The sequence below is a fragment of the Epinephelus fuscoguttatus genome, linkage group LG7 (assembly GCF_011397635.1).
Source record: "Epinephelus fuscoguttatus linkage group LG7, E.fuscoguttatus.final_Chr_v1".
NCBI classification, from domain to species: domain Eukaryota; kingdom Metazoa; phylum Chordata; class Actinopteri; order Perciformes; family Serranidae; genus Epinephelus; species Epinephelus fuscoguttatus.
In genome coordinates, this window is record NC_064758.1 from 42,313,370 (window position 1) to 42,435,265 (window position 121,896).

At 39.8% G+C, this 121,896-nt stretch overlaps 5 protein-coding genes across 8 annotated transcripts; 2 read left to right on the top strand and 3 right to left on the bottom strand.

The window, feature by feature from the left end:
- Positions 1 to 30,797: 30,797 nt before the first annotated feature.
- LOC125891293 (galactose-specific lectin nattectin-like) lies at positions 30,798 to 33,064 on the bottom strand. The gene is made up of 7 exons (XM_049580435.1): positions 33,009 to 33,064; positions 32,659 to 32,724; positions 32,366 to 32,378; positions 31,615 to 31,715; positions 31,315 to 31,449; positions 31,130 to 31,244; positions 30,798 to 31,021 (listed from the first exon to the last, which is right to left on the bottom strand). Exons 2-7 carry the CDS (start codon positions 32,722 to 32,724, stop codon positions 30,960 to 30,962), a joined length of 492 nt encoding a protein of 163 aa, XP_049436392.1. The 5' UTR covers positions 33,009 to 33,064; the 3' UTR covers positions 30,798 to 30,959.
- A 2,776-nt stretch (positions 33,065 to 35,840) lies between these two features.
- LOC125891624 (galactose-specific lectin nattectin-like) lies at positions 35,841 to 43,475 on the top strand. Its single transcript, XM_049581003.1, has 6 exons — positions 35,841 to 35,849; positions 41,032 to 41,062; positions 42,376 to 42,461; positions 42,799 to 42,933; positions 43,034 to 43,145; positions 43,411 to 43,475. The coding sequence occupies exons 1-6, from the start codon at positions 35,841 to 35,843 to the stop codon at positions 43,473 to 43,475; spliced, it is 438 nt and encodes a 145-aa protein (XP_049436960.1).
- A 6,072-nt stretch (positions 43,476 to 49,547) lies between these two features.
- LOC125891626 (galactose-specific lectin nattectin-like) lies at positions 49,548 to 53,012 on the top strand. Its single transcript, XM_049581005.1, has 6 exons — positions 49,548 to 49,609; positions 50,727 to 50,754; positions 51,264 to 51,349; positions 51,801 to 51,935; positions 52,688 to 52,796; positions 52,942 to 53,012. The coding sequence occupies exons 2-6, from the start codon at positions 50,727 to 50,729 to the stop codon at positions 53,010 to 53,012; spliced, it is 429 nt and encodes a 142-aa protein (XP_049436962.1). The 5' UTR covers positions 49,548 to 49,609.
- A 5,867-nt stretch (positions 53,013 to 58,879) lies between these two features.
- acss2 (acyl-CoA synthetase short chain family member 2) lies at positions 58,880 to 100,057 on the bottom strand. Of its 3 annotated transcripts, none has more exons than XM_049580408.1 (19): positions 99,227 to 100,057; positions 95,405 to 95,600; positions 79,180 to 79,271; positions 78,903 to 79,006; positions 78,701 to 78,773; positions 74,698 to 74,773; positions 73,274 to 73,385; positions 71,465 to 71,509; positions 67,656 to 67,793; positions 66,741 to 66,911; positions 65,793 to 65,926; positions 65,467 to 65,599; positions 65,170 to 65,226; positions 64,631 to 64,711; positions 64,414 to 64,522; positions 64,037 to 64,105; positions 63,696 to 63,872; positions 63,395 to 63,469; positions 58,880 to 61,978 (listed from the first exon to the last, which is right to left on the bottom strand). In XM_049580408.1, exons 1-19 carry the CDS (start codon positions 99,351 to 99,353, stop codon positions 61,851 to 61,853), a joined length of 2,097 nt encoding a protein of 698 aa, XP_049436365.1. In that variant the 5' UTR covers positions 99,354 to 100,057; the 3' UTR covers positions 58,880 to 61,850. The 3 variants fall into 3 exon arrangements, with proteins under 3 accessions (XP_049436365.1, XP_049436364.1, XP_049436366.1); XM_049580407.1 differs by having other exon boundaries at positions 71,465 to 71,512; XM_049580409.1 differs by lacking the exon at positions 71,465 to 71,509.
- A 6,914-nt stretch (positions 100,058 to 106,971) lies between these two features.
- mapre1b (microtubule-associated protein, RP/EB family, member 1b) lies at positions 106,972 to 121,191 on the bottom strand. Of its 2 annotated transcripts, none has more exons than XM_049580429.1 (7): positions 121,021 to 121,191; positions 117,643 to 117,773; positions 115,372 to 115,517; positions 111,741 to 111,942; positions 111,518 to 111,627; positions 111,188 to 111,340; positions 106,972 to 109,133 (listed from the first exon to the last, which is right to left on the bottom strand). In XM_049580429.1, exons 2-7 carry the CDS (start codon positions 117,761 to 117,763, stop codon positions 109,089 to 109,091), a joined length of 777 nt encoding a protein of 258 aa, XP_049436386.1. In that variant the 5' UTR covers positions 117,764 to 117,773; positions 121,021 to 121,191; the 3' UTR covers positions 106,972 to 109,088. The 2 variants fall into 2 exon arrangements, with proteins under 2 accessions (XP_049436386.1, XP_049436387.1); XM_049580430.1 differs by having other exon boundaries at positions 117,643 to 117,776.
- Positions 121,192 to 121,896: the final 705 nt, after the last annotated feature.

The window sequence follows — 121,896 nt, forward strand, 5'->3', positions numbered from 1 at the left end:
AGGGTTTTTTTAAAAACTCTTTGGCAAACTTGGTGTCTGTTTCATATTTCCAAGCATTAAAAACACATTGGAATACTCAAATTCATGATTTATTTTTGAATCGTATTATATTTTAATCATGCTCTCGAATTTGCATATTACTGATATGGCCACTATCCCAGAAAATTAATTTACACACAATGTTTACGATTTCAAACATTTTTTAAAACCCTTATAGTGAAAACTGATTCTCATTCAGTATTTTAGCTTACATCATGAGTATTATTTTATTACTAACTATTGTTATTATTATTATTATTATTATTATTATTATTATCATTACTATTACTGTATCAGCCTCCTCTTTTTCCCCTGGCATTCATCATTACATTTCCTGCATTACAAGGCCTGCTCACTAGCTTGCTAAATTGTTAGCTTTGGTGGCTTCTAGACGCCATGTTGCTGTTGCCTAGCAGCAGTGGTCTTAAGACATAATCGTTTGAACACCAAGCATACAGTGTACACAACTTTCCATGTGGTAACCACGAGCTCACGAGTTCCATTTAAAGGCAGCGATAAACTTTCTAAGTGGGTCCCTTTGTGTTTCCTGTTGGAATGTTTCGCAGTGTATGTGAATGACATCAGCTGACAGGAAGTAATCATGGGCCAAAGTTGTTGCCTAGCAATGTAATTCCAGTGAGGTGATCTATAAAGATAAAAAGTGTCGCGACAGTGCCGCGACAGTCATTCTGCCAGCTGCAATGACGGTGCAGAGATGCCAAGAACGCAGATGTGAAAGACCCTGAAATGCTGACCTTTTTTTTTTTTTTTCAGGAGGGGGCTTAAAAAGAAAATGGAGTGTTTCAGACAGAGGGTGAATACAGGTATTTTCAGGCAGACAAAGTAAGAATAACTAAGTGTTTTTTGACCATTAAAGTATGTTAACATGTTTTAGTAAAAACCCAAACTACGTATGAACCGGAAAATGACCACAGTATGTTACCTTACACATATACACCAGTCTACTGTAAACCTTCAATTCATAGCCTGGGCTGTTGTTTACTTAAATCACTGATATCCACAGGTCTATATTTGGGACAGGCGTCTATATGGGACAGGCATTTAATTCCTTTCACACAAAACTGTTAATCAGCAAAGATCAAATCAAATTCTTTATTTAAACAACTATGATTATTGCTTGTTTAAAAATTAGGCTTCAGATTACATATCAATTACGAATCATTCCACTGGTCTAGCTCCGACAGACAGAGCATCAGAAAGAGAAGGAGTTATGGCACGCGGCATACGAATACAACACCTTTTTATCCTGTTAAAACAATCCTCACAACTTGGATTGATTTTTATGAAAAACGCTTTTGATTATTTTGACCTGAGGACCCTTACCAACTAAAGGGATATGAATAACTTACATGGTAATCTAGGTATGGACACATAATTTGAGATAGCCCACAGCCCGCTTTTATACAACCAAGGAACTTCTATATAAAAAAAAGTATCTGCTTGGCAACCAGACCAGACATCTAATATAGACAGGTGTTTATTTGTCAAGATGTGTGGCCACACTGGGCTAGTAAAAGGGACTTTAATTGGGACTATGCTTTTAATTGAAGTTTTACGGTATATCACTCTATTGAGACAGAGAAAGAGACAAAAGGAGAAGTAAACTTCAGCATGGAGGCACCCCTACACTGCATCACTACAGAAATATGCGGCTGACAAATACCTGTGTGTCACTGCTTCAGAACAAATTGGTAAAATTATGTGGGTTGGTATGTTTGAGGTATCTAAATTATTCTGCGCTTTTGTATTCATTTTGACAAAATATTGGCAGAGGTATGCATTGTGCTGTGTTGCTGTGCGTTTGATATGCATAATTGAAATAAAAATATTCGACCCAACGGTCACTCCAGCATCTTCATTTCTTTGTAATACCAGAGTTTTGATTCATTCAGGGAAATATCTCAACATCTAATTTACTGTTTGGCATAAGAGTTTGTCTATTGAGACAGAGAAAGAGACAAAAGGAGAAGTAAACTTCAGCATGGAGGCACCCCTACACTGCATCACTACAGAAATATGCGGCTGACAAATACCTGTGTGTCACTGCTTCAGAACAAATTGGTAAAATTATGTGGGTTGGTATGTTTGAGGTTTGAGGTTTGCTAATTAGCTAATGTTAGCATGCTAACACACAAACACTATGATGGCGGACACGGTAAGCTTTACCTGCTACCATCAGTATGTCTGCATGTTAGCATGCTGACGTTCAAGGCTCAAAGCAAACTGTGCCTTAGTACAGCGTCACAATGCTAACACAATGTTGTCTATTGATAATGCCTCTCTCTCATCCTTCCTTCCACTCCTCCACCCCGTTGATCAGTATTCATGCAGTGTAGTCAAGTCTCGTCACTGGCAGCAGAGAACTGCTGGAGGTGACATCTGCAAAGGTCCTGAGAGACTGGAATTAACTGTGGGGAGTGACGGGATGGAGGGAAAGAGTGAGGGATGGAATGAGGCATAAAATTATGATGGCAGAAATAGGAAAAGAGAGGGAGACAAGGTGAAGGAAAGGAGAGAAAAGGGGGGAGCGTGAAAGAGAAGTAGAAACAAGTCATTAAAGATGCACACATTAAGACAGGAGGAAGAGGAAAGATTGAGGAGAAACCAGACTCACTGTGAAAGAAATAAAAGATGAAACTGTCAAAGAGGATAAGACGCTAGGTTGTCTTTTGAGCCACCTGAGGGTCCACAAGAATGTTCTGTCCTGCTCTGTGAGACCAAAAAACCATGTTGTCACTTCACTCTGCAGACCCAAGCGATCGAAAATCATTAAGGCCTCAGAGGATATAGCTGCCATAGCCTGAGACCATGGCCTCAACGTAGATCAATATGGAGTGATAGCAAGATAGACAGATAGATAGATGAATAGAGGAACAGAGAGAAGTCAAGTCAATTTCATATAGCCCAACGTCACAAATCACAACTCTGCCTCAAGGAGCTTTACAATTTGCACCCTCTGCTTTAGACCCTCTATTTAGGTGAGGAAAACCTCCCCAAAAAAGGACAGATATGCAAAAGATAATGTGTGTACAGAATAGACCAACATGGTAAAATTACAGTATGGACAATCAGGATCACTAAATTGTGGATAAATTATAAACACATGCAGTGTGGAGAATATATAGATCATGGAGGATGTCTCGTAACTTAAAGTTGCTGCCAAACAAATAGAACCTGAACCAAACAACCTCCACCATGGTGGCCTGCAAAGAGTACAGACTACAGACTACAGAAACACACAAGAAGCAAAACTGAACGAAGCAACTTGTTCATGCAGAGGAAGAGACTGAAGCACCCAGAGGACAAAGATCAAGATCTAACATGTGAAAGAGCAAATGGTCCAGCACAGAGAAGCCTGAGTGAAAAAGAGAGAATAGGAAGGAGAAACTAGAGAGGAGAGAGAGGTGGAGGCCAAAACTCTCAACTGCTCAACTCAGCTCAACTCCTCTACTCATCATTGATGTATAAAGAGAACTCTCAGGGCTCGACAGTGCAAGTGTTTCACTCGCATTTGCAACTAAAAATAGGTGTGTGTGAACTGTAAAAAATATTTAGGGGCACATGTGCACATAAAAAAATCAGCCGAAGCAGCCTATATTTTTGTCAATAAAAATAAAATGTCAATATGAAATGTTGGAGGAACCCTCTTCCCCGTGTGACACGGTGTGACAAAACTCGCCAGTTTTCTAGACTACCACTCACTTCCACGTGAAGTTAGTGGAGTGGGCACTGGGGAGCCCCTATTATCAGCAGCAGAAAGGAAAGGCGAATCCTGGCGGTTGTGGGTTGAACGGGGGTCACAGACAGGCATACAGCGGAGGCTCATAGTGCTCTGCGGCGCAAGATAACGGCTTACCGGCGACAGAGAAGTCCGACTCCAGGTCCAGTAATTTCCTCTTTCGTTGGTGTCATGACTGCCCAGTAGTACCTGGACAACCGAGCCGTGGCGGCACACAGGTATGTGGCGTGTCAGAGGAGAAACGAGCCGTTCACATTTCTCTCTTTGTGGCAGGTAACGACCCACAAACCTCACCGCACTTTAGGGATTGTTCTTTACTTATGGAGGGACTGTTCTTTACTTGTCAGGGGAGGAGGGTGGCTGGTTGATTTTTATTTTATTTATTTATTTATTTTATTTTGATCCCCCCTATGTTAATCACTTATTGATGCAGTTAGGGACCGTTCTCCACGGCCAAGCTGTCGGCTGGGTGGAAATAAGTCAAAGTGTGGCGGAGACAAGGGACCGGGAAAAGCGGCGGACCTCCGGGGAAGCCTGCTCCGTTCTCCCTGCAGTTAGGGACCGTTCTCCATGGCCAGGCTGTCAGCTGGGTGGGAATAAGTCAAAAGTGTGGCGGAGAAGAGGGACCGGGAAAAGCGGCGGACCTCCGGGGAAGCCTGCTCCGCTCTCCCCGCAGTTAGGGACCATTCGCCACGGTACCGCTGCTGGGCAGGGTGGAAATAAGTCCTGCAGAGTTTCAGAGGACCTGGAGAATGTTCTAGGATAGAAATAACATTATATAAGATAATCATATTGCAAAGATAATATATATAAGATAATAACATTAAAGACAAAATTAAATTGCAATACTTTTTCAAAACTTGATGATTTTACCTTTCTGTACATTTCGTATACAAATTCATTAAATAATTTTGCTTGTAAATGTCTATTTGCATCACGTTTATTACGGAAAACACATTATTTGATCAATTTACATTGTGCCCCTATAGTTCTTTGTGTGCTCCTTACTTTTTCAACTTAGGAGCACATGTGCTCCTTGGGAAAAAGTTAGCGTCAAGCCCTGACTCTCTAGCTGTTGCTGTCACATGTGTGATGAAGAATGGATGAGGAGAGACTTATTGTTCAGGTCGGGAAATATCCCGAGCCAGATGACCCACAGTCCCGTCATTACAAAGACAAACAAAAAGATATTGCCTGGTGAGTCATAGCTCTGGAGATCGGCTCTTCAGGTAAGAAATCGAATTTAATTAAGCGCTGTCCACACTTGATTTTAGACTAATGCAGATGTGGAGGAAGAACAGATCTTTCAGTAAAAGGAGTAATAACTTTGCATGGTCGTCTGTTGACGAGTTGCAGTGCAACACATGCGGTGTGTGCTAGGGGTGGCACTTGATGCACATCACACGAGGCGCCACACCGCGGTAGTGTCAGTGTGCTTTCAGCTTTAGCCTATAGTTTTGGAGCTGAGGCTAACAAGCCCTTGCAACGACAACCAGCATATAGATGGGAAAGTTAAAATTTTCCTGAAATAGGACAAAACACTGCTGAATGTTTTTCCATGATGGCATCTGTATTTTCAATAAATCTCAATCTGTCAGTTAAACATAGTTCCCAAGTATTTGTAGGTTTGGGTGACTTCAGCACTAAAGGCAGAAGGTTAAATGTGCTGGATGTTGTTTGTTGTTTGTGGGTGTGCTTCCTCTGAGTATAACTATTTTTATTTTACAGTATTGCATGCATGCTATTTTCAAATGTTTTATTTGGGTGAAAATCAAATAAAGAAAATCTGTACCATTATTCTTCCTGGTGTCCTGTATGTACAGATTAAGCTTTCTGCTCAGCAACATTATTGTTAGAGTGCACTTTACCCATAATCCTTCACAGAGGATCAGCATCGTGCTGAAATATATGACATCCCTGTCAAAGAATGGACCCCATTTCCTGAAGACCCCTTCTAGGAAATCATCGTTTGTTACGGACATTTTCCAAAACAACACTTATGGCTGAGTGGAGGCACTCGACAGAACAGCATTGTGGAACAGCATGATGAAGTATGTCCATAAATATGCTCAGCAGCACACAAATATAAAATGAGAAGCCAGGTCATCATTATGGACTTCAGTTCCAACACAGGAAACAACCCAATTGCCATGATACATTACATTTGTTTTTATACTGTTTGCTTATTATATTGCTCTTTGTTTTTGTATAGTTTACTTACTTTACATACTTGTATACTGCTTTGTAGGCGATCTTGTCTTGTGTCATTTCGTCTTGTCCATGGCACAGTCCTGGTTGGAAATGCAACAACATCTCATTTTTGTGGCACTATCCCGGCACAAAATGCAGCAGTGGCTTGATAAGAAAACATCTGCTTTTTGTGTCACTATCTTAGCAGTGATGTCTCGGTTAAAAAAAAAAGTGCTTTTTGTGGCACTCCCTGCAGAAAATGCAGCCATGGCTCAGTAATAAACTACCACTGTTCGTGGCATTATACCCTGTGGAAACAAAGCAACAGGTTTCTAAAAAACACTTATGTTTAGTGGCTAAATGCTGCTGGAAACACAGCAACTACTCACTAAAAAACAACCTGTTTTGTCTGCATTTTTTGGTCTTGTCTAGGCATCTCGTCAAGGTGTTTATATGTATGAAATGTACGAATGTAACGTATCCATTGTTTTCAGAAACATACAATGTCGACATTTTCTCCTAGCATCTGGGCTGCAGGAAGAGAACAACATCAATCTGCTATTTAAAAGAATAGTTGGGACATTTGCTTATTTGTATTTTTGGAAAGACAAAAAGTACTTCCCGGGCGGCACGGTGGTGTGGTGGTTAGCACTCTCGCCTCACAGCAAGAGGGTTGCCGGTTCGATCCCGGGCGTGGGAGCCCTTCTGTGCGGAGTTTGCATGTTCTCCCCGTGTCAGCGTGGGTTCTCTCCGGGCACTCCGGCTTCCTCCCACAGTCCAAAGACATGCAGATTGGGGACTAGGTTAATTGGTAACTCTAAATTGTCCATAGGTGTGAATGTGAGTGTGAATGGTTGTCTGTCTCTATGTGTCAGCCCTGCGATAGTCTGGCGACCTGTCCAGGGTGAACCCTGCCTCTCGCCCGGTGTAGCTGGGATAGGCTCCAGCCCCCCCGCGACCCTCAAGAGGATGAAGCGGTTAGAAGATGAATGAATGAATGAAAAAGTACTTCCCATTTCTAAAACTATGTTAGAAGAAGCTTTTGCAAAATAAACATTGGTATTTTTCATTACTACTGATATTGGAGATGAACGTCTACTGATATTTAGTTCTCAATATCCTGTTCTATTTTCAGTGTTTTGTTTTATGGATTCTTTTCTGTAGAACTTTGAGATTTCCTTTAATGAATATGTTTTAATGTTTTCTTTTTAATTATTAATTGTGGGGAGATTGAGCAGAGCAACAGGGGAAACCCAACGCTCACAGATTTAGCAAAACGTCTTTAAAAGCAGAGGTTGATGTTGAAGAGATGGAAGAAGAGAGGCAATCTTTCTCAGCCTCTTTTAATTCATCTGCAGCCCTGTTGGAGATTCATCAGCACTAACAACCGCAGAAACAGAGAGGAGGCCTTGACTTGAAGGCACATTAGACATGGGAACAAGGACAAATGAGAGCAAAGTTTAGGTGCTTTTTTTTTTTTTAATTTGTTTCCACAAGCCACGCTTACTTGGGGGACAAGAATGCCATCCAATTTCTTCTTTGCTTTGTACAAAGCGGAGGAGGAAGAGCTGACTGGAGGAGAGATCGATGATGTTTGCTAGTCTTCTATATTACTCTTAATAACTGGAAATCTTTTCTTCCTTTTTTCTCTTAACAGTCAATATGCTTTTGTTTGTTATACCACAATCTGTAGCTAAGCTTTAAATCTCTCTCTCATTGTAAAATATGTCATAACCCAACAATAACACATATTTTTTTTACATACCTGTGTACACTGTAGTCCTATCTACCCTATTATTGTTCTTTGCCTTATTTGACCAGCTATTTTATACATGTTCTTACATGTTAAGTCTTTTTCTGTGTAAGTTCATGAGAGCAATGCAAACATACTAAACCCAATTTCTTATAAGTGTTTACATACATGGCCAATAAAGGTGATTCTGATTCAGATGGATGATATTTGAGTGTAAAATAGATCCTCACAACATAAAGATGTTCTATGTTGTCCGTATTTGGGTAAAAAAGTGAACCTATACATCATGTACTATAAACACATCTCTAGCTTGGAACAACAGCTGGTTGACATACAGATAACAGTAAAGGGATCTTTAAATAGAGAGATGACTGTACAGTAAGGGTGATGACCCTATCATATGTACTATCAATGTTTCTATCGTGATGTAGTATGTGAGCTCAATCTGTCATTGGGAGGTGGAAGAGATGATGGATGGGGTGTCACCAAGGCAAGATGTCTGCCAAGCAGCAGACCACTATTCAACGAACAGCAGAAAGACATTGCTGCGTTTCTAGTCAAGACACCGACACCAAAAACTGTTGTCTTCTACAGACACATCTCTGAATTTCCTGCTGGGATACTGCCATAAAAAAAAAAAACGGTTCTTTTTTTACAGAGAAGCCAAAAAATGATCTTTTCCTTACCCTATTCAAGTGCTTTTGGTGTCTTACCAAACATTAACCACAGTGTTGTGAAAAGTTAAAGTTTGAACGTGTCCGCTAAATAACATGTACAAATGTTTCCAGACCAACAGAGGGAGGTAGAAACTGATTTCCTTGTGCATCTCTGTGTAATCAGGCTACTTCACCCCTCTCATCATCACAAGTAAAAGCAGAATTGGAGAAAATGACAATTCACAACTAAAAGTGATGAGTTACAGAAACATGAGCAGACATAATCTCGCCAGGAAAACAAATATTTTTAAGCTAAACTAATTTAGCATAAAGACTGGAAACGGGGAAACAGCTCACCTGGCTGTCTTAAACCAACAACATTTTCCTGCCAGCACCTCTAAAGCTCCTTCATTGACATCTTGTTTGTTTCAGCAATAAATAAATAAAGTGTAAACAGAGCTGGGTTAGTTTCCGGTATCGCCAGTCTGGTCCAATGTACGAACTTAAACCAATTTAATTAAATGCAAACCGACTGATTTGATATCTGTCATTATAGGGAGTTCTGACAAATTGAAAAGTTGCAACCTGTGCTGATAGCGTCACAGCGCTAAATCCAACTTGTACTACATTAGCATTTAGCAATATAACAACGTGATGAACATTTGTTGGACAACCTGTTTCTATTTAGAGGCTACCTGTCGCTCGCTTTGAAAGCACCGCAATGGACGAGGAACGGCTAATTCACGAAGCTGAATTGAAGAATTATTTACAAGATGTTCCCTTCAATTTCAACAAAAAAGCAACATAGGTGGCAGCTGGCCAGAGGGAGTTCACCAGGGAGCTGAAAGTTTCTGCTCAGGTAAATGACCATCGCTAATAACAAGCTAGGCTACCTTTCCAGTAGCCGCCACTGCAAAGCCTCATTTTCGCACCCATGTCTAGTTATTTTAGCTGTTGCCTTCGTGTCATTATTTTAAGTCCTTTCGGTCTTCCGAAGAAATTAAATAATTCAAACTGAAACATAAAAACTTTTCTTTTTTTCTGATGTATCATAATTTATATGTTTTCCACCTATAGTTTGACCGTTTATAGAAAGACACTAGTTACGTCTGGGTACCATCTGACTGACATTGTCTTTTTGAGCTTGTTGCCATGCATTACAATGAACATAAATACTTTCATCAGGCAGGTGTCACGTGGGAGTTCTTTTGATCAGCTTGATGAAAAGCAACAATCCATGAGGGTTATAATCACAATGAACCACGCTGCTTGCTTGCTAATAGCCTTTCAATTCAGCCTGTGTGCACAGTTTTCATGCAGGTATTCATCTGAGCTACGATCTTATGCGGGCTTCAATTATGGAGGACAAGGACAAAGCTGTGACATGCATGCAAAAAGAGACCTGTGCATGTACACCTATGCAAGACTTTCAACACAGGCACATAATGAGACGTACATGGCCAGGGACACATAATCAGCACGAGCACAAAGGTAAATTTATGTTTGAACACTCACACTCACATATGGAAACTTAGATACGAATAGCATTTTAACTAATAGCTTTCAGTTTTTTGAAGGACTTAAAACATTGAATTTTGGTTTGCAAAAAATAATGCAAATGAATATTGGATTATAAAATCCGGTTTTAGAGTTTTGAGTTTGAGTGACTGATTTGCAGCATCATTAGCAGCACTTCAGCAGTTCACTCTCATATGTTCCCCCTTACTTTCTAAAGATAACAGAGCAGTGGAAACATACACATATTCTGAGCTACACATGGTTGGTTAGATTGGATTGCAGTCGGGCTTCATGACTCAAGGTGCAGGTAACATCACCTTCTTTAAAACCACACAAACCACTTTTATTCTTGTTTCGCTTGCCTGTCAGTTTTGTTTCCACTGTACATTCTTCAACCAGCTGACGTGATCACACACACACAAAAAAATAGTTTCATTTCTGTCAAGACAGGATAAAGATTAATGTGTGATTCTTACCAGCATCCCTCATCCACAAACTAGTATGATGACAGCTTTTCTTTTAACCTGGTGACTCAACAACTGTCTGAAGGTGACAGGCCCATACAGCAATTATGGTATTTTCATTCATAGAGGCACACTGACAGATGTCTGTGACAACTGTGGCCAATCATATTCACTACTTTTGCTGTCTGCAGAGGCAGGACTTTAACAACATGATGCACTGACAGGTCAGGAACTGTATTTTTCACGTCAGCTGGTTAAAAAATAAAAACTGGAAGTGAAACATACATGCAACACTAGAATAAAAACATTTCTGTGACTGTAAAAAATACATTTCTGTAGATATTTGTGCCCCATGTGCAGCATATTTTCTGTATAGTAGCCATTAGTTGTGGTTCCAATAAAGTGTCAAGCAAATTTTTAAGCAAACTGTTGATATGTCACAAAAAAGAAATGTGATTTACATGAGTTTTTTTATCAGGTGGTCCAGAGCAAGGGTGTCAAATATACGGCCCGAGGGCCAGAAACGGCCCTCCAAAAGGTCCAATCTGGCCCACTAGATGACTGTGCACACCTCATATTGAAGCAGTTGACAAGGCTAAGAGCTGCAGCTTTCAGGAGTAAGTTAAATAAGTATCCTACTTCATGTAAAATGCTGCCTCAGAGGTGTTTCCACCCTGACCAGAAAACAGTTCTCTGAAAATACAATAAATACTTACTGTGTTCATATTTCAAGATACTGAACATTGTGAAATATTGTCAACCAGCAGCTTCAGTACAAAAGAGTCTGTATCTTCTATCTTAAAACACTTTTAGTGGAACTCTACAGCTAAGAGACGGCCAAAAGTTTAGATATGTAAATGGTCTGTGAGGCGCGGATAACTTAACTCTTCAATAACTTTCACTTTGTTGTGGTGATGTCAGCGTTACTGCAAAAGAGTGGAAATGTGTGAAAAAATGTAGTGACAGCGAGTTGTAGACTGATTAAATGTGGAAAAACTGAGACATACTGTTGAAAATGCACTTTTTTTCTTTAGATATCCCAGGCTGTTATTAATCTGTTATTAAAGAGATAAATGTTTTTAAAATGTACTTGTACTTTAAAGTAAAAGAAAATGAAAAATGTAAAGGTTGGTATTATTTTGAGGTAATTCTACAGTGGTTTTACTGGACCAGCCCGCTTGACATCAAATACAGCTCTTTAAGGTCCGTGAACTAAAATGAGTTTGACACCCCTAGTTTAGAGTTAATAAACTAGGCTACACAATGTATAGTTTTTTTTGGAAGGTGGCGGGAAACTAGTAATGTGGGCCATCTAACACATTTATGAGAGAAAAGTCGTCAGGAATTTGTTTCAGTTGGGCAAGTTTTAATTGTTCTCTCATGTCAGCTACTTTTGATCATGTTTCATGCTGTCCAGAGACAAAGATAAAATCAATGCAATGACTCTAATGCATGGAAGGCCACAAACTTGAACACAGCCGTTCAGTGATTAAGTAAAATGTTCACTTAACTTAAAGCAAGTGTAAAATATTTTTGTGCAATCAAAATGTTGTCAAATTGTGCCTGTTTCATACAGTTTTTCTGATGCATTACTTCAAAATACGCATAAAAATGGCTGGTGAAAAGCAACTCCTTTAATAAATGACTCAGTATTTTTCTGTAAAAAACTACCAAAAAAGAACATACTGTCATGTTGAACTTTTGCTCAGCATCTGTTGTCTGTTTGTTGTTTTGTAGCTATAAACCTGGCAGTGTTTCAGTGGCTTGCTAACCACCACACCACTGAACAAACAGAAGAGCTGCTCTGATCGCTCCATCTGTATGAGCTGAACTCTGGCAGCTTATCTGTCCTGCTCACCAGCAGCAGCCGGGCATCACTCCATCCTCAGCCTGACTGAAGCTGATTCAGGCTGGATAACAGTCAAACACATCGGGGTTAACAGGGGTGGAATAGCTTTATAACTTCTTTTTATGAGCAATGAACTGTTTCAAAGAGATTTGCCATGTTCTTCTCGGGTCGTATGAAATGATCAAATTAAACAGAGAGGTACATATGTCATAGTTTTACAAGTCAGAAGTAAAAGTAACACAAGGTGAAGTTACTAAAGACTTTTTTTCAGGTATTAGTACATCTCAGGTTTTACATATTTCCTCCTTCTGGCCAGAGTTAATGGCTTCTGTCTGCATCTCTGGGATTCTTCTAAAACATTTCTGAATTTTTTTCTAACCCATAGCCTGCTTTTCATACCTCAACTGATCTAAAAGCATTACTCACAGAGCATTACTGCAGAAAACCTTTCTATCTTTAAGTTTGAGGCTCTGTAAACATTTCTGACAGGATCCATACTTCACAATGAGTATTTTGACTTTGATGCTTTGATTTTGCTCTGGGATCAAAGAACAACATTAGTCTGAATTGTTAAAATAGAAAAAAATTAAAGGTTGCAATACTAAGGCAATGCTGTTGCATCAGGATTGTTATTTTCACTCACACATTAGTTCTCACTGTGGACAGACTTATGGACTCAAGAAAAATTAAACAGAGCATGAGACAAACCTGTCATGACAAATGAAGGAACTAAGAAAACAGACAGGATTTCCATTAAAATAGATGCATGGTTCATGAAAATACTTTGAATGGTTATACATCAAAAGATCGAAAAGTCTTGGAAAACATTCTGAATCTGCAATAAATACTTCCCACTGTTGGTGTTTGGCCTGCCATATTTTATCGGAATCTGTGACAAAGGTAACAAACCGGAACAATGCAGCCCTACAGAGACTTATTGATTACCATGCAGTCATATTGTGTGTAAACATGTGAATTAAGGTTTTGTTTTAATACAGTTTTTAAATATCCACCTTTACTGTCTGTTCACTACAGTTTGTATTTCATTTGTCACATCCTGTGGCACCCCTGGAAGATAAAAACAAGTTCTTATCCAAAGCCTGAATTTTATTTGGGCAAAAACACATAAAACAAATCTTCAGTTTCCTATTTATGGATGACAGACTGCTTTCTCTTGCTAGTGCACATGAGAGTCTATACAGCAGACACATACTGGTTACACTACTAGCAGTCACTTCGATTAGATTAAATCGCAGTTTATTATTAGATGCCTGTGATATTATTATATACTTCCCCCAATAATGAATACACAAACACTTTCTGACCCCAGTGAAACACACAGCACAGTCACCAGGAAAAATGTTCTGCAAGTTTCTGATCAAAAGGAGGAAGGAACGCTGGCTGGTGTGAGAGCTAGGTGAGACAGCTGCTAGGCAACCAAGCAGCTGACCATTGTTCAAGACCAGCCATGTTTTTTAACAACACTTAGTGACATTTCAAGCGTTGTTTGTGGCAACAACAACCATCAACACATTTCCATTGAGGGTTGCGGTGAAAACAAGTGGGTATTTGTTAAGGCAACGTCGGCTCATTTCCGTCGGTGGTTGAGGCAAAAACCTGCGGGTATTTTTTTTAAAGCAATGTCAGCACATTTCCTGTGGTGTTTGTGGTGACATCTGGGTATTTTTAAGGCAACATTGGCACATTTTAAGCGTTGTTTTGGTGAATACCAGCGGGTATGTTTTTTAAGGTGCCCTCGGCACATTTCCAGTGGTGTTTGTAGTGACAACAACAACTGAGACTTTTTAAGAAGTCAGCTCATGATGACATATCGTGACATATCAAGTGCTGTTTGTGGCAACAACCGTGTATTTTTTAAGGCAACATCAGCACATTTCAAGCGTTGTTTGTAGTGACAACGCTAAAACATACTAAAACATGATTATTTTCCTGACCATAACCACGTGTTTTATGTGCCTACATCTAACCTCATGTTAACCACAGCATTGCCACATGGTGAATTAATGTAGCAAAAATGGCCACAGAGTTTGTCTGACAGCGTCAACAAAACTTAAAAATGACAAGCTTCATAAAGGTAGCAGTTACTGCAAGGCTGCTGTATTGGATTGCATTAGACTGTGCAGGTGTTCCTATTCAAATGATAACTCTGTGTAGAGTGAAATGGTCTACCAACATGAAGAAAAGCAGTGCTGTGAGGCTTGTCCTTCATCATGCTCCTGAATGGAGATCAGTGAACAGGTGAGTCACATTCTGATAATTAACTACACCTGATGAGAGACAGAGAAGAAAGGCTCAGCCTTCATGGCCTGACTCCTGATTAAACGCTTTCATAGATACATTAAAGGATAAACAACTCTGCTGCTCAAAATTCAAAACTATCAAGGGAATAAATTCCCAAATTTGTCTGACAGATTATTACTAAATATATCTGTTTGATACATAATTTTGTTCTGCACTGTGGTGTCATATACAAGCTTTTTCAATAGTTTCTGCAGCCATCTAATGCAAATAAAGTATATTTGAACTTGAGCAAACTGTGAAAAGACAGAAAGTGCCAAGAAGCTGGCACATAATAAACTTCCTAACCTAAAATTAAATTCTGCAAGAAAAACTGTTAAAGCAGCATTTTGGTAACAAGGACACTGAAAACATGTTCTCAGTCTGCTAGAGAGCCCCCTTATTAATTTTCACCTGGTGCAATCCATCATTCTGCAAATGTGGATGTCACTTGTGTCAAATGAAGCCCTCATCATTTTACAATGACGGTCACAACACTGACAAACTGACTGATGACTGAGGAGAGAGGAACTGAATACAGCATTATCACAAATTGCAAAAGAAAGCGCTCAGGTTCTCGGCTGACAGATTCTGCATTTAACATCATCGTGTCAAACACTGATAACGTGCACAGAGGAGCTGGGAGCCTGCATGCCAGACACTCTCAGTATCGGCCAACAAAGATACTGGAGGATTCAGCTTTGGTAAAATGCAGAACAGTACAAATAAACAGAATTCATAGTCATGCCAGGCTGCATATCTTCAGTGACAATTTTCTGCCCAAAATAAAGAGAACTAACCACAATTTTGATCATCAATTGTAATTTCGATTTGTGATGTCTCCTCTGCTGGCTTGCCATGTTTACTGCTCTGTGACTGTTAGTGAAAGCAGGACAATAAGCTGAATGGGAGATACACAGGCTTTGTTCGCTTCATGTATATAAGGTTAGAGAACAGCACAGTGTGACCTTCTCTCCACATTATCACTTGCATTCCGGTCATTTGTTGCTGGAACAATATTCACGCATTCATCCTGATACTATTGATATTACAGACCAAAGGTACAAGGTCTTATTTGTGCAATATCTTACTAATGTGTTTTAAATACATTCTCCGATTCCAGCATCTCAAGTATAATGATTCGCTACCTTCTTATACTGTGAAGATACTTCTTGTTTTTCTGACAAGGGTGCTCTGTATGCATTTAAAACACCTTGTAGCCCGTTCACTTTGTAGCTTTATAACAGTGTTTAATCAAATGATTGCACACACCAGAGTCTATTTATTGCTTTAAATTGAGAATGAATGAGTCAACACATGCATTTAAAAAATATTTGTGCTTTAAGATGTTTTTAGTAAATATGTTAAGAAGAAGAAGAAGTTGGAGAGGTTGTTAACATTGACAGTTTAGAGATACAACAGTGTCCCTGCTGCACAATATGATAATGCACATTTTAAACATCCAGTGTATAAACTCCAAAAATCTGAAGTGAGGAGAAAACAGCAGAACGATTGCTGCTAACATGAGAATCGGCCCATCAACCAGCGAAGTAAGACCAGTCAGGCTTTACAGGAATTATCACCACATGGGTATATGTCTTGGGCCAATCAGATTACTTGGCAGAAGCTCCCCTCTCTATGATAGGGATTACAGCAGTTGGCTAATGGAGCCTGGTTTCACTTAGACACACAATGGGATCAAGCTTCTATCTCATTTCACACTGCTTAAAGTACAGACTGGAGCCCTGACAAGGAAAGAGCAGGAAAATGAAAATGAATTGTCTGCGATAACCTGGGCGTGTGTGTGTGTGTGTGTGGACACTGGCTTCTATTCACAGCGCACAGTGGCAGATATCCAGATTTGTTTAAAAAATCTGTTTTAGGATCAGGGTTACATATGTACCAGTCATATAAGTTTCAAAGAATAAATAGGTCAATAAGATATCATAAGTGCAGGAAAATGGAAGCATGGGTGTGCCTTTGGACTTCTGACTTTCAGAGAACCATTCAGTTTTAGATCTTCAGACATTTCAACTTCCGTTGTTTAAGATTCTTAGACAATGAAGTGAATTTCTGACACACATAGATCTTTAAAGTAGAGTAGCGCCATTTCACACCATACGCTTATTCATGAGAGCTGAAAAATCTGAACCTCAGCAACCAATCTGCGCCACAATAGTCAATCAGCATTGAGATCCTCCATGGATTTACCGGCAAAAGTTCATTCAACGATTCAGTGATTCAGTGATTTCACACACGTATGATGCAACTTATTTGCGCACATGAAGCGAGATAACACAAACTTTTCTAGCATTCACACTTGCACGAGTAACGCGACGCAAAAATTCACATCAGGTATGGTGTGAACAAAACATTAGGAGACAGCATTTGCAGCCAAAGAGAAAGCAGAGGTTCAGCGCACTTTGGCTTTTTTGTGTTGCTGCTCTGAGCACTTCCATTTGAAAATCTCTGAACATTTTAGAAAGGCACTGCTGTCGTCACTGCCACTACTTTAGCTACTGTTTATTGCGAGCTGTATGATATGTCAGCTAGACACTAAACAATAAAAACGGAAAAGCCAATTTGCGGGAGCAGATCGGCCGGACACTAAATGATGCTGGTGAGTCTTGTGCTTTTATCACCGTACTTATTGTAAGCTTGCTGTTAACTGTGCAGAAAACCCTCTGTTGAGTCTCAAGATGTTGTTGTCTTAGAAACAAAACCCATGCGTAGTGTGTCATTGAAAAAAAGTGCTGGTATTGCTTTTTTTACAGTGTTGGGATGAAGTGCTCCCATAACCCTACCTTCACTTTGCTGTCAAATAAAAACCCTATGTGGATACACGGCCTTAGAATCTTTCACTGTATGTTTTCTCACCAAAAGTATATAGTGGCCAACATCCCATCAGTCACTGCTACATACTATATATTAAATACATTATTTTTCTCTGACATGGTGGAAGTCTAGTAATAAACTTTTCAGCTCCTCCTTGACATCCTCATCAAGCCCTCTGAAGGCCAATGATGAAAACAGTACAGTACAGTACAGACAGCGTGTGTGTGTGGGAGTTCTTTCTTTTCACTGCTCAACTCCTCCCCAGTGCCTCCCGTTCTCTTGCTTTGCCTTTACACGGAGCCTGGTGGTTACAGATGCTCTGGTGCACACACCAGATCTACAAGGCGATATCCATCCCGCTGCAATGCTCAAGAAAAATGAGGTAAGATATCGCATTTGGGAATCTGGAGACAGCCAGTGAGGCTCAGACAATTTTAACACAACACTGAGCTTCATTTATCCATGTTTCCCCAGGCCACAGACATCAACACCCGACAGTCACAGTCTCAGCAGCACAGACACAGCATCAGTGTCTTATTTAAGGATAGGGGAAAGATTAAGGTCTTGGATAAGTACACACTGGCTTGAAGGATTTGAACCCCAGCCCCTGACGTCAAAGTGATGTACTTTGTATACACACCCATTCACTCAACAAGCACTTCTGTGCTTTTTCACTGAGACATAAAGTCGTGTTATTTCCACTGAACATCCAGACTTCATTATGTTTAAACTAAAGTAGATTAGTAGGTAGAAATTATCTGCTTATGAACTTGATTTATAGGAGACACACTGTGTAAGTGACATGTCTCCCATTAAATAACACCTCTCTCTAAATGAATAATATGTCCTCCCTCTGAGGAAGTGGCTTTGAGCTGAAGATGTATAAATAACAGCCACTGCTCCAACAAATTGTATTCTGTGATCATATCCTGTGATCCATCCACTTATCATCAATTTATCAATTACTTCTATGAATGTTAATGGAGGAATAAAATCATACGTGTAATATACACAGCATCTGTAATTAGGATCATCACAAAGTAATTTAACCAGCAAAGAAACAATCAACAGTTTAAACAGTGTATTCTACAAATTTATTAAATTGGGGCAGCCTGCCTCGATAACAACATCTGCCGCTACATATTAATTTTCTACTTTTGCAGCTGGAACGTTCATTAGGAGCACTGTTGGAATATATAGCAGTCATTTATTAATTGCACCACACTGTCGGAGCACAGAGCGTACTTTGGACATAGACAGAGCAGCAGAGCACCCAACACAATAAAGTTTGCTTTATTTGTTTCTGCAGCAGCTGCCTCTCTCATCCATCAATATGATCAGCACTGATCCGATCAACTGATCAATTATCTTAAGTGCTGTTGAGGGGAAAAAATAACTGACAGAGTTCAGCTTGTGCTGCATTCACGGTCCCACAAAAAAATGTCCAAATGTAGAGAGGGGACACAGACTGATACTGAGAGACACACACACGCCCAAAACGAAAAGTTTGCCATCCTCCTGAAACGAAAAAACATCCAACTTTCAAGTTCTTCAGGTTTTTAAGTACGAAACAAAGCCCACCTTTCAGGCAATGTGTGGATATCGAGAGGAAGTAAAGCAATCAGTGCTTTACTAACCTTCCAAACCATTAAGCTACAGGCTACACAAAGCTGATGACATATAAAAGACAAAAGTGTTACATTGTCAGGATTGTGTTGTTTACAGTAAGTAAATCAATAGCCAACTATTAATATGCAACAACTGACACCAACAGGCACTAAAAGTTGTTTAACTATCATTAGTTAGCGACTAAAAAGTATCTGCTTATCGACATGTTTGCAGAATTAACACACTTGCTGATATGAAACAGACCATGGTGTTGTCATAAGTTGGGTTTCCACCCAAATGTAAATGTAAATCTTAACTAAATTAGCAAATTGGCAAAAGAAAATGTGATTTTATGTGATTTTACATCCACTACTGTTAAGCAAATGTTTGAAGTTGGTTCATCAAGGAAAGCATTAGGTTGTGTTAATTCTCTGTCAGGCGCCAGTCAAACTTCAAACAAAGGAAAACAATGGAGTTAAATAAGAGGCACTCAGGGCAATGGAAAAAGATTTTTCAACAACAAATGTTACAGCTCTGTGCTCTTTTAAGAGTCCTGGTAACAGTGTGCAGACATAAGCTCTTAAAAGGCATTCAGAGATGACGAGGAGAGCTTGCAGTGGCCTATGATGGTACGTTATGAGTGTACGTCATCAATAAGTCACTGAATCTGTTGCCATTGCTCTTAAGTCGCATTCACCTTTTATCAATACACCCACTTTTCCACTTCCCCCGAACATAAAAACTTTACTTCTAAATCTTTTTGAAGCTATTTTGATAGGTCTTTTTGAATTTCTGTTTTTTTTGTTTTGTTTTGTTTTGTTTGTTTTTTTTAATGTGGATGAATGCGCATGAAAAGAGTGTGAAGTGATGACTAAACCTTCCAAATGTCTGAAGAAAGGAACCAAGGTAGTGAGTATCTGGACAAAATGTGAATAGCCTTCAACCTTTTCCTTTTTCTTTCTTGCTGTGTTTGAAAACATAATCACCGCCTTTAAAGATTTGTCAGAGTTTCACTTCCACGGCTCCTAATTAATCCCTACATGTAACTGTTTGTTTAATTTCAAGGCTGCTGTAAAGTTACCACATCTGAATCTCTGTCTATCAGAATGGCACACGCTGATATATGTGCTGCTTTTTAGACAGTGTTAAATGATTAGACCTTTAAATCTGTGAAAGTCAGTCATGGTCAGAAGGCAGCCTGGTGGAAAGAAAGCAACCCCTCCAGACGTACAGATGGATGCCATTTTGGCTCCAGATGATAAAGAGTCCTAGGTCAAAGTCATTTACCTGATGTCATTAGTTTGATCTCGATATCGCTCAGACAGGTACTCTGTAGTGTTTTATGGGTCTCCCATTCAGCCAGACAGAAGAGGGGAGTGGCAAATAGCTTCTCCTCTGGTTTATGAGGGGGGACGTCTGAAGTAGAGGACGCTACAGCACACAATGCTAAATGATGATGGCGTGTTCTCTCTCTCTCTCGCCTCTGATCCTTTCTCTTCTCTCCTAATAAACATTTCGAGACTGGATCGTTTAATTTTGATTGAAAGCCGACATGAATATAATGCCGTAACTGAAATTCAAATCACACTTACAGACGTCAAGCTGCTGTCTGCAGAGAAGCAACAGCATTGGTTTGACTGCGACAGTTAATTCTTGACCTTGAAAATACAGTCTATGGTAAATGGACCTGCACTTGTATAGCTCCTTTCTAGTCTTCCGACCACTCAAAATGCTTTTTACACTATGAGTCACATTCACCTATTCACACAAAAATGTATACACTGGTGGCTGAGGCTACCATACAAAAGGCCACTTGCTACTCAGTTTTTAACACACATACACACCAATGGAACAGCCATCAGGAGCAATTTGGGCTTCAGTTTCTTGCTCAAGAATACTTCAACATACGGACTGGAGGAGCCATGGATCGAACTGCTGATCTTAGATCTACCTCCTGAGCCACAGCCGATCAAAAACAATCTTTACTCCAAGTCCACTGCCAAATGTATCATGTTAGAGCAAACTCCACTACAAGACCTTCTGTCTGAGGAAGCTGGTTGAAAGCTCTGGAAAAAGCAGGTGGGAGAATTCCAAGAAAATATGAACTCTTTTTCCATAACCACTTATCCTGTTTGGGGTTGCGGGGCTGCTGACATTGGGTAAGAGGTGGGGTACACCCTGGATACGTCACCAGGGCTGACACTAGGGCAGCAACTACCAATTATTTTCACTGTCGACTAATCTGTCGATTATTTCTTCAATTAGTCGACTAATCATTGTGTCGAAAAATGTGTAAAATGTTGAAAAATGTCGGTCTGTCTCTCCCAAATCCCAAAATTATGTCATCTAATGTCCTGTTTTGTACTCACGCCAAAGGGTTTTAGTTCACCGTCATGGGAGAGTGTGTAAAGCTGCCAATATTTGAACGTAAGAAGCTGAGTATTTTGGGGTACTTTTATAGTACTTTCATGAAAAATGACTCAAACCGATTAGTCGACTACTAAAATAGTCACCGATTATTTTAATAGTCGATTAGTCATTGATTAGTCGACTAATTGTTGCAGCCCTGGCTGACACATAGAGACAGACAACAATTCGCAACATTCAATCATGCAGCCAATTTCGAGTCATCAGTTAACCCGATGTGCATATCTTTGGACTGTGGGAGGCAGCTGGAGAACCCAGAGAGAACCCACACTGACACAGGGAGAACATGCAAACACAGAAGGGCTCCACCACCCTGGGTTCAAACCAGGAACCCTCTTGCTGTGAGGCAACAATGCTAACCACTGCCCCAACATGCCAATCTTGTTAACAGAATTGGTTTTTCATTAAAAAGGACATTTTAGATGAGCTCTAGCAGTCATGTAAATCTTAGCCTCAAAGGTGGAATTATTGTGATGTACGCCTTCATAAATTTTTAAGGGGATGGGGTGCTGTAGTAGCTCATTTTTCTCAGCTATTAAATAAAGACCTAAATAACATTAAAGGTGTTTTTTTTTCTTTCTGTTTGCTGAGACAGTGAGATTTCAAATTAATAAAAACTAACCAAAGAGACATCTGTTGCTTAGGGGCAACTGTAGAACTTCACTTTAAAAACAGACGGAGACAGGAAGACACCTAAGAAAAATATCAAAGCGCTTTTTTCTGGAAAGAAGCGTCCCAACAACCAACACTATTTCTTTCATCATGAGGGCAATCTTTCCCTTACTTTAACCAAGTAGTTTTAGTTGCTTAACTCTAACCTGACCTGGCAGATCAGAAAAAGCTCCTGTCCATTATTTTTGAATTGGTCATTGCTTTGGAGCAAACTGACAAGCAAACTAATGAGCTGTTTTGGCAGCTGACTTGCTGAAAACAGTTTCTGATATCCATTCACAATCATTTCCAAAGCTGTTTAGATATGAATCTTGCAATTTGGATTGATGATAATCTTCTCCATCCTCTCTCTGTGTGACCGGCGGGAATGTTAACTTAATCTGTCCTCTTTCCTGGCTTCCCTCAGACATGTTGCTAACACGAAACACAGTCTGACAGAAACATATGCATGACGGAAACATATGTCACATGTCAGAGGCAGCAGCCGCTACATTGTAATGACACTGTATTGAAGCAAAGAATTCATCCCCTCCTGCTGATCACCAACAATGGCGCTGGCCTCGCTGTTGTTATATTAAAACCCTTCTATGAAACAGACCCTGAGGAAAAGTTAGAACCTGATGTTTTTCATCATAATAAATTAGAGGGGATGATCATGATAATACGTATATGTTTACAGAACTGTCCTTTGAAATACAAAGTTTGAGTCTGGTTTCTTGTCAATGGTTTCTTGAAAGAGGTAACGAACGGAACCCTACATCTGTCCTTGTATAGTCTTGTGAATGCATATTTTTCATCCACCCATTGTACTGATAGTCCTAGCTTTATCAAAGGACTGACGGTTATTGCTACAGAGAAGAAATATTGTCAGGATCTTGACCTACAGCATTATTTCTCTTCGAAACACAGGTGTAGTGCAGTGCCAGCAACGGATGCTGGGAGAAGCTCAGTGATAAATAATTTCACTGATTCACTAAGTTTGATTTTTAAAACGCCTGACAGATGTTTTAATGGGAAGCAGGCAGGGGAACAACCTGTTTTGTATTTTAATACCTTTTTCCTGTATCCATGAAAACCAGCATAGAACTATCTGGACCCTCCTGCTGCCCATTATTTTAGTTTACATGTTTACATGGGGCACCGGCACTATCCACTATGCTACCGACGCCCCTGTGAAGTTGGTGTTTTTAAAAGACATTCTTTAAAACTACTTTGCTCAAATTCAAATATGTGTATTTTGCCTCTTCTTTTTGCTCTTTTTTTGTCATACTTTAGCTGTTAAATATAAGAAACTGCTGCGCTAAAGAAAAATTTAAATCCTTCAGTTGATCCTTTTTTGAGACAATTAATTTTTTCACACAAAATAAGCCCTTCGACTGTCTCCTTAAATGTTGTCTTTAAAAGACCACACTAGCCTTTTGGGCGTCAGACATTCAGCTGTTGTAAGAAAATAAACATAGCAGCAGTGTGGTCTCTCAAAAACAGAAAAAGGGTCAACCAACTTTTCTCTCCTCACAGTGAAAAGCTGAAGGCTTTGTTCTTGCAAGTGTCCTCTCTCGCCCTTTCAGAGGTTTACTAGTCTCGGGAGTGGGGAAGGACAGTCATTGTGTCTCCACGAAAGCCCTCTACAACAAAGCTCGACTCAAGTGCTTTCAGTTCTGTAGACGTATGAAAGGACACACTTCCCCAGAGCACAGCTCGTCCTATTGCAGTACAATAGCTTGGCTAAGTCACTATAAACAACTACTAAACTGTTTTTATTTAAGAAAGTTTTGGTGCCCCTATAAATGGTGCCTTAAGAAAGTTTCTGTTGTGACATGCCACTTGTTTAATGATGACTTCTTCAAAGGAAAATAAAACAACAAAGATGCTCCGTGACAGTTTCTCTTACACTTAATGCTTTTAGAGCAAATGTCTGGCGGCAATTTCTGCAATGCTTGTGCAAATACACTCAAGACCGTCTGTGTTTAAACAGAGGAAGGAAATGACAGCTCAATCAATACTGTACTGATTCCCAATAGCTCAGAGAAGGTAGAGATTGGCAGGTCAGATACGAATGTGTGCGTCTGTGTGTGTGTGAAGTGAGAACATGTATGTGACACGTGCCACCTGTTCATGTTATCTTTTAGTTAAACATTCCCAAGGTTATTCAGTGTGTGTGTGTGTGTGTGTGTGTGTGTGTGTGTGTGTGAGACCCATCAACGTTCATTTACAACTGTTTCATTACCAAATAATTTGGGGGTAATCACAGGAAAAAAATCAAAGCCCAGTGCTGTGATGTTGATACAGTACAATAAAACATAAGGGCGTAGAGGCTGGACTGAAGGTGGAGGACGGTCTCATACTGCACAGTGTTTTCCCTTCGGTATCTCAGCCCAACACTTTAATCCAGAGCAAAATACGAAGACCTTTGAAGGAAACATATGGCATTTTATATTAACATAATGGCAAGTCACACAAATGTTGACACTGAGCGTGTCAGTAAAATATTCACTGACAACATATTCCATTAATTTTCTGTCAAAACATCTGATCTGGCTTAGCAAAAGATCAAAGTCTTGGTTACAGGATTTCACAACATTTGGCATAACAGTTACAAGGTAAATAGTAAGAAATATGGCATTCATACTACAAAATAATGTATGTGTGCTTGCATGTATTTGACTGGCCATGACATCACCTTGCCGGACAACATCATAATCAAGTTCATCTTTTTTGCCTTAGGCCCTGTGTAAACATAGCGTCTTTTTCTGAGTGCCAGAAGAAGGCCAGCGTCTTTTTTCAATTGCTCCCAATGAGGAGGGAGCGTCTGCGGCCGCATGCGGCCGCCTAGGGAAAAGGCGCTAATAATAGTAGCTTAGTTAAATTAATTATTTTTCCAGCAATAGGCCTATATAAATTGAGAGATTTTACAGCAACACACGTAATCAATTCTAACCCATACAGTGGTGGCAAAGTTACTAAGTACATTAACACAAATCATACTAATAAAACATGACGATGACTTCACCAGCTGTAGCATTAAAAGATTAACACAGTATATGTATCATACAGAAGACGAGAACGGCCATGTATTTTTTTTTTTGTGTGTGTGTGTGCACTGTTATCTCGTGATAACGACTTATTATTTCGTTATATCGCCGGGGTGATTATTTCCTCATTCATTGCCTCAAGGAGGGACAGCCCTGCAGGCAGGGAGAGAGCAGCTCGCGAGGGCTGCTCTCTCCCTGCCGGCTGAGGGACTGTTTGCGCTCTTACGCACGGGTCAGTGGTGAAGTGGCGCACATGACTCGTGCTACGGACGGACGGACGGACGGACGGACAGACAACCACGTATCTAAAACAGGTAATACATCTGGCTACATCTTTCCCACATCAAAGATCCATGATCACCTACACCCGCGTGCGTAAACTGCACACAATGCACACGTGCACACAATTCCGTGTCCTCTCACCGCGGATGCTGTGATTTAATGGCCCGGTACTCATTGTAGCCCACTCTTATAAAACCCAATAGTAATAATAATAATAAAAAGCTACTGTGGACCTATATGCCATGCCTTTTAATTAAATTACCAGAGGAGTTCGCTGAAAAGCAGGTAATGTCAGCCTGAATTACTCTCGTGCGTCCCCGGTGAAAATCGGCATGCCCGGCGGCTAACCTAAAATAGGCCTGGAACCGGTCTCCATCTAACCGCAGCTCTTGGACGAGGCGATGGTATTCACCGTATTGATGCCTCCAACGGTTAGTGTCATGCACCCACATCCTCCTTGCTCTACATGGACGTCTGTCAGATTGAGCAGTGACAGCAGGGACATCACCATTAAGCTCATCCAAACATAATATGAGCGCAAGCATCTTCCGGGTGGTGCTCACCGTGAAAGAAATGTCAAACTATAGATAAAAAACAAAGAGGCGATGCTGCAAAACTGCACGGCTACAGGAATTGTCAAGATATTGTTGTCATAGAAACGAAAACCCTCATGAGCATTTTTTTTTTTGGGGGGGGGGGGGCACAGACGCTTCATCCCAGCGCTCCGCAGCGCCCCTCCAGTGCCTTTCTGCCAGAAAAGGCGCTATGTGGACACAGGCCCCTAGATCTCTGCGTTGACATCCGTGTCGCATAGCCAAACTGGCTTCATTAAGATGAATAAGAGGACTGCACTGCACTGAGATAAAATTGGTCTAAATGCTTCTCTTGTTTCACCTCAGGAAACGATCTAAGATTATTAAAGGTTTAATCTGTCTGATATCAGCCTCAAGGAGCTGTTGCCATGGCCGTAGTCTTATCATTGACTGTGTTTCCTGTTTTTGCCCTTACTCAGAGACAATATTCCTACTGAGCTGTTTACATGGCTAATGAAAATGAACATTCCACTAATATTCCACTTGTTTCTCCTCAGGGGGATTAATAAAGGAAATAAACTTAAAACTTAACTTAAACTACATGGGGTTGTGTATGCCTAGATTTATGTGTCCTAACGTGTCATTTATCAAGTCAAAATATGGAAAAGTGGCCGCTTGTGCCACTGACCTTTATTCAGAGTAGACATGTTGGAATGTCACAGTAGAAAAAGTGCAGTTGTAATTAATAACATTAACGATGGCTGCATTCCACTTAGGGGAGGGCTGGTATTGTGCATGCTGGCTCACTGGAGAAACTTATGGGAAACTCGATGGAACTTAACAGTCGTTACTCTAATAAATTTCCCCCAAGTTGTGATATTTGTGTATATTCAAAAGTCTGTTAATATCAAAGACTTTATAATGTTTAAAAGTAGGTGTGTTTTTTTCCACCTAGAAATGTGGACATTTCTTTTGGGCATGCATCTCTAACCCAGCCTTGCAAACCGTTGGTTAGTTGGTTTGTGTACAACCATGGCAACAAAGAGCTGATCTTAAACAGGCAAGCGACCATGTCTCACCAAATGCAATAAAACCCGAGTTGAGATGCGTATTCTTGATGCGCTGTATACGTGTCCAAAGAATGCTTCTTAACCCGAATAACATCAGCCTATCCCGCCTGTCCTAATCGGAAAATGCTTTGTTCGGGAAAAGGTCTGATTTGGAATAATATCCAAACAGGATATGCTGTTTACATAGCCCCTATAAAATTCAGAATATTGACATATTTCGAATTTTAGAGGCATATCAGTGTGTGCATGTTAATGTAATCACTTAACCATGACCGCCATCTTTCCTTAGCTAGCTTTAAGTCTACTTCAGCTGTGATGCAAGGATACTGTGGGGGAGTAACCTTTTGAAAGATGGCGGTCAGTGTTTAGAGATGTTCCACCAAGATGTGATTTATTATTGCAATTTCCTATCAATACAGTTCCAGAGAGATAAGAGAGATAAAGATCTGTGTTTGTGATGGAGTGTACATGTATGAGGAGGAGAGAGACAGTAAGAGAGAAACGACTACTTCTCCTTTAGGGAATATGGTCTTACACTCAAGCACATATCCCATCTACAGCTACACACTGCCATCTACAGTATTAATTCTCCACTTAACTACACCTGGACACATTTATCATTGAAACACTTGTAGTAATGGGGTTACTGCAGTTAATGGAGATAAACTTTACGCACACCATTTTGTTTTGATCAGTAAGTCTGTGGCTGTGGTATTCTACTTGAACTGCCAAGTCTGTGTTTCCAGTCAAAATATTAGAACAAATGAAGCTGAAACAGGTACCACACACACACACACACACACACACACACACACACACACACACACACACAGAGCAGGAGGATCTACATGGACCAACACTGCCCTCTAGTGGCTACAATGTATTCTCACAAACACTGAAATTACTCCTTGTCAAACTGACCACTTGGAGGCCTTCAGCCATTATCTTGAATTTGCATTTGCTTTAAATGGCAGGAGGTGGACAAAACATTTTATTCCTTTATGCTGACATGTGATACAGCAAAGTGTCTGTCTGATTCCCTGGGACTATATTCACAAAGCTTCCTGGTGCTAAGAGTTGCTCCAATAACAAAATTCTAAGAAAATTCTCAGAATTTCCCCTGGAAGTTAAGACGAGGTCCTTGTAAAGATAAAAATTATGAACGGAGCATCTCAGACTGCTCTGAGAACTTTTCTAAATCACTCCTAAGCTGGGACTCCTTACTAAAAAAAATTAGACTAAGTTAGGAGCTCTCTGAGAGTGTTCTCAGAATGTTTGTGAATACGGCCCCTGGAATACTGTGGTCACTCATAACTTCAACACTGTTTAAAGTGGAGTCAGGAAATACTGTTTACAATACACTGACAGAAAGAAAGTCAGAGAGATTAAAAAAAAAAAAAAAAACAGGGTGAAGGAAAGAGAGACAGTCAGAGAAAGAAAACCATTATCTAGTGATTAAGCAAACATTTTAACACAGTGTAACTGAGTTTTACGTAAGTAAAAAAAGATATTTTCCAGGCAGTGTTTTCTGAAGAAAAAAAGAGATCTTAAAAGGTGGATTTTTTAACCATCCTCCACTCAGTACTGGTACCATCATACTGCAGATACATTGTCCATATTATACAAAGAATAAATGAAAGGCCCTGAAAGGGCCAGTGGCCAGTGCCCATTGAAAATTTGATTAAGTAGATTCTTATGGGTCAATTTTTACAAATTAGAAAAGAGGTTCATTGATTAAATTAATACAGATCTTACAGCTCCTGACATAGTGTCATAAACCCAATGTATTTTTAATACCCGGAACATTTAAGATTAATGTAGAAGCCAAGGAAGGAACGTAGTAACACAAGAAGTAACAGTTTTCACAGTTTCCTGAAAGAATATTATATGTGTATTTAGAATTACTGCAATACATAAGTTACAATAACTGGGTTTATTTTTTTTTTTGGCCACTTGTAGCAAAAACAAGCTGTGAACATTGACCTTTTAAAGGTATACAGTGCAGGTACTGTGTGTTACTGTGCCAGCGAAAAAGCCAACCACAGATTCCTTTCGCTTGTGGTTTGTCAGTGCTGTGTCTCTTGGGTGCCTGCTGAATACGGGCCGTATTCACCAAGCGTCCTAGAGGTGAAGATTTACTCCTTGAGAGTAGGCGTGGGCCATATCATATCGTTCACGATAATACCTGTACCATTTTTTAAATCATACGAAAGATTAATTTCGTGATATTTACAATATTTCAATTGTTGACATATGACGTCATACTGTTACCCACAGCAACAAAAAGCATGGCTGAAAGTGAAATTACTACGGACTCTGCGGTGGTTCTAAAAAGAGGAGAAGCTCCAGCAGTGTGGAATAAACTGTGGCGTCCTGAATGTTTTATGAACAGCCCTAGACTTCTCAGACTAGTTACCGTGAGTTACCCTTCCTGTAGAAGGGAACTCATTCAGCAGCTCCTTTGGCAGCAGCACAGCACCTCTCCCTCTCCTTTCTCGCCTGTGCACGCGGGAGTTGATGTCGTCAAGTTATTGTCATAAACCTATGTTGATATAAACCTACACGCCAATCGCAGTTGGACAAAAAACTACATATATGTGAATGTGCAGTAGTTGTGGTATCATAACAGCCTGTCACAGGTTACAACGTGATGATCAGAGGAGAAATGGCAGAGCATAAAGGTCCAGGTGGAAAAAAAGAACAGCTCAATCATTTAGGATTTTACTAAAAGAAGGAAATCACCTGTTGATTTATATATATATAGATCCCAGGGGACATTTTTTGTATTTGGGAACTGTTTAAATGTGTAAGTTGTGGTAGATTTAATTTATTTGTACTGTTTATATTGTAACAGAATCTGAATCTCACTCTGAGTTACTGTTGTTGTTTACAAACTAAAGAAATGAGAGATGATTTTAATTTTCACTGAATATTTGAAGGCCAACTTTTAGGGTGATCACTTATTTTGTTGCAAATCTATTTTCTTAAATTGTGGAACCTCATGAACATAGGAAAATAGGAATGGGAAAATACAGGCAAAAGGCTTTTATCTCTGTTTTGGTCTTCACTGACTCCTAAGAAAAACATTTTTAGGTGGTACATGCTCCATTTGCTTCACCAGCTAGACGCCAACTGTCTGTTCTGTACTTGGCAGGTAGTGGCCAGTAGGTTTATAAACGCACACTCTTTAATTAAAATGACCATTAATGATAATTTTTATTAGCAAATATTAATTAATGCAGCTTTTGTGATATTTTATACCATGATTCATTTCCTATCTTATTGTAAACTAGCCACTTATTGTTTGCTGCACTGCATCATCACCTGCCGGTAAATTTATCGATGGCTCAGCATCGTGGACACAACAGACTGCTGCTGAGATTGAATCTGTGACCTTTGCTGACAACAAGTTTTAACCACTAATCCATCCTGCTGCTCTTCATCTGATAGCTGATGTAGTCACCCATGTAAAGAATCTCTCTAGTGACCCTAACACTGGCCCACCGATCCTATGACACCGCAGTAGCCGACTTCTGCTATTTTCACCCAGATGGAGATTGCACGCACTTGTGGAAAACACTGCCACTTCCCTGTTGCTAGTGAAAGTGAATAATCTCTGCTCGTGTTTAATTGATGACTTGTCTGAGCAGTTAAATAGTTGTAAAAATACCTCTTGTCAGTAATGTAACATTTCATAATAAAGAGATAAAATGGACTGATTGACCAGATGATCAACCAGTTGATTTATGGATTATTCCTTTCCAAAATCTACACATTGAAACATCAAGCTTTTTTAAAGAGATGAGACAGATTGCTGAACAGGATCTGTTTATTAGATCAACTGAAATTAAATCAGAAGTGTCAATATATCTCCAGCTGTGACGTCATCGAGGCTCAACACTCTGCTAGAAACAACATCATGAGTGGTGATGTGACATCACAGTGGCAGATGCAGATGACATGGAGGTGATCTTCACAGGCGCTTGCCACAAACATAAGGTCTCTTCAGATGACAAGGGACATCGTTGGGAGCACCTAGAGTTAAAAAAATAACAAACAATTAGGGCTGCAGGGAGTGACTGTTTTAATCATGGATTAATCTCACCATTGTTTTCAGATATAAAAGAGGTAATCAATGCGTACCGCGGTAGTTCAGCTCCAAGCAGTGTTCCCTCTTGCCAGCGTTGTCGGGCTGCCCTTTACCCCAAAAACCCTTGCCAGTAAAAGGGGAACCATCGTTCCACATCCACACACCCTCCTGAAATAAAGTTATAAGGGTCAATTCAGTTCAGTCACAAGAATGATATTTTTCTATCATGTATACTTACCTTTGATGAGTCAGTAGCTCCAACCCAAGTTTGATCATCTTTGTTAGTTGCAGTGTTGATGAGCTTTTTGACAAATGCTTGAACATCTGGTTTCTGGACTGTTGCCAGATTCCCACCATCAGCAATGCAGGAAACCTAATGAGAAAGTTTGAAATCATTGAGGGATGAAATAAGTTAAATGAAGCCATAGAAATAAGTTAAGCTACTTCTACTGAATTATTCTCGAAAGAAGTAGCTGTTTCAAAGCATATGGGATGAATACAGTTTGGTAGTTGTAACTCATATTGTTTCTTAAAGTACCTCGGCATCAGCCCAGTCCTTTGAAGCATGGTGGTAAATGTAACAGTGATCTTGAAACTGAGTCCAACCAGAAGGGCAGGTCTTACAAGGCTCACAGCAGTCTAAAACACAGTTGAGGATGGTTAGAAGAATAATAACACAAAGATTGAATCATCTGGCTCGCATGGCACAAGTGGGACAGGAGAAAAGTCGCAGTCATGTTCCTCAGTGAGAGTTACTGATCCTTGTAATCATATCTCTGGTAGAGCGACTACACAATGAAAATTGGGGGATAAACTCAAAGAGGGAATTTTGTACGCAAAAGACTTCAACTTAAAAAAAGATACTTACCTCATTTATCTTACTCAGACTGATGATATCAGCTTCGGGAAAACTTTTGAATAAATCTTTACACTGAAGGATTTTGTTCCCCAATACTGGTGCTTAAAGTGCTGTAAGGATTGATATTCTAATGTCCAGTATGAACAGGAGACATGATTACAGAAAGTAAAACCTGGTTCAGTGTTCATTTGGGCATCTGACTGTTGTTTTAAGACAGAAAATATGAACCTATCCTTTAAGTGAATAAGTGCCTGAAGACATTGGAAGAGTATGGATATTATAAATCACCATTGTCATCAAAGCTGTCTGCTCAGAAAAGCAGCCCTCTTTAAAGGATCACTTTGAAAATTATACATAACTTAAATAGCAGTCACAAAGTGCCAGCTGCTGTATTATGACCATCCACCTCCCAACTCTGAGAAGTACCAACCTCCACACTGCGCCTGTGAACATAAAGAAAATATTATGAGCACTTAACTCCACTTTAACCTCACTTTTTTTCTTACTTTAGACTTGGTTTTATTGTGTATTTCAATGAGTGTTACCACCTCACTCGCTATCTTTGATTGCAGTGGTAGTTATTGTGATGGCAAAATACGTAAATGACAGATTCTGTTGAGAACTTGATGTTGGGCTCAGAGACACAACGCTAGTGTTTAAAGTTTAGCTGGGTAACACCGAAGATATTTCTAAAATAAATGTTTATATGTGCAGATTACTTACACTTGCTCCAGTCCACAGTCCAATGGTCAGACAGAGGACCGCAATGAAATGAAGGCTTGATGCCATCTGTGTAAATGAAGTAATGCACCACAGATAAAAAGGAATGGTCTAAATGTGAACTTAAATTACAAAATTAAAATCTGAGCTTTCCTTTTGGTGATGTAGGAAGAAAAAATGAACATCAAGTCTACACAATCTACAGAAACAAGGCATTGCAAAGAACTATACATGAAAAGGGGATTTTCCCTTAAAGTGAATGCTAAATGTAACAATGAACAGATGAAAACTTTTCTCTAGATATGAATGATAACAGCTGATGCTATGATGTAAGGCAGGTATAAGCCCCTTACCTTGTCGTGATGATCAGGAGAGGTTGCACTTGCAGCAGTAGCAGGTAGCAGGGTGTCTTTGAGAGGGAAACTCAAAGTTTATATACCATCTCTGGGTGTTTTGACTTCAAAGGCTGAAACGCCTCTTTCGTTGATTGCAAGCCAATGTTTAATCATCATTATTAATGAGTTATCTATTGGCTTGCACTTGACAAACCCGAATGCTCTTCAAACAAACTGCCTTTTAGCTATCGGCTACACCATGTGCTACAGGAAATCAAGTAAGAGCTCGTTTTCTGGGTGGCTTTAGCTCAGGAGGTAGGGTCGTCCACTCATCGGAAGTTTGACCCAACTACTCTAGTCCGCATCTCGAAGTGTCCTTGGGCATGATACTCAACCCCTCAATTGCTCCCAATGGATGAGCCTATATTGGTTTGTCAATGCATGTAAATGCTTAACTGATTAGTGGATGGCATGTTGTCCAGGAGCCACCAGTCCATAAATGTGTGCAAATAGGTGAATACATGTAGTGTAAAGTCACTTTGAGTGGTCAGAAGACTAGAGAGGCAAGCACAAGTCCATTTACTGTTTACCAGTTACAATTAAACAACAGCCATACCATGTATTTACATTTGTTCACCGACATTGGCTTGGGTTTTTTTGGCCAAGCACTTGTGGGATAATTGCTTCACACCTGAAAACCTCTGATGCCAACCCTGTATGTTTTGTTCTTCACCTTTTTTACTGTCTTTAGTGAAACATCTTGACAGTTTGGATTGCCATTACATTTAGTCTGTCAACCCTAGTCACCCTTGTCCAGGGTGTACCCCGCCTCACGCCCAGTGTAAGCTGGGATAGGCCCCAGCCCCCCTGTGACCTCCAACAGGATAAGAGGTTACAGAAAATGAGTGAATAGATGAATGAATAATGGTGAAATGTTTATGAAATTAATAGAAATATCAATTAAATCAAAAACATAGTGTTAAAGGTCACACATATTGTGCCGACCCTTTTCACTGGCTACCACTACAAGTATATTTCATTTTCCTGTGGAAAAATATTTTCATTTTAATTCACACACACACACACACACACACACACACACACACACACACACACACACACACACAAACATGCGCAGGTACCCTGTTACCCTCTACCGCTGCAGTTAGATATGCAGGACTGTAAAACGTGTGAAACAGCCCTAGGGTGGATTCTGTGAATACAGCCAAGAGAGTAAACTGGCTGATACTTCTCTGGAATTAATCTCTCAGGGGTGTTTGTTTAAGATGGTTCTCTTTAACTTCAAACATCCTGGTTGAAAATTAACCCTTTAAGACCTACCAAAGAACAAGTCCGCCAGAGCACATTTTTACCCTTTTTACATATTGTAATGCCATTTTTGGAGTAAATGAGTATGTTAATATACTGTACATCAATACAACCCTTATATAGGGTTCGACATAAGCCATGGCCCCATGGCCCGGGGCCAATCAAAAAGTATGTCAGGTAGGGCTGCCACTAACAATTATTTTCACTGTCGACTAATCTGTCGATTATTTCTTCGATTAGTCAACTAATCATTTCATCGAAAAATGTGTTAAAATGTTGAAAAATGTCGGTCTATCTCGCCCAAACCCCAAAATTATCTAATGTCTTGTTTCGTACTCACGCCGAAAGGTTTTAGTTCACTGTCATGGGAGAGTGTGTAAAGCTGCCAATATTTGAACGTAAAAAGCTGCAATAGGAGTATTTTGGTGTACTTTTATAGTACTTTTCTATCACCGATTATTTTAGTAGTCGATTAGTCATCGATTAGTCGACTAATCGTGGCAGCCTTAATGTTGGGCAAATTGACTGACAGGTCACAGGCCCGCTCGGGCCAGTGATGCTGTCAGGCATTTTTTTGGCAGGGGAACAACTCCAGCAGATTTTTATCCCACTTTTCTTGAGCCTTCATTGGATTTATTGGGCTTTTTGGCCAAAGGTGCCCTCACCTTTGCTCGTGCAGTGAAACACCGGAGGAGGGGGAAACGTGCCGGTGCACTTGTGCGTCTCTGCCAACGCACACCGCTGCCATGCAGGTACATTTCTCTCCAACGTGCGTTTGCTGGCCAGTAAACTGGATGAATCTCAGCTACTGATGGTGAAAAATGGATACTTTTCTACATCTGCAGTTTTGTGCTTCATGGAGATGTGGCTATGTGGATCGATACCGGACTCTGCGCTGCAGCTGGCAGGCTTCCAACTCTTGAGCGGATCGTAATACGGAACTCTTCGGCAAAACTAAAGGTGGAGGTATCTGTTTTTACACTAACTGTGCATTCACACCAAAAGCTTCATGAGCGCAAGCGGTCGCTCAGGTCGCTGGCATCGCGGCTTGCAGAAGGCTGCCAAGGGGCGGGGCTTTCAAGCTGCGCTGCAGAAGATCTCTTTCTTTCTTTCTTTCTTTCTTTCACTGTCCCGCCTTGAGAATATTCACGGTCTGCAACTGGCTGCTGCTCGCTGCTGCTTCGGTGGCGTCGCTGCTCATTTGCATAAAGTTGAGCTTCTCTCAACTTCACAGTGACGCTCCGGTCACTGGCATCGCGCTGCTCGCTGCTGCCGACACTCCAGACGCCCTTCGTAGCAAGCGTACATTGAAAATGATTGGCTGCCGGCCGCTTATGACGCTCATGACGCTTTTGGTGTGAATGCACAGTAACACTGGCTGGTGTAATGTCGTGACAGTGATCCAGCAGCACTGTTCTCCTGATCAGGAATCTTTTTTTCATCAACTGCAAACCTTTTTACTCCCCCCGTGAGTTTGCTTCATTCATTCTGGTCGGTGTTTACATCCCACCGCAGGCCAACATGCAGGAGGTAGGCTACAGCGCACGCTCGCCAACCAGATAGGCTACTGTGTGTGGAGCAGACTCCTTAGTTATTGTCCTTGGCGACTTTAACAAAGGTAACCTCACCCATGAATTCCCCAAATACAAACAGTTTATAAAATGTCCGACCAGAGAGAAGAATATCCTGGATCACTGTTGCACAACTGTGAACAACACCTATCACGTCGTCCCCCGCGCTGCACTCATCTGTGTGAAGGAGTGAACATCCAACATCAGAGTTAATTACTAACGAGCAGAATCTTAGGGCCGGGCTCCAATGGCTGCAAACGTAAGCGTCACGTCAGCGTAACGTTGCGGCGTATTTATTTGGGCTCCACTGACTGTACAGAAGCGACACGTAGAGAAGCCAGCGGGGTTGTTAACCGTTTGCCGAGCCGAGAGGCTGCATGTAGGCTGCATGAAATGTTAAAGCATTTCCCACCTAAGTTATTACATATATTTGAGGTATCTACAAGTTTACTGTACTGTTTGTCATCTACTCACTTTCAAATGTCCGCCACGGACATTTACACAATGTCACGGATAAACATGGGCACATGCATGAAAAAAAGTCATCACATATCACCTCTGATAATGGTTTATTCATTTAAAAACACATTGTGCTCGTTTAGCACACTATTTCATGTAGTTTTTATCTGCTGGAGGGTCGCGTAGGGGAGCGTAGTGCGACAAAAATAGAAGAGCCACGTAAAATAGAGAGCTGTCGCGCGACAGACGGTGGTTGTCGCTCCGTTGCCGGTGCAGCCGCGGTAATTGATTAACAGGGGGGCGAGCTGCTCTGGGACTCGCGCTGCAGTTAACACTACTAACAGCGTGAGTTAATGTCTCTGCACATGTTGAGCTTCCAGCTATGTTAATACAGACACAGGCTAATATAACATGATGAGTTAGAGTTGTCCGGACCACTTTTGGACTTGTTTGCCCACATATTTGTACCGAAAGGTCTTACTTTTGTCTTTGGATCTGTTCTGCTACTACGTCTGCTTCTTCTTCTTCTTCTTCTGGCGAATCGGGTGCGTTAAGTGCGTCTTTACGATGCATACCACCACCTATTGCACCGGAATTGTAACGACTACATTCACAGACAGTGAGTCCCATTATAATGTGTTTATGAGCGAGGTCGAACAGGTAGCGTCAAAAGCAGAAAAATCTATATGTGGCAGAGATAATTTATTCGTGGCGCACCACCACAGATAAATGAATGTATGGGAAACACTGGATATACCATACATAGTCGTTATATTGCCCAGCCCTACTACCACCTCAACCCCACCACCTGACCAGTAAGTCTGCAAGCTCTTAGCTTTTTCAATCTAAGGAATAGACAATGAACTCACCAAATGTCAAGACAGTTATATTCTTTTATGTCTTGAGAAATGTGAGAAAAACCATCTGTTCACCTTCTGAATTCAAGATTCTCTCTTTTACTGAACAAAGACTGATGTCAGCTTAACTGTCTTGTTTACTCAGTAAATCATCAAACTCGATAGAAACACAAAATTCACCAAAACCATGTTGGTTAATCTTGTTAGTCATTTAGTTGGTTAGTCTGCTGTTTCAATAATCACCAGCTCTGGTTTGGGCGAAACATACACAGGGATAAAGGAAAATATAATCTTTTGACTGAATTTCTTTTAACACTGCAGCCAAGTCATGTATCCCATCTGCAATTCATAAAACATATATTTGAAGCCTGCTAAACTGCACTTGTCTATATGAGTTTGATTGAGGGTGATGTAAAAACCAAGAATACAGCAATATCAGTATAACTGGATGGATCAGGACAGGAAATGATTATTAGATGAAAATCTATTTCGTATTTGAAATTATACTAGTAAAACACTATGTAGCCTAAACTGGTAGCGGGTTGCAGACTGCTAGGCCATCTTCAAGGTCAAACAAGGGCAAACAATTTATGAAATAGCCTCACCACGTAACAACAGGATTTGGATCATTTCAGCCTGTGTGGATGAATGAAGTAGCTTCATAACAATGTCACATACATGAATATACCCATATTTAAAACAATAACATCAAATGTGAGTGCAACACTACAATTTGTCAAAAAACTAATTTTATTGGGGACCCACTGAATCAATAATGAATGCCCCCATGTAGAGATTCTACATCTCTATCCTCTTGACATCGTGTGTAAAATGGTGTCAAACATTGTCCTCAGAACTTCATTCGAGAGAATATGAATGTATGAGTAGCACTGTTTGTTCTGTCAATAAAGCTGAAACGTGTGAACAAGTTAACTTTGAACAAACACCTCTGAGGGTTTAGTTATGATGAAACTGTTTAACTTTAGAAACATTCTGGCTGACTCATGCCTTGATCAGTCACACCATGTTGCTACAAATCTTTTAACAGAGAAGACATAGCCCCCAGGTTTCCAGCAGTGGTGAATTACAGGGGCTCTATATAAAATTTCAAGCGTATGAGTTGCCCGGACACAGTTCTCAACATAGAGGCAACAGTGCTGACAGAGGGGGAACTGGAGGGTGGATGCTACGCTTCCACAACAACGCCATCCCAGTATCAGCAGTAACGGCCATATGAGTGCAGTGCAAAGCATCAGTGATGAACTAGCCAGTGGGATACACACATTCCCCAACACAAAGGCAAGGTAGGACCAGCTTACATCCCAGACCGAGCTGTTTAACAGTCCCAACACCAAAACAGCAACAGTAGGGCAAGATGGCGCTGATTAAAGCAATATGCAACACGCAACTCTACAAAGAAATACGTACATTACACATTTTACATCATCCAAAACACAGGAATTAGACTCTACCTCATATTACTGTGCTCTAAATTTAGTTGTTAAAGATCTGAAGCACTTAATTTTCACAAAAAGATGGTATGTTTTGTTTTATAGGATGCTTCCACGCACCAGTCAAGTTGCACTTAGATGGTGCTTCCCAAAGTCAAGGAAGGATCCTGAAACGGAAGGAGAAGCTAGGAAGGAGTGTTGCGTAGCCTCTGTAAGACCTGACTTAAAAGGACCTGTCCTTCCAAAAAAGTATCCTTGACTTTGAGAGGCACTGACAGTTCACATCCATGTCTGTGGAAACATGGATGCTTCACACACATCTACCCCCAGAAGCACAGAACTATACAATGAGCACAGTTTCAAGGTGGACACCCAAGATTAAGGTCACCAATTCAGTATCTGACCAATTGTCTCCCTTTCTGATCCTGAGATATGACACTGAGTCATGGCCAGGAAAATGTTTCTGCTGAACATTACGATGTCACAGTTCAGTTGACCTATGACACTTTGGATATAAGATGTCATGACTTCATCATGACACCCTATTAGACCTCTGTGTTAAGTTTTGTCATAATTACATATTGATTCTTGAGTTATGGCCAACAACATGTTTTTTGAGGTCACAGTGACCTTGGCCTTTGAGCACCAAAAAAATCAGTTTATTTTTGAGTCCAAGTGGACATTTAGGCCAAATTTGAGTAAATCTTTCTCAAGGCCATCAGGAGATATTTCGCTCATGAGAGTGAGACAGATGCAGGGTCACAGTTACCTTTGACCACCAAAGTCTAATCAGTTCACTGTTAAGTCCAAGTGGATGTTTGTGTCAAATTTAAAGAAATTCCCTCAGGGTGTTCTTGAGATACACTGTCATGAGAACAGGACGTACTGACAGACAGACGGACAACCCGAAAACAAAATGCCTCTCACCACAGTTATGGCCAGGATGAAGGCAAAAATAATAGAAGGGATTTCAAGGGTCCTAAACATGGGCCACTGTACAGAGAGCAAACAGAAAGTGACTGCTGGTTTAATTAGGCCTACTGTACACTTAAATGTGCACTGAAGCAACCCAGCAATCTGCGTTGATATCAACTAGACTTTTATGACAAGCCCAGCTATAAAGCCTGCTTCTACAAAACCTGTCTGTTTAGTTTTCTGCACATAAACGTATGATAATTCCCTCAAAGAAAAGGTGCAGTAGCAGTGGATAAAAAAAGTTAACAGACGTCACAATTCAGGGAAGAGGCCCGTTGAGCTACTTTTACAGCACTTCACATACAGTGATACACTGACGTGCAGAATATAGGTAATATACGTGTGTCATTTCATCAAGTGTCCAAACAAAAAATAGCCAGCATTCACTATGTATATCAGAGATTTAAGAAAACGAATGAGGGCTGGTGCAGGGCAAACACAGGGAATGTTTAGTTCTCCTAAAAACTAAACACAGAAGTATTTTCTATTTGTTTCCTCCAGTGGAAGGAGGGAAATCACCTTGCCCAGTGTAGTGGGGATCAAATGTTCAACAATCTGTTGTGAGGATCAAATGTTCAACAATCCAGGGCTAAAGAAACCTGACAAGTATAAAAACTGATTTTTCCTTCCTTGTTTGTTTGTTCATCCTCTCATCTTGTGTCAGGCATCACCACAGCACAGGTAGCGTATTCCTGGCTTACCACATGCCTTTCAAAATAAATTTTTAGTGTGATATATTTTACTTTGGATTCTCCTAACTCATTCATGCTAACCTACAGTCACTGGTGTTCTGCATCAGACTACACAGTAAAATTATTTTGTCAAATATCTTTCCACAGATGGCATCAGGTTTCTACTTAGTTTTCTTCCTCTGTTTGGCCAGCAAACTACTGATTGTAAGAACGGCAAGTAAAATTCACTGCAAAATTTCTTTAATTTTCTCTTTTAGGTTTGACTGGCAGCTTGATTAAGTTGTTCTGTAGGCTTCTTTCTCTGAAGAACGTGACATCTTGTTTATGCTTGGCATGCAGTGAACAGCAGTATTCCACGTTTCTTAACCGAAAGATGAAAATCAAATTAACAGCAAAGAACTGTTAAAAGTTATGGGAAACTCAAAACCCTGACAGGTTTCAATTGCGTATGCAGATGCATGTTTAAGTTGTCTTAACCTGGCAGGATAGTGAGCTGCTGTGACATTGTTGCTACCCCTGAAGACGTTATGGAACTTCATATTTTCGTTGTTTCATCAGTGAGAAAGAATGTTATCGGGTGTTTATTTCGTCCTACACATAATGTTATTTATTTCACAATCACTATACTATTTCTTGTATTTGATTGTATTGATAAAGCATTGTGACTACTGAAGTAGCTATTTTGACTGTGCTTTCCATGTTCACAGAGAGCAGACTCTAATGAACCTGACTTGCCAGGTTGGTAAGCTGCATTTTATTTATACTTGGATTCATTTTTCTTCATTTACAATTGAACTTAATGGAATTTGTTTATAAAAAGATTAACTTTGTCTGGTTTGCCCAGAATGCTAAACTCCTTGATTACGCTAATATTATCTTGGATTATGTTAACATTATTATGATAGTAGCAGAGAGAGGATTATTTTTAAAATATATTTATTAATTAAACTGACCAAACAGCAAATGTAATTTTCTCTCATTTAGAGCAACTTTAATATTAACATTAATTTGGCAAACATTATTCGTACATGAAAATGTTTGCTCTGTGTTGCTCTACCAGACTAGCGATGTAGTAGATTGTCTATATAACAATGACATAGACTGATAGTAGATTTGTGAAAAACAACAAATTGATATAAACTATAAAAATGCAAAGTTTCCATCAAGGAGCCAAATAATTTTAGCTGGACCACAATGCTTCTGCCTGGGTCAAGACCTTTGAATCCGCCCCATCCTTTGAGTTTGAGTTGACTCACTTATCTGGCAATCATGACACGAATCAGCAGATGGTCAGATTGTCTTTTGGTCAACAAAAAACAATCCAATGAGCACAACAGGGGGACTGATGCCACTGTCAAGCTGTGAATGTGTTGTCAAGCAATGCACTAGAACCAATGAGGAGTAATTACAACAATGGCGAGCTCTACAGACAAGACAGACGCTGCTACCAAGGCTGTTCCAATTTAACATGTCTTTTCAATATTGCTAAACATAGTCGTTACTTTTTACTTCGCTCTGCTCTACTATTAAAACCCTGGCAAAACAAATATGTTGGCAATATGTTAAAATCAAGCTGATGAATGGTTGGGAAAATCAAGGATGACATGATGTCAGACTGAAGATGGAAAAAGAGTCTTAACTAGCTGACAATTCTGTCTGAAATCAGCAAACAACACCTTGATTCACATCCAGCTGGGGAACTTTTCTGCATCTCTCTCTCATGTCCTGTCATCTCTCCACTAGTACTATCTCATACTTGCTCAAAAATGGCTTGTAATCCACAAGCCATGGTGGTAGGTCAACAAAAAAGTTAATTTCCAACCCTGCATCTGTTTCTACATACTTGAGTGGTACATTGGTACAATCAACACAGACTGCATTTGCAGTTCAGTGGTCAAAATTGTGCAAGTTGCAGACACTTTTTGTCTGATACACCTTTAACAGGTGTGTGTTAATGTCAGTATGTGAGACTGACCTCTCCTCTAACTAAACTTTCATTTATTTGCTCTATCTTTTGAGTTATCGTCTATCTGACATAATTTGTGTTGCAGTTCCTGGCTGTCCTCCTGATTGGACTCGGTTGGACTCTCGTTGCTTCATCTTCCAAAACACTGAGAGGAATGCGGGAGATGCAGAGGTAATATCACAAAGTGCTGCTGATGTGGCTCTGACACAGTTTGCTGTTAACAGAATCAGTTGTTCCACCTGCTGGTCTGTTGGTGCAAGGTTTTATTTATAGGATGGACTGGCATGAATTTTTTGTATAGACATTCACGGTCCCCCCAGGATAAATGCAGTGAAGTTTGGTGGATAGGGGGGCACTGATCCAAAAGAGGTTAAGCACCACTGCTCTTTGGGTTTGTAAATGATGTCCATGTATAAGCCTCTCTAATCCTTTAACTCATTCTTCTCTGTTAACATGCAATTACTTCTTCCTTTTCATTTTTGTTTTCTCACCTCTTCTCCCCCAACAGAGAGTCTGCAGCTCTCTTGGTGGGAACCTGGCCTCGATCCACCGTGCTGAGGAACTCATGTTACTTAAGGAACTAATTTACAAAAGGTCTGGCTCATACTCAAGAGCCTGGATTGGATGCCATGACGGAGTAAAGGTGAGGCATTAAACAACACAAAGGATCTAATACAGCTGTGCTTCGTTTTTGTAGAAGTAGCCTGTAAGTTCTAATCTTCAAAACTAAGCTTTTTTTCCAGGAAGGAATGTGGATGTGGACTGATGGCTCAAAGTTTGACTACCAAGCCTGGGGTCCTGGGGAGCCCAACAACAATGGAAGAACAGAACACTGTGTAGAGATGAACTGGAGAGGTACAAATATCCAAATATTACCTGAGTTTGTTATGGTAATTTTTATTTTTTTTTTTAAATGAATGGATTCCTGAAATCTACTTCTGAACTACTGATGTACAATATTGAGTCAGGCATATACCTGAACTTCTGATAGTCATAATTAGTCAATAGTTGTTTATCATGTCTATTAAGAGAGACATTTACTATTAGTAAAATATGTAAAATCATTTGTGAGTAAGTTTCAGCATGCCACACTTAGACTTTTTTTTATTTATTCTTACAGAGCAATACTGGAATGACATCCCGTGCAACGTTGGCAGACCTTTTGTTTGTGCAAAAGACTTGTGATGCTTCCCACCACTGACTGACATATCTGCTGTGACGATGTCTCTTCCACCACATTGATGGCGCTTCAGTGACATGCAAAAAATCTTGGAGTGAAATGCAATCATTTGTTTACATTATGTTCATTTTTGTAATTTGTCAGAGTAAAAGAATTTAAAAAATGTTAGTAAATTTCTCAAGACTCAAAGTAAAATACTATATGTCATGTAAAATTAAGTACATGTATGTAAAGAATCAAACCGTGTCTGTGTTTTAAAAACAAACCTATGCCTCTGTCTGTGAATTGCATACACATTGAACTAGGGAATACTCAACTTGCTTTGCCCAGGGGCCTTTTTTGCAAAATGGGTGGAGGCCAGGGGTCAGTTAATAAACAAATACTGATTATATTTATCAGTATATATTTTCAACCTTTCAACATTTGCTGTCCTCCCTTATCTTTGTCAAGGGGCAAATCCAGTCGCTCCAGGTCACATGTAAACAAGGGGTGTTTCTGGGAATGGGGCCAACATTTGGGGTTGGTTCAGACCTCTGTGCTTCTGCTTTTTATGCAATCTGTCACCTTATTTAAATTCAAAACACCACAACAAATCCCACAGTGAATCAATTTATTTCATTGTTACTTACAAAATGATTGGTGGGCCACCCAGCACCCTATCACAGGCAGATTTGGCCCCGAGTATCATTGCATTAAACCCCAGAGTGCGATAATCTAAATTCGTTTCAAAGTGCTACTACTTTCCTTCACATATGAGTGGACATCCTCAAAGAGCAGCCTGTTCAAGATCTTGTTTTTACTGACCTCCAGTGGTTGAGGTTGCCACATTGCTACAGTGATGTTAACATGTACTCAGGGTGTTCAATACACTTTCCTTAAAAACATAAATAGCAACAGTGGAAGCAAAAGTGCAGCAAAGTGCACATTAGTGCCGTGACTTGGCCGACAGACATGACACACTACACGATGGTCCACACCAATCATCCCTGGTCTTCTTTCATGATGTGTGATGTCATCGGGTTATTCTTGTTCTATTTTTATTAATTTTACTATTATTACAGTCAGATGGCAGGAGCGACATCTGATGTTCCGCATGCTAACTATGACTCCACAACAAGTTCCTGCAAATGTTTCACAAGCCTATTTGGAAAATGAAGGGATTCTCTTAACCGAAGTCATAAGGGGCTTTTAGTTTGAAACACATACAGGAATTGTTGAGTTTGAAAATTCCGAGGGAATAATAAATAAAGACCTGTTTATAATGTAGTCTGTTTTAAATGAAGCTGGTAGCCTCTGCAGTTCTCTGCAGCTCTGTGTTTCGATTGGTCAAAGTGACAGCTGTGACGGGAGAAATCTTGAACGACAAAAAGAAAATCAAACATGCTAGACTTTCTGTTGGAACGTCATGAGGCATCCCAGAGGTGGCATTGGTTGTCGTCTACTATGACACACTACACAAGATGAAACGATGAATTATCGTGTACACCCTTTGTCGTTCACGATCCATGCCGACACCGTACGTCGCTACAAATGTTCATAGTTGGGAGCAAAACAAGACCCCATCCCCACTGCTATCCTCCTTTTTCTTTTACTTGTAAAACATGTCCCAAAATAGGCAAACATAATCCTTCAAAGTTCACTTGGTAAGTTTGGTGAGAGACAATGAGGGGACATGGTATCATGGATCAGGATCAGAATTTCTTTTGGACTGAACTTCTTTACTGGTGTCCTGGTGGCACATCCCTAGCAAAGGCACCAATTTATGCATAAAAAGTATAAAGAACATTTCACCTTCAAAAAGCATGTTGCTCATGATGAACCAGTAAAGCCCAGCATACACTGTACGATTTTTAAAATCTTGTTGTTAATACCAGCTCACACTGTACGAGTGAATCGTCTGCAATGTGCGGCCAAAGCACACGATGTATGTGCTCACACTGTACGTTCCGATCATCAAGCACGATCTGAGAGCTCACACTGTACGGGTGAAAACGGCTCGTTGGCCCCTGCTGACTGTCCTGCCTGTTGACAGCTGTCAATAAAGATACATTTGAAAGCTCCGATTTGTTCCGGAAGTGCAGGACAAGCAGTTTGCTTTGATGATTTGCGCTATACTGTGTGCCGAAACGTCCAAAAAGAAGAGGTGTCGGCACATATGAACTCGCAGATGGCTCAAGAGACGTGGACAGTATGGTTTGTCCATTTTACAACGAGAGTTGGAGGTAAGCCGGCTACAGCCGGGTGCACCCTCTGTGTGTGTGTGTGTGTGTGTGTGTGTGTGTGTTGTACCTCGTCTAGCGCGCTAGCTTGTATGTTTTTGCGCTTGCTTGAAAATGAGAGCAGAAAAACTTACCTGGCAGCTGAAGAATATTGGCTATCTCCTGCCAGCGTTTCTCTCGTTGATAGCGTTCGTGGTAGGTGGAAGAAGAAACGTCGAACAGGCACTCATACTGTTGCCACAGCTCAACCAACCTGGCCTCCATATTTACAGTCCACCGACGCGTCACCATGGTGATGACCGACCAAAATTTCTGACATGTCAGAAATTCATCCGACCGTCCGACCGTGGTTCTGGAACAGATGACACACCTGTACTCTATCACTTCTACCCTGAAGAAGACTATGTAAGTCGAAACGCGTTGGTCATCCCTGTTGATTAAAGGATTTTTATTACATTTCAATCAGAGTGCCTCAGACTGCCTTTTTGGATTTAGCCAGCTGCTTTATTGATCAGGGATAAATATTGTTTTTTTTATTATTATTACTATATAGTTTCCTTATGAAAAGTCTATTATTTAAAAAAAAAAAAAAAAAAAAAGGATTATGATTGAATATTTTAAAACTCGTTTGCAACAGCAAAGTCACTAAATTCAATATCTTAATGGAAACAAAATCTAAAATGTCAATAAAATAAATAATATTCCTGACATCAAAACAGTGAGTGAAGCTTAGAAAGAATGAAGAACACAGACAACAGTCCTGTCATCTGTCCTCCTCCCTCTGCTGCTAAAGGTGATGTTATCGCTGGTAGAGGGAGGTGTGGCTGGTCTGTCTCAGCCAGCAGCCACGTTCACAAGAATTTGCCAGATTTTAAGATATGTGGCAAACTAAGCCGAACAGCTAGACTAGATACAGGCAACTTTCGTTTAAACTTTTACCAGCAAAAATATATAATCAAAGTGAATTCATATGAGGGGCAATTAGCAGTCAAAATTGAAATAAAAAAAAAATGTGACTGGTGTGTTGTTATTAGTCATGTCTGTAGACTCCTACATGTAATGAAAGCTAGTTTACAGACCGTATTACTGCTTACTTATCAGGATGTATGCTGACTTCATCAACACAGACCTGAATTCTTAATGTTTACCTTGAAACATCGAGGTCAGCAAAATGAGAAAACAAATAAAGCTCTCACCTATTTATCTACCCAAATGCAAAATGCACAAATAGGATATTAGGTGATTGGTCCAGTAATATGCAGGATTAGACAACAGTTAGTTCCGGCCCTGCAATCTGATTGGCCGAGAGACAGTAAAACCGTGACGATATTGGAGTACAACATCACGGTTATTTCACTGTGTATGTATCACTCCACCTCACAGCTGATTGCAATCAACAATCAAATCAAAACTGACGGTTAGTGTCAGTTAGGTCAGCAGTTGCGTTGTAGGCTAATTAATTCATCCACTGTCAAACAGCAAAAAATATGGATTTATTTCCTAAAATAAGTTTTGAATTGAACTATGAATGGTCATCAGAGGAAGATGAGGGAGAGGAGAAGCTGAATCCATCTGAGCACACATCCAGGTTTGTCAGTGTTTCATCAGCGGAGCTCAATGACTTGGAGAAAAGCAACATACTGTCAGATCAGAAGGCAGATTCGGCTGTGCCTGTGAAGCTACAGTCCACCATGCAGTCACCAGAGACTTATTTCACCGGCTGCACAATTAATGGAAACGTGCAGATAAATGTGTATAAAGAGTAAGTGCATGGCGCACCATGTCTGCGTTACATAGCAACTGTGACAGCGGAGTCCTGAGGGAACTATTTTTGTTGGCAGAAGACAAATAAAATGCTTAAATTATCTATTTTGTCCTCATTTTTCAACATTTCTTAGTCAGCCTTGCTTATTTAACTGTTGAACTGTTGTATAAAAGCAATATCACACTCGAGCTCGTGATGTTGTACTGTGATATCGTCACGGCTGTGATTCGGTCGTAGGGACGAGACGGGCCTCGTGCCTACATTTTCTTGGCTGCTAAACAAAAATGTGGTTGACTGCATGTTACACCTTTTTGTGACAGTACTTATTAATTTCCGCATTTTCAAACATGATGCCAATCAGAAAACTTGCAACAATCCAAAGCCACCATTTTTCCTTGTTCAGGCTGTAATGTTAGATAGCAGTAATGCGCTGTGGGCAGTTACCCTTTCAAATTGAAAGAAATAAAAAGGAAAACTAATGTGCACTGGACACTCAATGCGCACAAAACTTTGAAAATTACCACGAAAATAAGGCTTTATTTTTCATCAACAAGAAATTCCCCAAAATTTACAGTATCATGAATATATCCTTTAGTGCAGTGGTTTTTGTGGTAGCACCATAGAGTAAATGTCCATCAGGGCAGGGGAACCAGCAGAAATCTTATGAACATATAACAACAGACTGAGTTAAAGATGGGTTAATTTCTTTATTTTCACACATGTGGATGTTCTGCCAAAACTGTGCTGTGGTTATATGTGAATAAAAAAAATATGTTTAACAAAGTGTTGCAAAAACTATCGATTTATCAATACATATCGATCCTGGATATTTAAAACAGTTTCAATACTCATTTTTTGCAGTATCAATACACTAGCACCAGCTGCACTTTCGCCCTTTCCCTTATTGCTGGCCCTTAGCTTGTACATAATATACCCTGCAGGTTTTATAATGATTGCACAATCAATTTTTGATTTATTGTCTGATTTGTATTATCCCATGCCCATCTTTTGTATCTGTGTGAAATGTTAAGGGTATGTTCCTGGTACCACTTAAGACATTGCTGTCAAGTTTTGTGATGACTGGCCCAAAGGTTTGTGGAGTTGTGTGCTAAGCCCCCACAAAGTTCAATGCTTAGTCCAGTGAAGAGCCACAGAAACTTTGGTACAAATGCAACCTAGAGCTTAGGAGAAGATGTCAAAAATGTGTTTATGAAAAAAAATTCGACCCTGCTTATAGTGCCCCAATCTGGCTGTTTGGCATTTTATTTCTTGAGCAGCATTTGCATACAACTTCCAATCACTGGTGAATGTTTCATGTCCCTATGATGTACCATCTCACAGGAATTTGCAAAAACATTTCTGAACAATAATAATAGTAAAAAACAACACAAAAACAATAGGGTTTCAGTCCTTCAGACTTGAACCCCTAAAACTCCCTGAACATGATGTTTAATGTCCTCCAACCGATGGATAGGGATTAATGGATGAGATGGATGAGAAGAAGATGAGAGACATCGCACATACAGTGCAACGCTTTCGTATATGCTACACCAATTTAGTGCCAGAGTGGCAAAGACAATGGCACTATTGAAAACTATTCACATGAAATCTGAACTACCATTTGAAAGACAAAAAAAAGTTTTATGGCCTGATGAAATTACATTTGGCCACTTTACTAAACTCACACAGACAAAGAAGAATGGGGAAATGGACTTGACAAACATTATAAACAAAGAATCAAGGATACACTGTATTTTTTTTTTTTTTTTTTGGTTTGTTTGTTTCCTTACTGTTGCATGTGGGAATGCCCCATGTTTTCTGACACCCAAATGACATGTTTTACTTACTAGAGACAAAGCTAGAGACATGCTATATAATGCCTGACTGGTCTTCCGCCACAAAATCTGCTGTCTCTTCAACTGCTCTGCCTGTCACTACAGCAAAAGGTAATATTTTAAAAGGTTTCCTATGTCACTTCAAAACATTTTTTGGAATGTTTCAAAGGTTTCTGTGCATATCTTTCACATGCATACTTAATTATCTGGCTACACTGCGTGTCTGAAATAAACTAAGCACTGACTTTCCACAGATGGCATCAGGTTTTCACCTGGTTTTCCTCCTCTCTGTGACCAGTGGACTATTCATTGCAGGAACTGTAAGTAACACTCCACAAAACTTGTCTTTGCTTTCTTTCTTTTTTTCTCTGGGATTGCGACTAGATGCTAAAATGCATCTGAGCAAAGATGATTCAGTCATTCCTGATTAAAAAAATGTAGAGAGCAGGATGAGTTTCACAAGTTGATACTGAAGCTGCAGAGTCACTTCAAGGTATTTCTGATGCCAGATGTCTAGTTTATTACAAAACTAAAAATTCTGGAGGCTCACGTGAAAAATAACTCGACCACTTACAAACCAACTGATCCTAAACAGCAGTTACTGGTATGATGTACACACACACATAGACACTTGATCACAATTCTACTGAAGATAAAGTTCATTTATAAACAGAGTTGACTTTTGTTGTCAGGTCCAAAAAGATCCCCACACAGAAAACTGATTTATCACAAATGACAAACAATGTCACAGAGATTAGAGTTTTAGCTTGTATGTTTTCATTGGCCCAGCAGCCAAAGAATTAAAATCACTCTTTATTCCATCATTTTGGTGATTTATTGTAGCCTAAATGATATGGACAACAATAATGTGTAAAGTTCCTTTTCGATTTGATTGTCGTCCTTTAGTTAATAATAATGTTGATATATAAAACTGTACAAAACATACGACAGTTGCAGTCAGGGTTGGAAATGAACTTTTTCGTCCACCTGCCACTGTGGCTGGTGGACTAAAATAATCTACCAGCCACTCAGCAGATTAGTTTTTCTCTGCTAAGTCTAGCACCCACTTGCATTTTTTACCAGTATTTGGCTGGTGGTTGGCATTAATTTCCAACCCTGGTCACTGAATGCTATATTTTTTTACACCTGCACCTGCACCTGTACCTGTACCTGCACCTGCACCTGTACCTGTATAGCGCCTTTCTAGTCAGCTGACCAGCCCAAGTGCTTTTTACACTACGAGTCACATTCACCCATTCACTCTTGTTTGCCCCACCTAACAAACACATGTTGTCTTAAATTGTTTTTACAGCAGAGTATGGAAAACACTTGTCACTGTGTCTAAAGTATACTATGTACGAGTCAGTGGAACTGCCAAGGCAAGTGCTTAAAAGAGCAAATTCCCAGCTGATCAAACACTGTGTTGTTTCTTTTCAGATGTCGCAGACAGTTGAGGAAGAGACAGGTTTGTAACTGAATTATAGATTTGTTAGTTTCATGTTTAATAAATGTTTCATGGCAGGCATTTTGACATGTCATAGCAGGAAAAGTACAGGTCTTACTTATAACATTAATAATAGCTCTGTTCCATGTAGGTGAACTAATAAGTCAGTGAGCCAGCATGAGTAACAGGACCCTTAAACTTGCATACCTAAATGTAATGTAGCCATGCCTGTGCTTTTCCTGCTATTACAAGGCAAAATGTTTGACGTTACCAGACACTGACTTTTCTCTTTTACACATATACAGTCTGTGTAATATAACTTAACATATACAAATTACTATTACACTAAACAAAGCACAAAAGCAAACAAACACTTTGTCCTATCTTAAAGCACTTGCAAAACTTGTCAATCAAATAGGATGTTCAAGTTGCCTGTAGACACGAATCACACAAATGACCTATTTTGGATTCAAACAAAAGGTGCACCCCTGATTTGTGTATTGTCTTTAACATGGATAATTGTGTTGCAGGTCCTGCCTGTCCTCCTGATTGGACTCAGTTTGGCTCTCGCTGTTACTTGTTCAATTACATAGTAAAGCCCTGGATTGATGCAGAGGTACTTGATAGAACAAAAACTGATTGTGATTCTTATGATCCACTGGTCAGCCTGTCTCTTGACCTGTCTTTGTTACAGAGCAAAATATCTCTGCAAATAATTAATGGAAATACATATATACTTAGTTGCCAGTTTATTGTGAACACCGGCGTAAAAATAATGCAACCTAATACAACAGTCCTGCAATACATTCTACCTTTCATGTAGGTTATAATTTTCTAATTTACAGAATTTAACTTAATGATCATTTTGAAGGCTGCAGTGTCCCATTACACTAATGGTTGTTTCTATTATTTTGTCCACTTCATCAGTAGGCTAAGCAGTAGGCTAAACAGAAATACCTCTCTGCATAATGCAGTGTTCCTCTCTTTTGCTCTGTTTCTCTCTCCTACTTAAACTCTCACCCTCTCAATCTTATTATCTTGTTCTCTCAATTCGTCTCCCCCATTAGGCTGTGTGCATTTCTCTTGGTGGGAATCTGGCCTCGGTCCACAGTGCTGACGAAAATGCCTTCCTCAGAGACTATATTCAAAGAATGACTGGCGCCCGTGTACACACCTGGATTGGTGGCTTCGATGCAGTACAAGTAAGATATACAAATGTAGGATCTGATGCTACTAGAACCAGTGAGAGGTAACCTGTTGCTACATGGGGTTTTAGTACGCTTTGGAAAATATGTACATTAGGGTTCACAAAATTCACAGTTTGGTTTGGTACATTTTTAGTAGCAATGCCAGAGAAATTTCCTTGATTTTTAAAACTGTGAACGTAGCTGTGCGGTGCCTCGTTCTTTGGCTCACAGCAAAACCAAAGTGGCTCCAAACACCAGAACTGTACGTTATCGAAGGATCTTCTATTTGTGGTCTGGTAATGGTGTTACTAACCAGCGTATAACAAGCTAACTTAGCATAAATAGTTATTTTTTTATTAAGCCCTTTGTGAAGCCCATGAGATACCATATGAAATATCTTATGGTCTAAACGTTAATTCATTACCTTTATCTATTTACCTCATTTGTCTTACACGTGTTAATTATTTACATATACAGTGTTGGTGTGTAGTGCTAGGCTGTGACTACATAGCCTACAATTTAAATAATCTGTAAATGTATATGTAACAAACTCATCTGTTAAATAATGTGACGCTTACAGGCATGAACACAGTAACACACACACCGGTGCAGAATAAAGCAATCAGTATTTTGCAAAGCTCATAGAAAGCTATAATTTTTGAGGCAGTAGGTTGCTGCATTGTTGTATTTTATCGCATGATATTGTCATGTGTTATCAACTTATTATATATGCATTACACTGCATTACAACACACTCCCTCTTCCAGGAGGGAAGGTGGCAGTGGAGTGATGGCTCAGCATTTGACTACAAGCGCTGGAGTATCGGGGAGCCAAACAACCTGGGAACGGAACACTGCATCGAGATGAACTGGGGAGGTACAAATATTGTTACTTGACTTCATGATGTTAATTTTTAACGTGGAGATTTAAAGATGCTTGAAAATCTATTTTTATCAATAGATTGTGCTGCATGGTCATGTGCTGTTTTACTTAATGTTTCGTTTTCAAACTCTCCCTGCAGGAAACTACTGGAATGACAGCCGGTGTAACTACGCAAAACATTTTGTTTGTGTCAGAGATGCGTCGCAATGATGTATCCTCCACAATAACTTTACGTCCTCTGTAATGACAGGCTGTAATGATGGTAATGTTAGCTTTACTGACAGTTAATATCAAATCAAATACTTCTGAATCAATAAACAGCAACAGAACTCTGTATGATCATAAATTCTGATTTTTTTTTATGAATTTAGAGGAAAATTGCCTTACTGAGCTGACTGAAGTGGAATTTTAAATCACGCCTTTATTAGGGAGGGAAAAATAATTATCATTTGATTGTCTTTCTCTGACATTTGTTTTTACCAATTTAAATTTTTAAAACTATGTAATCAACCAGCCAATAAACAATATATAAAAATCATTTTTGCTGAAAGCACATTCTTGTCTGCTCTTGATTCATTGACTTTTGTATTCTGAAGTTTGCACACTGGAAGCTTAAAATCAATGCAGGGGCTCATTAAGAGACCGGCCATCCAACATTGTAGTCAAAGAAATACTCATGTTAAAGTAAAACAATGCCGTTTGCTATATATGCTCTCTCAAAAGTTTCCATTTCCATTTTCATCTTATTGGTAAAATAGTCAGTAGCAATCTATAACAAAATGATATGCTCCTTCTACATAAACTACAGTCCATGTTACGTCTATATTCGATCATGTGACAAGGCAATACAAAATATGGTAGCTACTTTGGGAGCAAAATCTGTCAGGACTGACAAGCTCAACATATCTACAAGCCAAGCTAGCACTCAAGCCTTTACAACTAGTAACTAGCATGCACTAGGGCCCATTACAGTACCATGCACTAGGGCCCGTCATAACAATCTTTACCCACTGCTGTGTGTGACCAATGGGAGGAAATGTGCAGCACAGCTATTACTTAATTTGATTCACAATGGAGCAATAAAGGAAACAACTCTACTTCACACAAGAAAAAAGCCGGATTGGCAAAATGGCATGTAATATATGTCTCCTCTGTAAGACAAATATGAAACAGTAACAGAATAGGAAGGACGGTTAACTATAAAAATGTATGGGCATAATTAGCAGTCACTACCACATACATGTGTGGTTTATTTTCTCTGACTAAATGTGTCTCTCTCTCAAGTTCAGTATCACTGTAGCATGGCGGGAAAAGTTCAATCAACACTGCTTTACCAAACAGACTCAACCTTTAGTAGCCTATTTGAGATTCACCTTAGCTTTACGGTACAAAACTGCTAAATACTACTACCTCACACACCATTATGCATAGATATATATACGTAGATGCCGCATTCAACGGTGCTCCTCATTGGAGCGATACGTCAACGCGGCCGCCATCTTGCCCAGGTGGAGCCGCGCTGCCTAATGCATGTACGTCTATTGAGGCAGGAGATTATTTATGATTAAAATCATCATTACTCGCTGAATTCAGCTTTTCATACCAAAATATTTGATCTGATGTAGATAAAGTAACAGTAATAGTTCTACAACACATTTAAACTAAACTTTCCCCATGTAATAAATATTCTTTTTTCTTACTAGATGTACAATGCCCACCATGATGTCATTTAATTATTAATTTTGACTATAAATGTTTATTCACATTTCACACAATGTGCAAAAAATAGTGTATCAGCAGGGTTGTGCCGAGCTGCAGTGTAGTTACACATTCTGATTAACAAATGTTGGTTTTGTAGTGAAAATAAATGACTTAGACAACTTACACAAAATTTTGCTTTAATCTCATATGTATAACACCACAGTGCTCATGGGAGCCTGGACACAGAACTGTTCACATTATTAGGTCATATTTACAAAAAATACAGTGTACAGTAGCTAGTATTATTTTTAGGAGTCTGCCCAGTCCTGTCGAAGTCCTCAGGTCTGAAGTCCTTTCTCCTCACTGCTGCTACCCATGCCCGTCTCCTATCTGTGTTTTTTGGGAAACTACACACAAAATAAGTGTGTCAGAAAAACGCAGTTCCACATAATTTGTAGTTACAATTCAGGCCACAAGTTAACTACTAACGTTATACTGCGTTATGTCACGTTGGTGCCATGAAACAGATAGTTGACAATTTGGAATAACACACACACCAACATAGCTGTTTGACAAAGCATCACAATTTTATAAGTAATATTATATAAATGTTAACCTTTTTTCTTTAAGTTGTGTGACATAGCGTTAGCTTAATTTGGCATTAGGACCATTTCAGGACAGTTACTTTACTTGATTAGCTTAAAAGAAGAATCACTTTTTGAGATATATATCTCATTAAACATGTTCGTAACAGTAAAATATTGTAAAACAACTTCTTACCTGTGGAATGTTATTCCCTTCTGCTTGGTTTTAACACTTCTTTCGTTCGTACACCCAAAAGCAAAGCAAAAATGTGGCATTTTTGCCGAGTCTGACATGGGTCTGAACCGGTCAGAGCACCTAGGCAAAATGGCGGCGGTATTGACGCATCCCACAAGCCAGGGTGCGGCATCTATGTGTATATATCTATGACAATTATGTGTTACTACATAACAAAACAGTCACACCATAAAGAAGGCCACATGACTGCAGAAAGAGCTGTGGTGAGTACCATCCCATGCTCATGTAATTCAGTCAAATTTGAGTGAATTAACAAGTTCAACACAACAGCCTACAACAACTTTTAAATTGACACTGAAATTATCACAGATATCAATCATATCAACCACTGGAATATAAAATGTGACTTGTGATGTGCAGGTGACGAAAACCCCAAATTATGCCCATCACAAGCTGATAAGCCTAACAGAAAACCCAATTAACACAGATCCTGTCACTACACAAGCTTCACACAGCACAAAGTTACTTAAGTACAGGTCCTACCTTTTGATGAGCTTCAATCTTCTTCTGCCTGATTTATGATGAAGTCCTTCAAGTCCAGGAAGGACGCTGTGTAGGTTGCAGCTCTCCATAGTTCGGGATCTGTAGAAATTCAGTGTTAACGGCCACGAACCGCAAACAGGCAAATTGGCCCGTCGCCATTTTGTTGTAGTGAGTTACCTTTCAAACTTCGTCTTCTTCTTGTCACTCTCGTCTGCCCCATTGAGCTGTTTCTCCAACAGTCTTTAATGTTGGCTGTGAAACTTGTAATAATCCCCGAAGTTACTGTGACATCCATGTGTGTGACAGTGACTACCTGTTGCTACTGTCCAACAGCTTGCGGTTATTGTAAGCTAGCTAAGTAACGTCAGACGATTAGCTTACTTGTTAGCCCTGTGCAACGGTGCTAGCTTAAATATAAAATTTTCTAATATAAGACTAAAATTGAAAATATGATTCCGCTGAAGGGAAGGTGACGTTCTCAGTACAATTTTAAGTAAATTCGCGCCGATGTCAAACAGCTCTATAGCAGCTCCAACTCTGGGCAGGCTAATGTTAGCCGAGAGTTAGCTCCACCTTGACTAGCTGAAATATAGTGATTAATACACGCAATAATGCCTCAATTATAATGTAATTCCAACATGGGCCATTCTGAAAAATGAGTAACCTGCTTTTACTTTTACTTTTTGTAGTCTAATTTAAATATATTTTTCATTTTAAAATTCTAGGTTACCTATTTTTACACTGTGGTATTGAAAATTTTATTTAAGCAAAAGATCGGTATTTTTTTCCATCTCTGTATTCCAAGATATATTGGAGTTTACTACATTTCTAAAGTCTAAAATGTACTGTTATTCGATAATTATAGATAAATATCCAAAAAATATTTTCAAAAATATTCGTAAAAATCCGAAAAAAAAATCCCCCAAAATATTAGTAAAATACTTGAACAGAAAATACTAGCAAAATATCCAAGACATATCTATTGAATATCCCAAAAATATTATTGGAATATACAAAAAAATAATAACAATACATTAAAGAAACATTTGTAAAATAGTATTGGTAAAAGTATTGGTAAAAATTCCAGAAAATATATGTAAAATATCCAAGAAATATGAGTTATATATCCCGGATATTAGGAGATGAAACAAAAAAGTAATTTTTTAAATAGAAAATTAACCCTTCATAAAACGTAACTGCATAAACAATTTCTAGCAGAGCGAGTCCTGCAGTTAATTATTTAATACATTTTACTGTTCAAATGACACATGTCAATATTTCAGTTGATTTTATGTCTTTAGATTGAAATTTGAAACTTGGATTGGGTCTTTATAGGTGTACAAACTTTGATTTTGTTGTATATTTTATCATGTAAAAGCATAAGGTAACTCTTTATTCTCACAATTAAACTGTATAACAATTTCTCAATAAAAACCTGTTTATGTTCTCATCTAAACCCATATTTATATCAACACTTACTTTGTACATTTATTCTATTTATTCATTTTTCTCCCTTTATTCACTTTTTAGTGCATACGCATGTAGACAGTATGGACTCGGCATAAAAGGACACAGACAACTGCAATTATCAGATTTTTGTTTTTCATGTAAATTTTTCTACGACTTCTGAGATAATAATCACGTCAATTCAGAAAAACAGACCTTTTTCTCCAGTACACTTCTGTAGGGGAGAAAGTAGTAACTGTAATGGCGAGATCTGTTTGGGTTTGGATTTATTCCAGGCGAGCTTTGCAGCATGAGTTTTGTTTATTATTAATAATAATTTTTATTTATACATACACACTCCCAAGTACACATACATGTTACCCCAGTTACATGCTTACATTTACATTTATACTTGAGTTGTGGTATTAGCTCACTGGCAGCAGGACAGAGATGAAAATTGTTGAAAATATTTTATTTAAATTATCAAGTTTTTTTTTCTTTTCAAAGCTGATTGTTCCAGTGATATCTGCAGCTCAGTCACCAGAACAAAAGGTTGACATGGTACATTTCTGCAAACCATGTATACGTTATATTTGCACGTTTCATACGGATCATATCAACGTTTCCAAAGTGACATAGTATATGAGCTGACTCTGTCATCTTGAAGTGGAGAGGATTGTGGATGGCATGACACTGGCCAAGCTGCACACCACTGTTCAAGACCAACAAACAACAAAACCAGATGTTTTTTAGCAAGTCACTGCTGTCTTTAAAGCAGCCTTTTAGGCACCACGCCTGGGTGTTTTCCAGCTACCTGTCGCTGTGTTTCCACTGGGGATAGTGCCACAAAAACCCTGTTGTCTTTTGCTAAGACATTGTTGCATTTCCTGCCAGGACTGTGCCCCCAGAACTGTGTATTTTGAGCCAAAACATGATCATTTTCTAACCATAACCAAGTGGGTTTGTGCCTAAACTTAACCACATCATTGCTGAAACAAAGTTTTATCTCCTACATCATGCATAAATAAATGTAATGTATCCCTGGTTTTGCAGCAAGGTACGATACCAACATTTTTTCTGGTGACTGGGTTAATATCTGTCATGTTAGGAGATGTTCATTTCTTTCCAGCTTTTCCAGTTAAGTCGTATTGTTTTCTTGGTGATAGTTAGGGCAGCAAGTGGGAGGCATATTATGATTGTGTTGAGTACTTTATGACAGATCGTAGAGTACACATACAGAAGAGGATACTGGAATGCTACAGCCAAGAAATAGGAATAATGTGGTGGCTACTTCTTCGCAGAAATGTACTGGTGGAGCCAGAGTGCATGGAGGTAGTTGGCAGTTGTCTGATCATCATACACATCGTACCTTTGAGAAGGGGAAAGATTTGTATTTGAAGATGAGCTCAGGTATGAGGTCCATGATGGTATAATGATCCAGGTTTTAACAGCTCCAGGTTAATTTAAAGCAGCTTTGAAGACCTCCCAAAATGATTCTAGTGATTCTGATCCCCTACGAGGCGTCAGGTGCAAACAATACATCTGCAGAAAACATATCATATGTTTCATATAAAACATATATTAAAGGACCAGCCAGTGACAGAGGATGAGAGGCAGTAGTCATGTCCATTTACTGTCATTGCATACACGTTGATACAAACAAAGAAATGAAAACAACACAAACTGAGGATGAACACAGAGAGAAACAAAAAAAAAAATACAAACATAATTGTCTTTCCTTCACCCGAGTTATTTTACAAACAAAAATAGAAAGCTTCTAAATCAAATAAGCAGCTGCACTGTTTTTCTGAACATTAGATACAATTATCTGCTTTACACACCCAGATCCACTGTTACTTAGGTTGGCACATCGAGACACGAACAGCAACAAAATCAACAACAGAAAGAAAAGCTGGTGAAATCTGTGTGAGGTCCTGTTTCTGGTTCATCGCACGCAAAGTCAATCCTTCTCACAATTACAGACGTCGTCCACAATAGAGACCTTTAAAGCCCCTAATCAGCTTAGGGTTCAGATCAGTTTGACTTCAGTTTTACGTTGTGAATGAAAACTTGCTTTAACCTTGACTCCAGTCTCTCTGTAGAAGAACAATGGGGTTAAACATGAAGGCTTTTGCTTGGAAATCGTTTTTTATCCACAGACTGACATTTTGTTCTTTAATATCTAAGAAAAACACTAAAGGATGGAGGATGTCTGGTAAAATTCTGCATTTTCCTTAACTAGAGAAAGTAAGAGATCATTGAGAAACGGAAAAACATGTTGGTTTTGGTTTTGTGATGGAATTTGCTGACAGGCATTTAAAAAAAGGGGTACCACCAGCCTTTCTCGTTTAGATGAACTTTTCTTTGATAAAGCGGATCTTAAAGCTGGGATAGACAACTTATTTTAGAAACATTTTTTTGTTATATTTATTGAAATTTTCTTGTATCTGTGGCTACCGCAGGTCTGTAATAAGCTTGTCCGATCATTTAATTCAGACCAAACTAAATGAATGGACAGCCTGCCTGTCTCTCAGAGAGAAGGTGTTCCCGTTTGCTGCTCTACAAATGTAGATGCACATGCACGTTCAATGCAGAGAGTTGCTATTCCAGCATTAGCAACAACTGTCTACACTGCAGAGCAAACCAAACAAGGAAGACGGACTCCAAAAGAGAGTCTGTCAATAAAAGTGTTTCAGAGATGGAGAGAAAATGTAGCAGATAGTTTAGCCTTCTGCTAACCAGAGTTAAGGCCCACAGTCATGTTTATGTAACTATCATTAGCTAGAGCCTCAAAGCACAGTGTGTCCCCTGCCTAGCTTCCCGCTGCTACAGGCCACCTCACCAAGAGGAGAGCGGGTATCCTGTCCCGTATCCTGAGCTACTGCCTGCTCTCTTCCCAGGGAAGCAGTCCACAGTGGTGAGGAGCGAGGCGAAGGGATGGTGGGGTGGCTCACCTTAGCTTGCTAATTCTCTCTTCATTTATGATCTTATAAACAGAGAGAGAAAGCAGGGTGAGGAGGGGCTGAGTGAATGTGCTGTGATTAACTCTACAGTGATATAATATTACATAAATCAACGTATGGGAAACAACGGGTTGATGTATGAAGTGCGATCATATGCCTGTAATCGTCAGAGGGGAGAGCTGCAGGAGGAGAGTGTATGCCTTTTCCAGATTTCTGCCTGCCCCAGCTTTAATTACTCCGATGTATTCTCGCTAGCAGGAACTTGAATAAACACATTCGTGAATAAAGACACTGATGTCTTAGCTGAGCTTTAGCTTTGGACTTCACCCTGTATTATGTTTATAACAGTACCGTATAATGATCCAGACTTGATCCACAGACTGCGGTCTATCACGCATTATGAGCTCTGTCAACTCCGAAAAAAAAGGTTTGTGATTATTTTACCAAATTGAAATCATCCTTCCACATAATTACAACTATTTAGGATTGACTTCAGTACGTTATTTAATCAGAAACATCTCTGTAAGGTCTGATTTAATCATGAAACACAGTTTTGTTTTGGAGTTATTGGTTAATTCAAGACACGCTTTTTTCCCTTCTGAACATTAGATCTGTAGCTGGTTTGGGGCTTTTGTGAGAGGAGCTCCTGAGCTACATGACGATGAACACACTTTCTCAGTTTCCACCAGACTGAAAGAAGAGCCCGATCACTTCTCTGCAACTTTAACACAAAGAAGAAGAAGAAAAATAACATACAAGCGTGCAGACGCACTGACAGACATACCCAAAAATTAGGTGGAATAAAAACAAAACAAAAAAAAAAAGACACAAATCTAGAATTGTTTTTTTTTTTTTAGAAAATGACAATAGAAATTAAAACTAGTAGAAATATTGAGCGTTCTCTGATTTAGCTAATCATCAGTGTACATAACAGTACTATGGCAGCAAGCGAGGGGAGGAGACAACCAGTTGTATTAACTACAGGGCAGTTACAGGTAGCACTTCACATCAGCCTTATTCCAGTGTGGGAAACTGGACTCGCTGTGGTGCAACAGTACGGTACAAGTACTGAGTGTACACTTTTATTGAGCCGTTACACAGCAGGTATTGCTGTGTATTATTGGTTGAAACACCAGGATAAAACCGAAGGAAGAGTTAACCTGTTCTGCGTCTTCCATACAGTTGGACTGCAGCACGGTCTTTTTACAGAAACAACCTCTGGCTTCTCGCTCTCAAACACACCACTGCCTTGTTTTTTTTAACCAGCAGCATCACTATAACCTTCTGGAAAACATTCAAGCCCAAAAACTACATTCCTACACTTTGTTTGTTGCCTTTAAAATTATTAATACGTCTACAGAAGTGGGAAACATCTACCAGTAGCCAGACAGACGTCGTGTCTCCACCTGCTGCTGGTGTTTCTTACACTGAAGGACAGTGGGGTCATTTTGCATCTCATCAGGAGCTAAAGGTTGTTTGTTGGACAAGACCAAGTTCATGGGATTTCTCCTCCTCCTCTTATTCCTCTTCTTCATTTTCCATCTTCCCTGGTTAGGTTTGTAGCCGCTGGCGTGCGGCTGTAGTCGGAGCCTCCCTGCGAGGATCCTGGAGGCCGTCACACGCTGGTGCAGCATCTGTTCTGGAAGAGCTGCTCAACCACCGAGGAGTCGGCCAGCGTGGAGATGTCGCCCAGGTCTCGCTCGTCACAGGCGATTTTGCGGAGCACCCGTCGCATGATCTTCCCTGCAAAGAGAAGAGGGTGGAGGTGATAATGGTACGTTAGTTGATGAGGTCTGGAACTAGTAAAACAGAAGTGCACATTATTTCTTATCGTTAAACTATATTTTGTAAATTTTACTTATGAGTGTTTGTGAATTTTATCCCCGAGTTATTTTTATTGAGTGTTGTTTCTAATGTTTCCTGTGGAAATGGACTTAATGCACAACCTCTTTTGTACCTCCTGGGTTTCCGTAGCTCACAGTGCCGTTTTGCAGTCACATTAAAAAAAGCACTGCTGTGCTACTTTAATATTTACTTGAGCAGGTTACGTTGTAATCTGGCGCATATTGTTCACCGCATTTATCATCACGTTAGCAGCTGTTTTGTTTTATTTGGTTGTGACCACTAACATGAGTTTTGTAGACTTCTGTTCAATTAACTTTTTGCCACCATTTGTGGTACAGCGAGGTGCCTTGATCAGTCACATGATCAGCACGGCGCTGCAGTTTTAACATCGATTTATTTATTTATTTATTGTCTTTTATTTTTTTCTTCTGTACAGCACTTTGGTACTCTGTGGTTGTTTTAAAGTGCTTTACAAAAAAAAGTTGGATTGGATTGGATCTCATTTCTGGTGTAAAATGCTGTTTTCTGTGTGTTTAGGAACAGAGGTGCAAGAACAGGTGTCCAGGAGGTGATTAATGTGTCATATTGTCTTCTGCAGGTCTGTTTTTGTTTGTTTAATGTTATAATTTTTGCTGTGTCTGTTAAGTTTCCCACCCCCAACACAGTTATACTTTGCCCACTAGGTGTCGTTGTATTTCCTTTCTCCGGTGTATCTATAGCTCCTTGATACTAATGTGAATATAATGTGGAGAAACTGAAGTTCGAGACGGTGCGGGTTACATTTCTGGGGGAGCAGAGGTGCAGAAACAGGTGTCCAGAAGGCAAATAATGTGTGATATTGTCTTCTAAAGGAGTCATAAATGCCGGAAAACAACATCTTTGAGTCCTTAGCTGTACATGCCCTGTCCACACATACATTACACTAGCAATGACAGTTGCACTGTGTACCACTTTGAGCCGAATCTAAGATAGAGGCCACCGGAGTAGCACCTGAGTAGAAAATAATCCTTACAGAAACATTGTTCCTGCTGTTTTACAATGCTATGATCATCACAAACCAAGTTCAAATCACCTCCTTCATGTCAGGGTGACACTTCAGAGATCTATAAACCCTTAGCACGGCTGAATTAACTGATCCTCTAAATAATAAAGACACTAGGGTTTAGTTGGAGCTCTAATTACGTTAGTGTTGTACATCAGTCAGGTTTGGCTCATTGAAAAGTGTCTACATTTCCTTCTCCACGAGGTCAGGTGAAATGAAACTCTATCCATCAATTATTTATTGATAATTTTCTGTATATTGAGTAACTTTACCAGATCGGGTCTTGGGGAGTCCTGGAGCATTCTGAATGTAGTCTGGTGTTGCAATGGCACCAATCTTCTCCCGCACTGTGAACGCCAAAGACAAACATAAAATCAGATGTGGTGCAGAAATAAAAAATGCCTTAAAAGAAACCTATCTCAGACACAACTACATCAACTCTGACAGAAATAATTTGGGAAACAATGGCTGAAGAATGAAGCACAGTTAAAAAGGTGTTCAACTCTTCTTCCCAGGCAAGACTACAATTAAAAAAATGCTTGAATGCATCTTCCCTGAGCTGTCTTTACCAACCTTGTCTTTTGAGTTCTGCCTCCAGCGTGCGGTTGTACGTCACTCCATCAGTGAGAGTTACGAAGCAGTAGAGGCTTTCTCCTTTGACGGGGTGAGGTCTGCCCACCACAGCGGCCTCGGCGACAGCTTCATGCTCCACCAGAGCCGACTCCACCTCCGCTGTGCTCAATAAGTGACCTGCAGGGAGCAGACAGGAACAAAGGGAGGTGGTAAACAGATCTTATTATTAGTCATATTAGTCATAGAGCTGCTGTGAAACTGTGCCTACTTAGGGCAACAAAAACAAAACAGACACCCAATTTAGATGATTTAAATCAGATAAACTCAGCAATCAGTCTTACCGGAGACATTCAGCATGTCGTCTATCCTGCCTGTTATCCAGTAGTAGCCATCCTTGTCTCTACGGCAACCTGTACATTAAAAAAGTACTTGTCATAAGCAGTTAAATTTAAACAAGTGTTGCAAATACAAAGCCTCTGACAAAAATTAGCAGCAGCACAAAGCGCACATGTGGTTTGTTGCCAAGACGGTAGCTGTAGTGGGTGCTGATTTAAGTTCTGTCTATCTTAATAAAGGATAAAAAGATAAACTAAGAAAACTAAGGTAATGTAATAAAAGATAAGTGATGATATGAGAAATTTCTCTTACAGCAGAATAAGAAACCGAAACACAAAGAACAAAATAAGAAAGTTTAATCAGAACAGATCCATTCTCTCACCGTCTCCTGTGACGTAATATCCAGGAAACTTCTTGAAGTAGGTGGTTTCAAACCTCTGGTGGTTTCCGTACACCGTCCTCATCACACCGGGCCATGGCTGTTTGAAAACCTGTTTGTTGGCAGAAGAAGCAGAAAGTGATTGACACATTATGAGTCACAGGATGAAACACAGAAATGATAGTTCAGGTCATTTGATGGTGATGATGATGATCCTCACCAAGTAGCCTTCACTCGGTCCCTCCAGCTCCTCTCCAGACTCATTCAAGATGGCCGGCACCACTCCGAAGAACGGAAACGTCTGGCGGACAGGAAGAGAAAACATGACACATTCAGGTGTTGTTTTTAATTCAAGACATTAAACACAGCTTGAGGCAAAAATTGCAACTGCAGAAGGGAGTTAAATTATGGAAGACCTGACTGTATACACCTGCGGCTTCTTGACCCCCCCTGTCACGTCTATTTTACATCTGCTGTCTACTTTTATGCGCTTTGCAAAAATTTAAAATGAGAAACAAAAAGTACTACAATCTCAGACGGCCTTTAAAGACAGCTGCATGTTGCACTTTTGTTTTTAATTTCACTTTTTAGTAAAAGAATTACCTCCAAATTTGTATACATCTCAACATATTTTTATTTTTGGTTTATTCAAATCCCTTTTGCTTCACGAATGAACTGTGCTTTACAAAAACATCTACCTTGCCTGACAAATTTGAACCAAAGTTTTGAGCGTTTGTTATTTCTGCATCATTTACTCACAGCAGATCCAGGTTTCATGGGCGTGGCTGCAGGAAGAGGAGTCAACACGTGTCCACCCTGAAAAGCCAGAGGACAGTGAGAAATGTCTCTTTTTTATATATGCAATAAACTGAGTTTCCACCAGGGGGCAGCAGGATGACTGTTACGCATTCTAATTTGCTAAAACAAGCTGACAAGACTTATGTGTTTTATTTTGAAGTGTTTAAAATGTCTGGTCTTGTATGGCTCTTGCTCATGAGGAAATCACTTAAACAAAATCATCTCTTCCTCAGTGGAAATATGAGAATAACAACTTACAGTTTCTGTCTGCCAGAAGGTGTCAACGATCGGACATCTCTTCTCTCCCACCACGGTGTAGTACCAGTGCCAGGCCTCAGGGTTGATGGGCTCTCCCACCGTCCCCAAAACCTTCAGAGACTCTCGCTTATACCTGCAGACGGAGTGTTTTAGCACATTAACCATTAATAAGATGAAGAATCACTCACGTCTAACTAAGTGTTGAACGTGGTTTTACTAAAAATGCACCTTTGTGTTTATTCCCTGAATAAAAACATTATAAAACACAGAAACAGAAAAGATGAGCATCAATGGAAAGCAGCTTGTGACGGTCAGAGACGACTCACTTCTGTACTGGCTCCTTGCCGTACTTCATCAGCAGCCTGATGGCGGTCGGAGCTGTGTAGAACTTGGTCACGTGATATTTGTCCACAATCTCCCACATGCGGCTCACATCTGGGTAAGTTGGCAGGCCTTCAAACTGAAACACACACCAACAGTTAATATAAACAAAATCAACAGATGCAAGAATTACAGATAAATATACGCTGATTATATGTTAATATCAAGTAGAAAAGCTTTCACCAGAAAATGTCTGAAGACGGAGGCACCTACGATAAAGGACTGGGTGGATGTAATACATGCTATATATGTGAGGGAGAAGTTGACCTTTTCTTCCAGATTGGAACTGGAAATATTTTACAGACTTAAGAAGAACTGGACTGAATACACATCGTCAAGCAGGTCGGACTTCGTATGAGAGTCCCTGCTGGTGGCTTAGTGGTTAGAGCAGGCGCCCCATGTACAAAGGCTTTGTCCTTACTGAACTAAAGCAACAGAAACAGCACAAAAAGGCAGCAAATACACATGCAAAAATAGGGAAGATATGGGGAATGAAACAATATAAAATAATTAAAATAATGAATAAAATAAAAGTTAGTGGAATGCCTTTGTATATAAATAAATAGGTTTTAAGAACTGTCTACAGATAAAAGTGAATTCAGGCCACAAACCCTGTGAAAGCACACTTATAAAAATAAGCCTGATCTCCTGAGCGAGGTTGTTCCACAGAGTCGGGGGCCGTCAGCCCAGACTGCAGGAAACAGCTCATAATACTATAAATAGAAATCAAATAGGACGGATGTATTAAACGACTTTATTGGTCGGCTTTCTTAGGTTGCAGAAAAAAATCAGATACCACCAGCAGTCGGTCACAATAGAGCGACCGTCAGCCAAGTTGGTCTAAGTTTGTAAAAACAGGAAGCTGAGTCTCCCGTCCCTCAGGGGACACTCACCAGGACGCTGGTGGCTCCGTTAGCCAGTGGGCCATAAGTGATGTAGGAGTGTCCTGTGATCCAGCCAATGTCTGCCGTGCACCAGTAGACGTCGTCAGGCTGGTGGTCAAACACCAGTTTGAAGGTTGTGGCAGTGTAGAGCATGTAGCCGCTGACTGTGTGGAGAACTCCCTGCAGACGAGAGGAGAGAGGAGCGCTGGTGAAGATGATTAAAACCTCTTCCACTCAGCTGGGACACCAGCGTCCGCAGCCGACTGTGCCGTCTCTCAGAGGTTTCAGCGGGTTGAGTTTTAAAGGTAGAGTGAAGATACTGGTATCACATGAAACTACAAGACCTAATGAATCCTGGCATGTTGGGAGGGGAGTTAAATAACACTCCAAAGTCAGACAAATGTTCAATGAGGGAAAAGCTGGCGTAGCTACTTTCACAGGGGTCATCTGACCTCTCACCTCAAGATATCTGCATTAAATGTGTTATTTTCACATATTGTATTCGAATATTTCTGCATACTGGGGTCCCTAAACAGTCTTGGAATTGCATAAATTGTGGATCTGCTGAGCTGCTTCTCAAATTAATCTTCAGGTTCCCAGCTTTCGACGACATTCACCACTTCTACATGACACATACTGTTGACCTGCTGTTTCCTCTCCTAAAAATGGGTCTGTGCTAGAAAGGAGGGGGTTAAAGAGGATAAAAAATGTGTGATTTAAGGAGCAAACACAGAGACCATCTTTTCAAGTCTTAGATGAGAATTAAAATGATCTAACTTTGTTGTTGGAGGTTTAAATACTTGTGATGCTCCATCCTGAAATGTCTGTGCTCATCATTACCTGCTGGTTTGGGCCTGACTAACACTAACAGTTCAACATTTTCAAACTACCTGGATTATAATAGAAAAACGTGTTTTGCTCTACCTTTGGTTTGCCAGTTGAGCCGCTGGTGTAGAGGATGAAGAGAGGATCTTCGGAATCGCACCACTCTGGTTCACACTCGTCTGAAGCTCCGCGGAGCAGAGTGTGCCAACACAAGTCCACCTCCAGGTTCCATGGGACCTGTAACAAACACACACATACACATACAGGACACACGCACATGCACACAAACATACACAGACATAAACAGATAGTACAAGTGAACTAGGGCTGGGCAATATATGGATATGATATTAATATTGTGATTAGACTCTAGGCATCATCTCAGATTTTGGATCTTGCAGTATCGTGAGCGTTGTCCTTCCGTGGTTTTAAAGGCTGACTTACAGTTAAGCGATGTCGTTTTCTGAACTCGTAACCTGTTCTAGCTGCTCTATTATTTGTCTATAATGACAAGGTATTACTTGGGGTTCATCCCAATATCCCTCCTCGACTCCTCCACTCCTCCATCGACTCGGAAATCGACTGACACCCGCCATCTTGAAGGACGTCTCAATTCATTAAACATGCTCAGAGGAGAGAGGAGGCTTTCAGAGAAGAGGGAAGCGAGGTTACACGGGTGCAGCCTTCACGGGAGTCTTTTATCAACCAACACACCCCCCTGATTGGATATCAGTTATTAATTGGACGGCGCAGCGCTGCAGCTGATCAAACTGATCTGATACATCACGACATCACTGGAGTTTCATACCAGAGGTCTGAATAATTGACGTCGCTTCACATGACACTTCAAAGGAGAAATATCTAAAGGCATTTATCATTTTTTCCTCTCCTTGCATCTCTCCTCCGTGTCTCAAAGGATGGAGCTAAGACGTGAGGAAGAGATGCAAGTGAAGGAAATGTGGATGCGAGATCAGGTTTTGGGATGAACTCCTGGTCATTCTCTCCACATTACTGATGATTTACCGAAAATCTAATGTGTAAATACTTAGTGAAAGCACTAAAAGGCAACCCGATAATATCATCACAAAATCAATACCGGGGTAATTGGTAAAAATTAAAATGATAATCGATTTTCTCCATATCGCCCAGCCCTAAAGTGAACACAGAAATCCCTCCATGTTATCAATAAAATCCCCGTCAATCAGTCACAAAACATTCAGAACAACAAACGTCTCTACAATCTAAAACACAAAAGTGAGAGAAAGTTAGTTTGACAAACTAGTTCGGAGAGAAAATGCAAAACAAGAGAAAACTGTGGATCGGAGTGAGCAAAGCAACAAAGAGCGGTTAGAAAAGTTACAAACGTGTGTCTGTTGTAACTTATTCGCTGTGTGTCAATCAGAGCTGGGTCACTTACCATCTGATACGAAATGAGACTAAAACAAAGCAAAACTATGAGGTGAAATGTGTGAAGTTTAAGGACTAATGGGGGAAATGTTATCTTAAATAGCCTGAAAATCTTTGGACTAACAGAAAGATAAGAGCAGACAGAGATTAAGATAAGGAAAGATAAGAGGTTGAGAAAGAGAAAAGACAAAGACAGACAGATTTAGTTGTAAAATAAATTATGACTCCACATAATCTGTGTTTTGGGTCATTCTTAATTGCCTAAATGTGCCAAAAACAATCAGATGAGCACCTTTCAAACAGTAAATCAACCCAGATTTGATGTCCACTGGACTTCACACAGAGATACATCTCTTACAATGCAGTTGTCTTGGTTCAAGAGGAATTCAAACAGAGCTGACGTCATGTTAAAGATGACATCACGTTGGCGGGGCCTTGTGTTTTCAATTAGCACCAACAGGTTTCCGTCATGTTCAGAGTTTTCTAAAGTTATTTTAATTGGGTATAAACCAAAGAAAACTGATAATTTACTGTCTCGTCTTTCAATCTGAACCGTTCGTGCCCGAGGAGACAGAAATGTAAACTAGGTACAGAGCACACTGAATAAGAGAAAACACAGGGCTCTACCTCTCATCTCAAGTCTTTATCTATAACTAAGTTACTGAGAAAGAATCAGGGGTCTGTTTGTGTCTGCATCTGGACATCAAGGAGGCAAAATTACCTTTATAAACATTAAAATGTATATTTAGACACAAATCTGATTCTGGTGTCCTGGATCTGATTATAAACAAGACATGCGAATATAGCGGATTAGTTGAAGTCTGATACCCAAAAGATAAGCAGGTATTTAAAAGTAAAACATGACATGAGGTGAGGGCTGAAATCATCATGAGGATATTAAAGGAAATATTTTATAATGACCATCATTAGTAAATTATAATTAAATTTTAGTTAATAGTTATTTTACTGTTAGCAAACAATGGAATAATTGACCCACAGGGTCCAGATTTCTCCTCAGCCATTAGTTTAAGGTCCCACAGTTTAATATATTCAGCGTCATACTTGGGTTCACCCATATTGTGAAGCTAGTTTGCTGTCTCTGCTGTCAAGTAGCTATCCATTAGTCTTTCGCTCTACAGCAGGAAATGGCACTTCAAAATAAAAGCTTTGTGCCGAAAGTTCACTGTACTTAAAAATAAAGTGTGTTTTTTACAAACTTGTCACTTGCGGTCCATTCAGATGAGACCTGCGACCCACTTTTGGACCAGGACCCACCCAAGCATTTAAATTAGGAGAAACTACAGTTAATTCATTCAAACTTGAACCAAAATTCTAATCCTAGTGAGCCACAGCAACAGTCTAGTACTGTCAAAAATAGATTTATCAATACATATCAACTCTGAATATTTGACAGGGTTTCAATACTCCTTTTCAACAGTATCAATACTATCAATTCTAACATTTATTGCCTTTAAAATGTGTAACATCACACATCACAGAGGCTTTTCAACATGTGCACTTCTGCAATATAAGTGTATTACAGTTGTTCTGTTGTTCTCTGCTACTAACCAAGAAATAGAAAAGCTGTCGTCGTCGTCATGTTGCAGCCTTGTTATATTAATCTTTTAATAAAAAAAAAATCAATTTAATGCCCTCAAGTATTTCCAAGGTACTGCATCGAAGTTAGGATTTCCCGTATCGTTACAACACAACAACAGAGACCCCTGATTCTTCCTGACTTGTCAGTAAAGGAGAGAAGTGTTAAAGCAGTTACATTAGAAAGAAAAACAACAGCCTTCAGAGACCACAGGTCATGTTGGGCTGTGTCCAAGCAAGTAGATAAAAAGTTATCAACTTCAACTAAGGAGTGAGTTCACAACAGATACAGAAAGAGAAAAAACACTGTTAATACAAAGAGCATTTACATCTTATTCCAATGAATTTAGACGGTCCAGAAAACATCAGAGAACACGAGAAACACTTTCCAATCGTGTCTGGTCCAATATTGTCTCTGATTTAGCCCTTATTTTTATTAACATTTGTGTCTAAATTTTGGTCTTAATTCTGATTCTGCCTCAGATAAAGTGTAAAAAATATAAATATCTAGAAGCTGACACGTCATTGTGTCCTTTTAATATTGTTTAACTGCTACAACAGATGTCATAGAGATAATAAGACCTTCACAAAATTTAAGTTAAATAGTTTCTCAATTAGAAACAAATGATTTTTCATGTTCACAAATGTACTCTGAACTGTCCAAAAGCACAGGAATAAGAGACTGCTGTTGCTGGGTAAAAACAATAAATCAATGATGATAGTTTCTTGAATTATATCAGATAAAATAATAATAATGGTAAGAATTTTTCCTCCTACTTTGTTTATTCTTTTTACCCTGCAGCAGTGGTACGAAAACTCTACTTGAGGGTGAAACATCCCTTTAGAAAACAAAAACAAAAAGGTGTTATGGGGGTCTTAGTGGAGGGAAGAGGGAATGAAAATACCTGCGGAACAGGACGTGTTTTCTTTACTCTCCCTGTCTGTTTCTCCTGCTGGACAGGGAGGGAAGGAAAGAAGGAAGAAGAGGAGGAGGAGGAAGAGGAGGAGGAGGAGGAGGAAGGAAAAGTTAATGAGGGAAAGTGGTTACTTAAAAACCCAAATTAAAGAACATAAAATTAAGATGAAAACAGGGTTCACAACGTCACCATAAGTTGAGAAACTGAGAGAAGACTTGGGAGCTTTTCGAGATTGATTTTGTAAAAGGAAATAACTGAAGATGTACAAAGATCCCAAACAACACAACATAAAAACCAGATGCAAAACCTTCATAACAGAATTCAGAGGAACCTACCCGTCTTCAACTTTATTAACATAACTGATGTACAAAAACAGAAAATATAATTTAAAGGATAAAGCTGGCTTTACTCTGTATTTTTGTAGTTGACAACAAATCACAAGAAAAGACCAAAAACAATGTGTTCGCAATGTCTGAATACTTCATGGCTTCCTGTCTGTGGCTGTCAGCAGCGGTTCCTGCTTAAGATGTTAATCTTTACAAACACAAATACATAATTTTGTTTTTTGAAAAGTCTTAGTAAATTCCTGAAACAGCTGGTCACTGTAGTTTTTTATCAAACAAGCAGGAGGAAATGGTGCATCTGTTGGGGACTATTTTCAGCGGCGGATTAATCCACATTTGGTGCACTAGTGAGTATTTGTAGCAGCAGGACAGTGTGTGTGGGACTGAGACAAAATGAACTACAGTGTTCGTGGTGATGACGAGGAACGTGTCACCCAGTCGCACAGCTCATTGGTGTGCTTAACAACAATGGAGCTCTGTGGCACAGAGGAAGCAGCAGATATATCAGGTTACAGATACACTTACAGGACTTGATTAGCGGGAATTCTGCAGAGATACACGTTGGCGTCTTTGCAAACCCACACACAGAAAGCTGCTACAGGTAATTGTGGGTCAAGCCTCTGTAAGACACTGTTCCGTCCGTTTAAAATCATAAATCCAAATTCTTTCATCTTTGTTTCGTGGATGGAGTTTGAACTGTAAACAGGGTGAAACTAATCACACTTCCTGATTGCTTACACATGTTCTTTACACTGTGGTTTGCAAAAGGTGACACCAGGGATGTCACGGATGTCACAGGAAGCGGTAACTTTGGTATCAAGTCGATGCAAAAATTCTGGAAACCTGACATTACATGTCAAAGACAGCTCCACCTCCACTCATCAAAAAGGAAAGCGTTTTTTCCCAAGGCGGCCAGTGTATTTTATTTTATTTTTTAAGTTCTTTGCAATGGGAGTGCCACGTATTTACACTGTGCTACAAACGGCAACAGCGTGAGGAGGCGCTGAACGTCAATTAGGTATCTGTTTTCGTCACATGCCTACGTGACGCTGCTTCCTAGCTGTGTGTAAAATCTGTACACGTATAAAACAAACAACCTGTGTGACTGCAGCTCTTTTAGGATCAGTTCATTGTTGGTTTTGGTCTTTTCATGGAACATGTTGACAACAAGAAAAATACAGAACATCACCACCCCTTTCCTTTAAAGTAAAAAAGAAATATGAGTATTATTTGCATGTTAGTAAAACTAAAACTTTGTGTTTTATCTGGCAAACATGGGAGAAGCAAAGCAATGATGTTTTCTTGGGGAGGATGAGAACTTAACTTAAAAGACACACTATGACGGCACTGAATGATTTGATGATATAGTTTAACTGCAGACAGACTATTGTTGCAGTGACGCTTTAACCTGGTCTGGAACGGCACAGTTTGTGTCTTTAGCTCATCGTTTTACCTGCAGATCAGGGCAGGGCCGTTTGGCTGGAGGAGACTGAGAGCCCAGAGGAGTCTCTTCTGCTTCTTTGGACAAATGCTTGAGCATTATACACTTCTGTACTGGGAATCCTCTGCACAGAGACACAGACATGGTGGTTGTTACTATCTCTGTAAGATAAATTATGTTCGACAAATAGTTTTGTTTACATGCTGCCACTGGACCATCCATTTATTCTTATCCAAACTTGATCACCCTGTTCAATTCTGCAGGATGGAAACGAAGAGACTGCGCAGATGGATGATGAGAGGAGAGGTAATCTAATTCCAGTGGGTGCATTGTCCGTTTCTTAATTACATCAAGACAGACAAGAACATGATATATGTGTACTGAGAAGGAAACTCTTTGACTGTTGGTTTAATTTAAAATGGAAATATGTGCATTCCTGCATTTAACAGGCATCAAACTTCAACTTCATTTATATAAACAGCACCTTTCATGCAAACATGCAGCTCAAACTGTTTTGCGTTGCATAATTTAAACAATGTAGAGAAAAAAAATAAATTTTGCAAGACAAAAAATACAAAAATTAAGTGTTAAAAATCAAAAAATAAAAGTCAACAGAATGAAATAAACACGGAGGATAAAAAATAATGTAAATACAAAAGATTAAAACTTAAAAACTAAGGCTACAACACAACGCCAAATCAGAAAGATAGTTCTTTAATTTCCTTTTAATAAGACCAAGAGAGCTTATCCTTCTAACATGCAGAGGTAGTGAGTTTTAATATATATTTAATATACTTGTTATCATTATATTCTTGATGTAACCTTGTTATGCATGTAGAGTAGCTGCGAGCATCTTAAGACACAGCTGTATGTGTGTTTTAATATGGACGAGTTGTTGCCGAGGTTACAACAAGTACAAATAGTCACTAATAAAAGGTATTAAAAAAATAATGTGTTTTTGTAATTCTGCACCCTTTTTATATCTACTTAGGCCCTGATCACACAGAAAGCATTTTGCAGGTTGCAAATTGAATGCCACCAGTTTGTCGGGGGGTTTTTCATAGTAATTAGTCGCTGCTTACTAAAATGTTGAGGCAGAGGGTGCTGTCTGTAGCTCTGGCTGAGGGTGAGAGGCTGTCAGCAGATAAACAGAGATCTGCGTGGGTACATGAGACCCTAAAAAAGAGGCTGGATCATAGGGAGTAAAAATTCAGCCCTCCTACAGTTGTCATGAAGGGAAAAATAAGCTATAGAGACCAAAACCAGTTTTTGTTCCAGGCTGTAAACATGTTTAAGTTGGGCATTTTAACATGGGGGTCTACAGGGATTGGCACGTCCATGGTGGCTTCACTTGTTTTAGCCTCAGAGGAGTTGCTTCATATGTCAGTCCAAGCATCTGCGTGTTTGTGTGTGTATGTGTGTGTTAGACAGCTTACTTGTCTCTGCATTTCTGCAGTGCTTCGTCAGCTAAGACCTTCAGGTTTATCAGCTTATCTCCTCGATAGAAACCATCTGAACAAATGAGATATAAAAACAGAGATGAACAGAGACAGAGGGGGAGACAAAGAGATGGGATTCATTCTGCTGTCGAACCAGTTCAGCAAGGAAACTGTACATGCTGACAGGTTAACAGCAGGCAGGGAAAGAAATAATGTAGACAGAGTTATTAATATGAGCCGCAGGAGGGCTAGAAGTGTACATTTTTTAATGCAAGACAAAACTGTCTCTCGTCGACTCACTGCATATAAATCTGTGCGAAAGCATCAGCTAAAGGGTGGATCCAATTTCTATCTATTTTAAGGTTTTCATATCATACTGTTGCTTCCCAGTAGTGTTCCTTATTCTATGTAAATCCCAACATTCAAATTGTTCATTCATTCAAATTTAGGTCAAAATACTCTGCAGTAGTTACCAGTATTTATCAGCTCCAACTCTGATCAGCACTGACAGGAACATAACACCCTTTACCAGCAAGATGCAATGACGCACCACCACAAAATACCCTCCGTCTCCACCCAAGCAGCACTCACACATTGATCCAAATCAGTATGCACAGAGTTTGATGGGGAGACTGAATAAGTAAGCGACGCATAAAACGAAATGAGCGCTTTAAAGTTTTCAGAGGCCTCTATGCTCCTCTCTGTAGTAACCTGTTTTCCAGCCTGACCAAATGTGACACACCAAAACAAACTTGACAAACGCAGAAAGGCACGCTCGTCTGCTGCAGAGCCGTGTACACAGCTCTGGTCTACTGGAAATGGGAAAAGAGTCTGTAGTCTATTCTTAGCAGGTTTGCCTGTGTTAAAAAACCTGCGTACACATGCTAATGTTAGTGTAGAAGGGGTATTAGTGACTGAACCAAGCATTCTTTGGTAAGTGTGTGCTATCGGTCTTCCACACCAGCTATACTCCTCCAACCTCTATCATTAGTTCAGATCCAAACGTCAGACAATGACACAATCTAGCCAATCAAAGCAGAGGTACAGTAGAGGCGTCTGATGGCAAGGTAAAGCAGTGAAAATATCACACAGACTATGCACCAGTCCCTCATACAACCCCACTTCAAAAAATTTAAACTAACCTTTTAGTTATTATTATTATCAGCATAATAACCTTCATCTCTGTTTCTTGCTGAGAGCTGAGGGGAGGAAAATGCAGATGGACCCGCCCTTTGAATGTTTTGTATTCACTGCTAACAGGTCTGTGTGGATTTGAAGCTCCACAGTTTCACAGCAGGGCCACACCCCCCCCCCCCCCGCAGTTTCATGGGTAGTTTACAAAACTTTAGTGGAGATCCGTTTCACCATTCATGCGCTAATTACTTTCTTTACAAGGTAGTGAAACTCTATGAGTACACTGCCAGTCACTCAGGATTAAAGACTCCATGATCTGCTTACAGGAATTCTATGAATGAGAAGTGTTTGTGTGTGTATGTCTGTGTATGTGCGTGTGCGTGTGCGTGTGCGTGTGCGTGTGCGTGCACACCCACGGGCCACTAACCCAGCAGATTAACAGATTTATATCCCCACACTCTAATCCAGCTAATAAGACTTTGATTGCTGGTCACAGCTCAGCACCTTGCCTCAGTCAGTCACTTGTTTCAGCTTCGCTAGCTGAGAAACCCGAGGGAAACTTCAGTGACTGAAAACAAGCTGAACAGGCCACTGACTGCCACCATTTCCACTGCTGTCTCAAATGTCCAAAAAATCCACAGAATTCTCTGTTAATTAAATGATGAGATAAAGTAATGCAGCTTTATCCTTTGATAAATACTGAGAAATTATTACTCTGCAGCAGAACTGACCAATAACATCTGCTAATCACTTTCATCTTGTAATTCTGCATCTGTCTTACAGCCGTCCTTTTCTTATTGTCAATAAATCTCAACAACAACATGTTGTACATGTCTCTATTGTTCTGTATCTCCTCAAGGGATTTGCTGAAGAGTATCTTCACTAAGGATAGACCGATACATCGGCTGGCCGATATATCGGGCCAATATTTGAGTTTTTTACTTGTATCGGCATCGGCCGATACGCGCGTGGGTTCGTGGATTTATTTTTCCCTGGCATTTTTTTCATTTGAAAGTATGTGGTTAAGTTGAACAAAGCTGTTGAATCCTACTGTGTACAGTAGTTGTTGTTTTATTTATGCTTCAGCTTAAATATTTGTTTATTTTATAAAGACATTACTGGAAGATTTAAGAGCACTGAACTCTTTTTTTTATTTGAATGTATAATAATAATAATAATAATAATAATAATAATAATAATATTCTCCCTGTTCTACCTCAACTTTCCATCTTGTTTTAGTATTTTTTTACTGTTCAATAAATGTTTCTTATTTTAAACTTGAGACCTGTAATATTTGTTATCATTGTGTCATTTTTTTTATGTAAATTGAGGGAGCAAAAGCAGTATCGGCCCCAAATATCGGCTCAAGAAAATCGGCAGTCCATAATCGGTCATCAGCTAAGGGTGATGGAAAAAAATCGGTATCGGCATCGGCCCTAAAAAATCCATATCGGTCTATCCCTAATCTTCACTAGACATTCTTTAACCTGAACACTGTCTGAAAACCTAAACTACTTCCCTGCCCTGTCTCTACATGAGAAAAGCCTTGTTATTGCCTTGACAACAACACAGTATCTCCCACTGTACAACAGTCTGCAGTGTACGTACAAGAAATGACAATGAAACTGCGGATGCTAAAGACTTTGGCAAGCTGCTGCCTATTTCAACACTGCCAGCTTCTGACATATAAAACATTTCAATGTCTGTATTTCATGTTTTCTGACTTGCCAACCTCCACAATTTATTTACTTTTTCCAGCTTTGCTTCCTGTGTGAACACACCTGAAGGCGACTGAGAAGAAGTCAGAGGTAAAGCTGGGTTTATACTTTGCATCAAATTGACACTGTGCCTATGCTTTAGGCACTGCGCAGATGTGCAGCCTTCACCGTAGCCTTGCGTGCACCTCCCCACAGATATAACTACATGTGACGTAGATACAGACCTCCTATTTATTTTCTTATACTGAAAACCGTTTTCCCAGAGGAAACAAAGCTTTAATTTACTTTACCTGCATTTTAAGTCTTGTGTATGATTTATCCTGGCTTCATACCACTAGAGAAAAAGTTCACGAGTCACTAGGCTAAATTATGCAATGGTAAATGTCATAGGCCTATGCTAATAACGTTAGCATGCTGTATTCGTGGGGAATTGTGTCTGGTATAAGGCAACTGTTTTGTTGATGAACTCTGTGAGTTATAATGGAGCGTAACCTTTGTTAAATGTTGCTGTTGTTCGCAGCTTCATACGACGAAAAGTCTGCAAGCCGCCCAGCTGATGTTTGCAATGTAATGTTATAGGATTATGTAAACAACGCCAGCATGTTGTGTTTGTGGGGTAAACGTGTCTAGCAAATTACAGCTGTTTTGTCTGTGAACCTTGTGAGTTATAATGGAGCCGAATTGTACTTTGTTTAATGTTGTCGCTGTTAAGCCATGGTTTGTATGTGTTTTTCGGTGTGTAGTTGCAGAGCAACGCAGACACACCACTGCACACGTATGAACGTTCATAATGGCATAGGCCACTTGCATAGGCAACAGTGTAGGCTCTGTCTAGAGCCTATGCACAACTACAATCTCAGCCCTAAAGGTCAAACAGAGCAGCAGATCTGGAGCTGGCATGGATTCAGTGTCTTCAGGTGAAGGACACGTCAGAAGAAAATATGCTTCCTGTCAGCAAGGCTCGAACCCCAGTGATTCAGGAGCAGTTTGATGATGACATTTTTAAAATAATAATAATAATTTTTGGACCTCAACATGGCCTTTAAAATATTCTTGTGAAAACCTGTGATGTGAATTTGTTAAAACCCAAACTTGAAACCATAAAAATAAAATGACCTTCTCAGTGTATCTTTACACCTGACACCCACCTGCTGTGATGAGCAGCGAACACTGTGAGTCCATGATCCTCTCACACAGAGACTCCGCAGAGAAACCTGCAAACTACAAACAGCAGCACACACAGTATTAAAATCCATCTTTATCTATCTAACTCTTTATCTCACACTAACTATAAGTCACCATGTATATGCTGCAACACATCCTTCTTATTAAGCCATGTATGTAACTCACCACTATGGAGTGGACAGCCCCGATGCGGACGCAGGCTAACATAGCGACCACCAGCTCCACCACCATGGGCATGTAGATGGACACCCGGTCGCCCTTCTTCACTCCTGCAGACACAAAGACAGGAGTATTATCACTAAAGCAACAACAAAGCAGGGAACTAAAAGCAGAAATCACCGCTACTGCTGTTTTACTCAAGACGAGATGAATCTTTGCTGCCATAATTCTCAAACAGCATTAGTTATAGATCATGCAGTGTTAACAGGCAGTGTAAACGTACCCTGAGACTTCAGGACGTTGGCAAACTGACAGACCCTCTGCAGCAGCTCTCTGTAGGTCACCGTCAGCTCGTCCCCAGGCTCATTGCCTTCCCTAAAACAATCAAAACATACAAAACAATGTGTGAACAAACAGCATGTTTTCACAGCAGGTTTCTTAACATTTGTAAAATAAAACAGACAACAACAAAAATGTGATTATTAAATATGTTTGTAAGTAACTCACTCTTTTTAAAATATAGAGCACACATTCAAACTTAAGCATCAAGGCTGGATTACCACCTGTCCCACCACTCCTGAGTGTAGTTTTTATTGACTAAAAAAAACAAAGAAAAACCAAATTTAACTAAAACTAATAAACATTTGTGTTTGTGCTTGGGCTGCTTGATGTGCAAAAAAAAAATGCAATTATTTTGACAGGTACTGTGATTGCAACATTGGTTGCTATTTTTGTAAGAATGGTCATTTTTGCATTTCATTTTGATTAAAGAAAAACAGATGATATAAGTTTTGATAAGGCCTGTAACAAACAAACATGTTCCCTTAGGTCTGGAAATGATTTATAGGTCGATGCATCTCTGAAGCACCACCAATGCTTCATTAATAATAGTTTGCTGTGAAACATTTTACCTTCATCAAAAGATTGCAGCTCCTGCAATTTGGATTTTGCACTTGGCCATACTGCAGTTTAAATAATATTTCCATTCATAGTGAGGACCTAGTTTGTGGCAAGTTAAAATGCCCAGATCCAGGGGTCTCGCTCAGAGTTGATCATCTTTACTGCAGTTCTGTGTTTACATGGTGCATGGTGTGAATTCTGACTTTACCCACGTCTCCACCACAACACAAAGGAGTAGTTACAAATCCAAAAATCCTAAAAATCTAAACTCTTATTCATCCATCTTTTAAACGTGTAGAACTTCAGCTCAGTTGTGAAACATCTAAACTTTCCCCCTTTTTCACAACAGAGTATCATCCTGGACGTTTAAGGAACTCCATGCTTGCAAAAGCATCATTCAAGGTCACGTAGCGCCACACACACACACACACACTCTTACTTTGGAGGGGTTAAGACTTTTGGATTAATCTCATTGTCTGGGAGAAGGCAGAGAGATGAATGAGCTGTGACAGCGCCGCCTCTCCACTTTATTAAATCACAGTCGTGCTCGTGAAGCTCGTCTCGCAGCATCACAGTCTGCAAACCGAAAAATATGACTGACTAACAGTTAGTGATGGGAGGAGAGAGCTGTGCTCCAAGTCTGTACTCCAAAATACTGAATTCATCTACACAGTTAGACCCCTGAGATTAAATATATAAAATCACATATATGTATATTTACGTGATATAATGAACACAAGACTGTTGTCCTCCAAATCCTGGAATACATTTTGTAAATGTTTTTTTGTGTGGTTTTCAACAAGGCTGCATTACAGCAAAGCATTGTAATTTTCTAAATTTAACAGCCTGTTCTGTTCTTGTCTTTATCCACTTAGTAATTACATCCACATTACGGATTATTACTCATCGACAATCTTACTGTGTAAATGTTTTGTCAAAGCAACAATAGTCAACCCCACAAATATCGCTGCACCATCGATATCGAGGTGTTTGGTCAACAGCATTGTGATATAAATTTAAAGTATATTACAAGAAGAATGATTGTTTTCATACCGTTATTTATCAGTTGGAGCTGAAACAATTAATCTGTTACTTGGTTAGGTTGTTTAGAAAACTATTAGGCTTAATGAAATTGCAACGGCCAATTTTCCTTTATTTTCTGACATTTGAGATCCAATGATTAATCAGTTCATCAAGACAATAACTGTTAAATGCAACCCTACTTATAATTATTTTTACAGTTTATTTGTTAATGTATTAATGTCTTAAAAAAATGTCTGGAAAGGTTTGAAAAATAGAAAAATGCTCACAACAATTTGCAAATCGCCGACCAAACTGTTGATTATTTCCTTGATTAATTGATAAGTTGTTTGTTCTATAAATTGTCAAAATAATCAGTGTGTCCCAAAGCCCAAGATGACGTCCTCAAATGTTTTGTTTTGTCCACAACCCAAAGATATATTCAGTTTACCATCATAAAGGAGTAAAGAAACCATAAAGTTTTACATTTATGAAGCTGGAATCAGAGAATTTTTCAAAGAAAATTACTTAAAGGCGCTGTATGTAAGAATGTGGCCAAAACGGTTACTGCACTCAAATTCAAAATACTGCCGCGAGTCGTGTCCGCCCCCCCTTCCCTACAGATTCGAGGTTGCTGGACAGCGGCACGCTGGAGACTGATTTGTTTGCCCACGGGCGGCTGCCGTGGCAGAGCCGCGTCGCCATGTCCTTGATCTTCGGTTTTCCAGCGGACCGTTCAAGCAAGTCTGGCTTCTCTGCTGCTAACGCTGCTGCCGGGATACAGCTGAGGAGGAGCCGGCTGCTAATGCTATGTACCGGGACGTGCTGCTGTAGCTCAGTCGTAACTGTAACTGATGCTGAGACTCTACTGACTGCGTGACTGGTAGACGGCAGTGGGTGGCGCAACAGGCCAAAACACAAATTCAAAACATAAACATGATTTGCGGAGCGTAAAAATGTTTTTTAAATGCAAATATTCTGGCTGTACTATTGTTGTCGGTGAGATCAGTATGTTATATGAACATTATTCCTTAGTCTCTGTGACATATTAGGAGGATTTTACGACTATTTGCTTTAGATTTCTTACATATAGCTCCTTTAAACCGTTTAACAGGTTATCAAATTAGTTGGTGTTAAATGCAATAGTTGACAACTAATCAAAGCAGGTTTGCAACGGTAATTTGCAAGAGCCTGAGGTGGTATCTGCAAAAGTCTTGTTTTGTCTGAATACAAGTTCAAACTCAAAGATATTAAATCTACAAAAATATAAAACTGTAAAAAGCTGCAAGTCTTTACATTTTAAAAGCAAGGCTCAGGAAATGTTTAGTATTTTTCATTGATAAATGACTTAAACACATACTCAACTATCAAAATTATTCACACTGACAGATGGATACTTTCAGCCCTAATATACAGTATGTATTATAAGCTAGGAACATAGTAAGTTGATTTTGCAGTTGAAATACAAGAAATCCATACACTTGACTTTACCGTCCTGCACTAACAGGATACAAGCACTGACTGACGTCAATCAAACTGTAATTTTGGAAAAGCACATCCAACTAAACCTCACAAATGTGCTTTGCAAGATATATTAAATTTGCTGTCAAGTTTTTCTTTGATTATGAAGCTCTTCCCGGCGCTACTGCAACATCATCTCAGATTTATTTTAATTTTTTGAAGTTATGAGTTGCACCTCTATTTCCCTCGTGCAATGCAATGTGTGACAGTGTAAATCTATTAAAAAAAAAAAAAGTGAATGCTTAGAGTAGTAATGTACTATGAAACTGGGACACAGCTCAAGAAAGTAAATGTTAAAGTGCACCTGAGGGAAAGACATTCAGGTAGGAGACAGATGGGCGACAACAAGTCAGAGACGAGGAGTCAATAAAGGACAGGGAGAAGAGGGGAGTGCATTAAGAAACACTGCTTAGAGGGGGAAAGTATGAGAGCGCAAGAGGAAAGAAATGAGAGCTTTAAATGCACCATGAGGAGAAAAACACCTGCAGCAAGAAGTTGTAAAAGAAACATCAAACTATATTAAAATATTTGTCTCCTGCGGAACTCCAGCAACAGCACAGCATTCTTTAAATACAAGCTTGAACTTGTCTTTGATTTCGATCTCAGCTGAGTTTGATTGTGTTTTCAGTTTTAGACTAAGGGGCGCATTGCTGCACATCTGGACCATAAAGTATTCGAAGAAAACATACGGAGTGAGCAAATTATAAAAAGCTGCACAGATTAAAGCACAGTGAAGCCAGGGAAACATGTACAGCAGTAACATAACTTCTGTCTTTTCAAACGTAGTGTCAGATGTGCCACGTCTAGAACAGTATGTCAATATCTTTCTGCACCATCTCTTTCCTTTATTGCCTAACCGGTTGTGGCTGATAACTGTAGCTTTATAGAAACACATACACACACATACAGTGCATATAAGCCCCGCCCTCCACTCGCTTCCAGCACAGAACTCTTCAACAAAAATACAGATTGCAAAATATCTCTTTCAGCAGCAGCAAGTGGAGATTTTCTTGGTACAATAATTCAGGAACACCAGCCAACACGCTGCTGCCTCACTGGAGTTGCTCAACAGTGCTCACTGTATCTGTATCTGTAATGTTTTCCAGTGTGTGTGTGTGTGTTTTGTCGGTGGGAGGGGGAGCATACATAGCTGAAAGGTCTCCCTTCAGACCCGCCTGGCACTGACAGCTGATGGGAGTTCACAGAATAACTGACACTATTACAAAGCTCTGACCTTGATAATCATTTCCAACATGATATCCGAGCTGCAGTTTCTGTGTGTTGACAATTGGGACTATCTATATATCTATATATATCTATATATATATATATATATATATATATATATATATATCTCTCTCTCTCTATATATATATATATATATATATATAGATATAGATATATATATATGTATGTATGTATTTGCCCTGACATGCCCCGCGCTGTGTGGAAGACATACAAGAAATAGCAACAAGGCTGGCAGGCAACAAACCGCAGTATTTTAGCACGGTGTTGTGCTGCCTGTACACATTTCTGGCACACATTTGAGACCTTGCTCATCTCTACAGTAACCACACAGTCACTGGGGGCGGCATTAGCTCAGTCAATAGGGACTTGGCTTGGAAATTGGAGTGTCACTGGTTCCAGTCCCCATGCGGACCAAGCATGGCGTGGACCGGCAGCTGGAGAGGCACTCAAAGTCCTCACTCTGACATATCTCCATTCACTGCACGTATCGGTCCTGTTTGAGGATGTGTGTGTACTTCAGGCCTGTGTGTATGTGACACTTTGGAGATTAATAAAGTATATCTCCTTTTCTTCTGCTGTATATGAGGAGGTTTGTGGGGCAGGGGAGCCTTTTAACTTTTTCAATATTAATATAGACAACTAGCATAATTACATAACCACAGTGATGTTTATATGTACACTTCCTGTGTCGCTGATGCATTAACAAAGGAAAGGAATCTATTGATGCTTTCGGAGGATGCACTTTGATATTTTCCCAAATGATGCCACACTAGTCCATACCCGTTGAGTGCACAGTTGTCCACGTACAGTTTCACATGGTGTGTGTTTGGGATACAGGTCATAGGAAATTGCAGATTAAATAGTCAACTGAACCCGTTAAGAAGAGCAATGTATTCAGACAGAGTGTTTATGAATTTGATAGTACGATTGCTTTATTGAAAGTACAGTAGTACCATTGCCAACAGTGGTAGAATGGTATCATTTGTCAAACGTGGGACAGACAGAATGACTGACTGACAGAATGACACACTGACAGTTTCCGTGATTACGTACAGCATACCATACCATGACTTAGTCATACCAAACATTAGAAACACCACCAACATTGGTCCACAGGGGGAGCCACAGCGATCGGTCACATTTTAGCCATTTTGAAGCATTTTTCTGTTGTTATAGCGCCACCCAGTTGCCAATTAGAGTTAAATTTCTCCAGTCACCTTGAGGCGTCCTGTTCTACATATCTACCAAGTTTAGTAAAAATCCATATGGCGCTTAGGCCTAGATAAGAAATGAGCTCTCTAGCACCCCCATTTTGTTTGATGGGCTCAATAATGGAGGGGTCCCCTCAGATTATGTGTGGTCATATGCCTACAAAGTTGCGTGGTGATGGGTGAAACCCTTGAGATGTTACACACCTTTATGTGATGAGCCACGCCCTCCGCAATATTCATTGCCTTATAGAAGCTCAGTTTTAGTAAGTTTTCCAACTTTTGCCAAGAGGGAACTTTAGATATTGCTCCCTAGATTATGTTCACCCAGTTTCATGCAGATCGCTCAAACTTCCTAGGAAGAGATCCATTTGAAGTGTTTTTCAAAAAATTCAAAATGGTGGAAAATCTATATAAGCGGAAGTTATGGGTTCTTGAGGCAAATGTGTTCCTCATGAGGAGAGGCATCTCTGTGCAAAGTTTCATGTCTCTCCGACATACGGGGCATGAGATATGCCCATTCAAAGTTTGCAATTTCAATCGGTTGCTATAGCGCCCCCCTTTGGCCAATTGATGTAATATTGCTTCATTGGCATCCTCCCATGACCCTCTACCACTGTGCCAAATTTCACATGGATTGACCAAGTCAGTGAGGAGAAAAACGTGGAACAGACACACACACACAGCATCCATGTTTAAATCATAACAGTGGTGCAGCTTGACTTTACTTTTCTAGAAGTATTTCTCATGTCACAGAAACCACTGAGAGTGACACCGGTGTTTTAGATACTATTATTTATATACAGTCGGAGATGTGTCAGTGTTTTTGTTCTGGTGTTCTCCACAGATCTGACACCTGCCCAGCTGTGATCCCGGCTCTCTTATGGCTCGGTGCACTGAAGCAGCAGTCCTCAAATTTACGGATATGTAAGTTATTACTACAGATATTCAAGTAATCTTACGCTGGAATGTCTCCTGTGACAGCAGATGTTGCCTCAAACTGATGATGACCTGACGATGCTCTACCGTCCTGTGGACACACCGTGTTGACAAAACATTTTCACCTGCAGCTGTCATTTTACTACCAACAGCGCATGTCTCGCTTATTTGAAGTTTTTATGGATTATCACATAAAATTACAATCATAAATCATATCTGATTTACTTGATGCTGGGTAGATGATTTTGGTGCTCATCTGAAGATAAGAAATCTGTATAATGTTTTGCACACAGACTGTATATAACGACACAGTCTACAATTCTTAAAAAGCATTTTCAGATTTTAGATTTTTTTTTTTGCTCAATTTTCAGATGTAGTTTTAACACACATGTATATGACCATTACTATAACATCAAACACAAGTTTAATGCTACAGCTGCTCAAAAAACACATGTTTTATTGGGGATCCACTCAAATAACCACCTGTGGGTTCCCAGGAACTCATGACATTAAAACCTATCAACATAACTGTAAATCATATCATATAATTCTCTGGTGTTACAAGATTAGAGCTGATGGTTTCATATTACTCTGACATGTTACTATACTTAGTTCCAGTACCAAACTGGTCGTGGATACAGCGTGTATACTGCTTGAGTTTGGAGTTGCTCTTGTATGGCTTCTATTTTTATTTGATTTGTTTTATGATGCTCTCTATTATCTGGACTTTTTTCTGTCCTTAGATTGCTGCAGCAACTCTTTATGACAGCTGGTTTTTCCCTCTGCCTTCAGGTGTGGCCTGTCTGTGTCCTGAAATAAAAACACATGACTCCACGCTGACTTTCTACCTGTTGTTCTGTAGCCTAATTAATGATTTGTAGTTCCATATAGCGTCATGGTTATCAGGATTTGAAGAAGATGAATAAACTGATCCTGGATTTCCAAATCCAGATCAAACCACTGGGCCCAGATGATTTAATTTCTCTCCCTCTCCTTCGTGTCCTTATTACTCAATCTGTACTACGGACTGAGGTCAGACACTGTATGAAGTCATCTGAAACAAAACTGCATGGACACGGTGTCCTACTGTATTCTGATATCAAACCAGACAACACGCCCACAAAGTCTGCAAATAAATCAGCTCTGATAAGAACAAACAAGGTCATTTCTGACTGTTTCAGGACCAATCGCACATAAACTGTTTCCTACCTCTGACTCAAAGGGACAGTTCACCTCCAAAATCAAGTTACATATGCATCCTTGTACCTGTAGTGCTATTAATCAGTCGAAATTGCTCTGGTGAGTCACCAAGTGTTCGAGATATCAGCCGTAGAGATGCCTGCCTTCTCTCCAATGTGGTGCTCAAAGTGCCAATAAAATATATTTTAAAAAAACTTAACATCAATGTCTCTTTCCAGAAATCATGACCTGCTTACTGAAGATTCTCCCCAGACCTTGTTGTGAGCAGTTTCACGTAGGAACTATTTTCTTTCTACCGAACACCCACTGACCTTATCACCGTGCAGAAAGAAGCGTGCATGTGCTCATGGACGAAAGGCTCGTGCTTGCGATTGTGCAGTATGTAAACAATGATGGTGTCAAAAATGTGACGTTATTCTGCTTGTCTTTGTCATATCTGACAGTAAACTGAGTATTTTGGGGTTTGGGGACTGCTGGTCGCACAAAACACGCAAACTAGTTTGTACAAAGCACTTCATAAATAAATTTGTTGCTGCTTTATTTTGGGTTCTGGCGCCGACTCCTACACATGCTGCTGCAGCGTGTTTTACATGCTGAAAACAAACACTGCACTGAAGGTCATCGGACGTGTTTCTTTGCCCGGCTATCCTATCTGGAAATGTTAAGAGCGATAATAGCAAGTGCACAACTTTATAAGCGCACACAAAGTACACACACCTATAAATACACAATGGTAAAACCCATTTTAAACACCGGGGGTTTAAATGTCAAGTACCAGTGAGGACAAACATTGTGTAGGAGGACAAAAAGACGATCAAACAAAGTGTAGAAGATAAAAGATGAATCTGTCAGATGATTAATTTCCCTTCAGCTGTAACAGTTTTTAGTGCCAAAACAGGAACATTGAGTTAAACACAAACCACAACAGATACGAAAGTTGACTGCATGCTCTTAATTTCATCTCAGAAGAACAAGTGACTAACTCTGCCACTGATACTGCTGATGGTATTACTGTCACTTGGGAGGGTTTTAGTTGCCAGTGAACATCCTCAGGGGGCTCATTCAACACAGTGTCCGCATTGTGTATTAGTCACAGTGGCTCTGTTGAACAAGATACGTTTTTTCTGTCTGTTTTTATTCAAAACGATATAAGTTGGACACTGAAGTCATGTGTTTGTTTATTCTTGCATATTTTGACTGGTAACCTGGTGAGATATGAATCTTTGTGGAAAACGTGTCTAACCGGTAGTTAAATGAGGTCAAACTGGATTTTATTCAGCGTTCACTTAAATGAGGGACTCGTTCACCTCCCTTAGAATATATGAGTGAACGTTAACATGGCAAACAACACACTGAACAAAGAAACACTTGTTTTTGCTCCCATTTTGTTGTGCTGAAATAAAGATCTAACACGTTTTCTGTGCACACAAAGGGCTTATCTCTCTCAAATTCCGTTCACTAATTTGTTTCAATCTGCATTCGTTGACACTTTCCAACCATAATCCATCCATCACCCAGGTATAGCATATCAATATGCTGATTATGGCCTAGTCCACATGGACATGGGTATTTTAGAAAATGGGGTTTTCCCTTCCGTTCTAAAAAAGATTCCTGTCCACAAGCACTGTTAGACATGAAATCTCTCTGTGTACGAAAACTCTCAAGAGCGTAACAAATATGATGGTGATGTAATCATATCCCTGAAGCAACGTTAAGAAGAAGAAAAGCATTGGCCAATCGAAAGCCGGAAACTACCTGGAGCAGTGACCGCTGTAAGCTGATTCTGAAGCCTCTGTTCATCAATATAGTGGAAGAGTAACTGGATATTTTAGAGCCAGCACAACTTTGTCCACGTCTGCAACTGCACATTTGTAATGTCTTTACAAACGAGATAACGGAGCACCCTGTCTACATGTCAACACTGAAAACACGAAAGGCAGAAACGCATAGAAAAAGCTAAGTTTTCAAATATACCTGTGTACGCGTGGACAAGGTGTGAACAGCATGATTCTTCCGCAGGTGTGTGTTGGGCTCTTGACAATGAGGCCACACTAAAATGTGCAGTTTGATCACACAACACTGATGCAAGTTTTGAGGGAAAACGTCCATGATGTTGTTTCCCTGAATTTGCCAATACATCCAACCAGCCTCACAACCACACAAGTCAACTACAGTGACCAACTGCTGTCAGGTCAAAACCCTGGTGAGGACGAAGAGCATGCATATGAGCTTCCCTGAGATAGTTTTGTGATAGTTTGTGCAGAAATTCTTCGTTTGTTGCATCAGCTCTTCAGGTGTCTGTCTCAGATGATCTTGCAGGTGAGAGGCTGGATGTGGAGGTTCTGAGCTGCAGTGGTTTCACATGTTCTGGGGTTTTCAGTAGGGCTGCAGCGATTAGTCGACTAATCACTGACTGTGTTTACAAGGTCTGTAGTATCCCGGTTTTGAGGCTTATCCCGGCTTTGAGCATACCTGGGATATGATGTTTACATGGAACACAGAGAAACCCGGTTATTCATATCCCTGTATACATGATAAATACCAGTAACCCGTTTTCTGATCACTGCATCCTATCTGCGCAGGCGTGTGTAACATCTTTTACGTCTTTTGTTTACAACAGGCTGAGCGGGAAATGTGATATATTTATTATATTTAGAAGTAAGACAAAAATGAGACCACTGTGGCTTCTAGCAGGCTTAGCGTTAGTAAATACTCACGTCGCATTACAGCTATGGCTCATCCACTTCATTTTCAGCAATGGGAGGAGAGAGCAACAACAAATATTGCATATCTGTGTCTTCTGCCGTCTAAACACGTAGCTATGTTGAGTTCTTTCATCATTTTCAGGCAAAATTCAGTCACTTCGTCGCTCCAAAAATGGGAAGCTCTCGTTGCCGCCATGTTGCTTGTAAATCTGGTGCGTCACTCTGGTGCCTGCGCACACGGCGGGCAGCCGTCAGAGACCGGGATAAGGCACATACATGCTCCAGTATCCCGGCTTCTGTTGGAGCACTCCAGGTGGCAAAACCGGGTTTCTTGAAACCGGGAAAAGGGCATAACCCGGTTTCTGAATTCGGGATATGGTGCACAAACACAAAAACGGGATACTTAAAAAACCCAATCAAAACCAGGATACTAAAGACCTTGTAAACACAGACTACTTTAGTAGTCGACTATTTGGTTTGAGTCATTTTTAAATAGAAAAGTACTATAAAAGTATCCCAAAATACTCTTATTGCGGCTTCTTACGTTCAAATATTGGCAGCTTTACACACTCTCCCATGACGGTGAACTAAAACCCTTTGGCGTAAGTACGAAACAAGACAGTGGATGACATAATTTTGGGGTTTGGGAGAGACAGACTGACATTTTTCAACATTTTAACACATTTTTCGATACAATGATTAGTCGACTAATCGAAGAAATAATCGACAGATTAGTCAACAATGAAAATAATCGTTAGTTGCAGCCCTAGCGTTGAGGCTGATTCCTGAATTCTCAAAAACAACATTTAAGATGGCTTAGTGTAGTGAAATCAGCATTCAGTTCACGGGTACTTTCGCTCAACAGACCTTTCTCAAGAAAAGAAAGGTCTGGCTGGGCCGACTCTCACTTTAAGATTGGAGAAAAAAACGCCCCGGCTGCTTGTATTTCTTTCAACCAATCACAGTCGTTCTGGGCGGTGCCACAGCAACGATGCGCTTGCAAAAATATTGCCGGGGGGAAACAGGTTTTGGTGTAACACGCCCACAAAAATATCGCCTACAGGACACGAACCATGGCAGAAAAATGGCTACATTGCTGCAAGATCAAACACCGTAAAAGTTAGTAAAGGACGTGTTGAAAACTGCAACCGGAGGTGGTAGGGCAGGACTTCAGCAGGTGGCTCGTTCCGCCCAATGAGAGGCTGATCTATGCAGCATCTTGATATGCAACACCTGTCAACAAAATTTAAAGGGAGATAAGCCTTTTGTGTCCGATTTCAGCTCTGGAAAAATCAAAGCCAAAAAAAAAAAATGTTGCATTTCTATTTTTGTTCAAACTGATTAAACAGTCATAAATGTCTGTTTTTGACAACACAGTAATGAGAGTCATTGAAAGTCATTTTTAACCAAAAAAGCCAACATTCGCAGGTTCAAGCTACATTAAATGTACATATTTCCTGCTGTTCTTTGTCAAATATGATAATAAATCAAATGTTTTTGAAGCTGCACCTTTGATTGGACAACAAAAGCAATCTGAACATGTTAAATCAGGTTTTACTGGTTAACTTTTATGATAAACTGAATACCTGTGGGTTTTGGAATGTTGGTTTAAGCTCAGGGAAACTGATGAACATTTTTCCATTCCTATCTGACATTATGCAAACAAAATTTAAAAAATAACTGTTAGTTGCAACCCCACTGACTCTGGACTCAACTTTTCGGGTACTTTTCAGAGATCTCCCTGCAGATAAAGGTCAGCGAGGGGACACACTTCCTGGTATTGCTGCCTCATTCAATCACACGTTCCCATTTTCCTCATCCTCTCCCTGGATCACTCTGCTTTTAAAAAGCCATGTGAGGTCCGACTACATTCCTCTGTGTGGCTTCACCATTCGCATCAGGACACATCAGAGGCCGGAGGCAAGAGACACAAAGACAGAGAGGAGAGCAGAAAGAGGCAGAAAGAAAAGAAGTGATGCAGATAGAGAGGAGTGCAGCCGAGAGGGAGAGATGGAGCAGTGACATGAGAGAATATGAGCAGGTATGTGAAAGAAGTAAATAACAGGAGTGTGATGCTGCAGGTTTGCAGACAGAGAGCAAAATAAACTCCTTATATTACTGACTTTACTCTGCAGGGACGACCACTGATGATCTGTCCTCTGTAAGCTGCTTCATGTTGTCAATATAAAAAGGTGACTGTCACACCTCAATCAAAGCTTACTGGTTTTCTAAGTACACCGCCTGAACAACCAGTGTATAAGCTGCAAAAGAAGTGTCGGGAAAGTCTAAAAAGCCAGGACTCTGTGTGCCAGACTCAATCTACGTCAAAGTATTTACATTTAGATCTTCTATAAAACAGACGAATGATGATATCTAACTAACAACATTGTAAACTACCTTCTCAAAAATGACAAATAACCTAAATTATCACCGTCAGTCTGTGCAGAAACATTATGAGCTTCACATGAACTTTGTTATTTTGTCCACATGCTTAAATCTAATATGTGCCACCAAAGTAAAGACAGAAAAAAATATATAAAAATATTGAAATTAGCTCCACTTTTACCACCTGCAACATTAAACTGATGATCACACTAATGCATCAATATTTATATTCTGGAATGGGACATTCTGCATACTCGTTGTACTTTCAGTATCCTTTGATGCTCATAATTATGTACTTTTATTTAAGTAATAATCTGTATTTTCTATAAAGCGCTGTTCAAAGCAAAGTGCTTTACATGTCAAAAATTAAAACAGACAAGACATGAAAACAATAGCTCTCAAGAGAACGGATAAAAACACTTTGGTATATAAAAACTGAGGAAATAAAAGACAGTTTAAATGAAATAAAAACTCAAGTAAAATCAGGAAAGGCTCTCCGACAAAAGTATATTTTAAGAAGGGATTGAAAAGAGATCAACAACTCAAAAAATGCCCTGGTGTGTACAGTACTAGGAGGTCGAGGAGATATAGCTGGGACAGAGACCATAAAGAGTCGTACTGCTACTTTTACTTAAGTAAAAAATTATAGTTCTTCTAAAGCAGTGTGTCTGTTCCTCACTCATTTGCAGCATCTACCTCTGACAGTATAGACACGTGGAACAAACGGCTTCTTTTAACATTATCAACTGTGACTTCGTTGCAGGTGGTGCAGGTCTTTATCATTCTTGTTCAACTATCTTGCACATGAAGTCATAAAAATGTGGGGCCCGAGACAACTTAACTGTCACGGCTGGTTTCAGACTGACACGGTTGTAATTTTCACAGCCAGCGCCCATGTTGTATAAGTAGGGTTGGTAGTAAGTAAGTAGGGTAGGAAATCAGGTGCATTGTTGGCATGTTGCTATGTGAGGCAGCAGAAAATTATTGTGCCACTGATCAACCAAAACCTGGTGTAAAGTCAGAATGGCGCAGTTATTTTCCTGCTGTTTAGAAGCTGCATTATTCACAAAGTAAGATGCACCAGTTCACAACATGTGATTTTTACAGATCAGAGCTTCTGTCCGACTCCCCATTAAGAGAGACTCTGTGCACATCCACGCACGAGGAGCAGCATGAGTTCATTCAATATTTCGGAAGCTAAAAGTTCTATTTCCTGTGTCAAGTTCATGACTACAGCCTTTAGTTTTGCTGCTTGGATGTCCTCACATATTTGCTATGTCTGACTGCGTTACTCTCAGCAGAAGATCACCTGCCAGATGCCCCTTGCGCCTTACTTTGCGCCCACATTAGGCACCGTTTAACTACCACAAGTGGAGCTGGCCACTTACTAAAATGCAGCTGTACACCAATTGTGAAGCACATTAAAACAAAGGTTTTAAAAGTATAAGGTTTTAATCACTTTTGTTATCAATATTTAGGTGGAAAAAGAAGACGAGCAGAGTGTGAGTGAGAGACAAAGCTGGAGGAGGAGAAAGAGGAGAGAAAAGACCGAAGTATGTGAGAAAGAGAGAAAGACAAAGGAGGGAGGATGAGTGCAGCTCCATTCATTCGATCTGATGGTATTCAATTGTGTTATTGTGTTCTCAAGCGGCGACCCCCTCACAAAGAGGACACACACACACACACACACACACACACACCAGCCTGAGACAGAGAGGAGGCTTTAGATAAATCAGCAACCCCCTTTAAACACACTTTCTCTTGTATTGAGGAATGTAGGCACAAACCCAACACACTCACTCACACACAGAGAAAACACATTAACAGCAGAGCTGCGCGATTAATCGCTCAGCCTCGAGAGAGTGAAGATTTCTGCTGGGTTTTTTTTTTTTGTCCTGAGGTGAAGTTAATTGATTATGTGGAATATTTGGACTGTTAGACAGATAAATCGTCAGTTCTAGGACACTGTGACGGACATTTTTGACCCTTTTCTTGTGATTTATAGATCAAAAATTAATCAATACTAAAAAGTATTGTTAGATACAGACCTAATTAAGATCCATATGATCACAGTTATTCATTCATAATTAAAAGCAAAACTGTTCATTTGTCTTTAGTGCTGTAACTATTATTTTTAGTGTCAACTAATCTTTTTTCTTTTGTTCTTTGAACGATTAACTGTTTCAATCATTTAAAACATCTACAACAGTCAGAGAATGAATGTTGCAGTTTCCAAGATCAGGTGAAACCTTGAAATTGATTCTTTAGTGCAACCTGAACTGTTAAATTCAACAATAATAAACAGAGAAAAAAGCAGCAAATATTTAAACTTGAGAAGATGGTGTGTGCATTCTTACTTAATAAATAATCTAAACGATAATCTAAACGCGTAACTAATTATCTACCTGGTTGAATAAAGGAATAGAAAAGAAGAAATGTAAGTTGTCAATGGTCAGAAAAATGTAACAAGGAGAACTTGATTTGATAATCAGAGAAAACAACTGCTCACTCTGATGCTGACCAATATACTACACAGGCATTCTGTCAGGTCAGGGTGCTTTCACAGCTGCCCTGTTTGGTTCAGTTCAATCAAGCTCAAGTCATTTGCCCCCTCAGTGTGCTTCGTTTGGGCAGGTGTGAACACAGCAATCACACTCAGGTGTGCACCAAAACAACCGGACTGAGATTTCTTGAAGAGGTGGTCTCAGTCCGGTTACAAACGAACTCTGGTGCGGTTGGTTTGTGGTGAGAAGGTGTTGCGACCTGGATGTGAAGCAACTGCAGTCACATGACACATTGTTTGGGTTAAACATGAGCATGTTACAGTCCTGGAGGATTATTAATGTGCACCTCCTCCTGTACTGCCTTAATATGCACATTCAGCACATCCAATGCATCAAAACATTGTTTTCTAGTTGGAGCCGCGCCTCGTTTTCAAACTGTATGCTTTGACTAAAATGAACAATGACAGCAATATAGTCCACGATGAGCAGCGCTAAAATCAACCTGCGTAGTTGTCCCTCCATTGTGACATTAGAAAGTGTCACATTTATCTTGCAAGTGTACTCTTCTTCAACGTTTGCTTTACTTCCTGGATTTTTCCCACATGGACATTCTGACCAATCAAGAGCAGCTTTCTCACACAAGGCATTTGATCTGGTCCTCTTGTAAATGCTGCCGTGAGAACACGAACCAACTCTAGGCAATTATACAACTTTGGAACAACATGAGTCCCTGATTCAGACCAGAGGAGACCACTCTAGGTCTGAGAGCAGCCTTAGTGTTTGATCATAGGACTGAAGGTGATTTTGATGGGACTCTGCAAACACTTCTCACACACACACACACACACACACACACACACACACACACACAGACTAACCAGTAGAAGGCCACTTTGTCGCCGAGCTTCCTCTCATGGACATTGCGGTCGAGGATGTTATAGCAAATGTTGGTGGAAGCTCCTTCCATACACTTGACGAATATGTCTCCTTTGGTCACATCGAAGTTGTAGTCGAGGAACTGACCCGTGTGTTTGGTCTTCCAGAAGAAATCTTTGGCGACGTCGCCCCAGAACTCTGCAGGACGGGAAGAGACGGGATTAGAGAGACAGACACAAAATAATGCATGACTGCAAGATGCATTTGGTGAAATTTGCAATCACAATGTGATGGCAACTAACAATTTCTAATTTCTTATTGAAATAAAACTTTTGGTTTGGGGCTGGTCGGGGCAGTAACTAACAATATCGCCATTTTTGTAATGATTATTTTCTCATTTAACCCATTAATCTTTTGGACTATAATATGCAGGAATTTACAGAACATTTTTCATCACAGTTTCCAAAAAGTTTTGTCTTGGTAGGTGTTTAATGAAAAAAGGGAAAGACAGCAAATCTCAATGTTGGAGAAGATGCAGCCAGAAAAGAGTCTTACATTTATGCCTCAGAAATATATTTAAAGCTTAACTGATAATCAAAATTGTTGCCCAACAATTTCCTGTCAGTCGACTAATTTTGCAGCTCTACACACACACACAAATATGTTCCTTTTGTGAGACCTTTATCCGGGTCAGCATTTCCTCCAACCCAACATCATTATCTCATCATGACACAGCTCTAGTGAATGGTCTGAAGACAAATTCCATCTGCAGGAGAAACTTGTTTGATTGCCTCTGAGGCACTTCACGTAGCCTCCACACTTGACAAGGAAATGACACGAGCAGCTGTTTTATTAACAATAGCTGCACGGATAAAGAATCTTCCTGCTCCTGCCTGGTAAGTTTAGTAGAGACAGGTCCCACCCAAAGGCCACGCGACTTCCTTATAACCAGAAATCCCCAAATAACCTTCAGTACAGGCTGTCTGCAGGTGACAGTGAGTCAAATGTCACACTTCATAACATCAACCACTGTATGACATTAACTTTAATTGAGAAACCATGACGGTAGGTCACAGGGCTGCAACTAATCATTGTTGTTAAGTCCATAAAATGTCAGAAAAGTCTGTGAAAAGCAGTCAGTATAGTTTCCCAGAGCCTGCAGTGACGTCTGCTAATGTCATTTTTTGTCTGATCAACAGCCAAAATCCGAAAATTATCACTTTAATGTGATTTAAGACAAAGAAAATCAAATAATCTTCATCTATGAAAAGCTACATTTTAGCTTTAAAAACGACAAAAATGATGATAATGATAATTTAGGGCTGCAAATAAATTCTTTTCACATTCAACAATGTGATGATTATTTTCACAGTTAATCAATGAATATTTTTGTCTACTGAATATGAGAAAACAGTGAAAATAGTCCTCTCTTCAGCTTGAGGAGATTGATTCAAGTTGCTGTTTTTATCACATCGACAGCTCAAAACCCAAAAATATTCAGTTTACTATCGTATCTGTTAGTTATTATTTTCTTTTCTAGTTCATAGATGGAACGATCAACACCTAATTTTCTGTCAATCGATAAATCATTTCAACTTATCGTTCACTTTAGCTGGGGCTGATATGAGTTGATCAGTCAACAATAAAAAACATTTACTGTTTCGTGTTTTCAAATTGTAGAGATTTGTGTTTTTTCCTTTCATAGAACTGGAAATTTAATATCCTCTGGTATTGATCTGTTGGCCAGGCAAAGAAGTTCAACACACATCAACTTGGCTGTTGGAAAATTCTGATGGGCATTTTTTTTTTTAACTGTTTCCATTGTTTATAATTTAGTTTTTCCACTGGAATTCTCCTTATCGGTAGAAGTTCATCTAATAGCGTAGAAGAGGCACTTTTCAAAGAATATAGTGCTGCATGTATTGTCAAGTGTTGAGCACAGAAAAGGTAGACAGACAAATTTCTGACTCGTTTACAGCAAAATAAAACCCATCAACTGATCGTGAGAGGAGAAAAATAAATTCCAGAACAATGTTTGCCAAGTAAATAAGGAAGTCAACCTTGAGATTATACATAGTATTTAAGGCAAAGCACTTTGCCGACACCCTTCAACAATAAACTGACAATACGGATGTGAGACACAGATCTGAGTTACCGGTATAATTAACCTTTAACGGTGCTGAATCAACAAGTGTGGAGGGTTTATGCTGTGTTTACGTTAGTGTCGGCAGCTCTGAAGTATTCTGTTTGCACTGTTGCTTTTTGAATCACCCCCGTATTATGGAGTCAGATGCTGCCTTTAAACTGCATATGACAGGTGCACTCCTCAGTGAAGCCCTTTATACTCGGTTAATTTAGAAAGTGGTGGAGGAAGCACTCAGATCTTTCACATAAGTAAACATAGCAGTATCATAGTGTAAAACTACTTTGTTACTCACAAGTGCAAGTCCTGCATTCAAGGTATTACTTAAGTAAAGGAATGGGCATCAAAAAATACTTAAAAAAACAGAAGTAAAAGTCCTTATTATGCAGAACGGCCCATTTCAGAATAATGTATCACACATTCTTGAGAATTGGGACATAACCTTACTGTTGCAAGTTTGATTTTTACTTCAATTCTGTTGGAAAAAATAATTTCAAAAGATAAAAGGTCTTGACTAACCTTGTGATGGGCCAAACTCCCTGTGATTTAAATTGTTCTTGAATACCGTACATAATGGATATCAGAGGTCAGATCTAACAGAGTTGAGGTCTCACAGTTATGACATAAAGTTATGTATTTATTAATTTCACAGCAGTGGTAGTGAGGAGCCATTTTATTTATCAAACTTCTTAAGAGTTCCCATTATGCCAATTAAAATATTCATCTTTAAACCATTGTTCTTATTACGTTTTGATTTAGAAGGGCTATGGAGTTGACCTGATATGGCTGAGACACACCTGATATTCTTTAATGAACATATCAAAAATCAGAGAGCTTACCAAGGCATATTTGCCTTTGTGAAAACCAAGAAGTGAGACAGGATTTGGCTGACCCCTTTTGTGCCTGATTAAATTACGTTTTTTGTATAAAAATGGCTTGGCTTGACAAAAATCTGTGACACATCTTTACAGGTCCAACATTTTAAAGTGAATATATTTTAAACCAAGATGATCATAGCAGGACACTTTTACACCTCTGTTATCGTGTGTATAGTGTGTACTGTTGGTTTACAGACTGTGACAACATATGCTTTTACTGTCTGAAACTGTGACTCTAGTCTGGGACGAGGCTATTTCCTGGCACAGGGCAAGTTTAATATCTGAAGAGACAAAAGCATATCAAAATATTGCATAAAACATTTTTTTTCATACATTTCAATCTTTCAAAAGTAATATTTCACCCAAGAAACCAAATGAGAATGTTGAGAATTTGTCATTTCAAGCTTTTTGGAGGGGTGGGACAAGATTTGGCCCAAATTTTAAGAATGGGTGGTTTATTATATTATTGTATTGTGATTATTAATGCATTAATGTGTTCATCACTTTGATGTTGAAGCTGATAAAGGCGGAGCTTATTTAAAGTACTTAATATACTTCTTGCTTGTCTTACTTGGCTTATAATAATACAACACATTGTATTAGTTAGTTTATATTTTATATTATTAATCCATTTATACAATGTAACTGGAAACTAAAGCTACTGAATACATGTAGTAGAGTATGAATATATAGTAGCATAACACGGAAGTACTCAAGTAAAACACAAGTACTATAATTGTACTTAAGTAAATATACTTAGTCACTTCGCAAAACTGGATTTAGATACTATAAGGTGGACTTACCCTCAGGACTCTCTATGGATTTCAGATAGAGCTCCTTGTATTTCTCAAAGCTGGGGATGTGAGCCTCCTTCTTCAAGTCCTCAGACCCGTGGAAGACGTCTTCCTTCGGCGCTTTGTCGGGAATCATCTCCAAAATGTTTCTTTGACTCTTTTCCAACTTGGTAGTCAACAATCGTTGTGGGAGATCACTCTACTTAACGTTACGGCCTAACGCTATCGCCGTTAAATATCAATCGATATATCCACTGCACGGCCAGAAGATAGTCAATATCAGCTCTGCAGGACGAGAGAAGAGGCTGCACAGATCCCTCCTTCAGCTGCAGAACCAAGCTGCACGATGAAGCAATGCTGCTGCAGAGCTAGCTCGATGCTAGCTAGCAGCTAAGTTCATTCAGACTTCCTTGTTTTTTTCCAGGATGTTTTGTGTTGTTCTTGCTGCTGTTGAAACGTCGCGTGCAAACACCGCGTTTGGAGCTTGTACGTGCAGCTGCAGTTGTAAAGTAAAGTGTAAGTCCGTTTCGGTGCAGCTCCGGGTGAATCTGTCCTCTCCTGGTAGTGTAAAGTCCTGCACACACGGACACGGGTAAGCCACGGGTCCTGCTAAGCTAACAGGCAAGCTAGCTCACTCCAGCAGAAGAGGGAAACGAGCGTGCGCGCCGAGACGAGGCCCTCCTGTTTTAGCTGTACAGATTTAAGATGTGTATAATAATTAAATTAAAAGCTTTCTTTCAGTCAGCAGAGAGAGTTTCGTGCCGTCGGGGAGGCTGGAGGTGAACTGTTTTTGTCCCAGCGGTGACATTCGCCTGCTCCTTCTTCTTCTTCTTCTTCTTTTCTTTTGACAAACTGAACTCTGTTTGGCCCTGACCAGCAGCCAATCAGAGCGCACGGTGTATTCGCGTACTCCTTGGAAGCTCCGAATTCACACAACTAAGACGGTATTCACCACCGATCGTTGCGTTCAAGTGTTTACATTTGAATCGAATGGTCAATGATAAAAAAGTACGTAAGATTTTGTTATGATGGAAGATATTTGTTCGTCCGTTTATTTATTATTATTATTATCATTATTAGGGTCCGGGCAGCTAAACTGCCAGGACACTATTGTAATCCTAGTTCTCCTTCTTCTACTTCTTCTTCTTCTTCTTCTTCTTCTTCTTCCTCAGCTGTAAACTCAAGCCGATAGTCCTGATGGTGGCGCTACAGCAAGTGCCTAAAGTTCAAAACTTTGAAAATTCATAACAAATCAACCATACGTGCTACAACTTCACAACTTTCATCAAACTGTAGCCCCAATACTGAAGAAACTTTTGTACATTTAAACCTATTAAAAATTATGAAGTTCATCACTCTGTTTTTTTTTTCAAAAACTGTAAAACTTCTTAAACCTATCTCCTCCCACAATTTACAGAGCAGACTGTCCTACAAAAACTACGTTTCTCAGATTTTTGATTTATCAAAAATTGAGCCTACAGTGCATCAAAATGTTTGACTGTAAACTGTATTGTAAACACATACATGCAAATTATTGCTAAATAAATCTTCAATGTTCATGGAAAAAATGACAAAATTCTAGAGTCATGGTAGATGATGTGTGGCAAATTTCAGAATTTTATCTCAAAAACTGAATTTTTGACAGCATTTTGAATTTTGCTCTAATGTGAACAATTGGAGTCAATGTAAAAATGGCAATTTTAAACATCAGTTTTTCACTTATGGAGCAAATCAGTCATTGTTACAAACAAATTACCAACATCTCCATGCTGTCTAGATGCAATATGTGTATTTTTAGATTTTTGTTCTGACAACTGAATTTTTTACAGTGATTTGAAATCTGCTTTTCCATGCATGGACAGCTGTTAAACCTGCACGTCTGGCTTAGGCAATTTGTGAAGCTACACATGAATTGTCACTGACTAATTAGCTCAGTGAGATAGAAGTTGATTCTTAGTCGCAGAGGTTGTGAGTTCAAGTCTCAGCTGATGCAAAAGGCAGATTGTGTTGCTAAATTCCTAAATGTCTTCCAATTCTTCTGCTTGTTGCTCAGAATTGCCTAAAAATGCCCGGACCCGACCCATCGCTGCGCAGCAGCTATAATTATTATCATTATTATTATTACATTACATATAAGTGTACAGATACACGTAAATGTACTAGAAAAAAAGGTTAACAGAATGAATGAATGAATGAATGAATGAATGAATGCCCTGCATGTGTGTTATGTAGTGTTTTTTTAAGAGTAATATTTATCACTGTTTTACTTTTACTTTTTACTATATAGTTTGTTTTTGTTTTTATGAGCTCTTTTTTTTTACTTATCTTTGCACTGAGGAGGTTGCATTCAGTTTCATTGTACATGTTTAATGACAATGAAGATATTCTATTCTATTCTCTATTCTATAAAAGAAACACTAATTAAACATGTATGCTGAGTCATTTTTTAAAATTTCTATTATTATATAAGGTCACACGATACACAGGCATACACATGTAAGAGAACATAACAATGACCACCAATTAAAAAAACAGATTAGAACAAAGAAGCAGAAAAACAAAGACAAAATCAATAAATAACTAATAAAAAGCTGAAAGAAAGAAAATGCTTCTTGTTGTAGTGCTGTCACTGTGCGTGTTATTGTAACATTAAACAGGACAAAACGTAGGTTAAAGGGATAGTTCAGGTTTTTTGAGGTGTATGGGGTACGATTCATAGTTAGTGTATGACATATAGTAGCTGTCACTCAGGGAGCTCCCAATTTGGAGAAGCAGGCTGGAGTATGACACTGTATTGTTACAATGGTAGTATTGCTTTTGTTAAAAAAAAATAGAAACATTAATTAAGTACATCTACTTCTTCAGAAAACGACACCAGTTGCTGTGACAGTCTCAGTGTTGTCAAACACTGCCCTCTATGGACAAAACTGTGCATGACACTTAGAGTGTGATTTAAGTTTGGACCAGTGAAGTTTGGTCTGACAAACAGCAGGTGGCGTTACTGTTCAACTTCTGCTGCTGGTGTGTGCAGAGCTCTCAGAGGGTTTGACCACAGCTTCAGCATCACTTTGTTTTACTCCTACTGTGTGGCAGTGCTAGAATGTAACTGAGTAAATTTAGTACTGTACTTAAGTACAGTTTGAAGGTATTTGGACTACTTCATTTGAAATATTGTGCTTTTTACAGCACTACATTTATCTGACAGGTTTAGCAGTGTCTATCCGGATTAAAATTTTATATTAAAAAACATATAAGTTTATAAAATGAAATTAAAAAAAAACATGTAGTTACAGATTAACAAGGTATGCTCCCATGATTTTTGTCCTGTGACCTCTTAAAAAATATTAGTGTCCAGTTGGGGCCTCTCGTCATGGTTAAGATGTTTATGATTTCTACCAAAAAGTTTCTCAGATTGTTTCATTTAAAATGTCAACTGACGTCAAATTATCCAATATATTAAAATTAACCAAAGATTTAGTCATTTACTATAATAACTCAAGATTTCTGCAGAACCAGAAATTTTAATTCTTAAAGTACATTTTACTGATAATACTTCTGTACATTTACATACATGGGGTATTTAGTGCAGGACTTGTAATAGAGTATTATTTCATCATGGTATTGGTTCTTTAACTTGAGTAAAGCATCTCAGTGTTTCCACCAGCACTGACTGTGTGTGTTTCATATTAAGAAGCGACTCTCTGGAAGCCCCTCCGGCTCTGTCTGATGTCACAGCTCTGGAGCGCTGAGGGTCAGAGGTCAACCTTGGGCCCGGACCAAAAGATCACATGTGAGTCACAAAGACTGCTTTGTTTTCTCATTGTTCAGCTTTCATGTGTCGTTTTCTTCATGCGATCATGTTCCTCTGATTTACTGCAGGTTTCACACATAAAGTGAAAAAATATTGAAACCAGTAGATGATATTCGAAGGTACAGTCCCTACCAGCCTCCACATTACTTGGTTCCATTTTATTTTAACGTGTCCGGGTCCGTAGACAGAATCTGCCTTGAGTATTTTTATTTGCATCGTGACGAGAGTATTTCCAAGTGCTTTTCAAGAAGACGGACTGTACTTTTTATACTCTTGACAAGAGTATCAAGAGTAAACAATACGACACTGCATGAACACTTCCACAGACCTTAAAGGTCTTCACTCGGGGAATAATCAAGTTCAAATTCTAAATAGTGGCTCCTTCAATTAATATTTGAGATAATATTTGAGATTTTTACTGCACTTCATTAAAGGAGGGAAACATTTGGCTCCATTAATGTGTAATTTGTGATTTTGAGTGAAATGTTTCAAAAACTGTCTGATAGACTGCCATGAAATTTGGTACAAACATTCATGTTCCCATCCATTCATTCTTTTTCAACCACTTATCCGAAGCCAGGTCATGGGGGTAGCCCGCTGAGCCAAGTATTCCAGACGTCTCTCTCCCTAGCAACACTTTCCAGCTCCTCCTGGGAGACCCCAAGGCGTTCTCAGGTCAGATGAGATATGTTTCCACAGAACCACCTCAACTGGCCTCTTTGGACGCAAAGGAGCAGTGGCTCTACTCCAAGCTCCCTACAGATGTCCGCACCCTATCTCTAAGGCTGAGCCTAGCCACGCTTTAGAGGAAACTCATCTGCAAAAAGCAGATGATGTGGTTAAGGTCACACTGTGACCTCCAGAATGCACTGGGGCAGTTTGCAGCGAAGTGCGAGGAGGTCAGGATGAGAGTCAGCACCCTGTCTGAGTCCATGGTTCTCTGCCAGAAAACGTTGGATTACCCCCTCTGTGATGGGAGGAGGTTACTGCCCTAAGCGAAGGAGTTCAGGTATTTCAGGGTCTTGTTCATTAGTGAGGGTAGAATGGAGCGTGAGATGGGTCTGCAGTTTGGCGTGGCGTCTGCAGTGATGTGGGCACTGTGCCGGACTGTCATGGTGAAGAGGGAGCTTTCGATTTACTGGCCCATCTACGTCCCAGCCCTCACCTATGGTCATGAGCTGTGGGTTAACGCCTCCCTCAAGATGAACTGTAATACAGTAACTTATGTGACCTTGCATCTAGTGTGACTGCTGATCTCTCCAGAAACTAATAAGGAACTCAGTTCAATCAAACACAGACAACAGACCGGTGTTGACGTGGAAATACTGTTTTTATTGTCTGTACCAAACTTGATTGAAGAAAACCGAGTTTTCCAGAGTATAACAAACACATCAAAGTCCAGCAGAAACAGGAGACAGAGAGGAGAGAGACTCACAGTGTACACGACGCTTATCGGCACTGAGGTCACACAAGCACCAGCGCTACCTTCAAAGCCATCATTTCACTCTGCTCAGACATTTTCAGCAAACACACCTGCGTGACGCCGCTGCACTTCAGCCACGCTCAAGATCTGCTGGCAGTGACACAAACATGCAGGTGTGTGTCTGACTGAAAACATCCAAAGAAACCTCTAATATCAAACACCGCACACAGTCTTCCTCAGTAACACTTACATCAACACATTTACTACCATCATTAAACCAGACAGGAGTCACACACAACCTGAAACACTTTCAATGACTTGTCAGGAAAACCAGACGATTGTCAGAACCTCATGAAACATCTCATGATGTCATAAATCCCACCTGACAAGTGACTGAAGTGATGACAGTTCGTATTGTGACTCATTAGATACAGACTGTTGGAGTTAGAGGAGGGAGGAGGTTACATTGGCACTGGGTTCAGTACAGAGGCCACTATGTAAAGGGGGGGGACATCTGCTCCCCCTTTAACATTGCATAACAAAAAGCACTTCTTCACTAAGGCTCGACAACACACACTCGCCAGACCTGCTCCAAATGGGGGAAAGCTGCTGTTTTGTCCACAGTTTCAAGTTTTGTCCTGCATTGAGAAGGCTCACAGTTTACACACACACAGAGAGAGAGAGAGAGAGGGAGTGTGTGTTTGTCCTCAGTGTGCTACGATTTGTCTTGGCATCAACCCACCTAACAAACATGAACGGGTGTCCCCAAAAGATATCTTAAAAAATGGCTCATAAGGAGTTTGTAAGTGCTCAAATCAGAATTTTTTTAACAAACAGTCCAGCCTAGGAATATTGTGAGGGGAAACAGCATTTGCAATTAATTTGGAGCATTTATTTATCCCGCTTTAAGCACCAGACGAGGGCGGTTTAGCCAGTATTAATGAATTTCAACTATTCAGTTTGCTTCTGACGTTTTTAAGCTTTCTGTGTGCATATATGGGAGGTAATCAGAAACTATTTAGATAGTCCATGTGTCATTTTGAGTCATCGTCTAAGCAAAAACGTCCTGGTTTCAGCTCTTAAAATGTGAGGACCTGCTATTTTATATCATTATAAACGTAAATCAAGACATTTTGAAACACAACCCTGTGATCCAAGGAGTTGTGCCAACTGACCCTTTATACATGAAACAGTTGATTAATTGAGATTCTGGTAAGCAGATTATTCAACAATGACAGTGTTCATTAGTTGCAGGAAGCCGTACTCGTTAACAGAGCGGTGTCCTCTGACACAAAATGTCTCCCTAACAGTAGGTTGTAGTTACAGTAAATATTTTGGCGCCTAAGGGAGCATTTTGAGGAAGCAGTTTCTGTTGTGTTGCATCTGTACTTCAGCACATTAAATTTGAAATTAAAGAATTACTTGCAGAATAAAGTCCTGACTTGTAGCTTTATTTCATGTGGGGTTGCATCCATGTTCGGGTGAACAGCAGAGGAATGGGAGGTCTCTTTATTCAAAGTGCCCGGTCCAAAAAGTGTTTGACAAATGAACCTTAATACAGTTATGCTTCATATTTGGTCAAATCCTCGTCAGTCTTGGACCCTCTGATGTCGCTCAGACATTAGCAGGCAGTTTGATAATGCTCTATCAGGCCTCTGCTGCAACCAGATTCACTTCCAGCAAATGTGAAGGGTTTCTTTGCCTTTAGAAATTCACTGAAAGAGGTGACGAACTCGGAAAAAACTTCCTGGTTGACTCATCTGTATGATCATTGTCCAAAAAACTGAGTATTCGTCCTAAAGTAATCACCCAAAATGGATGTAAAAACTCCCAAATTAAAGCTAAAAGTCAGAAGTTTAACCTCATGTTCAGAGTTGGCTTTAAAATCTAATGTGCTGGAGTTAATAACAAAAAAGAAGTTACTGCATCTGCACATCATCACCACAATACAAAGGTTGACTGTGGTTAGAAAGAAAAAAGCTCAAATCACTCTTTGGAGTGTTAAAAAGCACACACTCCAAAAAAAATATATGATTTGGAAATTATTTCCAAAAAGGTTAAAAGTAGAAATGTATTTTTTTTTTAGAAGTGGTCCTACTGAAGGAAACTACCAGAAAATACAAAAAAAAATCAAACACCCAGGCACCCTTTGTTTGTGTGCAACATTCAACCCTCATGGCAGTGCTTGTTAAAGGCGTGAGTTCTGTCAACTATTAAATCATGTAGCTACAACACTTAAATACTAACTATCTGCACGTCTCAGATGGAGAGCTGCTCCACAGATGAAAAAGCTCAACTCAGCACCCCTTTAATTTAATTCTGCAGAATGTATTTTGTTGAAAACTTGCATTTTTCAGCTAACTCATGGCAAGAATATCACAAATAATTCATCAAAAAACCCTCTAATTCAATTAAACTGTCTTGAAACACCATCAATATATTTTTTTGTTTGCTTTCTGAGCATTAGATGGAAGACAGGTGGTCCGCTGCACCCTGACACATCTGAGCTTTTGTCCATAATACCTCCAATGTTGTTTATTTTCAGAACACATTAAAAATATGACTAACAGTACAAACATTTGCCCAAAACAGCAGACTTACATTAAAGTAAAAAAAAAAAAAGTTAAGAAAAATGTCTTCTTATGAAAAGAAAAATGCTCTGAATAAGGCCATTGATAAAGTTCTATATTCCAATAACAAATTGCTGTTAACAGTTATCGGTTTGTGTGGAATCAACATTGTGTTGTTTCAAATTAGGTACAAATATGTCAGATATGACATCTTTACAGTGGAAACACTGGTCTCAAATCAGATCCACAATATACAATATTAGTATTAAAATTGGTCAGTCAGGAAGTGGAAATAGGTAAAAGGAGGAAAAAGACACCTGTCTAGCATTCCCAGAAAGAAATCTGTCCTCAGCGTGGCAACTCATTGATCCCACGTCTTGTGGAAAAACTAAATCCAACATTAGAAATAAGAGCAGAGGTTTCACTGATGAAGACGAAGCCTGAGAGAAGCACATGAGCAACTTCCACGACTCAGCCAGGCAGAGATCAGACGATGGTCTCGACTGTGGTCGGCTACATGGAGTGAACGCACTGTTCAGCCACAGTCGGAGCTCACAGTGTTTGTGATGTGGCTGCTGTGAATCTCCCATAAGGAATTATTTGTGTTGGCTGCAGCCTGAGGGAAGGCCTCTAGTATGAAACAGTGCACGTGCCTGAACGCAGGTTCTCCAAAAAGACCAAAAATACAAAATCTGTTGATCGTGCAGTCTAACTTTTTTTGTTGTTGCATTTTTTACTTAAAGTTGGCGTGTTGATCAAAAGGCTGCCGTCTTACACTCAGAGAGGAAGCCACTTCCCTGGACTTGAGGATTGCACATTTAAGAAGCCTGAACACCGCGGTGGAGAGGGAGCATGGGAGAAGTGGAAGCAAGAAGATCTGCTACATGAACAGCAACCGCTCTCTAAATCAGAAACCCCTTTTCTCTATCGATGTAAATCTTTCCAACAGTGATCGTTTAGTGAGTGTGAGGAAAAAAAAAAACTCAACCTCAATTGAAAACAAATGTATAAAGTTGAGAGCATGACAGACAGGTGCCCCAAAACCATACAACAGAAAAAACAAACAAAAAATGAAATAAATGGAGTGAGGGGGAAATGTGATAAAACAGTAGCATACATTTACAAAACTCATCTGAAGCTCAACAGGACAAAATCAGGATGGTGTCCTTGGTGGAAAAATGGCCAAGAGAAGACCCGGCTGCTGCCTCGTCCCAGACTAAACCCTGAGCCCTTCAGTGTCAACGTGTGCAGCCCACAGGTTGCTCTTTACTTATTTAAACTTACTTAGAAACATATCGGCTACATCAAACTGGTAAATGATGTTTCTGAAGACCTGCTGGCTCCATGAAGTCAACTCACTGTTAGTATAAGTAAAATAGGGACCAGCTAGGAAAAATAATACAAGATACGCCTCAGGTTTGGTTCAAATTGATGCAAAACCAAGTGTTCAAGTTGGGAATGTGTATTTTCTTTTTCTTCTGTGCATGCATCTTTCTCCAAATAATTAAAACTCAGTGTCAACAGCAGAGGCACAAAGCGGCTACAGCGCCATCAAACGATCTGGGTTAGTTTGGGACAAAGTGATTGGTGACCTGACAGCCGGGTCTTCAGAGGAGGTTCTTCACGTTTGATTTGTTTCAAATTGATTTTTTTTAAACACATACAACCACACACGCACATACGTATACACACTCACACACGCACACAGAGAACATCACCGTGTATTTCACACTCAAGTCCATTACAAAAACCAGATATGTACTGCATGATCTGGTTTTGGGAAGGATGGGATTACAGGTGAGGGTAGGGGGGGACTGGAGGAAGAGGAGGCAGTGACCAAGGCTTTGTTGATTATTGGTAAAAAGATGTTTCAGGGAAGAAGGAGCTGTATGGCAGGAGGAAGAAATCCAGCAGGTTGGGGTTTAGGGTTTGGGGTGGGAGGGGGGGCACAAGTCAAGATCAGGTTTGGTGTTGGATATAAAACCAAACTGGCTGTCTTGGCTTGAGGAAGGATCTCGAGGTGTAGACCAGAGCATCTAAGTGAAAAGTTGCTTGCAGTCTTGAATATTAAAACTCCTCCTGCTCCTCAGCATCAGGTATCACAAAACCCTCCTGGAGAGAGAGAGAGAGAGGGGGACAGAGAGGAGAACGTTATGAAAAAACAGCGACACACTGTACAGATACCTGAGGTCTGGATTCTAAGCTTGTCATCTCTCTGGAGCCAGAAAACCCCAAATTAAGCAATATGGGTTGAGCCTTGTTGTCTCAAAGCCTAACACATATGTTTCATTAACACACATTATTGCAATTCTTGGGTTATTATTTTTGCCAGTTACACATATTCCTCATACTGTGAACAATGCCTTTACTGGTTTTCTGATCAACATTTCAGGTGTCTGAACACAAACACAGAGAAGTACAGATAGATAGAAGTAAAGTAGAGTAAAAAAAAGCTATACAAAACTATACAAGTCAAGAGCACATTAAGTCAAAATTACGAGCAATACAAATACAGCACCAAGAGCCAGAACTGCTCCTAAAATTAATAGTGCAGGACTGTCTCTGAGCAAAGTGACATAACGGTGCGGTAAATAGAAGCAAGTCAGCCAAGCACCACTGAAAACTTTCAGGCTCAGTGAGCGAGCTGCATTCCATTCCTCTGCAGGAATTCACAATGGCATCAGCAGTTGTTAACAGCCGAGCAAGTGGGCTTTAATCTGGTGTTGAACTCACAACATATTTATCCAACATACTGGTTCATTTTAGAGAATAAAGGCACAGAAACCGACGATGTGTTAATCCATCTTGCAATACTTTCTAACTTCCTCTGTGGCTCTCAGCTCTGAGCCCATTGGTTCCTACTGAAGACTTATTTCTTCACTAAACACATCTCACACTCACACACAAACACACACAGATATTTTCACTTCTTCAAAAGCTTTTGAGCAAACCAACAGGAGGAACTACTGCATTTGTTGAGGACTATTTTCAGCAGTGGATTGATCCTCATTTGGTGCTCTAGTGAGTGTTTCTGGCAACAGGACAATGTATGTAGGATGGAGTCAAAATAAACTACAATGTGTGTGTTTATGGTAATGAAGGAACATGTTGCCCAGTACAACAGTGTGGTTTTTAAACATTTCTGGACAACAATGGAGCTCTATGGCACACAGGAAATAGATATATCAGCCTTTGATACACACACAGTACTTGTTAGTAGATACATTTACTGTTGGTTTGGTCTTTTTGTGAGATTTATTGACATTAAAACAAATATAGAATATCACTCATTAGTATTGTTTACAGCCATTATCTTTGCTTGTAGTCATTTTCTATGGCTGAAATTGAGGAATATCTTAAGGGTAAGTTAAGTATTTTTTCAGCCTTGGTCCAGTACTGAGCAGGCTGCAGCCAGCAGTGGCGAAACAGGCTGCAAAGTAACCACTCATGTTCACACCATCAATTTACACCCACTAAGTGTGCTTTTTTTGTCCACAGGCTCAGACTGTTATTGTATGTGTCTGACATTATTAAAGAAAGGATCCCTACAGAGATAGACCTTTTTGTTTAAGACTAAGATCCTTTTTTGTTTAACCAGAAACAGCCCTGAAATTACCATCACCAAACGCACCAGACTCCATTTAAATAAACAGTAATTTTACCATCGTAGAGGACGCTTCTCTCAGAAACTAAAGAAACAAAATAAAACTCTGAAACAACACCTTGTCTCACCTTCCCACTGTTCCAACAATTACCACCCTGTTTGGTAGACATAAACCCTTAATTCACCCAGTTAGATGGTAAGATAAGCTGGCCCTTCAAATGCTAAAATTACTGTTAAATTAAATGGAGTCTGGTGGGTATGGTAATGGCAATTTCGAGGCTGTTTCTGTTTAAACAAAAAGGTGCATCTCTGTAGGGATCCTTTCCATAATGTTGTCAGACACCTAGAATAACAGTCTGAGCCTATCAGTGGCAAAAACAAGCAGTTTTAGTAGACGTATATTGACGGGCAAACAACCCTCACCCTGGGTGGTTAGTTTTAAAAATTCTGTTGAGTGATTTAATTTCTCGTATGACTAAGCAATGACATTTTAAAATCCCCTGACTCCTTGGCCTTCAGAATGAATTACAGCATCACCGAATTAAATCTGTGTCAAACTCACGTCTGTGGCGTAAAGGATGTCGATGATCCTCTGCAGTGTGGGGTCGCCCTCTCCTTCCTTCTCCTGGCAAATCAGCTCAATGTTTCGCAGCTTTCCAAAATAAAAGTCTCTCTCCTTCTCCATGTCCTGAATGGTTGATTTCAGGATCTCCATCTGTGGGAAGAAAGGGCAAAAACAACATTAAGTTTTGTTTCTACTTTTTCAGGGGACTCACTTTACGTTTACTTTTTATTTGCTTGTTGTGGAACTAAGAATTAATTTCACTTTTCAATAGTGATCGTATGGCGATTATTGTGATTATTTCTTCACTGTGCATAGCGGTGTGCTGACCTCATTTAAGAGCTCCGCCCTCTCCTCATCGCCTCCTCCCATCCCTGGCTTTCTGGCGCTGACATGAGCCAACTTGGGTGCTACCTTGGCAACAGGTGGCCTCTGAGGAGCTGAAGAGACAAAGAAGACACGGTTATTGACAGGAGAAAAAGCTTTGACTTACCAGCATTTCTCCATTTCATTTCAAACAACTTGACCCCACAAGACCAACCAGAGCTCTGACCTTGATTGAGGGCCTTTTTAGGGGTTTTGGCGAGAGCTGATGTGGCAGTGTTGGGTATGGGCATGGCATCCTGGCCGCGCCTCGCCTCCTCCGGGTCGTACTCCTTCCCATCGTAGTTGGCATCAAAGAACTTCTTAAACCACTGAACAAACTCAAAGTTGTCCTGGAACTTCCCCTTCACCAGTTTGTCTACTGGAATTATCTGGAAGCAAAGAGAGACAGTCAGGACGGGGATGTCTGGACATGTGTCTGCCTAGTAGCTAGGTTAAATGAGCTGTAACCTCTCTGTCAGTGTGTGTGCCACAGCTGGTACTGTTGCATTTTCAGTATCACTGTCAATACAGTTCATGTGTTGTGGTACTAATACCAAAATTCTACATTTAAAATATGTTGCCCTACTGCATAAAAACCATTCATTCTGAAACAAGCTGTGATCACAGCATTGGCATATTATCACATTTTAGGCTGAACTAATAAGCAAACAGTCATTTCCACATCCAGTATTAAGGGAGCAACATGATTATTCATTAGGAGTCTCTGTGTTTGTGTCCCCCTGATGAATTTAAGTCCAATATTCACTCTCTTTCAACTGTTTTTAGTCTCTACCAACTCCTGAAGGAAATATCTGCTTCTTTAGCTGCTAAATGCTCACCTATGTTCACCTATTAGTCTCTAACTGTATCTGTCTGTTCTTTGCAGCTTTGTGAGATCGATTAGAGCATGGCTGTATAAAGAGACATAGATACAGTGTTGGAGGCAAGATCTTCTAACGTCCTCTAAAGTTGCTAAGTGGCACATGAAGCCAAAAGCGTTCAACTGCCAGTATAAAATTACTCAAATGACTGGCGCAGATTGAACCTAAAGAGCAAGGGCACCTAAGACTTACCCAGACCGAGCCCACTACTACAGATTTAGCTCTCCACAACTTGAATGAGGATATTAATTTTAATCTTGTGTGACTCTTCTAGACTTCCCAAACGTGACTGGACTGAATGGATTACATACTGATGGTTAAGCTAGTCATGTCGCGGCGGCTGTGAGGCTAACACAAAACAAAACAAACAAAAAAAAATCTTCTGATTTACAGACGTCTCTTTCATGATGTAAGTCTACTGGAAAAATCTTTTTGGGCTCAATGGCATCATGTGATGTGCTCGGAAGTTGTAATTCCACTGTTTGGCGACTACTAAAATAGTTTTGGGTCAGACAGGTGAACAATGAGCTCGAAACTCACTATACAGCTCTGTAAAGCCGAGCAGAGCTGCAGATTCAGGTGGTAATTCTCTGTAGGTTCATCACTACCAGAGACACCTTTCACGTTGCGAGAATCGTTTTAAAACAGAATCTGACCTAGTATTCAGTGTAAACTTAACGGGCTTAGGTCCCAATTTGGTATTATTGGCACAATTGGGCACAATTGTGCACAATTGTACACAACCCCCCCCCCCAAAAAAATACAGTGGTTCCATACTCGAAACTTAAGACACAACAGATTAAAAAACATGCTGTATCATTTCCAACACACAAATCCATACTTAAATAGGTAATCTCAAGAGTGTCACGGCAGGAAGAGAAAATGGTTTTGAAAAAAAAGGTCCAAGAGAAAAAACTGAAAGCCAAAACAGCTGCACAGGAACATCCTTCATTGTGACACTGACTCACAGAGCAGCTGCTGACCTGCTGGAATAAAACGATGGGATAACAATGTATGTTCTGTGTAGGACGCTAGGCCTGGAAAAAGAATGGTACGTACATTAAACACAAAGCTGGCCAGGATCGAAGCCACAGTGAGGAAAAGAGAGCAGCAGTAAAACAAAAAGAAGACATCAGCAGTAAACCTAATTACTCAGCGATGGAGGAGGCTGACATCATTAGACAATACACAAAGCATGAACGAGGGCAAAGTCCGCAATGTAGGCACAATGCTGGGGATTATAACATTGCACTGCTATGAATACCACTGATGTGCTCTCAGTGTTCGAGCATCTGTTACAGCGATCCATGAATCAACACTGTGCAGGCATTTCAAACAGAGCACTGATCACTTCACAAATGGACGACAGGAAGGAAGCTGAAACATGAATAAATTATGGCAGCTTAGTCAATAGTCCTGCAAGCTGCTTCATGTTTAGTCTGAAAACAAATGATGACTGTGCTGGATCTGCCCCACCCTTTAGTATCTTTGTTGACATATCAAGACTTTGTGAAGTGTCCAGAGCTATAGGAAGCTCTCAAACATTTGCAATACAATTAAGTTTTTATTAAGAGCTTCTGATGTTGGAGAATAAAATGGAAAGATACTGTAGTTCCACTTCGAGCATACAATCATGTCACATTAACTTAACCATGATTCAGCACTCTGTGGCACAAAAAGAACAGGGCTGAAATACAGTTGAGCATTTCAATCTGTATCTCTGCCGTCAAGTTGGTGTTAGTGCACACAGAGTCAATAGTAGCCAAGGAGTGACAGACGAGCTAACAGTGCTAAGAAAAAACAAAGTGACTCATGATCCGATCAGCAGAGGCAGCTCAGCTGGTTGGGAGGGGATGACAGGAGTTCCAGTTTGCATACCAGTACGAAACATTTTAGAGTAGTCTGTTCTAACAATCAGCCGAGGTGATCAAGGGTCAAAACATTTAGCTCCCCCCAATCTAAAAACTTAAAAGACCTTGTCCTTATTTTAAATATTTGGTGTTTTACATTCTTCATGCAGCCCTTCATACATCATCGTCCCTCAGTGGATGATTATATTTTAGACTGACAGAGAGGTGTGTGAGAAGAGGGGGTAGGCTAGCAAGCACAGTGGTTTCCCCACCACAGGAAACAGTGAGCGGGTTGACCAGTAATCTAGACCAAGTGCAAACTAATCCTCCACGATCAGGCGACATGATTCATGTTCACTCATTTTCAGTGCTACTGATGACAGCTGTAAGTAAGTCTGATAGTGTTAAGATACTATTAATGTGATCCAAACACTTCCTGCAGCTGCTCTACATTAAGAGCTTCTCATCAGCCAACCGCTGGCAGGGCTTAGTGTGAAGCACAAGATGCAGTGGATATGTTTGTATGCAGATTCCTTGTACTTTTTATTCTCTTCACCAGGTGTAAGCCTGGAGAGATCATGCCTTTGGTCCTGTGTGTGTGTGTTACCAGCGGACACACTGGGTATTTTTCCAACTTCAGTAATATCTGCTGCCTTACATTTGACATACAGCTCTGCTCCACTGAAGCAGCTCCATACTGCGTTCATCTTCGCCCGTCTGTAGCATTGCAGCCTATTATGATGCGTAACCAGTCACAGAGAGCTATGGGCAGGACCCTGAGCAAGGACACAGAGTGGTGACTACACACAGAGGCAGGCAGTGCCATCACAGCCAAAGTAGCACATTTTTCCCAATTAATTAATTTTTCTGGCAATTGGCTTTAAAGAAAAAAGTACTACATCACAGGCTGTTATCCCTGTTGCTCAGAGCACAGTAGAGGTATCAGACTGTATGAACACTTTGCACATGAGGGCTGCATATCAGGAATTCCTTCATGTTTCCAAACTTTCTGCACTTGTGTTGTTGCATCATGTAATTTGAAACTGGCGTGCGTGCAGTATAGTACAGCAGGAGCGTTGTTACTTACTTTGTCGACCCCCATCTTTTTGAAGGAAACCTGCAGAAGCTTGAAGTTGTGGATGTATTCATGCTCCAGCTTGGCACCAAATTTAACTTTCTTCAGAGGCACAGAGCCGGGGAACAGCATGTCCATGAACTGGCAGTAGGCAGCACCTGGACGATGAAAATGATCCAAAGAAAGAAATTACAGGACACGTCCTCTAATGTCAAATATAGTAAAATCGTTACAAAAACTGGGTCGTGGCTAGATGGTAACCCTAGATTTGCAAAAGTCTTGCAAGCTGCTTCAAAATATTCTTGTCTTGTGGTTTTATGGTGTGACAATGCTGTGGTTAAGGTCTGGTTAGGTTTAGGCACAGAAAGGTCTTGGTTAGGGTCAGGGAAAGATAATAGTTTGGGTTAAAACATGGAACGTGAAATCTCATTAGAGTCTCTACAAATCTAGACACAACCCAAGGACTGAGTGTGTGCTGCATGTTCAAACATCAGTGGATGTCTAAAAACAAGAGCATGTGGACTGAGAGCGCCACAGACAAGGATAAAAATAGAACTCACTTTCCTTTTAAGTGAGAAAAGAGAAAGCCAAAAGTTCATCTTAAAAGTGATGTACTTGAACACTTGGGGTGTGCGTAAACAGGCTGTGTTTTTTTTAAATACAGTATTGATTGACTGATACTGAAAACTACTAATACAGAACCAGAATTTGAACCAGAATTTAATACTTCCAAACAACACCAGCCATAATGCACATACACTACCATAAACCCAACAAGACAACAGTAATGTTTGGGCAATCGTAATGATAAAAAGTAGTGCATGAATCTGCTGAATCACCTGAAATTAACAAAGTAGCTTATTTTCTATTTTGAGCAAACTCTGCCTGCACCCACTGTTCTGACAAGCCTTTTAATTACACACTAAAATCTGAGAGTTTGCATATTTACAAGCCACAAAGACAATCTGCAGAAGTACAGCACATGCATGCACAGGTCGATGGGTGTGAAGTGAAAGAGTGATGAGTATCAGCAGTTCACAGGGTTAAAGCAGTTGTGCAAAATTTTCCTATTGGTCTTCATCGCCCTTTAAATCAGCTACAGCTGATGCATCTGGCAGCAACAGCTGTGCAGGTGGTTTTATCCACTTCTTAAAAAGGCAGCGATTTAAGGTCCTGGCAGCCAGTTACCATCAAATATTTTAAATATTGTACCTAATAAAAGGGGCCAGGCCACTAATGTTGTTGTACTGAATCAGGATAACTCTCATGCATTTGGTATGTTAAAAAAAAAAAAAAAATCAGAAATAGTCAAACAGGTAACATAGATACACCATGTGCAGTTTGCCACTGTGTTTAATTTCAGTCAACATTTTAAACTGGCTAAGGTGTGAAACTTATTGTTACTTATAGTACAAAATTAAAGTTTTCCTAGTTTATCTGAGATGAACAAAAGCCCCTTTTACACTGCCTCTTGGTGGGAATTTCACGCTGTTATTCCACCTTGCTGTTCTGTAGAAAAGGTAAGATGGTGGAGATGGAGGTCAAAATTGTCTTGCCTCTGAGCCGGGAATGAAAGTACAGTAGTAATAGCGCAGAAACTATTTCTGTCGGGTCAGCTGGCAGGACGGGATCATGGGTAGCACGGGTATGACATTTTGGCGACGTGTTATGCGTGTGACCCATTGCCAAAGATTTAAAACGTAGCTGTTAGCAGCTAACTCAAAGAGGACGTTGGGAAAACAGTGAGGTCTGGGAGTTCCTTATTCTCTGAGCAGAGGATGACATCAGCCTCCATATAACAGAGACAGTAAATGATTGTTATTGCCATGTTGATGTCTCTGTTATTGATTATAAAACGCTGCAGACGCATATGTTACATGTCACACTAGAGGCCGAAGCTGTTGTGTTACATGACATGTCTGTCGTGGCACATTTGATTCCACAATGCCAGCATGCTGTCTAAAATCACACACCGGAGTGTCATGATGTCGCCATTGTTTAGTGCTGTGTAAAAATGCAAAGGCAGCACAAAAGGGGACTTTATAGTGGCTCTGCAGCGCGATCTCTGTGTAAAAAGGGTTAAAGACAACTTACAAGAATGTTTTATTGATGAGTCATGGCAAAGTATTAAGCATCAGTAGCGACGGACATACTGTTCCACAACATAGTCATGCAAAATATCACGCATGATGCCGGAACTGTATCAAGAGCTCTGACAACTGTCTGTTAATTAAACATATCTGGTCCTACCATCATGACAGACATACTCAAAACATCTCTTACCTGAACACAACATTTCTATCTTCGTGAGGTTCATCTGTAGAGACTCATTGATCCAGACCAACATGTCATGACGACTTAAGTTGTCACTGGTCACTGAGGTTGAGTACACGTTCACAGCCATTGTCGGTCACCTGCTGACACAGAGGAGAGAACAATTGTGAGAAAAATTTACATGATGACTGCCTTATCTGTCAGAGTGAATGGTGGAGCAGATAATGTTACGGGTCACAGCCAAATTTACCAGAACAGAGCTGATGGCTGAGGGTTACTGTGCATCCTTGATGCTGAGTCATCATTATGCGGATTTTTTCATGATAAGCTGGTTGTACATAACAAGACTAAGAATTGCCTGATGCACAGACACACACAAAGTAACTGTGGTTGTTACTTCATACATTATTTGTGTAGAAACAAATTCTCAGTCCAACAAGCGAACAATCAAAAGCTGCAAAATGTCTGGTTCAATATTTTAGAAGACAAAAAAAGGCAGCCAGTATTCACATTTGAAAAGCTGAAACAAATTATGTACTGGCACATAAGCAGCTATCAAAATAGTTGGCCATTAATAGTCTGTTGATTGATTAATCAATTGATCACAAGTAAGGCATTAAAATATTACATATGGCATTTCAATTTATTGTAATATAATCATCTGAAATTTGGAGACAACCAGTGTGAACATTGACATCTCATTTTGGATCTCATTGTAGATCCTACAATGAGATCCTGCACCGCCCAGCTTCTGGCGTTCTGACAGGGAAAGTGTTGCACTGTAGGCACACCCAAATATGCTGGCAATCAAACAATACTTTACATAAGCACAACTTATGATATGTCTTCAACAACAACTAGCTCGACCAAAGTCATTTTTTCTGGATGATAGTAGCAGTGTCTACGATTAAAGAGGTCAGACACTAAAAAACTAACTGACTGAGGTTTTAAGTCATCATGTATTTGCTACAGTCATTACAGACATATATGTTATGTCTCCATAAAGGTCTGTAGTTACATCAGAAACCATCATCCACAGCCTCTGCTGTGGCTCATCTCCAGGCTACACCAGACCAGTTATTTCCTCAACAGCTGAAAGTAATAGCTGGGGCCTCATAGGAATAACAGTTCTCTTCAGATGTAGCTGACTATTATATTTGCATCCTGGTAGACTATGTCACATCTAAATGAGAAATAACACTATAAATAGGCAAGCAGTTTGTCATGAGTTGATTAAAGTATCATATGAGTCATATGAGTCTTCATATTGAGTAATTATTAATGGGGGGCTGTGTTGTCAATTCATTTAATAAAACTGTTGAATTTTACCTGTTTGCCAAGGTTTCTCTCATACATAATAACCAAATAATGGCTTCTACCTGAGCACAGAGTTGTCAAATGTTGAGAAATAAAAAAAATCCTGACAACTTTCTTTGAAATATTCTGGCTTCAAAAGCATTAACAGTTCAACAATAATGTACAAGTCAGTTAACTAATATTATAACTAACTTACTTGAACTAAAATGACTGTTAAATAATCCATCAGTTGGAGTTATTTGTTGAGTAAAATTACCAAAACATTTCCAGCTTCTCAAAGTGATCAATACCTCTGTTAAACATGTCTGCACTGATGAAATGTGACCAGGTAGATTTACTCAGGTACTCTACTTATAGTATAATTTTTTCTTGTACTTTACTTAAGTATTTCCATTTTATACTATTTTACACTTCTACTCCAGGACATTTTGGAGGCACATTTGTACTTTTTGCTTCACTACATTTATTGTAAAGCTTCGGTTACACTGCAGATTTTTAGATTATTAATGGAAAATGCAACATTAGAGTGCTGAACACATTTAATTTTGCACTATGTCAACCTTTATCTTGTCTTAACGGGGAACTATGCCCATTTTCAAAATTCAAACATGTAATTCAAAGGGTCTTAGACAGTCCAAAATAATAGTAAAATAATCAACTCACCTAAGCTCATATTTGTGATGTCATTGGGTATTAAGTCTGAAGCTGCTCTGTAGACCATGAATGGTAAAAGATGTTTTAGATGACACTGAGAGCACTCAGGGGGATGTTCTGAGTATATGGGTACATTTTTATTTCAGAGCTGAGTACTCTACTATAGAATAAAGCTCATTAAGGTCTACAAAAGCAAACAAAAATTCTCTGGGTCCACAAATCCAGGCTCCCATTCATTGTCTGTGGAGCAGCTCCAGACTTTAAACCCTATGACATCACAAGTTCAAGACTGACTTGTCTGGTTTCTGGCTTTGAGACTTAGCTCATAGAGACAAATACTGACTAAACGTCCCTAGGCTATAGAAATAACATATGGGAATTCTTACTTTAGGTGGCATCCCCCTTAAATACTATAAGCTCTTGTTGGGATTAATAAAGTACTCTTATATATCTCTCATTAGAATCAATAACATAATAAATATGATTCTGGCATGGGCCATACTGCATAATGAGTACTTTTACTTTTGGTACTTAAAGTATTTATGCTAATATTTTTAAACTTTTGCTTTAGAAAGTTTAAATCTAGGACTATTGTGACAGAATATTTATACACTGTGGCCCTGCTACTTTATTTAACTTAAATATCTGAATACTTCTTCCACCACTAAATTTAACATATATTATTAAGATTTCATTTGGTCACGAAGTGGCATACGCTAAACGATTAATGAAGAAAATAAACGGCAATTTGTCAATAATATAAACAGCCGTTAGCCGCAGCTCTAACCTTATTGATATTCCGACCGATAGCATTTAACGGCTAGCTTCATGCAACAGGGCCCCAGCTAGAAACTTGAAAGCTAACGGTAGCGGCAGTTAGCCAACTGACCAGCTAATTTAGCTCCCTACAAAGCTAACGTAGCTATGCGGCTACCTAACAGACTCAATGAGTTATTAAGTGACATGTTACCACCTGACAGTCGATTGAATTAGTTGCCATTTTCCTTTTATGTGGCTACAGTTAGCTAACAGTTATGTTTCTGTCACCGGCTTAAACTCAACCACCGGCTAACGTGAGCCAGTTTATCTCACAGCAGACGTCCAGACGTTTTCCCCGCCCTGAACTCACCAAGCACCCGCTAGCTTGAGTTAGCTTGTGACGGTTAATGCGACAGACTTTCAGTGACGGAGCTGGAAGGCGCTAGCTTCATCCGCAGCTCAGCTAACAGTTAGTAACAGAAGCAGGCTATATATATGTATAAGCCTCGCCCTAGCTGGTTTCCTCGGGAATCAATCGGTTATGTTCCTGCTAGTCACGGGCTAGCATCTAAGCTAACAGAGTTCAGCTGCCTCCTTCACCAGCCGCCGTTTCACATGCCGGTAAAAGACACCGTGTTTCAGCGCCGTTACACTCACCTGGAGTGGATTGGCTTCGACAGATCTTGTACACGATGATTTTATTATTTTTCTCCGCTGTAACTCGTTGTCATAAAAAGGTCTATCTGTGATTGTTTCGACGTTATAGACACTTCTGCTTTTTCTTCTTCTTCTTGGTACCTCACGTTCAGTCTACCGGCAGCGGAAAAACCGTTTTGATGACGTCAGGGCGTAACGGGTAACGCCTAAACGTACCGACGCTAATGACGCTTTGTTGAGTTCACAGGAAACCGAGGAAAATATATATAATAAATATATACAAATATAAAATGACCATTGATAAATATAAAATACATAGAATATCGATTTATATATATACTTAATTAAAAATATCTCATAAATATATTAATGTGTAAATAAAATATAAGAATATAGATTTAAAAAATATATAAATTTATATTTATTATATTTATTTATATATCTATTGAAAGACAGAAAGAGAAAGAAAAAGAAAGGAAAACTCACAAATGTACTAATAAATATAACTATTTTTCTAATTTCTCTGATACTCATTGGATACATACACGTAAATTTGCTCTCACCAACAAATTTAAAGAAATAAATTACAAAATTCTGCATATTTACCTAACGAACATTTTCATCTAAAGATCTGAGGTTTTCAATAACAAATGTGAATTTTGTAAAAACAAAGAAGAAACAACTTAGAATCTATTTTATGAATGCGAATGTGATTTTATTATCTACCTTTTTTGATAAATGATTTTATAGTCTTACAAATGTATTATTAGTTTGGTCTTTTTTTCCCCCTGGGTTACATTTACCCTATTTGAGGTTGTCATGCTAAAAGCATCATCCTAGTAAGAGTGGAGTGGATGCATAAATGTTTTCTGATTT

Bases quoted from the DNA above. Each gene is read 5' to 3' on its own strand.
- mapre1b (XM_049580429.1), bottom strand. From the start codon at position 117,763: ATGGCTGTGAACGTGTACTCAACCTCAGTGACCAGTGACAACTTAAGT. The intron at 111,943-115,371 runs GTAAGTAACAAC...CTTTGCTTCCAG, and splicing joins AAAAGATGGGGGTCGACAAA to ATAATTCCAGTAGACAAACT. The intron at 111,341-111,517 runs GTCAGCACACCG...TTCTTCCCACAG, and splicing joins GGGCGGAGCTCTTAAATGAG to ATGGAGATCCTGAAATCAAC.
- acss2 (XM_049580407.1), bottom strand. From the start codon at position 99,353: ATGATTCCCGACAAAGCGCCGAAGGAAGACGTCTTCCACGGGTCTGAG. The intron at 78,774-78,902 runs GTGAGTTACATA...TGCTGTTTGTAG, and splicing joins GGGCTGTCCACTCCATAGTG to TTTGCAGGTTTCTCTGCGGA. The intron at 63,873-64,036 runs GTAAGACTGATT...TGCTCCCTGCAG, and splicing joins CGACATGCTGAATGTCTCCG to GTCACTTATTGAGCACAGCG.
- LOC125891624 (XM_049581003.1), top strand. The intron at 41,063-42,375 runs GTTGGTAAGCTG...TTTGTGTTGCAG, and splicing joins TAATGAACCTGACTTGCCAG to TTCCTGGCTGTCCTCCTGAT. The intron at 42,934-43,033 runs GTGAGGCATTAA...CTTTTTTTCCAG, and splicing joins GATGCCATGACGGAGTAAAG to GAAGGAATGTGGATGTGGAC.
- LOC125891293 (XM_049580435.1), bottom strand. From the start codon at position 32,724: ATGGCATCAAGCCTTCATTTCATTGCGGTCCTCTGTCTGACCATTGGA. The intron at 31,245-31,314 runs GTAAGTATACAT...ACTTTATTTCAG, and splicing joins GAGCTACTGACTCATCAAAG to GAGGGTGTGTGGATGTGGAA. The intron at 31,022-31,129 runs GTACGCATTGAT...TTTTAACTCTAG, and splicing joins CTTGGAGCTGAACTACCGCG to GTGCTCCCAACGATGTCCCT.
- LOC125891626 (XM_049581005.1), top strand. From the start codon at position 50,727: ATGTCGCAGACAGTTGAGGAAGAGACAG. The intron at 50,755-51,263 runs GTTTGTAACTGA...ATTGTGTTGCAG, and splicing joins GACAGTTGAGGAAGAGACAG to GTCCTGCCTGTCCTCCTGAT. The intron at 52,797-52,941 runs GTACAAATATTG...CTCTCCCTGCAG, and splicing joins CATCGAGATGAACTGGGGAG to GAAACTACTGGAATGACAGC.